The following is a 144,179-nucleotide window of genomic DNA, read 5'->3' on the forward strand; positions in this document are numbered from 1 at the left end:
GTGCTGTCTATTAAGCTTTTTAGGTTCTAGAGATAAATGAAATGTAAAAATAAAGACTATTTCTTCAGTTAAAAAATGTTTATGATCTTTAAGCAGTTGGAGGAATGAGGTAGTTTATGAACACAGTGCATCTTGGTCAATGCCATCTCCTGAAAATTCTCATACCTCCAACCCTGTGGGCCTCTTTCTTACACAAATTGTTACTCAGTTATCAAATACCTTTAAAGAGATGCACAGATCAACCAAATTTAAGGTGAATTAATACCCTACCAAAATCAAATCCAAGCTGCTCATAGGGGGTTGTATAGCCCAGTGAAAGAACTCTTGCTTAGCTGGGTTGAATCTTGAGGGAGAGAAGGAGGGGAAAGAGAAAGAAGGAAAAGAAAGAAGGAAGGAAATAAAAGAAGGAAGGAAAGAAAAGAAGAAAGGAAGGAAGGAAGGAAGGAAGGAAGGAAGGAAGGAAGGAAGGAAGGAAAGACGGGAGGGAAGGCGGGAGGGAGGGAAGGAAAGAAAAAGAGATAAAGAGAGAGGGAGGAAAGAAAGAAAGAAAAAAGAAAGAAAGGAAGAAAGAAAGAAAGAAAGAAAGAAAGAAAGAAAGGAGGGAGGGAGGGAGGGAGGGAGGGAGGCAGGCAGGCAGGCAGGCAGGCAGGAAGGAAGGAAGGAAGGAAGGAAGGAAGGAAGGAAGGAAGGAAGGAAGGAAGGGAGGGAGGGAGGGAGGGAAAGGAAAGGAGAGAGAAAGGGGAAAGAGGGAGACCAAAGAAAGGAAAGAAGTTAGGAAGGGAGAGAGAAAAGGAGGGAGGGAGGAAAGAAGGAAAGAAAGAAGGAAATGAAGAAGAAAAGAAAAGGTAAGAAGGAAGGAAGGAGTTAAGGCAAGGAAGAAAAAGATTTTTTTGAAACAAAGAAATTATGTTCTCTGAGTATAATATCCAGATCAAGATTGATTTAATATACTCTAAGTTGATTAAAATATAAAACAATTACATAAAATATTTGTAAATCACCCAAATATTGTAGACTAAATAGTATATTTCTAAATAGCCCATAGGCCAAAACTATATCAAGAGAGAAATTAGAATGTATTTCACACTGTGGGAAGATAACACATCAAAATCATTGCTTTGAAGCTAAGACAGTAAGTACTTAGGGAAAAATATTGATAAAAACATTGCAGGCACTCTGTCAGACAGAGGGAAAAATTCTTTAGAATCGTGAGTTTGACAAAATAACATATGTGCAATACTAAACTCATGATATATAAAAGTGAAAACTGATAAACCTGGCCATTAAATTGGAATACGATGAAGAGTATTTTGTGGAAATACAATGAAGAAAATGGAAAGACAGCCCTAGAAATATTTGCGCGTATGTGCCAGTACTGGCCTTGAACTCGGGGCCTAAATGCTGTCCCTTAGCTTTTTCCTCTCAAGGCATTCTATCGCTTGAGCCACTGCTTCACTTGGGGCTTCTTGGTGGTTAGAGATCAGTATCTCCTGGACTGTCTCTGTGGGGCTGGCTTGGGACTGTGATCCTCAGATCTGTCTTCTGAGTAGCTGGGATTTCAGGCGTGAGCCGTCCCTGTATTCCACATTGAAAAGTCATATATCCCATCAGCTATTGTATCCAGACAAACCTGCCCTGTTCATAGGATAATACAAGCAGCCCAATCTTGAAAATCACAAAAATATTTGAACAGCAACGACACCAAAACAGATGTTGTGATGAAAACCATCACCAAGAAAGATGCTGAGTGTGTCCAGTTGGGAAATACAAACAAAATCACATTTAAATGCCACTATCCATCTATAAAGTAAAAATGTGAAATATGTAGACTGTTATCAAAAGGCTGTCATGGCAGTGAGTTTGGCCTAGTGGTAGAGTGATTGCCTAGCATGCTCGAAGACCCAGGTTCGATTCTTAGGTACCACATACATAGAAAAAGCCAGAAGTGGTGCCGTAGCTCACGTGGTAGAGCTCTAGCCTTGAGAAAGCCCAAGGACAGTGCTCAGGCCCTGAGTTCAAGACCAGGATTGAAAAAAAAACCCTTCCAAAAATATGATCACTGTAACATCCATTACACCTCTAAAAACTTACTTGAGGGAAATGAAAAGCATATTTCCAGACCAGGAGATATCTGTACATGTTCATGCAGCTCTGCATGCCAAAGCCAACTACATACTATCTAGGTACAATAAGAACAGCTTAAGTTTGTTTAGTGTTTTTTATTATGTCTTGAATGTCAAATAGTTCCAAAGACCCCTGGGTTGAAGATGCATTTCTGAAAGTTGATGACCCACTGAGAGGTGATTAGACAATAATGGTAACTTGCTATCCAATGTCTTCTTTGGAGGTGGGGAAATAGAAAGACTTAGAAAAAAAATCATAGTAAGTGAAGTAAGCCAGACTCAAAGGAACATAGGCTCAAGGCTTTCCCTCATTTGTCATAATCATAGAAACCTTGGGCTCTCCTAGCAGAGATTTGCAATAGAGCAAAACCTAGATACATAAGGCCATATAGTATGATGCTAAATGGAAGGACCTCTAGGATATAGAAACAAAAGCCATATAATGAGTGATTGCTGTCCTTAATGTACTATGTTGTCTTTCATCTCTTTTGCTGTTCCTTGGTTATCTCATATTGTTATAGTATTTCACCTTGTTATCTGATATACTGGATATATGTGTATTTGGTTATTTGAAATCAGATAGGGAAGGGGGGAAATCAAGATGAGCTGGGGGTGGGAAGGGAGGAGGGAAATGGGGACCATGACATGAGAAAGGGTATCAATGTTTGTGAAGTAATGCACTTTCTATCTGGTGAATATAATGTAACCCTTCTATTAATTACAATAAAAATATATGGAAAAAATAGTTGTTAAATGAGCTATTTGTACATAATCAGAGAGTCAGCCTTGTGTGTGTGTGTGTGTGTGTGTGTGTGTGTGTGTGTACTAGGGCTTGAACTCAGGGCCTCAGTACTGCCCCTTTTCTTCTTTAGCTTAAGGCTAGAAATCTATCATTTGAGTCACAACTGCACGTCCATCATTTTGCTAGTTAATTGGAGATTAAAGTCTTGATCCTCATATCTCAGGTTCCTGAGTAGCAAGATTACAGGCATGAGCCACTGATGCTCAGCCAAGAATCAACTATTAATACACACAATAATAGTGCCAAACCTTTAAATACTTAGGCAGAGTGAAATGAGGCAGATGACATAGTGCATGATTCTATATACAGTGCCTCCTACAAAATGCATAAGCAAAGGGATAAAAATGAGATCACAAAATACCTGATAACCTATTGCAATTAAAAAGTAGAATAGAAGCCAGGCACCAGTGGCTCACTCCTGTCATCCTAGCTACTCAGGAGGATGAGATCTGAAGATTGTGGTTCAAAGCTAGCCCTGGCAGGAAACTTCATGAGACTCTTATCTCTAATTAACCAATCATCTCCAATTAAGTCTTTCCATTTCCTAACAAATGGGGCAATGCCATTCTTTCTGACAGCAGCATAGAATTCCATTGTGTACAAATACCACATCTTGTTGATCCACTCATCAACTGAGGGACATCTGGGTTGGTTCCATATCTTTGCTATGGTAAATAGTGTAGAGCACCAGTCTTGATTGAAAAAGCCAAGCAAGAGTTCAGGGACCTGAATTCAATCCTGACACAAAATGAATATGATGGTGATGATGATGATGGTGATGATGATGTATTTTTTTACAATGTTCTTTATGCCATGAGCTAGGATGTGAAATCTTTATTAAGGTGTTTTTGGCTTGCTTGGATTATGAATCTTTAACTATCAGACCATGTTAGATTTGAGCAAATAGCAGCTGTGAATTAATCCTTAAAATATATTTCAACAAAGGAGGAAAAATCACAAGTAGTACAATAAAAAGAAAAAAAATTGTTGTTTCTATTTCTTGTAGTTCATCATTTTTATGATCATATGCACATGGCTATTGAGCCCTTATGATCCTCTCCTAAGAATATCTTCCTTTGTTCTAACTGTGTTTATGTTAAGAATCCTGTTTAAGTAATCCTGTCCAAATGTAGTATTCCCTTTTGCCTCTGTGTTTTTATTTCTGTACCCTTTGTCTTGTATTTTAGTTTATCTGATTTGGGGAGTAGGGAGGAAGGGAAGTACATAAGTGATGGGACAAAAGGTGAGCCAATGTAATAGTGGTGCTCATTAGACACTATGATGGAAATGAACTATACAACTTGGGGTGTGGGGAGGAAGAATGGTGGAAGGGGAAAAACTAGGAGAAAATGAGGAAGGGGTGTATTTGTTAAAAAAGAAATGTGCTCATTACTGGACTTATGTAACTGTAGTACTTCTGTACATCACCTTTACAATCAGTTTTTTAAGAAACTACATTTCATGTTTGTGCTGTCTTCATCCACAAAGAAACTTGACCAAAAATAGCATTGGTTCATTGCAGCAGCTACTGGCATGCTCCCAGTCCTGGGAAAAGAAAAGGTATCAGCCACTGCTGGAGAGAGAAACACTGTGGCTTTCATTGCATATACTTCATTTTGGAAAGTACGGCTTTGTGAGCTTCCCTGCTTCCCTGAAAATGTAATGCACATAAAACCAACAGTCACATTAACACGGATACTTCTTTTTTTAATTAAAAAAAAGAAAAATTGGATTTGAAAATAGAAGAGAGTCTGCTTTGTCCTGGCTCTCAGGGTCTGCTCTTCAAAGGATGTGTGCACTGGAAATTAAAATTCTCTCTCCAAGGAAATTCCATCTACTCTGCACCTCCTTGAATGACTTTTAAGCCATATTATTCTTCAATCTGATACACGGGGGAGAGAAAAATTGGAAAAAATAAAACAGCAAATTTTTTCTTCATATACTGCTTTGCTTTTCTATTTCATGTTTTTCACTCCCGCCCCCACTTCTTCTCTCTTAATTTGCATTATATTTCTATTGCCAGGAAGAGAAAAGATACTAACTAGAAAGCATTTTTTTATAGCCAGGAAGGAGAATATTCATTCTGGAAGTACCTTCAATGAACAAATAAGGACAGCATGACCTACCATACATAGGAAAGAATAATAAAATTTATCTACAAAAGGATGTGTTCATGTCACTTATTTCTTCCTGTCTGCATATGTCACTTTCGTCCTTCAATATCTGACATAAGTGAAGACAGTCATGAGCCACGATCTATAGACAGCCAATCTCTCAACAAAAGATTAAATATTAACATTTACAATGGTATTTAAGTCTACTAGAGAATGCATGTTTATACCCTTGAAGCCTGAAATATCTTTCTTCAAAATGTAGCATTGAAGGAAGAAAGTTGGTCCATAGTTCAGTATATACTACATGGAAAACAAATTGGAATTTGTGACCTGGGATGGGAGGTGGAAACTGGGAGTGACGCTGTCCAAATGAGAAATGTATGCATTAACTGAACTATGAAATTGTAACCCCTCTGTATACACCTTAATAATAGCAATAAAATTGTATTTAAGTAATTAAGTAAATAGTAAAAATCTGAGGATAACAGTTTGAAGCCTGTCCACGGAGGAAGGACATCAATTAACTACCAAAAGCCAGAAGTGGTGCGGTGGCTTAAGTGTTAGAGCACTAACCTTGAGTAAAAATGTTCAGGGTCAGTGCCCTGAACCTGAGATCAAACCCCAAGGCTAACACGCACACACACACACACACACACACACACACACACACACACACATGCTATTCTGTTTCCTGCATGCTCAGAAATTTTACTTATTTCAAGACTTTGATTTGTAACTCCACCTGATTTCAAGAACTGTTATCCATTCTCTCTGTGTGTGTGTGTGTGTGTGTGTGTGTGTGTGTGTGTGTGCGCGCGCGCGCATGCGCACCCACGCACACATGTGTATGCCCACATGCACACACCACAGCCCTGTGGCTAGAACTCAGGGTCCGAGCTCTGTCCATGAGCTTCTTTTGCTTAAGGCTTGTGTTCTACCCCCGAACCCCAGCTCTACCTCAGTTTTTGTTTTCTGAGTACTTAATTGGAAATAAGAGTCTTCATGGGCTTTTCTGCCTGGGCTGGTGCTGAATTGTGGTCCTCAGATACTAGTCCCTTGAGTAGCTAGGCATGAGCTACTGGCACCCAGCTTCATCTGATTTCTTTTAGTCACTACTGACAAGATATAAACAGAGAAGCATTATGCAAAAATGTAACTACTCATTCTTTTTTATTGTTGGGGTAATGTATAGAGGGGTTACAGTTACATTCATCAGGTAGTAGGTGCATCATTTCTCACACATTGATACCCCTTCTCATGTTTTTGTCCCCATTTCCTTCCCCCCACCCCTCCCAATCATCTTGTTTTCCCCTTTCCTTTCCTATTTCAAATAAATAAATAAATAAATGTATATACAATATACCAGGTAACAAAGTCAGATACAGTCATCACGTGAGATTAACCACAAGGAGAAAAAATGATATGAGATGTAACACAGCACAAGAGAAATGTAAGAGCAGTTTACAAAAACTCAGAGTTGCTGGTGTACAAAATGAGATTATTTTTTAAATTCCTAATCTCTTTTTGTAAAAAATTCTCACAAACTATCAGAGTCGTAGGGCGAAGATGACATAGGAGGTGACATCAGGACAGCACAGAGTCTGATGGCTGAAGTCACAAGAGTGTAACTGTGAATGGCTGCGTGGAGTTGCAGAATGGCAGCGTGTGCCTGGCAGCTGCAATATGTCATCAGGCAATATGGTGTCTGCGGACGTCTATGGGCTTTGAGCAGAAAAGCAAGGGGGCAGTGAAAAGTCCTGAATTCGAACCCCAGCACACAAACACGTACACACACACAAACACATGCAGGCACACACACACACACACATACACACACAGAATTGCAGCTCTCAGGAAGGGATTGTAACTATCTCTCTTCACCCCAAGGTGTTCACATGATCTAGCTCTGCTCATGTCTCAAAAATAATCAGACAGTGTTGAAGCCAAAGCACACTCTTTCGACAGCTGTCCTCACACTACTGAGGTGCTGTGTCACTCACCCAAAAGTTGGTCATCCTTGACAATTGTCACACACTACTCATGCCGTGAGTCATAGAACCATCTTGCTCCAATGATTTAAGTTCATACATATCATTGCTTGCTATTTTAAATCACAGCATCCATTCTAGAACTTTCTTTAAAAATTATTTTTTACTTTGACATTAAAAACATTGGGGAAAAAAAACAGACAGAGATTAATCAAAGAACGAGAAATGAAGACCCATTTCTTCGATGAATAGTGAAGCAAAACTTCTCAACAAAATACTGGCCAACCATCTTCAGTAACTCATCAAAAATATTATACACTATGATCAAACTGGATTCATCACAGGGATGCAAAGCTGGTTCAACATACACAAATCAATTAATATAATTCAACACATCAACAGGAGCAAGGACAAAAATCACATGATTGTCTCAATAGACGCGGAAAAGGCATTTGACAAGATCCAACACCCCTTTATGTTAAAAGCTCTGGAGAAACTAGGAATCCATGGAACATTCCTCAATATAATAAAGGCTGTGTATGACAAATGCACAGCTAGTATTATACTTAATGGAGAAAATCTAAAGCCATTCCCTCTAGAATCAGGAATGAGACAAGGATGCCCACTCTCTCCACTCCTCTTTAACATAGTATTAGCATTCCTAGCCAGAGCAATAAGGCAAGAAGCAAGCATAAAGGGGATCCAAGTAGGGAAAGAGGAAGTAAAACTTTCCTTCTTTGCAGATGACATGATTCTGTATTTAAAAAACCCTATAGACTCAACTCCCAAGCTGCTTGAGCTGATTCAAAACTTTGGCAAAGTAGCAGGGTATAAAATTAACCCTCAAAAATCAACTGCCTTCCTCTACACTAACAGTGAGAGGAATGAGGCAATAATCAGGAAAGCAACTTCATTTGCAATAGCCTCAAAGAAAATAAAGTACCTAGGAATTAACTTAACTAAGAATGTAAAGGACCTTTTTGATGAAAATTTTAAAACCCTGAAAAAGGAAATTAAAGCAGAACTGAGGAAATGGAAAAACCTCCCATGCTCCTGGATTGGAAGAATAACATCGTGAAAATGGCAATCTTGCCAAGGGCTATCTACAAATTCAATACAATACCCATCAACATCCCAATGTCATTCTTTAAAGAAATAGAAGAAGCAATCCAAAATTTCATATGGAATAATAAAAGACCCCGTATAGCAAAAACAATTCTTAGCAGAAAGAACAGTGCAGGAGGAATTTCAATACCAAACTTTAGACTCTATTACAGAGGTATAGTTATCAAAACAGCTTGGTACTGGCACAAGAATAGGCCTGAAGACCAATGGAATAGAACTGAGGACCCAGATATTAAACCACAGACCTATGGCCACCTAATCTTTGACAAGGGAGCCAAAAAAAAATAGAATGGAAGAAAGACAGCCTCTTCAACAAGTTGTGCTGGCAGAACTGGTTAAGCACCTACAGAAAATTAAAGTTGGACCCTTCTTTGTCACCCTGCACCAGGATTAACTCCAAATGGATAAAAGACCTCAGGTAAAACCAGATACACTGTAAACTTTACAAGAAGGAATAGGAGATACACGAAGTCTCCTTGGCACAGGTCGAAACTTTCTTAATAAGGACCACGAAGCACAACAAATCAGAGAAAGGCTGGATAAGTGGGACTGCATTAAACTGCAGAGCTTCTGTATGGCAAAGGAAATAGCTATCAAATTAACTAGAAAGCCTACAGAATGGGAGAAAATATTCACTAACCATACAACAGAAAAGGCCTCATATCTAAAATATATAAACTATATAAACAGCTCAAAAAATTGAATCAGTCCAAAACTAATCTCCAAAGTAACAACCATCCCATTAAAAGAAGAAATAAGAATGGCCTACTGGCCTACAGACACATGAAGAAATGCTCAACATCTCTGGTCATAAAAGAAATGCAAATCAAAACAACTCTAAGATTCCACCTCACTCCAGTTAGAATGGCCAGGATCAAGAAAACTAATAACAACAGATGCAGGAGGGGATGTTGCCAGGAGGGATCATTACTACACTGTTGGTGTGAGTGCAAACTCATTCAACCACTATGCAAAGCAGTATGGCAGTTCCTCAAAAGACTAAACATAGAGCTCCCCTATGACCCAGCAATTCCACTACTTGGCATTTACCCAATCGTCCAGAAACAAGGACATACTAAATCCACTAGCACAACAATGTTCATTGCAGCACTATTCACCATAGCAAAGATATGGAACCAACCCAGATGTCCCTCAGTTGATGAGTGGATCAACAAGATGTGGTATTTGTACACAATGGAATTCTATGCTGCTGTCAGAAAGAAAGACATTGCCCCATTTGTTAGGAAATGGAAAGACTTAGAAAAAATCATATTAAGCGAAGTAAGCCAGACTCAAAGGAACTTAGGCTCAATGGTTTCCCTCATTTGTCATAATCAGTAGAAACCTTGGGCTCTCCTAGCAGAGATTTACAATAGAGCAAAACCTAGATACATAAGGACGTACAGTATGATGCTAAATGAAAGGACCTCTAGGATATAGAAACAAAAGCCATATAACGAGTGATTGTTGTCCTTAATGTACTATGTTATCTCTCATCACTTTTGCTGTCCCTTGGTTATCTCATATTGTTACAGTATCTCACTTTGTTATCCGATATATTGGATATATTTGTATTTGGTTATTTGAAATTGGATAGGGAAGGGGGGAAAACAAGATTTGGAGTGGGGGTGGGGGGAGGGAAATGGGGACCAAGACATGAGAAAGGGTATCAATGTATGTGAAGTATTGCACCTTCTATCTGGTGAATATAATGTAACCCTTCTATTAATTACAATAAAAATATATGAAAAAAATTATTACCACTAAAAAAAAGATTGGGAAAAGATTGCAGTACACCTCCGAGCACTTCCTATTTCTTGTTTATAAATCTGAAATCAGCAAGGGTTTGCACATCCTTCCCCCTTCACTTTAATTAAGGGCTGCATAATTTTAATTAATGTCTTACAAACCATATGAATAAAACTGGTAGGAGGCAGAAAAGATGGTGTTTTCTGATATAAAAGAATAAATTGCTACTTGTTCTTTGGACAATGAAATTATGCTTTGCAATACAGTTTACATAAAGCTTCAACTTCTACATATGAGTTTACCCCTTTCAGGATGCAATGCTTTCTTCTACTCTTTAAGATTTACCACTGGAGTTTTGTGACTTTAAGTCATGACCTCAATTTTATTCTTTATTTAGCTACAGTTTTTTCTTTATTACATTCTCATTTAGTTCTATTCCCCCCACCCCGTCTTAGGATTATATTAAAATGAATTCTACTCATAGAGGAGACATCAAGCCTCATGTACTTTAATTTTAGTCCATCCTTCCTTCCCTAAAATATATTTCTCATCAAATATGTCTAAGTTTTGATCTTGTGTCTAGACACTCTTCTTTTACAAATATGCCACCTTCTCATTCTTGGGAATGAGAATATTTCAGGAATATTGCAAATGTGTTTACAATGTGGTAAGACATACAGGAAAAAAATGGAAAATTCCTAAACCTGAAAGGAATTTATAGATATGTACTTAAATATGGCTTATAATGAAAGCAGATTCATCAGTTTTTGATATATAAGTAATGACGTGCCTTCATCACAAAAAGCAGAATTCCTATTATTAAACTCTGTGTGTCTGAAATGCACACAACCGTGGGAGGGAGCTCTTTATTACTTCATCATTTCACAAATGGAAAAGATTTCACAAGGCGGTTTCACAAGGGTGGTTTTTGGGGTGGAACTCCTGTCACCATTGGTGCAGAATCACAGAACCATTGTTGGTGTCTCTGTGCTAGCAGATCTCACACTCTTCCATCTAATACACTATTTTCACGCAGGTATGTATAGTTTGAGTTCATGCATCTCTACTTATTACCTTTTTTACCTTGTATAACTGTAGCCTCCCCATTTCTCATCTGGCATTTCTATAAAATGGGGCTAAGAGGACAGTGACTGTGGTCAACTCAATCTGTGGCTTCTGTACCATGCTCACCTTGGATGGATTCACTGGGTGTGGCCGAGAGTTCACAGCCAAGTGCATTTTACTTAGCATCCAGACTGGGAAGGGTGCTGACTGAAGCAGATGGGTATTTGAATGCCAGCACGTTTAGCATTTCAGTTCACAGTCTCTTTACAAATAAACCTAGTCATAGATTCATTAATTTTTGACTAACTTCCATGTATCAGCACGTTAATCTATGCAAAAATCATAATTCCTATCCTCAGGAAACTTCAACTCAAAACTATAGGGTTTGGTAGTAATTACCTATTAATTTATACTGTTTATAGAAAATGATGTCTTTTCCTTTTAACTTAAAAGATGAAGAGATTAAGGCCCAGAAAAGCTAGATATGTTGTCTAAAATGTCATAGGTTGTAAGACATGGAGCCTGAACTGGTACTCTCATCTGTCACCATTTCAAATGGAATATGATGTTGCATAACATCTCAGAGGTCCTAGACAGAGAGAGAGCAACAAAAATACAAAAAAAGGGGGGGGGGATTAGGGACTTAGCTCAGCTTTGAAAGAATAAAAAAGAAAGCCAGCAAGAGATGCAATAGATGGAAGACTGAGATCTGGAGACAATCATAATTAGGGGGATTGAGAAAATAACAAGCTGCAGTTAAGGAAGAATAATGGAAGGTTAAAGTCAGAAGAGGGGAAAGGAGCTGCTAGAAGCCCCGATACTGCAGAGTCAAAGAAAACGAAGACAGGAAACCATCATGAACTTCCTGAGATGATTCATAAGTGTTAGAACAGTCACTGCCAGTGATGGCTGCAGACTCCAGCAAAGAGGTAAACATGACATTCTTCAGCCTTCTCTCCTTGGAATTCTACATGGCAGCAGCAAAATCTGCCAAGAAGCCTGAGATACAGTGGGCACCAGTGGCTCACACTTGTAAACCCTAGTACTCAGGAGAAAGACATGTGAGGATCAAGGTTTGAAGCCACGTCGGGCAGCAAAGTGCATGAGATGCTTACCTCCAATTAACCACTAGGAAGCCAGAAGTGGAGCTGTGGCTCAAGTGGTAGAGTGCTAGCATAGAGCAAAAGAGCTTAGGAACAACACCCAGGCCCTGAGTTCAAGCCCCAGGCAGGCCTGGCACAACAAAATCAGTCAAACAGTATGGCAATAAATAAGCTAATTAATGAATAATTGAGTAGATGAATTGGACAGTTCTCAAAAGATAAAATACAAGTGGCTAGTGGATATAAGAAGAACTAATCAACAACCTTAGCTAGGAAGGAAATGAAAATGGAAACTACAACCAAGACTATGTCACATAAGCACAATGAGCATCATCAAGAAAGCCAACAATGCTTGCTGGCAAGGACTGCAGGAGGAAAACATCCATGCACTGTTGGTGGGTACCTGACAGTTGATAACTGGGTAAATAAAATACATTATCTACACACAGTGACATATACACAGCCACAGAGAAAAAAAATGGACATGCTAGGGGGAAGAAAATTAATTCATGGGACTGGAGAGCGTTATGTGGAGTGAGATAAAGTAAACTGCAAAAGCTGAACATCACAAAATTCCTTTTGCTCATTTATGAAATCTAGAGCAAAAAAGATACACATATATGTAGTTGTATATCTATAATTATATACAGTACATATGTACATATATACACACTATACATATACTATATATGCATGTGTATATGTATATACATATATTTCTATGCACTATATATGCAAACATATATATTCATAGATACATGACTGAACATGTATACATGTGTGTATATACATGCATATATACTCATATATGCATCTATATAATATAGAGAGGAGGTGATTTTTTAACTGTAGGATTATCTGGGGATTGGAGAGAAGAAGCCAACAGAATGATGGATGATGAACAATTTTGAACTCTATTATGGCAATGTATGAATTGAACATGAGGAACTTTTCACTAAAGACTGTCAAACAATAGTGGATAATGGGGAGGAAAAATGTGAGCAATGAAGGAATTTTATCTAATTAAATTAGAATATATGTACATGAGAAGTACCATGATTGAGCTCTTTTGCACAATTACAAATGAGCTATTAGCTAAGAGGAAAATAAAACAGGCCCTAATAGATGACAGATATAAGCAGGAGGCAAGAGGGACAACAGAGAAGGTGGATGAGAGTGGACGAAAGGTTGAAATTCTCTGGGTGAATGAAATCTATGGGAATTACTCTAAGAAGGGGGTGGGATGATGAAGAAGAGAGCCTGCAGGGGAATTTGATCAGAATATCTTGCATGCACGTGTAGAAATGTCACAATGAAGTCTACTCTTACAACTACCATGCGAATGAAAAAAATCCTTCACACAACATTAAGAGCAAAAGGTAATCTAGAGGCCTGGAGTTTGGCCTAATGGTAGAGTGCTTGCCTAGCATGCACGAAGACCTGGGTTCGATTCTGGCGGTATCACATACATAGAAAAAGCCCAGAAGTGGTGGTGTGGCTTGAGTGGTAGAGCTCTAGCCTGGAGAAAGCCCACGGACAGTGCTCAGGCCCTGAATTCAAGTCCCAGGACTGACTGCCCACCCCACCCCCCAAAGAAAAGATAATCTAGGGACAAGAAGAGATTCTCCTGGGCCGGGAGTTTGGCCTAGTGGTTAAAGTGCTTGCCTAGCAGGCATGAAGACCCGGGTTCGATTCCTTGGTACCACATACATAGAAAAAAGCCGGAAGTGGTGCTGAGGCTCAAGTGGTAGAGCTCTAGCCTTGAGAAAGTCCAAGGACAGTGCTCAGGCCCTGAGCTCAAGCCCAGGACTGGCAAAAAAAAATAAATAAATAAATAAAAAGAAGAGATTCTCCTATTCGTCTAATAACCACCATTTCACAAACAATTGGACACCATTAGCACATCCCCCCATGCTTACTTAGACCCCACTTTAGGATACATGGCAGATCACCAAACAAATCATTATTTTGAAGGAGGCTTTTGAAAATGGAAGTCAAGGTGATTTTTCTTTACTATTGAATATGTGTCCTTCAGTGTGCTGGCAGTGGTCCAATTCACTTGAAAGTAAAGCTTCGTGGATCAAGATGAGATGTACTATTGATTTATTACTTACCTATCCATCTAAATTTATATTTTGGGGAGCATATTTTTCCCAAAGAAAGAACTACATGTATTAAATCACTGCAGTGAACGCAGGATCTTACAATTTAAGAGCATTACACATTGATATTGTTTGTTCCTTGCATCTATTGAAATTAAATTTCATAACAAAATTCACAGGCACGTGCCTGTAATCCTAGCTACTCAGGAGGCTGAAGTCTAAGAAGCACAATTAGAAACCAGTCTGAGCAGAAAAGCCTGTTGGACTTTTATCTTCAACTAACCAGGAGAAAGCCAGAAGTTGAGCTGAGGCTCAAGTGGTAGTGTCATATTGGAGCAAAACAACTAAAGCAGACTGTGAGGCAGTGAGTTCAAACCCTAGTACTGGCCCGCACACACACACACACACACACACACACACACACACACACACACAATACTAACAACAGTAATAATACTAGTAATGCAATATATAATTAGACAACGTAAAAATCATTGCAAGCTAGTTTCAGATCTATTGTGTAGCTCTCTCTTCACCTGAACTTCTGTAAATTGCCACTAACATAAACCCACGCTGAAAATGTAGTTAACAAACACCATTCGTGAGCTATAAAAATAAATATGGGGTTACTTGAGTGAAACGTAAATGAAAATTACAGCTGTCTTAATAGGAATCAGAAGCTAGTCTATGTGAGAGTGAATCATCAAACCCAAAAGGAAATTTTAAAATGCTGTTTACTCCCTTTCCTATCTCATTTTGTTCCATCTTTTTCTGGATTCCTGTCTCTTTTCCAGAGGACATAGAGTTTCTGCACTCCAGGCCAATGTTCACCTTTCTGTGCAATGATCTAAAAAAGAAAGGACACTTGAGATGGGAAGACATTAAAACTTCGTTTTAAAGATTTTGACAGAATTATAGGTTCAAGAAATATTTTTAAATTACCAGACTTCTTTTCCATAAAGCTAAGTTTCCTCACAGGAATAATCATTGATCAATCTCGGGTTGAATTTAAAGACAAATTTCATTGTGTCAGTATTGGGGTTTGGGTGCTGTCCCTTAGCTTCTTAGCTCAATACTGGCATCTTACCACTTGAGCTACAGTTCCACTTCTGGTGTGGGTATTTTTGGTGGTTAATTGGAGATAAGAGTCTTTCCAGATTTTTCTACCTGGGCTGGTTTGGAATCTCGATCTTCAGATCTCTACTTCTCTAGGATTACAGGCCAAAACCACCAGGATTTGGCCCCAATTAAACAACCGAAAGCAACAACAAACATGGATCTGTATTGAGTATTATTGGATTTCATATTTATAGACTTTCTAACTAAGGTTAGCAAACAAAAGGACCCAATTCTAATTCTTATACTGGCTAACACTGAAGCTTTTCATGACTCAGTTTGCTTATTTATAAACAAAATGACAAACAAAATGGCATTTATGCCTATAATTGTAGCTCCTCGGGAGGCTGAGAACCAAGGATTGCAATTGGAAGCCAACCCAAGGCGTAGAAGTCTGTGAAACTTGTATCTCCAATTAACTAAAAAAAAAGCCAGAAGTAGAGCTGTGGCTCAAGCAATAGAGCACCATTCTTGAGTTAAAAAAAAAAAATCCAAGCAATGGTATAAGGCCCAGAGTTCAAGGCCCAGTACCAGCACACAAACAACAACAACAACAACAACAACAACAAAAGATGTCATTTTAATACTCCAGAATATTTCAAAAGCATTTCAAATATCCTGTTTAAAATAAAATATGAGAAAATAAACAAGCATGAATATTATTGTTAGCAACCATTTGAAAAGATGATTGAGCTAAATATCACTGACCTGAAGTTAAAAGTGTCAGAACTGCAGGAATGTCACCTAGCCTGACCCAAACTTTTTTAAATGAAATTGTGAATCTTTGAGACTGCCTTTGATCTTTGATTTCCACAGCACATCAACGTGCCAGAAAAACAAGTTTGTTTTATGATATTATGACATTTCTCTATGTCATAAGTGGGATTTGCTTCCAGTTTGAGTTGATCTAGAAATGATAACTTTTTAAATAATTTATCTGTTTGTCTTTGGTTCTTTTATTTGCTATCCAGAGAATAATTTGCTTCATGAGGAAGGTAAAAAAATATGTGCAGCATGATTTACTTTTACATAGTGGTCTACTTTTATCAGCTACCTTCTCCAGGCAAAGCTAAAAGAACACTTAAAATAGCCTTGCATGATATTTTTTCTTCTGTATGTCCAGTAGTGATTAGATCAGATCTTTAAGAAGCAATATGCTTGAGTTTTAAATCTGTAAAGAAATTTAATTTAATCAATTGGGTGGCTCAGAATTCTGCTTTTAGCACACAGAATCAAAATATGTTCTTTCTACACTGTAGGACAATGAATTACAAAATGTGCAATGAGTTGTAATATAAAAATGATGCAGTCAGTTTGTCAGTGAAATTCTAAGAATGGATAAGAATTATCCTAACAAATTCTTTGTTTACGATATTAGTTAAGTACAGAAAGCCGTCTCCTTGTGGTATACCAATACATACAGGTAAGGTCATTTAATCAAATTTACCTAATCTATATAGGGGTGTGTGTGTGTGTGTGTGTGTGTGTGTGTGTGTGTGTGTGTGTGTGTGTGTCCTGTGGCAGTACTGGGATGTGAACTTTCCCTTGTATTTGGATTTCTCCCTCAAGGCTGGGGCCCTACGACCTGAGCCACACTGCACTTATGTTTTTGTTTGTTTGTTTGTTTGTTTGTTTTGGCTTATTTGGAGATGAGTCTCTCCTGGACTTTTCCGTTAGGGTTGATTTTGAATGAGGATTCTCAGATCTCAGCCTCCTGAGTAGGTAGGATTACAGCTGTGAGCCACCATGCCTGGTAACATTATTCATTCTCAAATCACTTTCTCCTCTCACCTCTATGGTTTGTGTGGGGCTCATTACTCTATTTCTCAGCCTAGTCACTCTTTACAATCCTTTTCTTTCCTCTGCTCCCCTTCATTGATTTTCTCCTGTTACAGACATATCTCTGTGCGACTTTATATTCCAATGGAAATAAATGTCCCAAAGTTAACATAGGTAATTTCACCAGTTTTTCACTATGAAAAGCCACAGGTGGGTGCTTAAAAACATAAATGGGCCAGGTGCAGTGGCTCACTCTTGTAATCCTCACTACTCAAGAGGCTGAGATGTGAAGATCTTGGCTCAAAGCCAGCCGAGGGACTAAAGTCTGTGAGACTCATATCTCCAATTAACCACCAGAAAATCAGAAGTGTTGCTATGGCTAAGGGGTAGGGTGGTAGCCTTGAGCTGACAACCTCAGGGACAGAGCCCAGGTCTAGAGTTTTAAGCCCCACTACTGCAAAAAAAGGAAAGATAGATAGATAGATAGATAGATAGATAGATAGATAGATAGATAGATAGATGGATAGATAGATATGGCCAGTATGGCCAGGAGCTGGTGGCTCATGCCTTCATGCCTGAAGCTACTAAGGAGGCTGAAATCTGAGGATCAAGGTTTGAAGCCATCCCATGCTGACAAGTCCATAAGCCTCTTATCTCCAATTAGCCACTAAAAGAAGTTGGAAGTAGATGTGTGGCTAAAGTGGTAGAGCATCAGCCTTCGGTGAAAAAGCTAAGGGACAAGGCCCAGGCCCTGAGTTCAAGCCACAGTAGCACTAGAACTTTGTTGTTAAAGCCATTCAAAATCTTACAATCTCCACTAAGTATAGTTCAATTTAAAAGTTTTATCTAGTTTATGACAAAATTCTTAGTGTATTATATGATTTTTTTAAGAAAACTGTATGAGTATCAGTTTCTAAGTCCTGGAAAATCCATTAATTATGTGTAAAAGAGAAATATTTATTTTATTAAAGATTTGTTTAATGCTGTGTGGTATCTAAATGGCTAATCATGTACACAATGAGTAGGCTATTCTGTCACCAAAATAGTTGTGTGAATCAGAGGGTGAAAGATTTAAGTAGATGGCCTAAGATTTGCAATAGAAAAAAAATAGTTCCCGCAAATGTGTTACAGTAAGATATATCAGCTTAAAAACACTTTAAGCAAGTTTATCACTTGTCAATTGATAATTGCTTCATTTAAAATGCAGGTGCTGATAGCTCACACCTATAATTCTAGCTACTCAGGAAGCTGAGATCTGAGGAGTGTGGTTCAAAGTCAGCCCAAGTAGAAAAGTCTGTGAGACTCTTCTCTCTGATTAACTTCCAAAAAGGTGGAGGAAGAGATGGCTAAAGTGGTAGAGCCTTGAGTAGGAAAGTGAAAGGATAATGTCCAGGCCCTGAGCTCAAACCCCATGAATAACATTAATCAATCAATCAATAATATAATAGAAAAAATAAAGGTTTTTAATGCTATTTTCCCATGTTAGGTACTTTTTCTATTACATCGTTTTGTCATATGGTATGTTCTAATGCCTTCTGCTGAAACCTCTATGCAGTTGCTACTTATTTAATAGACACAGATAACACATTTGAAATAGAATCATACTTAACTTTTTAAAGGGAATTAATGACTGTAAATAACGTTTGTATGGTTGAATCACATAAATAATGCCAGTGCTTTAAGGAATGTTATTAAGGGGCCAGAAGCATACCCTAGTGGTGGAGTGCTTGCCTAGCATGCATGAAGCCTTGGGTTTGATTTCTTGGTACCACATACATAGAAAAAGCCAGAAGTGGCCCTGTGGTTCAAGTGGCAGAGTGCTAGCCTTGAGCAAAAAGTTTCCAAGACAGTGCTTAGGCCCTGAGTTCAAGTCCCAGGACTGGCAAAAAGAAGAAAGAAATTAATTAAGAAACAGGTAGGGTTTATCATATAGGAGATCCTTGCCAGACCAGGAGTTTGGCCTATTAGTAGAATGCTTGCCTAGCATGCACGAAGACCTGAGTTCAATTTCTCCATACCACATACATAGAAAAGCCAGAGTAGTGCTGTGGCTTAAGTGGTAGAGCTCTAGCCTTGAAAAAGCCCAAGGACAGTGGTCAGGTTCTGAGTTCAAGCCCCAGGAGTGACAAAAAAAGAGGTCCTTGTCATCACTTAATGTATATGTGTCATATATTTTACATATCTATTATATATTTATTATTCTTTATTATAATACATGTATTATAAGTTTCTGCAAAAGAATGTTTTATTTCTCTAAGCACTATGACTCAATCACACAAAATTTTTGAGTATGCATGTGTTTCACAAAATAAATAGGTAAAAATTACTTTTAAATTACCTTCCATGGGCCAGGAACTTGGCCTAGTGGTTAAAGTGCTTGCCTAGCATGCACGAAGACCCGGGTTTGATTCCTTGGTACCACATATATAGAAAAAGCTGGAAGTGGTGCTGAGGCTCAAGTGGTAGAGCTCTAGCCTTGAGAAAGTCCAAGGACAGTGCTCAGGCCCTGAGCTCAAGCCCAGGACTGGCAAAAAAATAAATAAATAAATAAATAAATAAATAAATAAATAAATAAATTACCTTCCATGCAGAAATTTGCTTTTGAGACACTTATACTACTTTCAGTGGCTATTTTTTAAAGTATGAGTATTAACATCCATTTTAATGTATTACTTTTGACAATTTTATACTCTTTTATTTTAGTGATTGTTTAAGAATACACTGATACCAATTCCACAATGAAGAAAGAGCATATAGCCCTTAGACGCAAGATGGCTGCACTGTTAAGGCTGTTGTCCTGTGCAGTGCACGAGGAGACCGAGCTCTGCTCCTCCGAGCCCCAGTGATTAGACCTGCTTCTGTGTCAGCATTTCTCCAGGATTCACCTACCCCAGGCTGGTATGGAACACAACAACTTCACCTGTCACCAAGCCTATTTGCTGGTTCTACAGCTGCATCTCTCCATTGGAATGGTGAGAGGGTTCTTGCTGTTGGCCTTGTAGGCCTGCTTCCAGCTGCATATTTGAATCCTTGCTCTGCGATAGACTATACTCTGGCAGCAGCCCTCACACTCTGTAGCTACTGGGGCCTTGGACAAGTTGTTACTGATTATGTTCATGGGGACACATTGCCGAAAATTGCCAGGACAGCACTCGTGCTCTTCTCATCTTTAACCTTTGCTGGGCTTTGCTATTTCAACTATCATGATGTGGGCATCTGCAAGGCGGTGGCCATGCTGTGGAAGCTCTGACCTCTCCATCCATTCAGAGTTGATCGTATGCGCCTTTGTCTGCTCTGTCATGCCATTCAACTTTCAGTAAAAAAGAAATAACAGATAAGTACAGTGGTGTATAAACCTCCTGATTACATGGTTAATTTTCAGAATTTGATGTGGAGGAAAGATTTGAGAGGAGTTCGATCTAAGAAACTGAGACTGTATTTTGTGTTGTGGTGAATGAATGCTTTGTCTCCCAGCTCACAACACTCATGGTGTCTGTAGTATATATGGTTGTTTCTGTTGTGGTTTTGTTTTGAGTTTTTTTTTTCTTTTCTCAACTTATCAATCTCATTTAAAAAATTTAGCTTTACTGCTATAAATACATGATTATACCTTTGGTTTTGTCCTGGAAATAATGGACAAAGGAAAAGCCTATTTGTTTGTGAATAAAGACTTTGCTGAAAGTTGGGTGGTATTTAAATTTTGGAAGTGTCTCTTAGTTCTGTTACAACTGGAACTGATGGTCACATGTCCTATGGAAACTTCAAAATTCGAAGGTGCTTTATCTCACAGATTTCTAAATCCTAGAAGGGAAGCTCAGAGCTTCCCCATAGATGTACTAAAAGTTAGGAACAAGATTTCCCTTGTAGGTGTACTAAAATATTTCAGATTCCAAACATTTCATCCTCAAAAGTAAGTAAAATGGTTTCCCACTATGGGGATTGCTAATGAGAAAATGTATTCTTTCCTTCTATCTGGCAAATATCATGTAACCCTTTTACTAATTACAATAAAAAATTAAAAAGAAAAGAAAATATATTCTTTGAAAACTTTTTTTAAATAAAAAATTGTATAATAAAAAAGGAATAGCATATAATACATGAAATTCATACATGTACAAATTCAGTTCTTAAAGAAACAAGATTTATTTATTAAGAAATATATCACTGGCCCTATCAATTCTTAGTTATGTATAAATGCATAGGATGGGTTATAATGTCATATCATATCCTCTCATAATGCCAAAGTGATTTATGCAAGACTTAAGTTTTGGTTGTTGTTGTTGCTTTTTTTGCTTTTGCCAGTCCTGAGGCTTGAACTCTGGGCCTGGATGCTGTCCTTGAGCATTTTTGCTCAAGGCTCATGCTCTATCACTTGAGTTACACTCACAGATTTTTCTGTGATTAATCAGAGATAAAAGTCTCATGAACTTTTCTGCCCTGGTTGGCTTTCAGACTTCGACCCTCAGCTCTCAGCCTCGTGGGTGGCAGGAATTGCAGATGTGAACCACAGGCACCCAGCAAGTTGGTATTCCTTTAGGCTGATATAAGATACTTTTGTGGGGCACTAGTACCCCATACTTGTATCCTAACTCCTTAGGCTGAGAACAGAAGGACTGTGGGCCAAGGACAGTCAGAGTAGATAAGTTTTCAGATCTTTTCTCAACCAATAGCTAGTGGAGAGCCACATAAACACGTGACATTCATCTCAAGCTGTGTGCAGGCAGAGATTGGGAGGATTTGCAGTTCCAGGCCAGCCCAGGGAGAAAATTTTGTGAGACTCCATCTTAATATCAAGCCTGGAATGGTAATACATGCCTGTCAACCTAGTTGTGGTGTTAAGTGGAAAATAGGAGTATCACAGTCCAGGTATATGCCCAGGCATGAAGTGGGACCTTGTCTCAAAACCAAAGCAGCTGGGAAGCAACCCTTACTTCCAAACCACCTAAAAGCCGGAAGTGGAGCTGTGGCTCAAGTGGAAGAGCACCAGCCTTGACAAGAAAACATACATCAAAGGAGAGGAAAGAGATAGGGGCATGGTTCATAGTGGCTGAGCAAGACCTTGAGTTCAAATCCCAGAACCACCAAAATAATGAGAGGTGGCGGGGAAGAGAGTGGCGCCGTGTCTCCAAGTGATAGAATTCTAGCCTTCAGCAAAAAAAGAAGCTCAGGGACAGCATCCAGGCCCTGAGCTCAAGCCCCATAACTGACAAAAACACATTTGTATAGAATTTACTCAGCTCTACAAAGAAATCGGGTCGAGGAGGCACATTAGAAGCAATATTGACCACTGGAAGATTCTTTTGCGTGTCTGTCCGATCACAGTAGCTCCAGAAATCTCTGTGAAAGTGTAACCTTTGCTTGGTTTCACTTTTTTTTTTTCACTTTTAATTAAGGTTTCTATCTTTTCCAGACTCCCCAGTAAAGAAAGAAAAGAGCAATCATACAACTGGTAAGAGCTAGTGTCTCCAGCACAACAGGCTCAAAATTAGTCCTGGCAAAGATAATTAACAGATAATGTCAATGCAATGAAGTGTTGTCACAGAATAACGGTCTCCTGCTGCTATAGAAATGTTGAAGCAGAGCCCATTTTTCAAAAACAAATGTCAAAGTTGAGAGAGGAATTGTTATCTCTCCCATCATGCTCTGTTGCAATCATGGCTTTCTGAGACAAGTCCCTGTAAGGACAATGCTAGAAAAAGAAATCCTTTTTATAATTAAGGGTGCTATAATTTTATCAAGGAGTGGGTTGTGCTATTTTATTCATCTTTAAAAAAATTGCCTTTAGGTAGTTATTCAAAGGGGTTTCAATTCATCGTGTCTCTTTATGAGTACGAGCCACCTCTTCCAAGATTCTCCTCCATCCTCCACAAATAATGGTATCGTTTTTCATTACGGTTGTCAGTAGTGTGGTTATTGAACTTGATCAGAACCTGAGTGTTTTCATTGTAGCCGTTTATAACTATTAATTCACAGTTAATAATAAATTAATGAACTTTGATGCCAATTCTGGGGCTTGAATTCAGGGCCTGGGCACTGTGCCCTCTCATTTTTCCTAAGGGTCAGAACTCTACCACTTGACTTCTAAGCAGTGGGGCTTCGTTGGAGATACGAGGCTCATGGACTTTCCTGCCCAGGCTGACTTTGAGCCTCAATCCTCAAATCTCAGCCTCTGGAATTGCTAGAATGACAGGCGTGAGTCATCAGTACCTAGCTAAAGCTATTTTTTGTAATGTAGTTTCTAGTACAGCTAGCTATTTCTTTACTGCATGGGCAAAATACTGTGAATAAGCTTTATTTGAATTATTGATTAGCATCCAGGAGTTTAGGAAAGGTTGCGCCCTTTGTTATCAGTAAATATGTCGTCGTATTATTATTAAAGAATTTACCATTACCTTGACATGTTAATCCAGTAGCTTCAACTGAACATTACTGTTTCATATGCTTTTTGTTTTTTGGCAGTCCTGGGATATGAACTCAGGGCCTGTGCAGTGCCTGAGCTTTTGTGCTCAGTGCCAGCACTCTACCACTTGAACCACAGCTCCACTTTCTGCTTTTTCTGTGATTAATTGGACATAAGAGCCTCACATGCTTTCCTGTCTGGGCTGGCTTTGAACCATGATCCTCAGATCTCAGCCTCCTGAGCAGTCGGATCATAGGCATAAGTCACCAGCATCTGGCTTAACATGCCTATTAAAAAAAAAAACTTATTTTTTTTCTTCTAAGGGCTATATCTTTCCAACTTCCAAATAAAATTGGAAGGAATATTATAAGTCAAGATGACAATTAAAATAATCTCAGATGAATTATTAGAGACTATCATCACACTATCATCATCCATTTTACCTAAATTCATTAGAATAATTTTGTACCGGGTATCAATTAATTCTCTCTCAGATGAAAATCCTCCTTTATTTTCTGCTCTGCAGTCATAGAGATAAACTTCTTAACTCCTGAATTTTTGCTTGTGTGCTCATCCTGGGGCTTGAAATCAAGGCCTGCTATCCATGCACTTTTGTGCTCAAGGCTGTCACTCTACCCCCTGAATGACAGCTGAGAGAAGAGTCCCATGGTCTTTCCTACCCAGGCTGGCTTTGAACTGTGACCCTCAGATCTCAGCCTCCTGGCTACAGGAGTGAGCCACAATGCCTGGCTTCCTATTTCTTACTGAAACTGGGACACTGAAATACTCCAAGATCACTTTCAAACAATTTCTCCAACCCTGTCAATATTTGTTTCATATGGATTAGGGCACGGCTATTTGATCAGCATAACACTTACCTTTTGTTAAAGCTATTTCTGACTTACATGGTAAATTATTAATACTGTTATAGCAGGCTGTCTTTGGTTACAATTCGGAGGTTTTTCATGTTTTCCCGTTAAACTAATGTGTAGTATTCCATTCATTCCATTCATGATTAATAACTAAATATGTTAGATAGATAAATACAAAGTGTAAGGATGATCAAAATACAGAAAGATCCAGTGCCTGGTGAGGGTCCAGGGACTGCTTCCAAAATGGTGTCTACAACCCCAGAGGAGACAAACCCTCTGTACTCTTGTTGAAGGAATGTACTCTCTTGCTTGAGCTCTCTCTCCTGTGCTAATTCCACCCAGAAGCGATTTTCCCTCATTAACTAACCACATTTTACAAGCTATACTTTGCTGTTGTTTTGAGTTGGTCCTGGGGTTTAAACTCAAGGCCTGGGTATTGTCCATTTTTTGATCAGGGCTGGTGCTCTACCACTTGATCCACAGCTCAACTTGAAGATAAGGATCTCATGGACAAAAAAAAAAAAAAGAATCTCATGGACTTTCTTGCACAGGCTGGCTTTGAACCACGATCCTCAGATCTCAGCTTCCTGAGTAGCTAATATTACAGGTGTGAACCCACAGTGTCTGGTTCTGCATTTATTTTTTTAACTCTAAATCCCTAAAAATCATACATACATTTTATCATTGTGTGAGAATGAGAGATAATACATCTGTATTATTACCTGTATTACATACACACACATACACACACACACACACACACACACACACACACACACACACACACACCCCTTTTTTTCTGCACAGACCAAATAGAAAGGAACAATACTGCCTCTACATTTCAGGCCTACATGGTAGTTATGCAACCCCACTGAGTGTAAAAGAAATACAGTATTGCCTTTGGATTACTAATTCGTTAAGTAGGAAAAGGCCTAGACATTTTTATTTATCCTTTCTTACCACATTCCCCATTCTCCCCACAAGCGTGGAGAAGAATATATGGCTTCTCTCAATTGTTGAGTGCATTCACCACGAGTGAATTCAGAATTCACGAGTGAATTCAGAATTCACGAGTGAATTCAGAATTGACCACGAGTGCATTCAGAAACTGGGAGCATAACCCCAAAATAAGTTCAAGGACCTCTACTGGGCTCTCTTTGACCTAAGATTCCACTGGCAGTCTAACCCTCCAGATGCCCCTACACTGACTGACAGAATGCAGTAACATCTCGAGCCCCAGAATTAGAATCAACTCAGAGCCACAGTATAGTCATCTTCCAAAAGTCTGAATATTTCCTTTCCCTCAAAGTATGGTCATCCTGATTATTACAAAAGAGAAAAAAAAGCAGGCCAGGAGCGTGGTAGAATGCTTATCTAGCATACACAAAGCCCTGGGTTCGATTCCTTGTACCATGTACACAGAAAAAGCTGGAAGTGGCACTGTTGCCCAAGTGGTAGAGTGCTAGCCTGGAGAAAAAGTGTCCATGGACAGTACCCAGGCCCTGAATTCAAGTCCCAGCACTGTCAAAAAAATCAAGATAAAATAGGAAGGCTGATGGATAGACTAACAGCAGTGTGGTGTGGATGTATTCTCAAAAGCAGTGCTTTGCCAGGCACTGGTGACTCACTCGTATAATCTAAGCTACTCAGGAGACCGAGATCAAAGGATCATGGTTCACAGACAGCCTGGAAATTCCCTCAACACTCCTATCTCCAATTATTTAGCCCCAGAGACAAAGAGGTATGGCTCAAGCAGTAGAGTGCCATTCAGCCTCCAAAGCTAACAGACAGTGCCCAGACCCTGTGTCCAAACCCCTGTAATGGTAGAAAAACATCAAAAAGTAGACCTTCATCTTTGAGGTGCTGAGTCTCTACACATACCAAAGATAGAGGAACTAGATATACTCTGTTAAAAGTTAATTTTCTAGTTTCTGGATGGTTGGGTAAATGCCAAGTAGTGGAATTGCTGGGGCATAGGGGAGCTCTATGTTTAGCCTTTTGAGGAACTGCCATACTGCTTTCCATAGTGGTTGAACGAGTTTGCACTCCCACCAACAGTGTAGTAGTGATCCCTCCTGGCCACATCCCCTCCAGCATTTGTTGTTATTAGATTTCTTGATCCTGGCCATTCTAACTGGAGTGAGGTGGAATCTTAGAGTTGTTTTGATTTGCATTTCTTTTATGGCCAGAGATGTTGAGCATTTCTTCATGTGTCTATAGGCCATTCCATCCAGAAATTAGGGCATACTAAATCCACTAGCACAACAATGTTCATTGCAGCATTATTCACCATAGCAAAGATATGGAACCAACCTAGATGTCCCTCAGTTGATGAGTGGATCAACAAGATGTGGTATTTGTACACAATGGAATTCTATGCTGCTGTCAGAAAAAACGACATCGCCCCATTTGTTAGGAAATGGAAAGACTTAGAAAAAAAATCATATTAAGTGAGGTAATCCAGACTCAAAGGAACTTAGGCTCAATGGTTTCCCTCATTTGTCAAAATCAGTAGAAACCTTGGGCTCTACTAGCAGAGATTTGCAATGGAACAAAACCTTGATACATAAGGCCATATAGTATGAAGATTATTGAAAGGACCTCCAGGATATTGAAACAAAAGCCATATAATGAATGATTGTTGTCCTTAACGTACTATGTTATCTCTCATCTCTTTTGCTGTCCCTTGGTTATCTTATATTGTTACAGTATCTCACTTTGTTATCTGATATATTGGATATATTTGTATTTGGTTATTTGAAATTGGATAGGGAAGGGGGGAAAACCAAGATGGGGGGGTGGGGGGAGGGTAATGAGTACCAAGACATGTGAAAGGGTATCAATGTATGTGAATTAATGCACCTTCTATCTGACAAATATGTAACCCTTTTATTAATTACAATAAAAAATATTTTTAAAAAAGTTAATTTCCTCTACTCAACCTAGAATGCTTCTACTTATACAGGTGAACGGATCGTGTAATCCACTGGTCATCTGTTTGTTTTCTAGAAACTATGGTAGATACAGTAGAATGTACAGTCCCTGTAAGGCAGCTGATTGTAGTTACTGACTTGACTCTTCACTCTCTCCGTCAGAGAAATCCCATTAGCCTGGCTTAGATGATTTAGCCTCTGCAATCTCAGGGTTCAGTGACAGCTCCTGTATTTGTCTTCTTCTTCACTAGCACCAGATCCTACTATCATTTCTGACCTACAAAGACAGGTAGTCATTAAAGGTGCCAAGGGCATTCTCTCCAACTTAATTCTCACAAGTAAGATGAGAGGTTCATTGTCATATCTCCTGAGGGACAGGTGACTAGTTCTTATGTGATCAGTTACCCTACTCTCCTGATCTCCATAAGCATCTGAAGTATAGGAACTCCTGTCATGTACATCTCATGTAGTATTGGTTGGAGTTGTGTCCACGTTTGAGTCAACCAAACATGGTAGTAAGAATCCTTTATACCATAGGCCCCATAGTCTCCCTCATTTATCATAATCAGTAGAAATCTTGGGATCTCCTAGCAGAGATTTACAGTGGAACAAAATCTAGAAACATTAGGCCAAACAGTACCACACTAAATGTAAGGACCTCCAGGATAAGGAAGCAAAAGCCATATAATGAGTGACTGTTGTTCTTAATGTACTATGTTATCTCTCATCTCTTTTGCCATCCCTTGGTTATCTCATATTGTTATAATATTTCACCTTGTTATCTGCTATATTTTATATGTGCTTAATTGGTTATTTGAAATTGGATAGGGAAGGGGGGAAATCAAGATAAGCGGGGGGGGGGAGGGAGGGAGGGGAATGGGGACCATGTCATGAGAAAGGGTATCAATGTTTGTGAAGTTATGCACGTTCAATCTGGTGAATATAATGTAGCCCTTCTATTAATCACAATAAAATTTTTAAAAAAAGAATCCTTTATACCTGCTCAACGTAACACATTAAATCTAAGTTGGTCACTAGCAGCTCAAGCCTGTCATCCTAGCTACTCGGGAGGCTAAGATCTTAGGATCTCAGTTCAAAGCCCAGCCCAGGTGTTTTTCTTTTGTTGTTGCTGTTCGTTTGTTTTTGCTAGTCCTGGCACTTGAACTCGGGGCCTGGTGGCTATCCATGGGCTGATTTTTGCTCAAGGCTATCACTCTACAACTTGAGCCTCAGCACCACTTCCAGTTTTTCTGAGTAGTTTGAGATAAGAGTCTCATGAACTTTCCTGCCCACGCTGACTTCAAATTGCTATCCTCAAATCTCAGCCTCCTGAGTAGCTAGGGTTACAGTCATGAGCCACCTACCAGCACCTAGATTTTTTTTGTTTCTTAAATCTTCAATGAACCACTAAAAAATTGAGCAGTGGAGGTATGGCTCAAGTGGTACAGGGCCAGCCCTGAATGAAAAAGCAAAGTGAGAGTAGAAGCCCTGAGGTCAATCCAAACATGTGCGCATGCATACACATGCACACACACACACACACACACACACACACACACACACACTACATTAAATCTAGAATTTATGAGTGATAGACTTACCTCAACAAATTTGACTGATTCAATTTTTATATTTCTTCCATGGCTCTTTCATGCTTAATATCCATTTCCCACAAATTTCTGCCCGTATAAATTGGAAAGAGTATGCAGTTTTTTCACTGTATCTCATATTACCATGCTGTGTCTGCTTTTGTGCCTTGGTGTTTAAGACTTACTAAGAATTGCTTCTATTCATAGAAACCAAAAAGCTTGGCTGGGAGTGTGTTCTGAGAGGAGGAAGTGATTTCTCACGAGATGACTGTGTTGGCAGTGTAGTTATTACAGATCCCTCAAGAAAAGCAGTATAAACATGCTCAGACCGGATCTTCTATGGGGAAAGAAAGCTTAGCTGAATTTATGGGTTCAACAAAACTCATTGTGCCTCACTGGAGATCTTGCCACTTTTCATCCTAAAATTCAGAATTCCATTCTTAATCATGACTTTGATTTAATAGAGGGACAACTTGTCAGATTGAATTTTTACCTTAATTCAGCCACTTCGTGGAATGAAACTCTGCTGGTTGCATTTTCCTTGTGGGTTCAGAAATCTCAGCCCTACCACTCAGGATAAACATACTTTAGGATGAACATACATGCTTTTGCATCACCTACCCATAGAATTAAGCTAAGAATTTGCAGCCTTAGAGGAATCTTTTTCCTCTACTATTTCCCCATTGCTACAAGAAACAGTCAATCTCATTATACCCTAAGTTTGATGGAAATGTTCTCTAAGTTATCAAATGGAAGATCACTGAGAATTTTGTCTTTTGCAAACACTTGCTTCAACGATAATGTGTTGCCTTTCTTGGTACTCACATCGCACCACAGGTTACCAATATTCTTTGTGCCATGCAAATGGAAAAGTCAATAGTGCTTTTAGATCTAATGAAATTTAAGAACCAATTTCAGAAGATTCAGGACCAATTTTCAAAAGTCATCCTAAAATTTGTTGGGTTTTTTTTTCCCTAGAACCACTCTCAGTATCAAAATCTATAACAGTTCTCACGAAGAAATGTTACAGGTAAGATGAATGGATAATAGATAGATAGATAGATAGATAGATAGATAGATAGATAGATAGATACATACATACATACATACATACATACATAGATAGATAGATAGATACATAGATACATAGATACATAGATACATAGATACATAGATAGATAGATACATAGATAGATAGATAGATAGATAGATAGATAGATAGATAGATACATAGATAGATAGATAGATAGATAGATAGATAGATAGATAGATAGATAGATAGACAGACAGATAGATCAGAGATTGGTTTTAGAAAATTAATTTATGTGTTTCGGGGTGTTAGCATGGGCATGTAAGGCCAAAGATAAAATACCAGAGGTGAAATATCTTTTTCCTCACCTAATATTCAGTTTTCCCCTGAAGACATTTTTTTCTGTTTGGATAAAAGTCCAGGTTATTGAAGTTGATTTTATTTATGTCAGATCATCTGAGTAGAGGTGTTGATAAAGCACTGCAGCACAACTAAACTGACAGATAAAGCTAACTAGGGCAGAATCCTATATTTGAAAATGATAGTGTTTTATAATCAGCTTATTAAGCTATTTCATTTATTATATAATGTAGGATATTTATGGCATCTACTTATTATCCTCTTTAAATCACTTTTTGTGTTCTACCTAACTTATGATTCATCACTATATTTCTGTTTCCCAAAGCAGGAAATTTTGTGAAAATCAGTATCCGTTGGTCTCTTACTCAACAACAAAACCCTTGGGCCACTGCTACCAGCAAACACATTGATATGTCAGTGTGAAGACAAGGGTACAGTGACATGAACTGATTGTCAGCCTTGAACTTTCTTTCAATCATGACCATTTTCAGAAAAAGCAAAAGAAAAATCTTGCTTCCAGAGCTCCTGAGTTGTCTTCGGCTTGAATCTAAATGTAAGGAGTATTCTCAATTTCTTTTAGTGAGACTTTGTGCTTTGGCCCAACACATTCTGCTTATTTTAATCTCCTTATATAATGGGATATGAGTAAGAAGCCTCCTACTTCATTTTAAATTCTTCCAACTATATCACCCAGTGATCATTTTGTTTAGAGCAAACCTTTTCCAGCACAGAGCATAGTCTTTTGTTTTTGTTTTGATTTTTTTTTACTATTTATCAATCACCAAATATGAACCTACTTCTCTACGTTCTAATTAGTTCATTTTACTAGGTATATTATTATTATACTACTGTCACTATTATAATATTATTACTTCACAGTTAAAAACATATAAGATTCAAGTGGATGAATGTAGAGTGAGACAAGTCAAGACCAAAGGAACAAAAGTCGCATGGGATCCTTAATATGTGGTTATTAGATCCAAACAGTACAAGAGCGAGGACTCAATATTCGCATACCCAATGCTTTAGACATGGTATTAGAAATATAAACACAGTTACATAGACATAAAAATTTATGACTCTATAGACATGTTTTATTACATAGATTAATATGTATCTATGACACGCAAACCCTCAGCCTAATTTTAATTATGTTCTAAAATCTAAGTGCCAGTGATTGTTTATAGAGATTCCCTTCTTGAATACTTGTTTGTTAAACATGTCATTTGAAATATGATGTAAAAATCAATTTTAATAAATTCTTTAATAAAAAATATGAATCCATGTTGCTGTATTACTACACATAAATATTATTTTGCAGACACACAGTAACCTAAATATTTGCCATTTTACCCTCTTCTTCCTCTTTCTTTATCTTGTCCTGGTAGTGGGAACTTGAACTCAGAGCTTGGGCACTTGCCCATAGCACTTTTGCTCAGAGCAGGTGCTCTAGCATTTGAGCTCATCTTTGCTTCTTGTTTTGGTTTTGTTTTGGTTTTTGTGGTGGTTAACTAGAGACCAGACTTGCAGGGATTTTTTTTTTGTCAAGGCTGGCTTCAAACTATGATCCTCAGATCTCAGCCACCTGAGTAACGTAGGATATCTCACTTGTTTCTAAGTGTGATGTTTGGCAATACTGAAGATATCCACACTGTTGTGCAAACCCCTTTGCCCAGTTCAATAACTGTTTCTTGCAAAGTTCAGCTTCATACTTTTACATATGAACTCCCTCCTTCTACCTAATCCTAGCAACCACAATTCTACCTTATGCTTTTCACAAGTATTGCATATAGCCTGTGTTTCCTTATGACAGGCTAACTGTATGTTGGAATTTTCTTGCTTTTTAAAAGGCGAAAATATTCAATGCAGGAAAAGCTGATCCTGTCTTTTCCAAAGAGGTTTAACATTTTAGCTCTCACATTTAAATATATGATCCATTTTGAGTTACACTTCACATACGGTGTGAGAAAAGGTCCAGCTTCATTCTTTGCATGGGAATACTAGCTGTACCAGCACCATTTAAAACATTATTCTTTATCCTACTGATTTTTTATAGTACTTCGGTGGAAAATAAAAACAATTGCCCATAAATGTAAGGGGCTATTTTGAATTATTGTCAATCTGTTTATTCTTATACTAGTATCTCAACGTTTTGACTGCTGTCGAGTTCTGTAATAAATTTGAAAATGGAACTCAGTCTTCTTTTTCAAAACTGTTTTGTGTATTCATTATGCTTTACTATTCCATTGAATTTTAGGACCATTCTAGCAATTTCTGTAAAAAAGAAATTGTGATTCTATTAAACATGGCTTTGAATCTACATACTGGTTTTGACGGATGTAGATTCTTTCTTTCTTTCTCTCTTTCTTTCTGTTGGAAAGAAAGAACTCAGGATCTCAAGCTTTTTCTTAGTTGTTTTGCTCTAGTGTTGGTGCTCTACCACTTGAGCCACTGCTCCACTTCAGGCATTTTGCTGGTTTTGGAGTCTTGAAGTTCAAATCCCTGCCTGTGCTGGTTGAAACTCAGTCCTCAGATCTCAGCCTCCTGAGTATCTAGGCTCACAGGTATGAGTCACTCATACCTAGCAAAGGCTTACCTTCTTAACAACAACTTCCCATTTAATAAGCATGAGATCACTTTTCAGTTATTTAAATAACTTCATCTCACAAGATTTTGCATTTCTCTTATTAACTTTTTGTTGATGTTCTGTTTGTGCTGGTCCTGGAGCTTGAACTTGGAGCCTGGGCCTGGTACCTAAGCTTTTCTTTGCCCAGGGCTAGTGCTCTACCATTTGAGCCACATCTCCATTTCCAACATTTTGCTGGTTAAGTGGAGAGTCAGTCCTGAGTAGCTCAAGATGTTTATTTAATTATTTTTTTCTAGTGTCATGCTCAACACCTGCAGGACAATACTGAAGGAAAGTAGCAAGACTAAACATCCATCTTTGTCTTCCATCTCTGAGATGGAAAATTTCAAGTATGATAATAGCAAGGATTTTTAGGTTGAGTGACATTTTTCTACTCCTAGTTTGTGGAGTATTTTTTTTTTACCATGCATCTAGTTGTTTTGAAAGTGAAGATTTAACAGCCAAGATTCAAGATTGGGAAATCTATATTTAATTGGATTACATAAATATAACTTGGACTTGTGGAATCCTCGCCCTCTGTTTCCATTTCTGAATTATGGAAGAGGTCAGTTCCTAAGGACGTATACCTGATAGTATGTGAGTAAAGTGGACACACTGAACTTGGTGATGAGCTTATGAAAGCAATGATTTAAGAAAGCAATATATGCTCTTTATCTTGTTGGTATGTTCCATGAACCTGCACTTCCTCTTGTGTTCGGAGTCGAAGATATACCAGATGTTTCTGTGCTAAGCTGAACACAATAAGTAAAACCTGAAAGTATGTGAGACTCATAATCAGTAGAAAGTTGTTTCTCACGGCAAACCAAAAGTTTCTTTTCTCCACCATTCACCGTATGCCTGCTCTAAAGAGTAATATATGACAATTTTATCATCTCTTCTTTTTTAAAACCCTAGACTGGAGACCTGGACTCAAACTCAGTCCATGTTGCTTTCACTCATTTGCACTGTGGGGAGAGAACACCAATCATGTCTTCCTATGACTTAAAGTGTATCAGACGATTGGTTCTAATTTACCCAGGTAGAAATTACTTTATTTTAGGCTTTCTTCCAAGAAATGTATTGAGAATCAAATGATGTCAGAGCTCCTGTTTATGGTAGATTGCATAAATTGATGAACATTTTCACGATAAGCACACCTGTGTAGAATGATTTACGCAATCATTTTGATCAATGTGTTTTCTCCATTGAACTTTCCCAGGGATAATGTATGTGATTTTTGTGCTGTTTTGAAATGGGCACAGTGCATTGTAAATTCCTAACTCTAACCTGTCTGTCCCAGATTAGAGATACAAGGATTTTTTTTTTTTTAATTTTGGGGACTGGTGCTATGTCTTAAACTCAGAGCTTCGCCTTGCTTTTTCACTCAAGACTGGTACTCTACCACTCAGCCACACCTCCACCTCTGGCTTTCTGCTGGTTAATTGGAGATAAGTGTCTCTTGAACTTGTCTGCCCCGGCTGGACTTCAATTTCAGTCCTCAGATCTCAGTTTCCTGAGTAGCTATGCTGACAGGTGTGTTCCACTACTGCCTGACAATAACTTTCATAGTTTTATTTAGTCACTAAGATGTGAGATTCTTGTTTTAATCAAATTCATAATTGTGTTCAATTCCCAGGGAGACAGTGGAGAAAAGTCAGAGAGACCTTTGCAGTCTTCTACAGAGAGGATGGTTATAAACAAATGACCAGACCAGCAACGTAATTTCAGAGAGAAAGAAGAATTATGTCTACATAGCAGAATATGCACTTACAATTCAAAATGGCTAGCACTTCAAAATAGTTCAAATTATGCAAATTGGCCAGGCATGGATGACTCACGTCTGTCATCCTCGCTATTCAGGAAGCTGAGATCTGAGGACTGCAGTCCAAGGTCCAACCCTGGAAGGAAAGTCTGTGAGACTCTTATCTCAAATTAACCAACAAAAAGCCAGAAACAGTGCTGTAGTACAAAGTGGTAGGTTACTAGCTCAAAGACAGCACCCTGCCCTGAGTTCAAGTCCCAAAACGGGTGCATGGGAGCACACATATACACATACCAATGAGCAAAATTTAGGAGAATGTGTATAAGGAGGAATTTTAGAGAGTTTTAGTGGTATGCTGTTAGATAATTTATCACTTATTGGTTTTAAGAAAGTTGTTCAATCACTGTCTCTGTGTTTGGGCACACACATGTGCGTGTGTGTGTGTGTGTGTGTGTGTGTGTGTGTGTGTGTGCATTCACACTGTTCCTGGAGCTTAAACTCAGGACGTATCCCTTTGCTTTTCCACTGAAAGCTACTGTTCTGCCACTTGAGCCGCAGCTCCACTTCCAGCTTTTTTTCTGGCTAACTAGAGTCTCCTGAACTTTCCTGCTTGTGCTGGCTTTGAACTTCTATCCCCAGATCTCATTCTCCTTAGTAACTAGGATTACAGGAGTGAGCCACCAGTTACCTGCCTGGCATATGTTTTCGTACATGGCCTGTCTCTATTGCTTTTTAAAGTTGTTTTTAGTGATGAATGGGAATTGATTTAGAGTAGTAAGGCCCTGTTTTTAACTGTGTTATACAACAATCAATTAATTGTATTCTCAAGAACACAGATGGGGCTTCTTTGTGTTTGTTGTGTTTGGCAGGTTGCTTGAGCACTTTCTCAGTCATTGCCTCTATTGAGCCTTCAAGCAATGAAAGCAAACTGTGATAGTCTAACTTTTGACAAATGTAGATGTGAAGAGTCTGAGGAAAGTGATGGAACTTAAAGCTATTGTTTTTAAAACCTAATTTTTGTTGGCAGCCCTAGGATTGAGCTCAGGGCCTCACACTTGATAGGAGACTTGTTCTGCCTCCCCCCAGCCCTTTTGGCTTTTTGTTATTTTTTCATATAGGGTTTTGATTTTATGTCTAGGACAACCTAGACCACAGCTCCAGTTATGCTTCCTGCACAGCTGAGTTTGCAAGTTTGCATTGCCTGATTACCTTTTTCTTGAATGAGATGGTGTCTCACTCGTCCTTTGCCTGGGCTAGCCTCAAACCATGATCTTTGTGGGTAGCTAGGTTTACCATACCTGGATACTCCTACCTCATCTCAATTAATGTACTCAATCTTTAACTTTCTGTTAATAATTTTAATTGAACAGATGCTATGTTCAAAAAAACTGGCTTCTGGTAGAAATATTTTGGGATTAAAAGCTGTCTATAAAGAACAATGATTCTCAGAGTGTATTTGTAGACCAATTGTCAGGATCAGCTTTATAGGGAAATTTATTAGTCATGAAAATTCTTAGTTTCCATCTCAGACATACTCAGTCAGAAACTCTGGGAGTGAGTCTAATAATTTTCATACACACAAACACACATATTGATATAGATATAGATATAGATACAGATTTGTCAGTCCTGGGACTTGAACTCAGGACCTGGGCACTATCCCTGAATTCTTTTGCTCAAGGCTAGCACTCTTAACACTTTAAGCACCAGTGCCTAGCAATTTGAGACTGCACCTGATTGTGAAACATGCTGAGGTTTCAGATTTTAATTAGAATTGGGTTTTTTGTCATCGTTGTTGATTTTTTTTTTTTTGCTGTGTTGGTGTTTGAGTTCAAGGTCTCACACTTGCTAGGCTGGCCTTGTACTACTGAACTAGCTCCCTAGCTCTGTTTCTAAATGGCTGTATTTTAGGATAGAGTCTTGCTTTCCATGTGGACATGGGCCTAAGCCACAGTCTGCCTACAGTAGCTCCCTAGTGCTGCTATACACACCATAGCACCCAGCATTCTATGGGAACAGTCTTACTGGCCTTTCTGCCCTGGCTGGCCTAGAACCATGAGCCTCCCAATCTTAGCCTCTTACTAGGCTTAGGATAATAGCCAAGCCGCTATTTGTTATAGAACAAGAAGAGGGGTATGGGTCTCATGAACATTTCTGCCCAGGCTGACATCGTATTCTAATCCTCCTGTTTTCACCCTCCTATCTAGATAAGATTACAGGTACAAGCCAACACTGCCTGGCTACCACTGGAAATTTTTTTCAACAATGATGAGACCAGAATTTCCTATTTAAATAATTAAACACAATTAATTACAGGGATGGTTAGTGATATCCAGAAGTTTTTCATATACTGAACTATCTTTTTTCCCCTTTCTTTGGTCATGGAGTTGAACTCAGGGCCTGGGCACTGTCTCTGAGCTCTTCAGCTCAAGACTAACATTCTACTACCTTGAGCCATAGAACCACTTCCAGTTTTCTGGTAGTTAATCAGAGAAAGAGTCTCACAAACTTTTCTGCTTGGGCTGGCTTTAAACCATGATTATCAGATCTCACCCTCTTGAATAGCCAGGATTATAAGCCGTGAGCCACCAGCACCTGGCAAAACTATCTATTCAAGCCTGGTGCAAGTGGCTCATGCCTGTAATCCTCAGGAAACCACTCAGCCACTGAGGAAGCTAAGATCTGAGGATCATGGTTTGAAATCAGCCCAGGGAGGAAAATCCCTGAGACTTCTTTCTCCAATTAACCACCAAAAAGCTAGAAGTGGAGCTGTGGTTCATGGTTCATGGTTCATGGTTCATGTAGTCGAGCACAAGCCTTGAGTGAAAAAGCTAAGAAACATTATCCAGGCCTTCAAGCCTTAGTACTAGAATGAAAAAGAAGAAGAAAAAGGAGGAGGAGGAGGAGGAGGAAGAGGAGGAGGAGGAAGAAGAGGGAGGGAAGAAGGGGGAGGGAGAGGAGGAGGGGGAGAAGGAGGCAGCAGGGCTGTGGTGGGAGGGAGAGGAGGGAAGGGATGGGGAGGGGCAGGGAGGAAAGAAAAAGTAGTACCTATTTATGTAAGATTGGCGGTCTTCATGGAGTTATTTGTTCGTTCCCATCAAGTTAATGGATATACAGACTGCAAGCACTTTTTCCCCTTCTGTAGATTTGTCTTTCCCCTGGACAGCTGTTTGTTTTGCTCTCCTCTAGCATGCTTTATAGGGGGCCTTCTGTTTCTACTAAGCTCTGGTTTCACAAACCTAAAGTTGGGCTGCAAGATAAGGCTGTCCCTTCTCTCTAGCAGCTAAGTCTCTGCCCTCTGCTCTGCCGCCTGAAACGAGAGGAAAGATGGAAGAGGCAGCTTGGCCTGCTCCTGCTCCCTGAGTCGCCTGTGCCTCATGAGAAGCAGCCTGTCAGTAGGAATTGTAGAGTTTTGCTTAGCCCACTGTGTTGCTTTTGGCAGGCCCAGGACTGGGTTGGAAGCCTAAGGTTGGAACTTTTTTCTCTTGCTTTCCATGATGCCTAGCTTCTCTTGGGGTTTTCAGCTCATATTTTAGTGCTCTCAAGTAAAGAACCAAAAACAAGCAGGTATCTGACTTTTTTTTTTTAAATCCACTAATATGAAGAACAATAAAAACCACAAAGAAGGAGAATTATTCAGAGGGGAAAAAAACACATGACTGAACTGAGGGTGAGGGAAGGTAAAAGGCCATAATTGAAGGCCTGGCTTTGAAGGGCTAGAAGATAGAGCAATTGCCTAGCAGGGGTGAGGCTCCAGAACTATAAGGAAAATAAATTAAGTAAACTAATATGGTCTTAAGTATTTTTAAAAAGTCATTAAATCTAAAACTATTCAGAGACCTTAGGACTCTAATTACTAAATTTGTACTAAGTTAATATAAGGCTCTGAAGATTAAGCCCCCCAAATCACCTCCAACTAAGATACAAGTGGGAGTGATACGGAAAAGAGAAAGAAAACCAAAATTAGAATTCAATCCTGGTTGTCAAAATCTAACATAAATGGGGTGCTGAGCTATTCAGGAGACTGAGCTCTGCAGATTGAAGTTCAAAGCCGGCTCAGGCAGGAAAGTTCATGAGACTTTGATCTCTAGATCACCAGAAAACTGGAAGTAGTTATGTGGCTCAAAGTAGTAGAGTGATAGCTTTGAGCAAAACTGTTCAGGGACAGGGCCCAGAACCAGAGTTCAAGCTCCAGGACTGATGGGGGTGGGGATGGGAAGGAATCGAATATAAAGTCATTCTAGGATGCCAGGATCACACCTGTAATTCTAGCCAAGGATTCTGAGAGCCAAGGATCATGTTTAAAGCCAGCCCAGGCAAGAAAGTCCATGAAACTCTTACCTCTAATTAACTACTAGAAAAGCTGAAGTAGAACTGTGGTTCAAGCAGTAGAACACTAGTCTTGAGCAAAAATCCTCAGAGATGGAACCTTAAGTTCAAGCCCCAGTATCATTCTCCCCCAAAATGCTAAACATTAAAATTCTTGTCATCTTATCCTTCAACACTGAAGAAAAGAAAGAAGAGAAAGGCCTTGAATGTCATATCTACTTTTCCCGAAATCTTGATTTACAAAAGAAAAAAAAATGTTTTGGTTCATTTCTTAATGGGCTGAGAGATGAACTAAAGAACTAAGACAATAGACACAGTGGCTCCAGACTGTAATCCTAGCTGGAAACTGAGGATCACAGTTTGAAGCCTGTATAAGACTTTTAGCTCTAATTAATTAAGAGAAAGCCAGGAATGGAGGTGTGGCTCAAGGGTATAACGCCAGCCTTGAGTGAAAAAACTAAGGGACAGTGTCCAGAGCCCTGAATTGAAAAGTCTCTCCCTCTCTCCCTCCCTCCCTCTCTCTCTCTCTCTCTCTCTCTCTCTCTCTCTCTCTCTCTCTCTCTCTCTCTCTCTCTCTCTCTCTCTCTCTCTCTCCCCCCCCCTTTCTCTTTCTCTCTCTAAAGAGAAAAAAAACCTTATATGTTTGTACATATAAGAAACAGACTTTCAGACAAATTAGTTTAGAAAAGCAAATATCTGAGGGGCATTAAGCCCCAGTTTTGGTGGGTACACAACAGTAGAAGTAGCTAGCCATAGACTGAGAAGAGCATAAGCAAATACCAACAAAATGACTTTCAGGATTCCTGTACTCAATGCATAACACTGGAAGCAAACCTAAGAGGGTCATTAGAGGGACTTGCATTACTTCACTTAAGCAATTAGAGAGTCTGTAAGTAGTATAAAGATACAGCTCTCTTTCGGTCTTCCCACACTCTGTGCAAATAGGAAAATGGAATGGTGCCTTCAATGTTGGCTGCTGTTGCACAAGAGTCTAACCAGACTAGAGAAATGGAGGGCAAGGACAAATGCAAAAGGCCTCCTGAGAGAGTGTTACTTAACCTGAACGTGCAGAAGATACTCAATAGTTTTAAACTTGACAGTGAAATTGTTTCTCTGTTTGGACAATCTCATAGAAACCACATGCAGGTCAGTCTAGGATGGGGTCTCATGGCTGCAATACTAGCTGCTCAGGAGGCTGAGATCTGAGGATTGCACTTCAAAGCTAGCCTGGGCGTATCTATAATCCACCACCACAAAATCCAGAGGTGAAGGTGTGGTTCAATCAGTAGAGCTAGGAGAGTACCAGGAGGCTCTGAGTTCAAGCATTCAAGGCCCAGTATTCCCTCCCTCCCTCCTCTTTCCCTCCCTCCCTCCCTCCCTCCCTTCTTTCCTTTCTTCCTTCCCTACTTCCTTCCTTTCCTCATCTCTCTCTCACACAATCTAGATCAATGTGTGTAAAAAAAAATATGATGCCTGCAGATTTCAGTTTAATTCATGATAAAAATAGTCTCAGACCAATGTGTCCTATGAATCAGGCCAAAATGATTCAACTAATGAATGCTTACCTACTGGGGCTCTGTTCCATATTCATCATAGGCTTTACCATAGTGTCCAGCTATAAAAAGGTAATCACAAAGCCAGGCATTTGTGGCCCATGCCTGTAATCTGAGGCTTGCAGTTGGAAGCAAATCTAGGCAGGAAAGTGTATGAGACTTGTATCTCTAATTAACCAGCGAAAAGCTGGAAGTGGTACTATGGCAAAGTGGTAGAGCAAAAAAGTTCAAGGACAGTGCCCAGCTCCTGGATTTCAACCTCCAGAAAGGAAGAAAGAAAGGAGAAGGGAGGAAGGAAGGATGGAAGGAAGGAAGAGAAAAAGAGAGAGGAAGGAAGGGAAGGAGGGAGAGCAGGGGGAGAAAGAGAAAGAGAGAAAGAGAAAAAGGAAGGAAGAAAAGAAGGAAGGAAGGAAGGAAGAAAGGACCATGCACTAACAATTTAAAATGAAACTATTCCATTAATACAGATACACTAACAAATCCAGAATAGACCATTTCAAAAATAACCTCTCAAGTGAGGATCTTTGCATCAATCCTCCCATCCTGATGTAGATTCAAATTCTGCAGGAAACTACTTTTAATCCTATGTGTATGGATTTATTGCAACCTGTAGCAATTGTTTACTGATTTTCATTTGTGCTTTTAGTGTATGAGTTACTTGCCTACCTTTGAATGAAGAGAAATATAGGCAAAGGAGATCTCAAGTTCAGGCCTCTTTTTCAGCTGCAGAGAATAAGCCAAGAGCCTAGCTTCCTGGGAATACCCAAATCTGGTCTGTTCAATACTGAAGTAACTAGCAAAAGGAGATCACATCAGGTGGTACCTTCTCCACTGCCAGGAATGACCTCATCCATCAAACTCCAGATAATGCCCACCAATGACATTTCATTTTTTTGTGATTTTTTTTTAAAAAAGGTTAAAACTATTAAAGAGGGGGTGCCTGTGGCTCACGCCTGTGATCCTAGCTGCTCAGGAAGCTGAGATCTGAGGATCAAGGTTCAAAGCCAGCCCTGCAGTAAAATCCTTGAGACTCTTAACTCCAATTAACCACTCAAGAGCCGAAAGTGGCTCTGTGGCTCAAAGAGCGCTAGTCTTGAGCTGAAGAGCTCAGGGAGGGAGAGCCCAGGCCCTAGGTCAAGCCCCAAACCCGACCATAAAAATAAACAAATAAGGGCCGGGAGTTTGGCCTAGTGGCAGAGTGCTTGCCTAGCATGCATGGAGACCCGGGTTCGATTCCTAGGTACCACAAACATAGAAAAAAGCCGGAAATGGTGCTGAGGCTCAAGTGGTAGAGCTCTAGCCTTGAGAAAGTCCAAGGACAGCGCTCAGGCCCTGAGCTCAAGCCCAGGACTGGCTAAATAAATAAATAAATATTGGGACAATTAGCACCAGTTTGAGGTGCCTAATGAAGCATTTCGTGGATGACAACAAACGGCCTCTGTCTCGAAACCATCATTGTTAACTTATCTTCTTTTAAATACTACACTATACACATCTTTCCTCCTTCTAGAAACACAGTTTATTCTTCCTGCGCTTTGTTCGTTTGTTTCTGTGCCAGCGATAGGGCTTGAACTCCGGGCCTATCCCTTGGGTTGCCGCTGTGCTGTTGTTGGTGCTCTACCACTTGAGTCTTGCCTCTGCGTCTGATTTCGGTGGTGTGTGGCGGTTCATTGGAGATAAGCGTTATCTCGCACAGACTTCTTGCCCAGGCTGACTCTGAACCGTGTGGCTCTGGGATCTCCGCTTCCTGAGTAGCTAGGCATCCACCACTTGCTTGCAGCAGCCCTGGGCTCTCTCTCTGTGTGCACCCACTTTCCAGGGTGTGGAGCCCCGAAAGTGGCCAAGTTGGGCGTCAAGGAGAAGGACTGAAGAAAGACATCCTTGAAAACCAGGTTGGTGGGGGGAGAAGATGGAACACAGATTAGCACTCCGGCTTCCCCCGGCCCCCCCCGCCCCCCGTCCCCATGCCACCTCCCCAGACCTGGGAGCCGCCTGAGCGGGGCGGGCGGTGGGGGAGGCCGAGCGCTTGGCTGTCACCGGGCCCGCGCGGGGCTCTGATTGGTCGGCGCCCCGCCAGGCCCCCCTGCCAGACACGGGGTGAGACGCGGACGCGGCGGCCAGGGCGCTCGGCTTCCCTCCAGGCTCCTCTCCCGGCTCCCCTCCCGCCCCTGCGCACCCCATGCTAGGGGCGCCGGTCCGAGAGTTGGCACGCGCCTCGCCCTCTGCGCCCTCGCCAGCCCCCGCCGGGGCCATCGCCACCCTCTGCGCCCTCGCTCCCCACCATGGGGTCCCCCCCGGGCTCCTAAAGAGTTGTCACATCCGGCCGATCGCCGCCCCGAGACCTCTCCGGGAGTCCCCAAAGGAGCCCCTGGGGCTGGCGATGGCTTAGCCCGGAGGTGAGAGACGCTAACCCGGGCCAAGGCAGCTGGAGAGGCAGCGATGAGTTTCCGCCAGGAGGACGGGGTGAGCAGCCTGTGCCAAAAGGCGCTGCACATCGTCACCGAGCTGTGCTTCGCGGGTCAGGTGGAGTGGGAGAAGTGCTCGGGCATCTTCCCCCGGGACCGCGGCGGCCAGGGCGCGCCCAGCACAGGTAACCGCGCCCCGGCCACGCGCCCTGGAGAGGGGAGCGGGGCGGGGGGAGGGGAGACTCAACCTTCCCACCTCCCCCATCCTTCCTCCTTCCTCAGCTGCTTGGGGTGCGGGGTGTTTGGTGGGGGGTGGGGGAGAGGGGGGTTTCTCTTCTCTACCTGCCTGGCTTCTCTCACTCCGCCTTCCTGCCTCCCAATCCTGTCTGTCTGTCTGTCTGTCTGTCCGTCTGTCTCACACACTCTCTCTGCCTCTGTCTGTATCTGTCTCTTTTCTCTCAGCTTCCCTCTGTCTCTGTGGGTCAGTCTCCCTGCCTGTCCCTCCGTCTATCTCTCCGTCTGTGTCTCTGTCATCTGTGTCTCTGGCTGTCCTTCTCCCCTCCTCCCTCCCCCACATCCCCGGTTTCTATGCCTCTGGGTCCCCAGGCCAAGAGCCCAGGGATGGCTCTCCCAAGGCCACTGGGCTTTGCGGGGGGGTGGGGGGGCTGCTGCTCCAGGGGTATCTAAGGGTCAAGGGGTCACTGTCGCTGCGCCCGGCTTGACCCAGGAAAGAGGGGCTGGCTAGCTAGCAGGGAATCTGGGTGTCTGCCTAGAGCCTAGGGGACAGAGGAGGGGCTGCGGTGGCTTTGGGATTGCAGAACTGCAGAATGGATCTTCATCGGGGAACTTTCAGCTACAACCTGTCGAGCTCTTGGGAGTTTACAACGCGTGTTAACACGGCATGATGATGTCTGGTGGTTAGTAATTGGTTTCTGAATATTTTTACTTTCTTTAAGTAGTTGTACAGAGCTGACACCATTCAACAATACAGTGCTTCTTCACCAATGTCACCCCTTTTACATTCTCACCCACCCCTTCCCTCACTTTTCTGAATTTTTAGGTTATGCATTGAATGTTTTTTCTCACCATTTAATAAAATAGTTTATGAGAGCAGGGGGTATGAATCTCATGTCGAAGATGGAGGCCACCTAGAAAGGAAGTGGCTGAGAGTGTCCAAAACCTCATCAATTCTTCACCTGTTCCCCAAACTCTACCCCCTCCCTCCTCCTCCAAAAAAATAAAAAGACAATTATTCCTTGTTTTCCTTATTCCTCCAGAAACCTGGAAGAACATAAGGAGGGGTGGATGGAAGAAGAAGCCCCCTGTCAGAGACCTTGAGATGGGAGCTAAGAGACAGAGAGATAGAAAGAGACAGAGAGACAGAGATAGAGGGAGGGAGGGAGAAGAGAGAGAGGGAGGGAGAGAGGGAGGAGAGAAAAGGAAAGGGGAGGGAGAGAAGAAAGAAAAGTAAAGGAAGAAAGGAGAAAAAGAAAGGGGGAGGAAGGGAAGAAAGAAAATAAGGAATGATTGAAAGAAAAAAGGAATCTGGAGATGGGAACCGGTTCCAGGAGACAGATTTCTCTCTGGTGTGGGGTACAGGGAGAATCAGAGCCATACTTTGGTCCTGCTTTAGGGGAAATGGTTTTAATGACCTGGCCAATGGTGGATTTGCCCAGCCTGCTCCTCAGAGCAAGGGAGACCTGGACAGGCAACCTCCAGGTCACTTGTTGCTTTGGGGGACAGATACTACTTTGGAGACATTTTTCAGCACGGCATGGTTCTGTTGCTTTCTTTCACTTTGTTTAGCTGGCCATTCTGTGGTGTGGTGTGGAGGTTGAGGGTCACCAAGGCAACAGGTAAGAGCTGGATTGCCAAGCTCAGAGTGCAAAGAGCACAGGATCAGAAAAACCCCAGGGTGCTCAGTAGGTAGAAAAGAGGGCACACACCTACCTTCTCACTCACCCCCAGAATCCAAGACAAAGAAGGCAGGGAGAATGACTCCATTTCGCTTTACACACAAATACATAGACTAGCTGTAGTTTTTTGGATGAAATTCTCTGGTGATGAAACAGTATCCAAGCATGGGGTTCTGTTCTTCAGATTCTGGAGAAAAATAAAATGTCCTTGTTACTTCAATGTGTTGGAAAGTTGGACTCTCTCTCTCTCTCTCTCTCTCTCTCTCTCTCTCTCTCTCTCTCTCTCTCTCTCTCTCTCTCTCTCTGTGTGTGAATGTATAGACACAAATGTGAATCATTTCTGTTTTTTCACTGTTAGAAGTCTGAGGAGTGAGTGAAACCCCAATAATATGAGGAGAATGTCCTAAGTGAGTATGTCATATGTGAAATTGTTAATCAAGAGGTAAAGTCCAAAATACTGATAACTTCTAGGCAGTCCTGGATGAACTCTTAAGTGACATAGAATGCTTAAGCTGAGACTCAAAGCTGGGTGGTACAGGGAAGGAAAGAAATGAGATTATTTAAGTGTAACAACTTGGGTTTGGGTTATTTAACAATTGATGCAGTGAATCAAATGACTGATTCTTCCCCTCTCCTGATCACACAGCAAACAGTGACTTCTTAAGTGTCAATAGCTGGTAATAGCGCTCATTTCTAAATCATTCTGCTATGGATGGGTATGTAAATTGAAGGTAAAACAAGCTCAGAAAGAAATTGGAGCCTTCCCAAAGCATCATAAGAAGCAGTTCTAGGGTGGCTCATGATTGTAATCCTAGCTACTCAGGAGGCTGAGATCTGAAAGATCAAGGTTCAAAGCCATCTTGAGCTGGAAAGTCTGTGAGATTCATAACTATCTCTAATTAACTACCCAAAGCAGGAAGTCGAGGTGTAAGCCTAGGGAGAGGACAAGGCTCTGGGTTCAAGGCCCAGTACTGGTTCTCTCCTCTCTCTCTCTCTCTCTCTCTCTCTCTCTCTCTCTCTCTCTCTCTCTCTCTCTCTCTCTCTCTCCCTCCCTCCCTCCCTCCCTCCCTCCCTCCCTCCCTCTCTCTCTCCCTCCCTCCCCTCTCTCTCTCTCTCTCTCTCTCTCTCTCTCTCTCTCTCTCTCTCTCTCTCTCACACACACACACACACACACACACACATAAACACTTCTAGTCCTGATTCATTTTGGATTTCCACTAGAGGGGAAAATATAGTGGAGGAAAATAAGCCTAAAGCAATGATATGAGTATTGTTCTGCCCTTACAGGAAATATAAGCTATAGAAGTGGAGCCTTCGATTTAATATATAAACATGTCAATTATATATATGAAATGGCTCTTACCAAGATATACTACTAGATTGTTTATGAGCTACCAAGATGAATGAATGAATGACTTTCCCTACATTGTCCATTTGCAAATTATGCAACAGATAGACATCAACTACTTCAATGTGCAAAAAGACTACACATATTAATAGGTATCTATGAAGTCGATTCAGAGATTGTTTGCTAAGGGTTTAATCATAGTGATGAATCACTCAGCATACGTTCTGCAAAGTCCATTTTCTTCTACCTGTGTACTTGAGAGCCTTTTTATTCTCCTAAAGGAAACTGCTTGCAATAGCTGATCCTTGAACCCACTGCTTAATGAGAGCTACTTCATTAGGACCTCAGTGATTTTTAATGGCACTGTGGCTATTCACTTTGAAAGTAATCAGTACTGTCCAGATGGGGCTTCCTCTTCTACCTTTATTGCTGTGACAATTACAAACATTGAAATGGCATACATTTTTAAATGATTTCTTCACCTAGAAATAGGAAGAAAGAGAGAGACAGGGAATACGCCCAGCTATGGGAGTATAAGAGCTTTGCCTACTGGATTTTTCCATGTCAATCAGGAGCAAGCCCCAGTATCTCTTGTACCATGACAGTAGTAGTGGAAAGCAGTCCAGTTGTTGCTATGGATGGTCAGATGATCTCTCATCAACTTTGGCCAGTCTCATATTTTAGTAAAATTTGTGACTACTTCGGTCACAGCTGCCAGTATCAACTCATCCACACTTTGGGAATCATTCATTACAGCCAATATTACCATTGCCAGTATATCTGAAAGATCATCTTGAGTGTGGGTGTGTGTGCATGCGTGTGCATGTGTATGTGTGTGTGCCCCCACCCCTGTCCTGGGTCATGCACTTGGGGCTTGGGCGCCATTCCTGAGCATTTTTTTTAAGCTACAACTCCACTTCCAGTTTCCTGGTGGTTCATTGGAGTTAAGAGTCTCACAGACATTGCTGCCTAGAATGGCTTTGAACTGTGATCTTCAGATCTCAGCCTCCTGAGTTGCTAAGATTACTCATGCTAAGAGCTACATATACCTGGCTCAACCCATGTAATTTTTAAAACTTCAGTTTGTAGGGATTTCATTTTGATTATTGATCTCCACCCTTACTGTAAATGTGATAAAATATCAGAATGCTGAGGGAAAACACAAAATAAATGTATTGTTCTCAGATATGCTATTACTGAATGTACATAAATCATTTTAATTGGATTGGGGCTCATTTCTGGTCAGTCTTTAATAGCTGCTTAATTGTTCAACAAGTTCAAGGAATCTATGTTGTTTGTAAGAGAGACCTCACAAAAATCACAGCTAATCAAAATAACAAATTCACAGTCACTTACATATTCCTGTACATATTTTAATGAGTATTTGATTCATCTGTGTTTTAATTTTGCATTTTTGTACAATTCCAATTTGGGGCTAAAGATTATAAAATAAAAATTAAACCTGTAATCCTTGTTATGCAGAAGGCTGAGATCTGTGGATTGCAGTTCAAAGCCAGCCTGGGCAGGTAAGTCAGTGAGATGCTTATCTCCAACTAAATAGCAAAAAGTCACAAGTGGAAAGTGGCTTAAATAGTAGAGCATTAGCTTTGAGTGAAAAAGCTAAAAGACAACAACTAGGCCCTGTGCAGGTTCAAGCCCTAGTACTGGCAACAAAATGAATTAATTAGGTAAATTGTTCCAAGTTCCTATGTCTGGTTGACAGTTTCTTAGAGATGGGGACAATGAGTTCAGTCTACAGCAATGAAAATACTATAAAAACACATAACTAAGTGAAAAATTTGGGTAGCATTATGGTTTTGCTCTGAGATCAAGGCATTTTGAGTTTATTGCTAAGTGCTCACATGGAATTGGAGTGCCTGATATGTCTTCCTTTTTGGATAATAAACAGATTAATAATTAATAATTCAATTAATTAGATTATCTTTTGGGGGGGTATCAGTCTTGAGGCTTGAACTCAAGCCTGGGCACTGTCCTTGGACACTTTTGGCCCAAGGCTAGCACTCTGCCATTTGAGCCACAGCACCACTTCCACCTTTTTCTGTGTATGTTGTGTGGAGGAATCGAGCCCAGGGCTGGAGTGCTAGACAAGCACTCACTCTACCACTAGGCTAAGCTCCTGGCACCTGGACTTTTTCTTTTTTTTTGTCAAGGCTCTATCGTTTGAGCTCCACTTCTGGTTAGTTAAAGATAAAAGTCCCACAGACTTTTCTACCCAGGTTGGCTTTAAACTGAGATCCTCAGATCTTAGCCTCCTGAGTAGTTAGGATTACAGGTGTGAACCTGACTTATCATCTTTGTATTACCATAATTCTGGTTCGTAGACATCTCAATGATATTCTGAAGAATTTATATGTCAGACATGTGCATGTACACATTTTTCCCTTGGGACTAGCAGGCCTAAAAAGAGTAATTAAACCACAATACATTCAATAAATAGACACACCCCCAAAAGAATATATGAGATGGTCATTTTACCATGCAAATATCCTCACCCCAGTGAGAAATGGTGAACATCTACATTTCACATCCTTGTCTTATGATCTTTAAGTCAGTGTATACTTTCCTAAGTCTCAAATACACCAAAAATCAATTAATTGGGGGTGATTGCCCTCAAAGGCCAATGACTCATCGAGCATCTACTCTCCTTTATTCACAAGTATCAGTCTTTTGGAAATATTGGAGACACTTGGGGGGAGTGTTTATTCCTTCCTTCCTCCCTCTCTCCCTTCCTCCCTCCCTTCCTCCCCTTCTCCCTCTCCTTCTCCCTTTCTCTCTCTCTTCCCCTCTCCTTCCCTGTCTCTCTTCATTCTTTGCTTCTTTCTTTCTTTCTTTCTTTCTTTCTTTCTTTCTTTCTTTCTTTCTTTCTTTCTTAATTTTATGCTAGTTCTGAGGCTTGAACTCAGGACCTGGGTATGGTCTGGGGCTTGAACTCAGGACCTGGGCACAGTCCCTGAGCTTTTTTGCTCAGGATAACACTCCACCACTTGCGGTACAGCTATACTTTCATTTTTTAATTTTTTTTTGGTGATGATAAGAGTTTCATGCCCAGACTGGCTTAGAATCATGTTCCTCAGATCTTAGCCTCCTGATTAGCTGTTTTTTTCTTTCTTTTCTTTTGCAGTTCTGAGGTATGGAAGTAGCACTAGGTCTTGAAGTCAAGAGTCTACCATACTTTTATCTGGCTGTTTGTTCCTGGCTGGAATTCTAGGGTTTCAAACTGAGAGCTTTGCCTCATGCTAGGAGAGTGCTGCAGCTTTGCCTGTGCTATGAGAGTGCTGCCTAACTCAAAGCTACATCTGCAGTGATTTGTGTTCTGGTTAGTTTTGAGTTAAGGTCTTGCTTATTGTCCTGGCTAGCCTGGACGGTGATTCTCCTGTCTATGTTTTCATCAATAGCTGGGAAGCTATTTCACTTTTCCTATTAACATGGAATCTCGGCCAGGAGTGTGGCCTAGTGGTAGAGTGCTCGCCTAACATGCATGAAGCCCTGGGTTCAATTCCTCAGTACCACATACACAGAAAAAGCCAGAAATGGTACTGTGGCTCAGGCACTGTGGCAGAGCAATAGCCTTGGGCAAAAAGTGTCCAAGGACAGTGCCCAGGCCCTGATTTCAAGCCCCAGGACTGACAAAATAAATAAGTAAATAACTAACTAAATAAAGGAATCTCCCGAGCTTTCTGCCCAACTTGATCTCAAATTGCAGTCCTCCAGATCTGTACCTCCTGAGTAGCTAGAATTAGAAGTGTGAGCAACTCTGCTAGCTCAGACCTGTCATCCTAACAACTCAGGAAACTGAGATATGAGGGTCATGGTTTGAAGAAAAGTCTATGACTTTTCAATTAACTATCTAAACCCACAAATGGATTTATAGCTCAAGTAGTAAAATACAAGCCTTGAATGGAAAAGTCAAAATGGGAACATGAGGCCCAGAGTTCTAACCCCACTACTGCATGTACACACGCACACACACACACACACACACACACACACACAGTGTGTGAGAAAATGGTCCCTCACCCTGTTTCACTTTCCTTGAGACAAATCAAACATCAATATTGCCTCTAGCAGGGTGAGATTTCTTGACTCACCCTTTTGACTCAGTTGTCAATTTTATTCAAATCACATTTCCTTTCAAGTGTAATCATTATTGTAATTTTGCTTTTACTAAAAGAATGCGCCTGCATTCATTTACAAGTTTTGAAACAAAATTTTGATAGAAAACAAACATCATCATAAACATTTAATGGAATTTACCATGGAAATTACAATTATTTATATTTTCAAAAGTGAAAAGAAGGCAGGGTGCTATTAGGTCATGCCTGTAATCCTAGCTACTCAGAAGGCTGAGATCTGAGATCACTGTTTGAAGCCAGCCCAGGTAAGAAAGCTGGGGAACTCTTATCTCCAATTATCCACTAGAAGTGGAGCTATGGCTCAAAGTGCTAGAGCATTAGCCTTAAGAAAAAGAGCTCAGGGACAGCACTCAGGCTCTGAATTCAAACCCCCTGACAACTGCCACCACCAACAACAAAAAGGTGAAAGAGATTTTTTTGTGTGTTTATTGTCCTAATGATATCACCAGAATGTAAGCTCTCCAAGCCGACTATTGCTTAGTTTTATATTCACTTGTTTAGAAAAATCTGACACATATTAGATAATAATAACTAGTTGGACGAATGACTAAAATGATTTCCATTCTGATAAAATAGTTCTAATTAATAACCTCCGAATGCCTTGTGCAATTAATGACATATACCTGAATCTTTTGAGTCTCTAGTGTCCAATACAATATCCTATCTAAAATGTACACAAAATATTTACTTTATAGTCAGGCACTTGTAGTTCACTTCTATAATCCTAGATACTCAGGAGGCTGAGTTCTGAGAAGCCAGGTGAGCTTCTTCATTCAAGCCTGGTGCTCTACCATTAGACTCACAGCTCTACTTTCAGCTTTTGACTTGCTAATTGGAGATAAGTCTTAATGACTTTCCTGCTCAAACTGGCTTTGACCCTCCATGCTCAGATCTCAGACTTCTGAATAGAAAGGATACCAAGTGTGTGGTACAGGTTTTCAGTTTACTGTCAGCTTGTAAGCTTCTAAATGCTGATTTGTCTAGTATATAGAATCATCTTGCATAAGCAATATCTGTTGCTTTCTTTTCTTCTTCATGATTCTTTAGCTCTGTTTTAGTTTTCATAACTTTATAGGAACAGTATCAAAAGATTCTGAAGCTTTTTCTTCCTAATCTGTTGCCAGGAATTGTTAATGTGTCTGGAAGTTAGTTTTCACCTTGTGCTTTTTATTAGATTTTTTACTCTGTAAAAGTCACTGTTGAAATGAACTAATGCCGTTCAACCCATATGATGATTTAGTGATTGACCAAGTGAATGTACTTGAGGTGTTGTCATGATTATAAATTATTTACTCAATTACTAGCATATACAAAGATTTAAAAAATGAATTTAAAAATGTAAATACCATATTGAATGATATTTAGTTGAATTACAATGCCACCGATTATATGATGCACCATTATGATATAAAGTATCAAGAAAATAAAGAGAATTCTATCAATTAAAGTAGAAACCATTGTCAGACATGGATGACTTCATGCCTGTAATCCTAGGCTGAGACCTGAGAATTGAGGTTTGAAGCCAGCCCAGGCAGGAAAGTCCAATTAGATTCTTATCACTAATTAACTACCACAAGTGTCAGAAATGGAGCTGTGGCACAAGTAGTATATAGCACTAGCCTTGAGTAAAATAGCTCAGGGACAGCGCCCAGACCCTGAGTTCAAGCTCAAGGATTGGCATAAAAAATAAAAGATTTGGAGGCCAGGAGTTTGGCCTAGAGAGAGAGTGCTTGCCTAGCATACACAAAGATCTGGATTCAATTCCTCAGCATCACATACATAGAAAAGGCCAGAAGTGGTGCTGTGGCTCAAGTGGTAGAGCTCTAGCCTTGAGAAAGCCCAAGGATAGTGCTCAGGCCCTAAGTTTAAGCCCCAGGACTGGCACAAAAAAAATAATAAATAAAATATTAGGAACTACTGGTTGAGGCATTCATTTCATTTTTACAGATTTATTTTACCCCTAAAGATTTTTTAAAATAATGTACTACTTTTATAAAATAATAACGATAAAGAAAAACATGAAAGAAATAGTTTCAGTAACTTTAAAACTCAAAGACTGAGTTCGATTTTTCCCTCCATTACAGCTAATAACTTTGGTGCCAGTACTTGAACTCAGAGCCTTAGACCCTCTTTACTGAAACTGGCACTCTACCACTTGAGCAATACCTCTTCTTCCAGCTTTTTGCTGGTAAATGGCAGATAAGAGCCCCATGGATTGTTTCTTCCCAGGTTGGCCCTGCACCACAATCCTTAGATCTCACCAGTGCTTCACTGAGTCTGATTTCTATAAGTTGATAGTGTTTGAAATTCAGAATTGAATTGATGATGCCTTTGTGTTCCACTCATTACCAGAGTCTTCTATCACAAGTGTTAAGGATGCGTTTTTCTTTACGGGAATACATAAAACATACAGGCCATTGGGTATTATACTCTAATGCCATGAATGTTGGCAGGGTTGCTTAACACATTTGGCTCATCCTTCTCCCTCCAATCCCCAACAGAAACCTAACTTACAAGGTGAAGAGGGTACAAGTTTCTCAATAGAGCATTAGATGAATTTTATAGGGATGATTTGCTTTAGCACACACATCAACAATAACAATTATAGTCTATTATAGCCTGGCTATTTGCAACAGTGATTAACCATCAATCCTAAGATACATTCTGATTCCAGAAACAAGATGTTTTAAAATACACATTTTATAATTAATTAAATATTTCATTACCCTAATAGCTTTTTATCATTTACTGGAATTCTGGGGAAATATAATTTAAATGGAATATGTAAGAGGTATTACCAGCTAAATATCCTCTGGCTCATGCCTGTATTCTAACTACTCTGGGGGCTGATATCTGAGGATGGAGGTTCAAAGCCACCCCAGGCAGGAAGATTAGAGAGACTCTTTGTTCCTATCAGAAAAAAAATAAAAAAAATTTAAATCCTGTAAGTTGAAGTATGTTTCTAGTATAGCACCAGCTTAAGTGGAGAAATTCAAGCAAGCATGAGAGGCCCTGGGTTCAAGCCTCCGAATTTGCCCAGAAAAAAAAAGGAGGAAGAAGAGGAGGAGGAAGAGGAGGCGGAGGAGGAAGAGGAGGAGGAGGAAGACGAGAGGCATTACTGCAGCAAATATGTTGATTATATATTTACATATAGCCGATTTAGAAGAAGAGGAAGGGATTGGCTAGCTCATTCCCAGTATTCCATTCAACCTCTAATTCATAATAACAGGATCCCTTATTTTCAGGTGGATTCGTGGCTTGGTCCCATTACTAAGTTCTTGCTGATGAAAGTAAGATTGTTATCAGGAGTGGTGTGTCAGATGATGGGACTGTACCCTGAAAAATGAAGGGATGTTGCCTTGCACCCCCTTTTCCACCATATTCTTCATCCAGCTGTCTGGAGTTTAGATGTGGGGCAGATTTCCATGTTGACCTTTCCAAGAGAAGCAAAAATTAGAAGCTGCATACAGGTGTTTCACAACAGTACTCCTAGCTATTCAGAAAGGTGAGATCTGAGGATCACAGTTTCATCCTCAGGCAGGAAAGTCTGTGAGACTCTTATCTCCAATTCACCACGAAAATGCCAGAAGTGGAGCTGTAGGTCAAGTGCTATATTAATAGTCTTGAGAAAAAATACCCAGGGACAGTGCCCAGGCCCTGAGTTCAAGCTCAAGGACCAAAACAAGAAAAAGAAGAGGAAAGGGGGTGAGAGGAGGAGAGGAAAGGGGAGGGGAGGGAAGAGGAGGAGTCAAAGGAAGGAAGGAATCTTTAAAGCTAAAATGAGCTAGACAAAGGCACAGAAATGCTTAGATTGAGGACAGCAATTTCATGCAAATGTGTGTAATCAAGCCAGTTTGAGCAATTTTAAATCTGATTATCTTAGAGCCTAAGTCAATTTCTGTAAATTTCATTAAGTCATAACCTTACCAAGATATCATAGGATGAATAACATAAATAGATTCTATTTAATTATCTGGAGATGTTGAAAAATCCGAGTATGGGAGAATAGATGCTAAATCTGCCCATTATTGAGGGCAGTATCAGTGTCACGTGACAGACGGGCACCATGGCTCATGCCTGAAATCTTAGGTACTCAGGAGGCTGAGATCTGAGAACCAAAGTTTTAAGCCAGTGCTTCATCGTATTTTTATTTGTGTTTGCTTTTTTACTACTACTGTAGCTTGAAGTAGGAACCTAGTGCTGTCTTAGCTTTTTCCACTCAAGCCTGGTACCCTACCAGCTGAGCCACAGCTCCACTTCCAGCTTATTGCTTGTTAATGGGACACATGAGTATAACAAACTTTTCTTCACAGGCTAGTTTCAAATCTTGCTCCTCAGTTTTCGGCCTCCTGAGTAGTTAGGATTATAAGGCATGACCACCGACTACAGGTTTTAATGGAAGATTTAAAAACCTGGCAAAGGACCCAGGAGCATGGCCTACCAAAAAAGCCAGAAGTGGTGCTGTGGCTCAAGAGGTAAGCACTAGTGATGAGCAAAAGAAGCTCAGGGACAGTGCTTAGACTCTGAGTTCAAGCCCCAGGATGGGGGGGGGAGGGGCTATTGAACCAAATTTATCTTCACAAGTTTCATAGATCAAGAGTCTTGAACTCAATAGCAAAAATCTATTTGCTCAGCTATTCCTATATATGAAAAATGGTCCCTTAAAAATCTGAAGCTGAATATAGTGAGCTATTGTTGCCGATATGAAATCTTGCCCTAATGTCTTCCTTCCTAGTTGTGTGAATGTGTGACCCCTGAACTTCCATGTGGATTGTATATGCAATAATACAAAGAATGATATTGCAATCTTGTAAACTTTGGGCTTTTAGAACAAGTTTTTTCCTTACAAAGTAAAAAGTGATCCAACTCTCACTTTTGTCTTGATCTCCATCTACTCTCACCTTTTATAGGTTTTGCTTTTAATTGCTTTACTTCCCATCTCTTCTTGTCTACTACTTCCTTCTCATCAGTATAAAGCAGGCTAAAATATTGTCTCCTAATCAATAAAAACTTTTATCAGTCCTTTGTGCTGTCTAGCTACTACTGTCTTTTCTGATTTTTCCCTAAGTACCATTTCTTGATGGAAATAAAGCTGTGGTCACAGAATTGGCTTCTTCTATTTTCCTTTGCTATTTATGCCACCTTTACCTAGCTAAGTATAGCCTCTGCTTGACTAATCTCATCAGTTCACTGAAGAATTACTCGTTGCCAGGTGCTGCAGGCTCTCACCTGCTCAGAAAGTTCAGACCTAAAGATCGCAGGTCAAATGCAGCCTGGTCAGAGAAACTGAGATTCTTATTCCAATTAACCAGCACAAAGCCAGTGCTAAAGTGCCTGCCTTCAGGGGAAATAAAAGCCAAGCAAGAGCTCAAGACCCTGAACACTGAAGTCTAGTCCTAATATGTGCTTAAAAGAATTACCCTTTAAAGGTAATAGCCATTTGTTTTAAATGGATTTATTTTAACATTTTACATTGCTGGCCTGTTGATTACTTCTTTAAATATTCTTTTCCTGACTTTTTCTACTCTTTCCCAGCCTTCTTTGTGTGTGTGTGTGTGTGTGTGTGTGTGTGTGTGTGCGCGCGCGCGCGCACACTTGTGTATGTGTGTCGCATGCACATGCTACAATTGGGGTTTGAACTCAGCCTCATATCCTGAGTTCTTAGGGTTGTTTTTATCTTGTGTGTGTGCGGGGGATGGGGGAAGTACCAGTCCTGGGGATTGACTAAACTCTAGGCCTGGTAATAATGCTGAGTTTGTTTGGTTTGCTTTCCCTGAGGCTAGCACTCTTGCCACAGTTCCATATCTGCCTCTTTTGATGATTAATTGGAGATAAGAGTCTCACAGACTTTCTGCCTGGGCTGGCTTTGAACCATAATCCTCAGATCTCAGCCTGCTAAGTAGCTAGGATTACAGATATGAGCCACCATATCCCCCTCTTTGCTTAGCTTTTAAGTTCAAAGCTGCCATTCTATGAGCCATGTCTCCAGTTCCTCTTTCCAAGCCTTCTATGAACATTTCCTATTTCTCAGAGTTCTCTGTCTTTAAATACTCTGTTCTCTTCCATCAATTCAGTTCCCCTGGTTAAGAAAGCCTGTCCACTGTATCTGCACTGCAGAGCCAACAGTACATGCAACATTTCGACTTGCACAGTCTCAAGTACATCTGCCAAAACTGAAATCATGGACTTTCTTCACCATCCTGTTCATTTCCCAGTAATTTTTTTTTTGTTTGCCCTTTTTGAGTCTTCACATACTATCAATCATTTCCAGCTCTCCTTATGAGTCTTCTTTTTTCCCATTTCAGCTATTCACCTTCAGATCTACACTCTCCCCCATAGATTTAATAATTTTGTTCCGTGCTGTCTCTTCTCTTCCTCTATGGTCTATTTAAGCACGGTACTATGTCTTTATGACTTAAAAAAATCCTTTGTCACGGGGCTTGAATTCAGTGCCTGGTGCTGAGTTGCAGTCATAAAATGATCATTTAAATTTTTGAGGACTGCACATTTCCCTAAATTCTTCCTTAATCTTACTTAGATTACTTATCTTTCCACTTCTTTTTCCTTCCTTCCTTCCTTCCTTCCTTCCTTCCTTCCTTCCTTCCTTCCTTCCTTCCTTCCTTCCTTCCTCTTTAGTTGGTTATTGAATAAAGTATACTGGAAACATTATATTATAATGACATTGCATTAAACACTTGATACCATATTTAATACTTATGGAAATATAATGGCAAAACTTTACCTATATTCCTTATGTACTCCTTACTATTTTCTTATGAAATAAGTTTAAATGCTCTTGCTTTGTTAAGATTGTGTGTGTGTGTGTGTGTGTGTGTGTGTGTGTGTGTGTGTGAGTGTGTTACTCAGTCTTGAACTCTTGCTTGGTCCTTTTGCTCAAGTTTGGCACTGTACCACTTGAGGCACACCTTACTTCCAGCTTTTTTTGCTGTTAATTGGAGAGCCCCTCCGGTTTCTCTGCCCCAGCTGGCTTTGAATCACAATCCTCACATCTTAGCCTCCTAAGTCACTAGGATCACAAGCATGAGCCATCAGCACCCAGCTTTGTTAAGACTATTAAACAATTTTCCAAGTCACACAGTGTTAACGTTTGAACCCAAGTTCATGTCCTAGTAGAATGCTTTCTGTGTGTTCCTTCTATGTCACCTCGCCTTTCATTATCCAGCCTCTTAAATAATTCATAAGCACTGGAGTCCCTTTTCTGAAAGCTTCCAAATGTTTATATTCCTTAAAAATTCTGACTAAGTGATATATACTAAACATTGAATACAGAAAGCTGAATAAATATGGTTCCTGCTTTGAAGGACCAAGGAGTGAATATTTTGGTAGGATGAGAATATTTACAAAAATAAAATAAGTGTGAATCTTATGATCCTTCAGTAATTCTACTCAATGGGATCTATTTCTGCATTTATGTTTAGATATTACATTGTAATTATTGCATGTTACCTTAGGTAATATATGTCATGTTACCATCTAATATCCCCAGTAAAATAGTAAGATTTTGTGAAGCATGTTATACATCAAAAGTCTGGGTTTAGAAGATTATTTGTAATCAATGGTAAGGGCAGGATTTTCTTATCAATATATGTGGCGCACTGTCTATTTCTTCCTGCAATTTTCTTTTGTTTCTCACTGATACTGAAGAGCTAACCATATATTAGGGTACAAGGTTCCATAATAATCCATCATTATGCATAGTTAAATTCTGCTCAGTGCTCAATATTCCAACACAATTAATACTTTTCGACCTTTCTCATTACTCATATTTGTAAATTATTATTAAATTTTTGTGGGTCGTGGGGCTTGAACTCTGGGTCTGGGTGTTGTCCCTGAGCTCTTCAGCTTAAGGCTACTGCCCTATCCCTTGAGCTACAGTGCCACTTCTTGAAATGTTTTTTGTTTTGTTTTGTTTTTTTGTTTTTGCCAGTCCTGGGCTTGAGCTCCAGGCTTGATCCCTGTCCTTGGACTTTCTCAAGGCTGGGGCACTACCACTTGAGCCTCAGCACCATTTCTGGCTTTTTCTATGTATGTGGTACTGAGAAATCGAACCTGGGTCTTCATGCATGCGAGGCAAGCACTCTACCACTAGGCTAAACTCCTGGCCCTCTTGTGAATTTTTTTTTTAAAGTAAATGTCTTGAAATAGAATCGCTGTGTCAAATGTTGCACATATAGTTTTACTAGTTTTTCCAAAATTAATCCCCAAATTACTACAAGGAAGCATCTTAGGAATTGACCTCATATAATGTCATATGCGGTCAATGAACCTTCCCAAGAGAGGTTATTATACTTGAATGTGATCTGATGGGGAATTAGTACTTTGTTTAAATTGGTACTTTTCTGACTAAAGCATTTCCAAGGTGTTATTACTACCTATTGAAATGAATAAAAATTATTTCTTTTGTTGTGCCCATACTGGGGCTTGAAACTCAGGGTCTAGGTGCTGTTCCTCAGCTCTTCTGCTAAAAGCTGGCATTTGACTGCCACAGCTCTATTTTTGGCTCCATTAAGTTGGAGCTAAAAAACAAGGTAAAAGAATGGTAAGACAGAGTGGGGATGTAAGGAGAAGAACATGAAAGTGGTGTTTAGTTTATGACTGGAACCTCTCTCTCTCTCTCTCTCTCTCTCTCTCTCTCTCTCTCTCTCTCTCTCTCTCTCTCTCTCTCTCCTCTCTTTCTGTCTGTCTGTCTTTTCTCTCTCTCTTTCTCTCACCTCTTTCTGGTCTTGGGGCTTGAATTCAGGTCCTGGGAACTGTCCTTGAGCTTCTTAGTTCAAGGCTAGCACTCTACCACTTGAGACACAGCTCTACTTTCAGCTTTTGGATGGTTAATTGGAGATAAGAATCTCACTGGACTTTCCTAACTGAGCTGGCTGAATGTTAATCTTCAGAACTCAGCCTTCTGAGTAGCTAAGATTACAGGCGTGAGCCACCAGTACCCAGCCAACATCTTTTTTTTTTTTTTTAAACTCAGGGTGTCAGACTTGACAAAAGGTCTCTCCAGGCCACTGTTCCTAAGAGATAATGTTGGCATTCATCTGTTCTCATTTTGGAAAGAGCCCTGTGGAAATCTTTGAACCTAATTCCATCTTCCTCAGTGTTAAGATTTGTCTTCCTAAAACCAGCGTCCTATTCTGTCACTTGAAGGACTATATAATATTACCTCTAGACCAAAGCACTTTTAAAAGAGGGAGGTTATGTTATCAATAAAGCCAGAGTAGCAGGTTCTGTCCTGACAAACAGATATATAGTCCCTGTGCTGTCCTTAGCTTCACATCCTTCCTGGGCTCCTTAGACTCATCTGGGCCCCTTCCCTACTTCTCATGATAGCCTACTGCATCTCTGTGATTTGGTTCCTAACTACTCCTCCAGTTGCATTCTTTTGCCACTCTCTTATTGGCCATACATTACTTTTTCAAGATGAGCATGAGGTCTGTTTCACATAGTTTCAATACATTTTCTCCTCCTATCTAACCACCTGAAAAATCTACGTGCTTCATTCAGCTATCAGTCCCAACAGTATCATTTCCCTGGAGGCCTTTCTCTGTCTCTTTCTCTTCCTCCCTTTCTCCCTCCCTCCCTTCCCTATTTCCCTCCAATTCTGGAGCTTGAATTCAGGGCCTAGGTGATATCCCTGGGCTTTTGTGCTTAAGTCACTCTACCAATTACAGCCATAATTCCGGGTCTGATTTTTGGTGGTTCACTGGAAATAAGAGTTACCCAGACTTTTCTTCCTGAGCTGGCTTTGATCCATGATTCTCAGATCTCAGCCTCCTGAGTAGCTAGGTATGCGTCAACTGTGCATAGCTTGCTTTTTTCTTTTATTCCTTAGGACATCTATATGCAGTCACAACTAACACTCTAGCTCCTGGCTAAAAGCAGAACTTTTTCTTTTTTTACACTTGGCATATATAATTGATTAGTAAGGAGTTACAGAGTTTGACAGTGTATCTACTACTCAAGACTACAGTGCTCTGTAACTCTTCCTGATATTTTAATAAGCAGGTGGTACAACAATTTTGATTATTCTCAGCTTAGACAATAAGTGGGTCCTCTTTACACCAACAGTGAAGCAGTCAGTGACAATTCTTATTGGGCCCAGCACGTCAGAGTTTAACTTTATGGCTTCATGGAATACTGCAGAACGTCAAAGTTGATTTGCAAAACCTTGAGTCCCATAGCAGGTGAGCCAGTGGCTCACACCTACAATCTCAGATACTCAGGAGGCTGAGATCTGAGGATCATAGTTCAAAGCCAGGCCAGGCAGGAAAGTCTGTGAGATTCTTGTCTCTAATTAATGGCAACAAGCCAGAAATGCAATTGTAGCTGAATTGGTCAAGCATTAGCCTGGAGTAAAAAATGCTCAGGAACAGTGCCCAGGCCCCAGGACCCAGACACACACTCAAAAACTCTCGAGTCCTTTGTGGTGTATTTTGGGTGTATTGGGTGCATTGAGACCGGCTTTTCCTGCACACACTGGAAGATTTTTTAACTCAAATGAGACTTTTCAGGTATCTTTCACATCTCACTCTTTCTTTCCCTTAGTGCACAATACTGATGAATGTTTCTTTCCATTGTCACCTTATTTCTGCAGATATTTCCGTCAGCCTATTAGCGGTTGTGGTCAGCTTCTGTGGGCTGGCTCTGTTAGTGGTCTCACTGTTTGTGTTCTGGAAGTTGTGCTGGCCTTGCTGGAAAAGCAAACCTGTCACTCCCAGTGAGAGTGCAGCTCCGCAGAGCCCTTCCCGTGCTCCCACTCAAGTCTTTGAGACTGAAGAGAAAAAAGAAGACAAAGAACATGAAAAACCAGCTGTAAAAACTATGGAGCCTGCAATCAAAATCAGCCACACTTCACCTGACATCCCAGCCGAAGTCCAAACAGCTTTAAAAGAACATTTGATTAAACATGCACGTGTGCAAAGACAGACGACTGAGCCAACATCTTCCTCTAGGTAAGGAAAGAGCAACGTGTGTGTGTGTGTGTGTGTGTGTGTGTGTGTGTGTGTGTGTGTGTGTGATGATTTCAGAATAGCAAGAAAGAAATGGAAAAGTTATAGGAATCATAATAATGTCCCATGGCTATCATCCTAGCTACTCAAGAGGCTGAGATCTGGAGGATCATGAATTGAAGCCAGCTGGGCACAAAAAAATAATCCTCCTTCAAAACCAGAGTTAGAATAGTGTGGTTCAAGTCATCAAGCAAGCTTAGTGAATGTGGGGTCCTGTATTCAGTCCACAAAATAAAGGGCAAATAAGGGCTTTGTAGAGGAGATCTGAGTTCTTAGCAAAATTGTATCATATTTATTATTATTGTGTGTAAAATTAGTGTCACAATATAGTAGTAGTAGTAGTAATAATAATATGCCACAGAATATTCAAAAAAGGATATCCAAGCTAAGAACCTGTGGCTCAAACCAGCAATCTTAGGTAGCAAGGAGGCTAAAATATGAGGATCATGGTTTAAAGACAGCCCAGGCAACGAAAATCCATGAGACTCTTATCTCTAATGGTGCACCAAAAAAATAAATAAAAAGCCATAGATAGAGCTGTGGCTCAGGTAGTACAGCACTAACATTGAGGGAGGAAAATAAAGAAGTATTTTTGTTCTGCTAAGCATATATCCATTCTTAAATTAAATCACAGCATAACAGTGGCAACTTTCCTCTGGTTCACACAATAGCATCTGGTTTAATTCTAGGGCAGGGTAAACTCCATAGCTAATTTGTAGGCTGCTAGTTTGTGTTTCCCACTAACTAAATTCCCTCCTAACCTAATCTCCTGCCTCTCCAAGCCCAGGGTACACCTATACTGTCTGCCATGACATACTTTTGGGGGTTTAGAAAAGTGTCAACTTGAAAAACTGGGCCATGTTTGTTCGTAGGCCTGGAGGGCTATTCAACATATCTTTTGTGAAGATAAAATAGGATTTATATTTATAAATAAATCCACATCTTTCTGAAGTATATTCCAGAAAGAGAAGCAAGAATAATTGTTACCCTTTGAGATAAGAAACATTAGACTCAGGGAGATGAATGAAGAACTCCTTTTCATGTTACAACCACAGCATGCCTCATATTAGTTATTAGGTTGCTGAGTTTTTCTAAATAGTGGCAATTGGCATTTTAACCAATTTTTGTGACAATATAACCCAGTAAATGTTCATTTTAATTATGGGTACTTTTGTTATATAATAATTTTCTACTTGGTTTCTACATGTTATAAAAATGAAAAAAAAAAGTGTTTAGAAGGAATTGTTCTTTTCTTTTTTTCTTTTTGGTTTTCTTTTTGTGCCAGTCTTGGGGCTTGAACTCAGGGTTGGGGTGCTGTTCCTGAGTTTTTCACTCTCCCACTGAATCACAGCTCCAGTTCTTTTTGGTAGTTAACTGGAAATAAATCTCACCAACTTTCCTGCCTGGGCTGGCTTTGAACCACGATCTTCATATCTCAACCTCCTAAATAGCTAGGATTACCAATGCCATCTGAATTTTGCACTTTTCTAAAACATTATCCCAATGTGTGTAATCTGGGTTAAGGTATAGTTCCTTCATCATCATTACTACAATCCTTGAAAACTGTCCCAAAATATACTTAACTTTTTTGTTGGCTTAAACTCAGGGTCTCTTGCTCTCTTGGATTTGTTGTTTGAGGCTGCCGCTCCACTAGTTGAGCCATGCCCCCAACTCAAAAATTTTGCAGGTATATTGGAGATAAGAGTTGCAAGAACTTGTCTGCCAGTCTGGCTTTGAGCTGTAATTTTCAGATCTCAGTATACTGAATACTTAGGATGGAGGGACTTGGTATTTAATATCGAATTAAACAGTAAAACATTAAAATGCCAGCACTTCTTTTTATCTCAAGAGATGTCCTGAAGAATTTCCTAGATGTCTATATGTATCAAGCTAATACATAAGAAAAATGGATGCCTTTTTCCTATACCTTCATGCCTATGGTGAAATCTAATTTGTAACTCAGGAATAGTGAGAGATTAATGGCAATGACCAATAATGAAACAGAATGAGGACAACAACATATTGCAATTACAATCACATGTCTCTGGTCTCTCTCTTTTACAATATTTCTGTGATGTGAGAAGATGCAATGCCTACATCATGCATCGTGAGGTAGAGTATGTCCACCATGTAAGGTGTGTAGACCTGAGCAGTATATTTGGTAGCCAGCTATGCAGTAAGTGGCTGCAAGGCAGGTCTCATATACACATGGACACATGGAACAGAATGGAAGAGAATGAGCAGAATGGATCAAGTGAGTGAGTACAGAAAAAATGACCAAAGTAAAACTATGGAGTCATCTGGGCACTGGTGGCTCATACCTGTTATCCTAGCTACTCAGGAGACTGTGATTGAAGGACTGCACTTCAAAGCCAGATTGGAGAGAAAATTTTGTGAGAGTCTTATCTCCAACTAGTTAGTAAAACCTAGAAGCAGAGGTGTGACTCAAAGTGGTAAAGCTTCAGCCTTAAGGGACCAAAAGCTAAGGAACAATACCCAGACCCTGAGTACAAGCCCCAGGACTGGCAAAAAAAAGTTATAAATTATTTCTAGCATTTTTAATATATCCAATATATGTCAATGCGTTTACTAATATATATTCTCTCTCTATATATATAGTATTGTTCACTATGCTCTTAGTTTACCACTTGATAGTAGAGACCACAGGCATTTAAAACCAAGGAAAAGAATAAATTAAGTGCCCTATATTAATGACAGTAATATTTATCAACTTAGTCTTCAGAATTATTCATTCTCTTTTAGTTGATAAGTTCATATAGGAAAACTTAGGAAGAAATGTAGGGGATCTTATGTCTATCAGAAAGCTCATGGCTCTGATGACCCTAAGCTACAGGAAAATGAAAGAATAAATTCTTGAACAAAAAAATGTACCAAGGCCAGGAACTGGTGGCTCATTTCTGTGATACTTGCTATTCAAAAGGCTGACATCCAGAGGCTCTTAGTTCAAAACCAGCTTAGGCAGAAAAGTTCTCAAGACTCCATCTCTAGTTAACCAGTAAAAAGCTGGGTTAGAGTTGTGGCTCAAGTGGTAGAGCATCATTTTGCCATGAGCCAGCAAACAAACTTATTGAGAGTACACAGCTCTGAGTTCAAGCCTAGTTATTAGAAGAAAAAAAATGTGTAAAAATGTGGCTTTGGCATAAATTGGCTTGGAACAATCAAGATATGTCATTTTATCCTTAGATTTCTCAGTAATAACTATGTCAGAAAAGCTGCCAGTCATCAAAATTAGATTGTACGTATCTAGTATTTTCTTAGAGAAAAAAATACAACACAAATTCATAGTTTTGCCAGAATTTAGCTATTGTTTCATCTGTCTCTTTGATTTTTTTTGTTTATATTGGTGTTTGAGTAAGGAAGCCCCTTTCTGCTCAAGGCTAGTGCTCTTCCACTTGAGTCACAATGTCACTTGAGTTTTTGAGTGATTAATTGGAGATAAGAGTCTCATGGGGACTTTCTGCCTGGGCTGGCTTTGAAGCCCTATCCCCAGTAGCCTCAATAATCTCCTGAGTAACTAGGATTACAGGCGTGAGCCACTGGTGCACTGCTTAAATATATCATTTTGAACACTTGCAACTTTATCACTATTCAGTGCAGGAGTTCTGCTAATCTTTCATCAATCTGCACAAAGTAAGTATTATTAATTACCTCAGTTGTGGGTTAACAAAAACCCAGAGAGACTATAAATATTGCTTGAAGCCATGCAGTTGGCTAGATTAAGAATTCATATTTGGGGGCTGGGAGTTTGCCTAGTAGTAGACTGCCTAGCATGCACGAAGACCTGGGTTCAATTCCTCGGTACCCACATACATAGCAAAAAGCCGGAACTGGTGCTGAGGCTCAAGTGGTAGAGCTCTAGCCTTGAGAAAGTCCAAGGACACTGCTCAGGCCCAGGACTGGCAAAAAAAAAAAAGAATTCATATTTGTCCAGATTGATTGATTATTGCAATGTAGAGAGCACATAAGGCTTTCACTTTTTTATGGCAACTAAAGACACTGTTTGCAAATTTGGCTGAGGACAAGTAGTTCAGAGTTGGAGATTTCATGGACCTTTCTTCTCTTCTATGCAATTAGAAGTCAGGAATTGTAGCCAGATGCTGGTTAACACCTGTAACCCTTGTTACTCAAGGGGCTGAGATCTGAGGATCACAGTTCAAAGCCAGCCCAGGCAGGAAAGTGCATGAGACCCTTATCTCCAATTAACCAGCAAAAGACTGAAAGTGGAATTGTGGCTTAAGAAGTAGAGTGCCAGCTGGGTGCGGTGGCTCATGCCTCTAATCCTAGCTATTCAGGAGGCTGAGATCTGAGGGTCAAGGTTCAAATCCAGCCTGGGCACAAAAGAATCTGAGGTTCTTATCTCTAATTAACCTCTAGAAACGGGAAGTGGGGCTTGTCTCAAGGGTAGGGCTATAGTCTTGAGCTGAAGAGCTCAGGGACACTGCCTCAGCCCAGGCATAGGGCAGTAGCCTTAAGCTGAAGAGCTCAGGGAGCCTGGAGTTCAAGCTCCATGACTGACAAAAAAAAAAAAAAAAAAAAAAAGTAGAGTGCCAGCCTTGTGTGAAAAAGCTAAACGACAAAGCCCAGGTCCTCAGTTTAAGCCTTAATATCAGTCTCACGCCCCACCTCCCCACAAACATAACAGGGGAAATAAAAGAATGACAGATTTATAATTCTAAATCTACTTGGATTTAAAATTCATTTAGCCAAAAACTTGATTTTTTAAAATTTTCCAAGCCCTTCATTTGATTAATTACTTCACTGTACTAGAAATCACCTTAGTATGGAGAGAAAGAGGAAATTTCTTAGTTGATTATGAAGTCCAGTTGCATGACTGAAATGGAGAGTACATCATTATAAATCAAATTATAGAGCTCCAATGCCAACTTTTCCCCAAGATATGGAGAAATAAAACGTTCATTCATGTGCATTCATACAAACATAGTCTGCTGTATTTATTTCTGTACTGAGGTTTTGTGCTGGTGGTTGTGGTTGTGGTTGCCTCCACAAAGTGCCACAGAAACCCAGGGTATGGGTATTAAATAAAAAATGACTAAATCTAAATAGATGTATTCTGTTGATTTTCCCACCCTATGGTTCTACACAGGTATCACATTTCTGAGACCTTGACTCTAAATACCTGTGTGTGTTCATGCTATTTGCCTTATCTCAGTAGTGAACGTTTTTTATCTACTCTAAGATCCTCATATCTGAGAGTCTACTTTCTCTCCCCAGTTATAACCTTACTATTTAAATGTGTACTTACAACATCACAATTAGTTATAGCATCTTATTACTTCCAAAGAATAAGAGAGTATGGCCTACTTTTATGACTTTCTAATTTCTAGCATCGTGCAGGTGCATAATGAACATTCAATGAAGGCTCTTGATTGGTTGATCATTTCTGCACTTCTTTTTGCTCTAATACAGGCATCCAGGGGTGAGATTACACCGTGCTGGCATGAAAAGAAGGAGGATGATGGTATACTGACAGGCTGAGAATGAGAGATGCTTTTGTGTGCATTCGTTAATACTGTAAAGAGTGAAACTGTCTATCATATGCAGTCAAGACTAAAGTGATCATTATGTATCGTGGCTTTATATAGCCCTGAAATTAGTGTTCTGTTCCTCTGTACCTGTACATCTACATTTATATGTCAGTTTTCTACATTTGCCATTTTGTATCCTGCATTCAGTATTGAGTATGAGGTACAGTTAACCAGAGTAATACTACTTAAATCCAGCATATTCATAAGACAGATATGTCTTAAGGACCAGCTTCTAGCCAGCATGCAAGAAATTAGCAGTGAGCTCTTAGAGCATTCTGTCTGATGACAATGTATAGCTTTTGGCCACTTGATTCCAATTTGTTCAGGAAGTTTATGCTAATAGGATGATTTGTGATAGATACCTATTTGTTTTCTTTTAATCTAGGAAGCTATAAAGTATATGTATATATATATATATCTAGGAAGCTATAACATATATATATATATATATATATACACTTGAGAAAGGCTATTTATACAAATTCTATGTCTGTCCTTGTGAGGCCTTAAAAAACCTCTGGATGCCAAGGCTCATTTGGCCCCTGAGCAGGTGGCAACTCTGCTGCGATGTACAATTGCTGCTTCCACAAGACCCTGCTGAGAGCAAATGCCTCTAAGATGGCACCCACCTTGTCCTTGAATTCACCCCATGTTTCTTCCCTGCGTCTGATGGAAATAAATACAATAAACCACAGCCATCTGTATATAAGCCAAAAAAAGGTGAAATTGTTAGTGGCAAAATAATCTGTTGAAAATGATGAATTACAGACAGACCTGTCACTGTATATGAGAATTCTAAGTACCTGCTGGAAATAATTAGGAAGCATAATGAGGGATCCATTTGGACAAAAACAGGAACAAAAGCAGGAGGATACACAGAAGGAATAATCACTGACTCATGTTCTGGAGGTTGTAGAAGATTTATAATTAGTTATGGTCGATTAGAAGAGCCATTCATAAAATGATCACATAGTGTCAGAAAGAATGATCAGTGTTCTTTGTTTTATGGAAAAGGGGGAAGTATGTGATAATATATATATATACATTGAAAAATATAAACAGCATTAGATCATCTATTTTATTTAGCATGCAAGAATTTTTAACATTAGACATTTCTCTCAAAGGGGTGAAAAAATGAAAAATTTTGTTCCAAGTCATTGTAAAAAGAAAACCAAGATGTTATACAAGCTAGTTACAAATGAAGGGGAATAAGTATCAATTATACACACCACATGTTTTGAAAGGGGTTAGCTCTGCACCAGACAGAAGAGACCCAAACTTGGAGAGAGTTTATTTTCTGGCACTAGTAAGTTTTTGTTTCTTCAAAAGAGCATTGCTCCAAAGGTGTGTGTGTGTGTGTGTGTGTGTGTGTGTGTGTGTGTGTATACTAGGGCATGACTTTAGCTATTTTGCTTTGTATGATAGAATTTAGCACTGTACCATTTGAACCACATTTTCACTTCCAGATTTTTGCTGGTGAATTAGAGATAAGAGTCTCACAGAATTTCCTATAAGGCTTCACATTGTGATCCTTAGATCTCAGCCTTTTAATTAGGATTCTTATTATGAGCTACCAGCTTCTTGCTTGAATGTTTACTCTTTATAATACAAATAATTCCTGGGAAATTTCATGTCACTAGTCACAAGAAACTTGGTAAATTTTCATAAAATCTAACAGGTGTTAGATGATTGTGATGAAATGCACATAGAAAGGACTAATACTTAAAAAGACCACAGTGTATTAAAAAGGTTTGAGAAGTCCAGTGCCAGTGTCTCCCACCTGTAATCATAGCTAGTCAAGAGGCTGAGATCTGAGGATCATGGTTCAAAGCCAGCTGAAGTAGAAAGTCTGTGAGACTCTTAGCTCCCCTTAGCCACTCAAGGGCAGAAGTGGAGCTGTGGCTCAAGTGGAGAGCACTAGCCTTGAGCAGAGAGGCTCATAATGATGAGTGCAGGCCCTGAGTTCAAGCCTCATGACCAGCATGCATGTGCATGCACACACACACACACACACACACACACACACACACACACACACACACACAAATTTGGAGACTAGAAAACAGGTATGAAAAATGGTCCTTGGATCCATCAGTAGGTATATCCTTAAGATCAAATACGTATTCAGAAAGTTCCAGAGGAAGGCAGAGGAATTCAACTCTACAAAACAAAGCACAGCTCAACAGGAGGCAGGCTCATGGCAGGCTCTGTAAACAGAGATTCTAAAATGGCAGAACAAGTACAGAAATTTACATAATTAAAGCCAAAAGAGCTTGTAGGAAATCTAGTTATACTGTATAAAATAAGCTCCCAGATTTGTTATTTTGGCCATGTGTTATTGAGGATTTTTTTTTTGAATGGTATGACTTCATTCTAAGTTCTTAACTTACATGTCCTCAGAACATGATTTGTAGATTAAAAACTACAAAGGCATAGATCCCAATCTAATTACTTCATAGGCCTTTCGTTGGGAATATGCTAGTCAAATTCAATTGCTTATCCTTCTTCATTATACGATCATTTTTTTTAGCAAAGAATAATGTCAAGGCAAATGTTTTTAGAATAACCTCTTCTTTAATCTGTGTTATTAGTGTACAAATGCCAGTAACTTCTCTGAAGAGAATAAAAGTAAGTAATTTAAATGCGTTCTAGTTGTATTACATACTTGGGAATGATGATGGGCTGGCACTCTACCACACAAGCCACAGCTTCACTTCTGGCTTTGCTTTGTGTGCGTGCTCATTCTAAGGCTTGAACTCAGGACCTAGGTGTTGTCCCTGAGCTTCTTTTTGTTCAAGATTGATGTTCTGCCAATTGAACCACAGATCCACTTCCAGGTTTTTGGTGGTTAATTGGAAATAAGAATCTCACAGGCTTTCCTGCCTAGACTGCCCTATCATGATCCTCAGATCTTAGCCTCTTGGGTGAGAAAGATGACAGGCATGAGCTACCACCTCCTGACTCATTATTATTCTTTCCTCTACTCAGTTTCAATTGGTCAGCAATCATTAGCACTACTCCCTCACATTAGCCCCAATTCTCTTAATTACAAAGCAAGAGTACAGACCTACTATCCAAGCACCAGTTAAAGTGAATATTTCCAGGAAAAAAAAAACCACACACACAGAGCCGGGAATTTAGCCTAGTGGTAGCGTGCTTGTCTAGCATGCATGAGGACCCAGGTTTGATTCCTCAATACCACATACATAGAAAAAAGCCAGAAATGGTGCTGTCGCTCAAGTAGTAGAGCTCTAGCCTTGAGAAAACGCAAAGACAATGCCCCAGTCCTGAGTTCAAGGCCTAGGACTGGCAAAGAAAAAAACATACACAATCGTGAAACAACTCTCCCTGACCTACTGACCCACTTTAAATTCATGACCACATTCCTCAAGATTGGAGTCAATGCTCTTACAATTGCCCATTTCCCTCTTCATCTTTCAGACTCCCAACACTACTTTATACCTTCTCAGCCTTCTCCCAACTCCTCTCATCTTGGACTTAGTTTCCATCTGTGACTTTACTTTTCATTTCACTAAAAATGAAATAAAGAAATAGATAACTGGAGAAAAGAAAAGAAGGCTTCCACAGGGCCTCCCCTCCTCCATATCACCCATTCTCTTTCTAGCACTTTCATCCTTCTAATTGTCTTTCTGATTGGTATTAGGAGTCACTAACCTGTCCTTCAATCGAAAGCCAGAGTCAGGGAGTCACCATCTGCATTCTCTATCTCACTTCCAGTCCTGTTGCCGTGGGGAACACTTTAAAGGTGGTGCCTGCATTATTCATACTGTCTGATCACCATGCTAGGCACTGGTGGATCACCCTTGTAATCCCAGACACTCAGGAGGCTGAGATCTGAGGATCAGGGTTTGAAGCCAGCCTGGGAATGACAAGTTCAATTAACCAGCAAAAAAGCATGAAGTAGTGGAGTATCAGCCTTGAGTGAAAAAGCCAAGTGAAAGCTAGAGGTTCAAGTCCCAGTAACTGTGTATATACACACACACACACACATTCTATTTGATCACTACTTATAAAAGTTTTTTGAGTTTTGCTGTTGTTGTTTTGGTGCTGAGCTTGGAGCTTGAACTCAAGTTCTACGTGCTGTTCCCAAACTCTGTGTGTGTGTGTGTGTGTGTGTGTGTGTGTGTGTGTGTGTGTGTGTGTGTGTGTGTGATTGGTATTACAGAATCTCAAAGACTTTCCTCCCTGGTCTGGTTAGATTTAAGGAAAGCTCAGAGGGAATTTAAGAAAATAAGAAAAATTTTAAAAAATGAATATAGTTGGGTGCCAGTGATTCACACCTGGAATCCTAGCTACACAGGAGGCTGAGATCTGAGGATCATGGTTTGAAGCCAGCCGGGGCAGGAAAGCTGAGTTCCCCAGATCTCAGCTTCCTAAGTAGGTATGCATGAACTAATAACACCCGGCAATTTTTTTTATAAGTGAGGAAAATAAAGGTCATACAAATTATGCTCTTTCCTATATAAGGTAGTTGAGTGTGATTCAATACCTCCTCCTGCCTCCAGAGGACCTGAATGGCAGCTGACATCTTTAGTTTGAAGGATAAGAACATATTAGCAGCTTGCACTTGGATTGGTTGGATACTTGTATGAGCCAATATAACCACTACACAGAGACAATGCCAAAAGGAGGATGGAAGCAGAAAGACTGGGAAAAAGGAAGAGCGTGACACAGAAACAGAGAGACTCAGAGAGACAGAAAAATAGGGAGACACAAACCACAGTGACATAGAGAACCACACAGAGAGACTCAGAGACAGACACACATAACACAGAGACACATAAAGAGAGACAGACAGAAACAAAAAACAACACAAAGACAGAGACACCGAGAGACACATGGAGAGGCAAGATGAAAAAGCAGATCGTGTGTTGTCATGGTAATAGTTTAACACTGTAATAATTAAAGCTTTTATAACTGACTAGCTCAATTGTGACTTTGAATACGCATTATTTACCCTATAATTAGGACACTGGCTTGCAAGAACAAAAAGTTACTATGTTGTTTCATCCATTAGAAGAGCCTTTCTAGCTTTGGTTTCTAGTACAAGAGGTTTACAGCTGTACAAATCATATTCAGAGGTTTAAAGAAGAAATGTCTTTTCAGGGAAGTAAAGAAGATTAAAGTTTTATTATATTGGAGAGCATAACTGTGAAATTATAGAATGTGCCTATACAATGAGGAATTAATCTCTTTAGGGGCTTTGTTCACAAAACTCAAGTTGCATAAATGAAAATGATTTTCACAGTAAGATTAGACTTATTTATTCAACCAATTATCCCAAATAATACCATAGAAACACTGATGATACAAACTGGCTTATACTAGATCACTTTAATGCTTCATAATAATATATATGACTTGTATTAGTTATTTTCTTTTCTTTTCTTGTTGGCCTTGGGGCTTGAGCTCAGAACCTGGACTCTGTCCTTGAGCTACTTTTGCTCAAGGCTAGCATACTACTTCTTAGAGCCACAGTGCCACTTCCAGTTTTCTGGTAGCTCATGAAAATTGAGTCTCACAGACTTTCCTGCCCAGGCTGGCTTTGAACCACAATCCTCAGATTTAGCTCCCTGAGTAGTTAAGATTACAGGTATGAGCCATATTTTTCATTTTTCATTTTTCTTATTTTCTTAAATTCCCTCTGAATTTATTTTAGGCTTGAATTGAACTTAGGTTACAGATTTTTATATCTGATTAAGTTCAAAATCAAAATTCATTTCATGATGCCTTTAGTGAGTTAAAGTGGAATAGATTTAAGAAGCAGATTACTTTATGATCTATTTGATAAAGACTAGAGATAGAGAGATTGAGAGATAGTGATAGATATACAAACTAAATGTTGGTGGTACACATCTGTCTTCCTAGCCACTCAGGAGGCTGAGATCTGAAAATCAAGGCTCAAAGCCAGCCTAGGCAGAAAAGTCCATGTTATATGTAATGTTAACAAGGGAAGAGTTATATAAAGCATATTTTTCATTATTTCATATGGCTACTTGACAATCACAAGTTTTTGAAATAACTTAAATAGGAGAGCATTTAATATGACCTCATAGTATGGCATGCAAGTATGCTTCTTCTCAACTTGAAATTTAGCTTTTGCCTCTATATGTTACCTCTCTGTGCCTCAGTGTCTTTGTGGGGGAAAAAAACCCAGAAAACATAGTAAGTCCTTCTTAATATCACATAAAGATCTAGACAATAGGCCAGGAATTGGGCCTAGTGGTAGAGTGCTTACCTAGCATGCTCAAAGACCCAGGTTCGATTCCTCGGTACCACAAACAGAAGAAGCTGGAAATGGTGCTGTGGCTCAAGTGGTGGAACCCTGGCCTTAAGAAAATACAAGGGCAGTGCCCAGGCTCTGAGTTCAAGCACTAGGACAGGTCAAAAAAATTAAAAAAAGAAGATCCAGATAATAAAGAAAGTATACATCTTATGCTTGGAGTACTCATTATGTTAGCTTTTATTAGAAAAGTATGCCAAGTGCTAGTGGCTCACCCCTGTAGTCCTAGCTACTTAGAAATCTGAGGTGTGAGGACCAAGGTTCAAAACCAACCAGGACAGAAAAGTGGCCAACCATCAGACCCTTACCTCCAGTGAACCAGCAAAGAGCCACAAGTGGAGATGTGGTTCAAATGGTAGAGTGCCTGCCTTGAGCAGGAAAAACTACGGATTCACTTTTAAGTCTTGAATTCAAGCCTTATACCAACACACACACACACACACACACACACACACACACACACACACACACACAATGTTGGTACTCCTTTCAGAGACTATAGGAGGGAGAACTGGTTTGAGCAGGAAATAACAAGTTTGCCTGAGTTTGGGGTAGAATCAGGACATGTGTGGAGGAATCTGTATTGGCATTGCAGGGATCAGGCACTAGAAGCTTGTGTAGCTGGGATGTTTCTGGGAGCCATCAGATTCAAGACAATAATTACAAACCCACCACAGATGATTCATCTGATGGGCAGACTTACCAGCGCTAAGAACAAAAGATTTGCGACTCCGCCTGCGGGAGACGTGTTGTCTGGCAGTGTGGATGCTAGAAATAAGGCAAGGAGGAAGTGTAAAGGAAGAATTAACATGTTAAGTTTAAATATTTAAGATTACGAAAATGTTGATGAGATACGAATGGCAATAATGACCAAGGAGGAATTTAGTTGGAATTTTAAAAGCTGGGTTATTTTGGTACCGTGTTCTAAACGTCTATATTTTGTTTTGTCCTCAGAGAGGTTGACGCCTACTCCATGATATAAAAGGAAAATATACTCATGTGGGCTGTCAAAGCTATATAACTCATTTAGTTATCTTAACTGAATAATTAACTGTAGGAATGATTAACACATAAAATATGTGGACTTAGTTTTTTATGCAAAAGTGTATCCCAGCTTGGTATTGGTGGCTCACACCTGTAATCTCAGCTACTCAGAAGATCTGAGGATGAAAGAAGCCAGCTCAGGCCAGAAAGTCTGTGAGAGTATTACCTCTAGTTAATCACCGAAAATCTGAAAGTGGAGCTGTGGCTTAAGTGGTCAAGTACCAGCCTTTAGCAAAAAAGGCAAGACCAGAGTGTGAGGCCCGGAGCTCAAGTGTCAGTACAAACAACTGTATCTCCACCACATGAAATTCAAATATCCAGATATAAACACCACCTGAATGACTTTCTGTAAAGTCTACATCTGGGTATGCACAGATACATAGTAACATCGATCATTTTTATGCAATATTAAGTGCTGTTGGTAGTCATGGTTCTTAAGAACTATCTTTAATTATGTATCTATGATTAAGATTCTGAAATTCCAAAACCTTATAAAAATGTGCAGGTGACTGCACTAAGCCTTGAGGAAAAACAAAACAAAACAAAACTTGATAGCACCCAGACCCTAAGTTCAAGCCCCACGACATTTCTGCTAGGCACTGGTGGTTCACACCTGTCATCCTTGCTTCTCAGGAGGCTGAGATCCGAGAGTCCTCGTTTGAGGGCAGCCCAGGCAGGAAAGACTGGTTATCGCCAAGTAACTACCCCCAAGAGCTGGAAGGGGGGAGGGGGCAGCCCAAGTAGTAGAGTGCCAGCCTTGAGCTAAAGAAACTTAAGGACAGCACCTAGGCCTGAGTTCAAGTCCCAGGGCTGGCACCAAACATTTTGTTTTAATTTTTTTTTAAAGTACATCTCTGCATTTCAGTTACTTCTAGAATTTTCTAGGGTGTGTGTGTGTGTCTGCCTGGGGAGCTGCTGACATCCAGGGGCTGGGAGGGTTGCTCAGGCCACCAGGGCAGTGACAGCCTGCGTTCTCTCGCGTTCTCCTCCCACATGTGTCCGTGCGTGTGCGTGTGCGTGCAGGCACAATTCGTTCCGGAGACAGCTTCCCCGGCAGATGCAGGTGTCGAGCGTGGACTTCAGCCCCGGGGCCGAGCCCCCGCTGCAGCGAGGGGAGACGACCACCAGCATCGGCCGGATCAAACCCGAGCTCTACAAGCAGAAGTCGGTGGACTCGGAGGGCAACCGCCAAGAGGACGTCAAGACCTGCGGGAAGCTGCACTTCTCACTGCAGTACGACTACGAGAACGAGCTGCTGGTGGTGAAGATGATCGAGGCGCTGGATCTCCCAGCCAAGGACTTCACGGGGACGTCGGACCCATACGTGAAGGTGTACCTGCTCCCTGACCGGAAGCGGAAGTTCCAGACCCGCGTGCACCGGAAGACGCTCAACCCGCACTTCGACGAGGCCTTCCAGTTCCCCGTGGCCTACGAGCAGCTCAGCACCCGCAAGCTGCACCTCAGCGTCTACGACTTCGACAGGTTCTCCAGACACGACATGATCGGGGAAGTGATCCTCGACAACCTCTTCGAAGTTTCCGACCTGTCCAGGGAAGCCGCGGTGTGGAAAGATATTCACTGCGCCACCACGGTAAGCGAGCAGCCTCACGGGGCCCGGCGCCTGGCGCCTGGCTCCTGGCCTGGGGTGACACCTGCGGCCCGTGTCCCCCCAGACTAGCAGAACACAGTTCCCAGTGCTCCAGAATTTAGATCCTAAGAACCTCCAAAGGTAAGCCATTTGCGTTTTTAATGTGTGCATGCTGGTCTTGAACTCAGGGCCTGGGCACCTGTCCCTGAGTTTTTATTGTTGTTGATTTTTTTTTTTTTTTTGGATCCACCTGAGCCACAGATGCAACTTCTAGCTTGTTTTGTTTTGTTTTTTGCTGGTGCCTTGGAGATAAAAGTCTCCTGAACTTGCCTGCCCGGGCAAACCAGCTCTTACAAATGACAAGGTTTGCTTTTATAAACTATCTAGATGTAAATTCTTCTCAGCAACCCGATTTCCCTTTGGTTAATACTGGCTTTCATGATTTAAGGTAATTCAGTTCCACAGATCAAACCTAAAATGTGCTTTGATACCATTTGGTTTGATCTAAAGCAGCCACTTACTTCTGAAGGTGTTTGTGAGGTGTGTGTAATTACAGCAAATCAAAGGCTGAGCCATTCATCAATCAGTGCCGGTTCACATTAGAACCAGCACATTTCATTAGGAAATGTGCTTTCCAGTTGTAACACCGTATCATTGAGAGGAGTGAAAAATTAGGAAAATAGTGAAAAGCATACAGGGTCAAATTTAAATATCTGACAGTACTACTGATTGTATAAACATTTGGGCATGTTTTTGATATAGGCATATTTTTGTTATGCATGCATTAAAATAATTAAGATCATTGTAAGTTTAAATTTCTTATACTTCCTTTCTTGCTGTTTTTGTTTTGATGCATGATAGTTAAATTTATGGCCAATTTACTTAATCATTTTCTCATTGCTAGACATGTAAGCTATTATAGTCATCAAAAGTGTGTTTTATTTTTTCAAAATTTTCTTTTGTTTAAGACTGTCTAGCACAGAATTATAGAAGTGGAATTAGAAAATTGATTTCAGGTTAGATTTCTAAAGTGTTTTGATTTATTTTAAAACAGGATCATTTAACTTCATACTATTTGATGTCAAAATATTTTTTTCATCTTAAAAAAAAAAAGTCTTGTCAAAATTTATAGGCTCAGCCAGGCTCTGGTGGCTTACACCTGTAATTCTAACTACTCAGGAAGTTGAGATCTGAAGGTAGCAATATGAAGACAGCATAGGCATATAAATCTGAAAGGCTGTTTTCACCAATAAACCAGCAAAAGCTGGAAGTAGAGTGTGGCTCAAGTTGTAGAGTTCCAACGTTGAGTGAAAACAAGTGATAGGGAGAAATCCTGAGTTAAAGATCCAGTCCTAGCAGACATACACACACACACACACACACACACACACACACACACACACACACACACACACACACACACACACACACACACACCTTGTTACAATCTCAAAATATTGAAGTTGAAAAGACAAAGAATTATTTTTAAAGATAAAGCAAATTTTAAGATTCAAAATAGCTCATTAAAAATTATTCTTAACAATATTTACCAGTTTAGTCAGCATTTGAGCTGATTCTTATGAATTATGTAAATAAAACAAAAATTTATACTGCCAATATAGTACTACATTGCATCTACACACAATTTCTATTGTTTGGGAGTGTGCATGCATACTTATCAGTGCTGGGGACAGGGGTTGAACTTGACTCAAGGCTAGCTCTCTATACCATGACCCATACCTCTAGTTCCAGCATTTTGGTAGTTAGAGTTATTTGTCGAGGCTAGCTTTGGACTTCCATCCTCAGATCTCAGCTCTTTGAATAGCTAAAATTACAGGCCACGTGTGAGGGGCAGTGTGAGCTAAGGTTGATTTTGTATTTCATGTCTCTACCTTGATGTTTAGGGAACAAAACAGGAAATTTGAATCAGGATCATGTTTCAAAGGAACATTGGAGTTCTTTTGCTTTATACTGATTTTTGTTGCTTTTATTGCTATATTTCTATAAGGAAACTATGAGAAATAGTGATTTTAATTATTTTTAAAAATACATGAGCTCTGTCTAGGAATGTAGCTCAGTGGTAGATTGCTCCCCTAGCATGCATGAAGCCCTGGGTTCGATTCCTCAGTACCACATAAGAGAAAAGGCCAGAAGTTATATTGTGGCTCACTTGGTAGAATGCTAGCTTTGAGTGAAAGAAACTCAGTGGCAGTGATCAGGTGCTGAGTTCAAGCCCCAGGACTGGCCAAAAACAAAATACATGTACTCAGAGGATCTTGGTTTTAACCCAAGCCAAACAAGAAAGTCTGTGAAATGCCTATCTCTACTTAACCAGCAAAATGCTGAAGTGGAACTATTGCTTAAGTGGTAGAGTGCCAGCCTTGAATACAAAGGCTCAAGGACAGCACCCAGGACTGAGTTAAAGCCTACGACCAGCACTTATACACACAAATACAACACTGTCTAAATTTATACTGAAATTAGTTGTGAGGTTACTTCCTTGGACTGTTTATTCATATATTATTTCTTCCTTTATTTGTTAACAAGCATTCACCAAGTGTCCATCATGTGCTGGCATGGTGTAAGTATTCATGCCAAAAATTCATTTCTATATAAACATTGTTTTGAAACATTTTATTGGTACCTTCAAGTTCAAAGGTAAGTAATCTACAAATGAGTCTAAAAATGATTATAATTCTAATAGTGGGGATTTTGGTGACTTTGTTTGGTTTGTTGGATTGTTTTAGATTTTTTTGTACCTCCAGGAACTTGAACTCAGAAACTTACTCCTTTGCTTAGCTTTTTGCTCAAAGGCTGGTACTCTACCATTTGAGCCACACCTCCACTCTTGGCTTTTTGCTGGTTAATTGGAGATGAGAATTTCAATTTTGTCTGCCTGGAGTATATGAAACCTTGATGCTTAGGTCGAGAGAGAGAGAGAGAGAGAGATAAAGCCTGATGTTCTGCTATTTGAGCCATACCTCTAGTTCTGGTTTTGTCATCACAAATTTTTGTATTCTAAACTGGTCCCTAGGAAAACCAGTTTTGAAAACTTCCAGTTTTGACTGTTAATAATGCATACTTTTGCATTTAAATATTAAGTCTTCATTCTTATTGTCAATACTCCTATATGTCTAGCATGTTAAGTTCCTATTGTGCTGTAAAAATCTCCACAAACTGAAGGTCTTAAAACAGCACAAACCACGTTTTGTAGTGGAGGTCATGAAAGAAACCTCAATCAATCCTCTCTCCTTCCTCCTTCCTCCTTCCTCCTCCCTCCTCCCTCCTCCCTCCTCCCTCCTCCCTCTTCCCTCTTCATCGCTCACTCTCCCTCCACTCTCTCTTTCAAACTTGAATTTAGAGCCTGGGCACCGCCTGTGAGCTTTTTGTTTAAGGCTAGTGTTCTGCCATTTTGAGCCACAGTTCAGTTTACAACTTTTTGGTGGTTAACTGGAGATAAGAGTCTCATGTCATTTCTTGCCTGGGGTGGCTTCAAATTGTGATCCTCAGATCTCAGTCTCCCTAGTACCTAGGATTATAGGAGTGAGCCATTGGCACCAGCCGTTCAGTCTCTTGCTGGTTAACTAGAGTCTCTCTCTGGATTTATCTGCCTAGGCTGGCTTGGAACTGTGACCCACGATCCTAGCCTCCTGAGTACAGGATTACAGGAATTAGTCACTTGTACCTGGCTCTGAATTGTTATTAGTATATATTGTAATTGTACATAGGGGAATCATTAAGATCTTTCCATATGTCATACTTGGATTAAATTTACCTCCTCTAATACTCTTTCTTGCCCCACCAACCCCTTTTAAAAATAGTTTCTAAAGGGTTTCCTTATTCTGTTTTTCAGCATGAATATGAAGTGCAATATCATATTCTTTCCCCTATATCCTCTCCTCCTACCTTCCCCCACCTCTGTTTTCACACTCATTCTATCCTTGTTTTACATTCAAGTTATGTTGTGGTATACACGTGTATGTGTGCACATGCATGTGCATGCCAGTCCTGAAGCTTGAACTCAGAGTCTGGGCTTTGTAGCTAGTGCTTTATCACTTGAGCCACAGTTCCATTCAGGCTTTTGGTAGTTTATTTAAGGTGAGAGTCTCAAGGATGTTTCTGTCCAAGCTGGCTTCAAACCACACTCCTCAAATCCCAGTTAGGATTACAGACATGAGCCACTGGCTCCAGGCTCTTTTTTTAATAGTCTAGATTGTGCATAGGAAGAAAAATGTTGTTTTGAAGGAGGGACTCAATTTAGTTGAACAAATTTTTACCTGTATGAAGAGCAATATCTGGTATACCTTTACTTTCAATGTTATTTTTAATTTTATTAAATTATATTTTGCCGGGGGCGGTGGTTCACGCCTGTAATCCTAGCTATTCAGGAGGCCGAAATCTGAGGATTAAGGTTCAAAGCCAGCCTGGCACAAAAGAACCTGAGACTCTTATCTTCAATTAACCTCTAGAAAATGGAAAGTGGGGCATGGCTCAAGGGTAGGGTGGTAGCCTTGAACTGAAGAACTCAAGGACAGCACTCAGGCCTAGTTCAAGCCTCACATCACACAAAAAAATTATATTTTATTGTCATATTGATGTTAATATCATGGCTCTCTTTTTCTCTATGCCAATTATAATTGTTAAAAATAGAAATTTATGATAATCATAATTACTGCTTTATATAGTTATAATTGCTTTAAGTATTTGGTTCCAACAAATTTCCATCATAGAGTCTCTGCCACAATTTTTCCCTATACATCCAAAACTTAGCTAATTCTTATCTTCAAAAAAAGTGACAGTTCCCATGAAATTTGATATTTTCACAGTATTAGACAAATAATTTTGATTTTATTATACATATATCCACTGAGCTCTCCATGGAAATATGTACAGATATTTAGTTGCAACTATAAAGGAATACATGTAAAATATAAATTCTAGTCAGACATCATTCTAATAAGAAACAAGTAAATAAGTGATCTACACACACATGCATAAACACACACAGGCATATACATGTCTGTTAGCCAGGTGCTGGTTGTTCACACATGCAGTGATCAAAGACAGCCTACGCAGGAAATTTTATTAGATTCTTATCTCTAATAAACTACCCCCACAGAAAAAAGCTAGAAGTAGAATTATGGCTCTAGTGGCAAAGTGCTGACCTGGAGAAAGTCTGTGTTTAAACACATGACAAGTAGATGCCTGCGGGCAAAGTAATAGACACTGGATGAATAAACCTAGAGAAAAGATAATTAGCAAATTGGTGCTTTATTTCAACTTTGGAACCACATTTCTGTTGTATTCCATTGTGTATAACTCTTTTGATAACTTTTTCTTTGAATAGTTAAATGTAGTTTTCTGTGCATATTTAAGAAGCCATTGAAAATGCACAACCCTGAGGGGAAATATGCATGTGTGTATATATATATATATATATCCATCATCTCAATTAAAATTCTGAGTTTGACTACCATATAGGGACTTCTTTTCTGCCCATGCTGGTTTGAAACCATGATCCGTAGATCTCAGCCTCCTGAGTAGCTAGGATTACAAGTGTGAGCCACTAGCACCTGACAGATATTGTAGATATAAACTTCTATTTCATTTAAATTGAACTTAAAGTACTACCATTTTCAGACTGTTGTTATTGTCAGACTATGATAGATTGTGTAAAGATTATGAGAACTTTCTTTTGTGTGCCTGTGTCTATGTAGTGGTAGTGGGGCTTCAACTCAAGACCCAGGCACTGTCCCTGAGCTTTTTTGCTAAAAGCTAGCACTCTACCACCTGAATCACAACTCCACTTCTTGCTTTTTGCTGGTTAATTGGAGAAAAGAGTCTAGCACACTTTCCTGTTTGGGCTAGCCTCAAACTGTGATCCTCATATGTCAGTTTCTTGACTAGCTAGTATTCCTGGCATGAACCCCTGGGGCCTGGCTGTATAGCAGTACTTAAGAGGGATTTTTTTAACTAGAAATTTCATAGAGACACTTCAGTATTGGTAAAGAATTTTTTAAATAGTTTTATAAAAATCATTGTAAGGACAGCCATATACAATGTATTGCATGTATTTCTATGCCCTTGTGAATAAATAACAAAATAATACTTGTGGAAAGGAGCTCCAAGAAATGGTAACAAGGTTTTTTTCTATGTTGCTATTTTTCTTTTCTTTCCTTTTGGTCTTGTTTATCTGTCTTTGGGGAGGTAAGGATTAGGGGCATACACATGGAGGGAAAACCATGAACAACTGCAGCAGTGGTGCTCATCAGACATGGAAAATGAACTATACAACTACAGGAATAGGAGGAAAAACTGGGAGAGAGTAAGAGAAGTGGGAACATTGTTCGAAAAGAAATGTATTCTTCACCTGACTTACACAATTGTACATCACATTAACAATAGCATTAAAAATTAAAAAGGTAAGGCTTCAGTGTCTCTCTCTCTCTGCAAGGAGAGGCCTAGGATATCTCTAATCCACACTGATCAATCCAGAGTTCTTATCAAATTCATGTTCCATTCTTATATCCCAAGTTGCTTCTGTCCCAGTATCTACATTGAGCTATTTCCTCTTTGCATCAGCATTTGTATTACAATGATAGTTATAAGACCTGAATGGTTAATAAGGCTATCATCTGAGCACTTCTGGTAAATGTTTAGTCCAGGCTCTACTGGATAAGAGCTAAACAATCGGGTAGACAAGTTTGTTCTCACTTGAATTGGGAAGATAAAATGAATGGACCATCTGGCAGAATGTAGCATTTTGTGTGTGTGATGCCAGCAACTCTGGGCTCTTACCACTGTTCTTTGACCAACTTTTGCTCTGATTTCAGCCAAATACTTCACCTGGATTATGTGCTTATTCCTTTATAATTACTATTTCATTATTCATTTTTCATAATTCATGCTATAAATTTCAAATATACAAAATAATTGTTTAAAATTTACAAACTGGGAGCCAGTGGCTTACAGTTATAATCCCAGCTACTCAAGAGGCTGAGATTTGAGGAACAAACAGCCCAGGCAATAAAGTCCATGCAACTCTTAACCCTAATTAGCCACTAAAATGCCAGTATGGAGATGTGGCTCTAGTAGAAGAGAGCTAGCCATGAGTGAAAAAGCTCAGAGACAGCATCCAGGCCCTGAGTTCAAGCCCCAGAACCATCAACACACACATTGTAAAATTATATGTAGGAAGATTTTATGTGCTTAATATAAAATTTATTCCTTAGCCAGTAGATACATGAAGAAATGTTCAACGTATTCGGCCACAAAAGAAATGCAAATCAAAACAACATTGAGATTCTACCTCACTCCAGTTAGAATGGTCATCATCAAGAAAAGTCATAACAGATGATGGTGTGCAGATGTGGCCAAAAGGGAATGCTACTACGCTCTTGGTGGGAATATAAACTTGTTCAACTACTCTGGAAAGCAGTGTGGCGGTTCCTTAAGGGAAGCAGAATGGAGGTTCCTTAAAAGGCTAAATATAGAGCTCCCCTATGACCCAGCAATTCCATTTGGCATTTACCCAAATGGCCACAAACCAGCCAGTACTAAAACCAACACAACCAAGTTCATTGCAGCATTATTTACCATAACTAAGCTATAGAATCAACCCAGTGCCCCTCAGTAGATAATGGATTAAGAAAATTTGGTATATATGCACAATGGAATTCTTTGCATCTTTTAGAAAGGATAGCATTGCCCTATTCAAAAGGAAATAGAAAGATTTGGAAAAAACCATATTAAGCTAAATAAACCAGATCCAAAGAAATATAGGCTTTCCATGGTTTCCCTCATTTGTAATAACTAGAATATGTCTAGGATATTCTTAGGAGCGGTCCACAATAACTCAGTAGCTATGTGCATATGACCATATAAAATGATACTTATTGAAATGGAATCAAGGGGGTTTTATAAATTATACTATTAGTGATTATTTCTTTTTTTTCTCCTTTGGTTTATTCCTTGATGTCACTGCTTTGATTTCTGTATAGTGTTTTATCTGATTTGGTGAGACAAAGTGTGAACAAATACAACAATGATATTCACTTGATACTATGTTGGGAATCAACTTTGCAACTTGGAGGAAAGGTTATCAGGAGGATAAAAATGGGAGAAAATGGGGCTTGGTGATTTTATAATTTACTCAAACATTAAGCTCTTTCTTGAGCTTTAAGCTTATATCAGTAACTGATCTTCAAAAACTTACAAGTAAGAGAAGAATTAATTATTCTAGCATGAGTTATGTGTAGGCTACAACCCAGGCTTATAATATTGTGTTATATTGTATCGTGTCCCTCTTAAATGGAAACCATTCTGACTGTAGAGAACAATAGAGGTGATCTGGTTAAGTCTTCCTGGAGATGGGTTTGATTAAATATAGCTGCTGTGTTGCCACTGTGACTGTGTTCCATCTTTGACAGAGCCAGTATTTCTTGTGTGACCTGCAGCCTTCATAGATGCCGTTCTTAACTGATGTCATTCCTTTTCTTTTCCTCAACACTCAGATTATTTATCTCTACATCAGAAACCTAGATTCTTTTTTGTAAGCCTAGATTTTTTTTTTGCCAGTTATTCCTGGCTTGAACTCAGGGTATGAGCAGTGTCCTTAGGCTTTCTCAAGACTAGAGCTCCAGCTTGAGCCATGGCTTTTTCCATGTATGTGGTATAGAGGAATCAAACCCAGGGCTTCATGCATGCTAGGCAAGCTCTACCACTAGGCCACACTCCCTGCCCCAGAAACCTAGATCTTTGTGGAAAGAACTAGATACTACTTTTCATCACTATCCTTGCTTCCAAAAATTCTGCTGAGAAACAATTATTACAAGGAATCTAGGGATCGATATATTTCTCCATCTACTTCTGTTTTATAGCTGAACGGTTAGTTGGAAATTACAGATTTTCCTGTCTGAGGGCTTCTAACCTTCTGGCTTCTAACCTTGACCCTCATATCTCAGACTCCTAAGTAGCTAGAATTACAGGCATGAGCTCCTAATGCCCTGCTAGTGACTGAAATATGAACTCCTTGTCCTATGGAGGTGTGAGGACTTTATGAGACTTAGGCACTCAATAGGTATCAGAGAATCTTTTAAGCTCTTTATCAGAGGCAAGTGCAGTGTAAAGCTATTGTACACAGTGGTTTCTAGCACCTTCTCATTATTCCCCAACTATATCGTTCCCAGTATTCTGCCTGGCCGATTAAATCCTTCCTCATCCAGCATATTTGCTGCAAGATGCAGTGAAATCTGTTTCTCATGACCATTTTTTCTTCTCCTTGAAATCAATCTGTTAGCACCAACTGTTCCTTTGCAGTCTCTTCTGTGAGCTTCTACTGGCACTATGACAAATGAGAAGGGGATTTTTATTTGGTTCTAGGGATTAAACTCAGGGCCTGTGTTCCCTCAGCTTCAATGCTCATGATCAGTACTCTACCACTTGAGCTACATCTCTACTTCTGGCTTTTTAGTGGTTCATTGGAGATAACAGTCTTGCAGACTTTGCTGTCCAAGCTGGCTGTGAACCATGATCATAGCCTCCTGAGTGGCCAGGATTACAGGTGTGAGCCTCTGGCCTCCCAATTTGAATGCCCTCATCTTATACCACATATGCTGAGGTCAAGTGTTAGCAAGTGGCTCGATTACTTGTGATTATATTCTTTTATTTTCTCAAATGACTAGGGGTTAGAGGTCAGAGAGAAATACACATTGCAAAGATGTCCCGTAGCTTAATTTTAGGAGAAAGTAGACAAAAGATGAGTAAGTTGGTGAAGAAGCTTATTTTGATCTAGTAACACATCCTCTGTTCACAGTGTAAAAAAGAATCTGTTTTCTTACCCTCGAGGAAATAGAGAAGGCAGGCTACATTTCGGGTGCTAAGTGGTGACTCTGTCACCATAGCAACCAGTTGTTTGTTTGAAGTGTTTTTTTTCTCAATGTCTTCTTGATTTTTATTTCTTAATATATCCCTGAATTCAGTCTTTTCCACTTCTGACACCTCCCACACCATTTCACTCCATTGACCTCTCTCTTCTCCCTTACTTTCCATCCTAATGCCTGCTCTCACAATAAAGAAATGTTTTCCAAATATTATTCTCATTAGCCTCCTTGTCACTTTCTAGATATCAAACACTGTATTTGCTTGATGCCTACTCAGCAAAGTAAATGCTTGTTATTCCCAGTCTGCTTACAGTTAAACCCCAAATTTGGAAAAAATCAAAACTTTTTTTGGCCTTGTGCTTGAGAATTAGTGCTACTTTCATCTAGCAGATACCATAATGGTGGATAAAAGATCATTCTAGACATATAGTCATTGTCAAGAGAGGTAAAGAGAGGATTTGTTTTTGTTTTAATTATTTTCTTTTCTTCTTTTGTGCCAGTCCTGGGGCTTCAACTCAGGGATTGAGTGCTGTGCATAAGCTTTTTTGTGCAAAGTTAGTGCTCTGCCATTTGAGCCATGGCTTCAGTTCTGGCTTTTTATTGTTAGAGATAAGAGTCTCCTGGTTTTTCTCCCAGGTTGACCTTGAATCTTAATCCTCAGATCTCAGCCCACTGTGGAGATAGGATTACAGGTGTGAGACACCGGCCATCCTCAGGGCAAAAGAGTAGGTGTTAGCTTGGGGCAGTTATAGTTTGCAGATGAAAGAGTGGGAGGCAGATGAGCAGATTGCAGCATTTGGTGCAGATGAAGGAAGCTAAAGAATGACACTCTTCCATCCTGGTGGACAGGGTGGCTGTGAAGATCAGGCATTGAGAATCCTGTGGCTTTTTCCATGTTCACCTTACACACAGGATAAAGCAGACATGCACCAAGAGTCTGTGGCTGGCATCCTAGTTCTGATGGCAGTAAGCATCTTGGCACACACCATCCAGTCCATACTTCCTGAACCCCACCTTAGCTTCGGCAGGGCTCTAGTGCCCCACAAATTAGTGTATGGAATATCTGGAATTTTGAGTCTTTCTTCCTCTTTTCTTCTTTCCCTCCTTCCCTTTCTTCCACCCTCCCTCCTTCTCTCCCTCCCTCCCTCCCTTCCTTCTTTTTCTCCTTATATCAGTCCTGGGACTTTTAACTCAGGAACTAAGTGCTGTCCTTAGCGGTTTTGCTCAACATTAGCACTCTACCACATCTTCACTTCCAATTTTTTGGCTGTTAATTGGAGAGAAGAGTCTCATGAACTTTCCACCCTAGGCTAATGTCAATACTCAGTCCTCAGATCTCAGCCTCCTGAATAGCTCAGGTTATATATGTAAGCTTCTGGGACCCAGGAAGTTAAGCATTTCTGACCCAGAAGGCTGGGGCCTTTTTCAGTCTGTCAAGCCTCTACTCTTCTGTAACCAAAGACTTCAGAATCCCATCACCTATAGAAGCAGTCATACCCTGCATCTAGCTAACCCACATCTCACAAGGGCAACCATATTCCACATTTCTCAGTATGTACTGCCTATTCTCTTTTTTTGTCCCTGTTTTTTTTAATGCTTAAGTAGTTATACAAAGAGGTCACAATTCCATATGTCAGGTTATAAGTTCAAGGCATCTTGATCAGTTTTGCCACCCCTTCATTCTTCCCCATTTCCCTCCCTCTCACCCCATTCTTATTTCTGAGTATTTCTCAAAGTACTCGTATGCAAATTACTCCCCTGATTCTCTGTGCAATCCTATCATTTTGATTCCTTAAATGCTAAGGCAGTAATTATCCCTCTCCTGGAAAGCGTCTCTTGATTATTACCCTCTGGTTATCAGCCTTTAAACAGCCTCACTTTCCACCAAGATAAGATGCTGCTTGATTTTACTATTGGTTCACTTAGTTCTAAAGTGAAATGTGCTGTGCAAACATTTGTACATCGAGTGTCTTTGATTTTTTATGTGTGAGCAAGAGTCATTGAGCTGAAGGCTGGTGGCTCATACCTATAATCCTATCAACTCTGGGGGGCTGAGAGCTGAGGATCATGGTTCAAAGCCAACCCACACAGTAAAGTCTGTGAGACTCTTAATCTCCAACAAACTACCAGAAAACCAGAAGTGTTGCTGTAGTTCAAGTGTAGAGCACTAGCCGAGAAGAAAAAGAAGGAGAAGAAATAGTTCAGGGAGAAAGAGCAGGAGGGAGTAAGGGAGGGAGAGGGAGGGAGAAGAAGGGAGATGAAGGAAAGGGAGGGGAGAGGTTTATGGGAGAAATATGTCCTATTTGTAACTCTGTAAGATTGACTACACTCAGTCAGCAGAAAATGATCTTTATTTACTCAAATCCATGTTGGTAGAGCCAGAATGAAGAAATCAGTGGCCATGTTGAGTCCAGCTTCAATGTCAGCTTTCCTCACAAGCATGAATTCAAAATTTCCTTTAATGAATGAATTCAAAATTCCGGTGTTGGAGCCTTACAGCTGTAGTCCCAGCTTCCCAGGAGACTGAGATCTGAGGACTGCTGTTCAAAACCCGCCCAGGCCCCAATACTAGGAAGAAAAAAATCAGGTATAGATTTAGATCATTGTCATTGAAAATACTCAGCCAAATGAGTACATTTGAAAATGGAGTAAATGTCTTATTACCTCAGAGAAATTCTATGCAACATTGTATGCTGAACTTCAGTTCTCAAGTACTGATTTGCACAAAGACTCAAGAGTTTATTTAAAGACTGTATTTTCAGGGATCATTTCTATAGTATGTTACTAGAGAAACTCCACTGATTGTGTAGAGTACTGCAGCACTATTTACCATAGGGAAGATACGGAACCAACCCAGCTGCCCCTCAGTTGATGAGTGGATCAACAAGATGTGGTATTTATACAGTGGATTTCTATGCTGCCCTCAGAAAGAACGACATCCCCCCATTTGTAAGGAAATGAAAAGACTTGGAAAAAAATCATATTAAGTGAAATAAGCCAGACTCAAAGGAACATAGGCTCAATGGCTTCCCTCATTTGTCATAATTACTATAAACCTTGGACTCTCCTAGCAGAGGTTTACAATAGGGCAAAACGTAAATACATAAGGCCATATAGAATGAGGCTAAATGAAAGGACCTCCAGGATATAGAAACAAGAGCCATATAATGTGTGATTGTTGTTCTTAATGTACTATGTTATTTCTCATCTCTTGTGTTGTTCCTTGGTTATCTCATATTGTTACAGTATCTTACCTTGTTATCAGATATATTGTATATATGTTTATTTGTTTCTTTGAAATAGGATAGGGAAGGGGAGAAAACAAAATGAGGGGAGGCAGTGGGGAAGGAAATGGGGACAAAAACATGAGAAGGGATATCCATGTTTGTGAAGTAATGCACCTTCTATCTGGCGAATATAATGTAACCCTTCTATTAATTACAATAAAAAATAAACTCTTTAAGATCAAAAAAATTTAAAGGCCAACATGAGAAGTTTATGATTATAAAATATAGCAAAAAAGTAAGATCACATGTAAATAATTTGCAGAAAAGTAAAGCCTTCCTCATATTAAATCAAAATTACACCTTTACATACTATAAGTATTTTGGGATATAATAAACTATGTAGTAGTCAGAGGCAGGCACTTATGACTACTCAGGAATCTAGAGCAAAGCAATTATAAGTCACTTTAAGCAGAAAAGTCTGAGAGACTCCATCTTCAAAATAATCAGCCAATCCTGTGCTGGAGGCATGACTCAGCTGAACCAGGACGTTGAAAAAGGGCAAAGCTCTACATTCAAAATCATGATAGCTGTGTGCTGGTTGCTCAAATCTATTTCTGCCCCCTCAGAGAATTTTGGTTCAAAACTAGGGCAAGAAAGTCTAGGAGACTTGTATTTCCATTTAACTACCAAAAAGCTAGAAGTAGAACTATGGCTTAAGTGATAGAGTGCTATACTTGAGCTAAAAATCTCAGGCACTGTTATACTCAAAATTCTGGTTCCACCAAGGAGCCAAATTTGATGTAAGGGCACAAGAGTCTTTATTGCAAGCTTGAGCCTGGACTCATAAGTGACACTGGCACAGTGGGTCTGAGTTGAGAGCCCTGACCCTCCTGTTAGCAGGGTTTTTATACAAAGTCAGGTCTTGGGGGTTTCCAGCTGAGTTACTACATGATTGGTTAACATTTAAGCCAATCAAATTACCATCTTACTGACTATAGGTTCAGGTTTAAACAATAAAGGAGTGAAAAATAGAAAACATTTACAATGCTCTCTCACGTCCAGGGTTCTGGTGTTTGTCACCTGGTGACTAGTTGTTGGTGAGGCAGCTTTGGTAAAAACATCAAGACACTCCGTGGTTTTTCCAGAACATATATTTAAAGTGGAGTCTGAATTCAAAATGGCTTCACTGTGGTTAGGGCTCTACAGTACAGCTTCTAGGACCTGAGTTTAAGCCCTAGGACATCCATCTGTCTGTCTGTCTGTCTGTCTGTCTGTCTGTCTGTCTGTCTATCTATCTGTTTGTCTGTCTGTCTGTCTATCTATCGGACAGCCCATGGACAGCCCATTTGTCTTCATTCAGTTCATTTTCTCACAATTATCTCTTGGATCACTTCTAGATTTAAAGAACTTAACAACATTTGTATTTACCTTAGGGAGCACTCCGTTCCTTCTAGTGTGTACGAGATTGTTCATTCGGATTCATGCTTCCTTCCTTTAAAGAAAAACCAATTAGTCACTGAAGAATTAAGCTGTGTGATTATTATGCATGCTAACTGTATATTAGTGTTTATTTTTGCAGGTAATGGGCCTTCCTTACATTCTTACTCCATGCTGGTGCTCTACCAGTAGAGCCCTACCCTCACTTCTGGCTTTTTGCCGGTTAATTGGAGATAAGGTACTTATCTTATTTAAAATTACAGACGTGAGCCAACAGTGCCTGCCTTCATATAGTAGTATTTTAACATCCAGTTCATTTTCATTCCCTCACCATATGGAGTTCAAATGCAAAGTAAAACTCTTATTACTCCATTAGGCATGAGGCCAGCTTGACTACAGTCACACAGCTGTGAGAGGCAGCCCTTTGAACCTCTATTTTTTTGTTGTTTTCTGCTCATTTGGGTTGATGTTTTGGCTGGCTGCTCAGTTTAAGTCCTGTTTCGTTTCAGTATCTGTCAATAACACATGATCTCCATTATGTTGTCTTTGAACACGGAGCTAGGATCTTTACAAGATGAGACCAAACATCATCAGCTTTCTTTGTTTCAGACAATAAGCATGTAAGTTGTTCAGAGAAGTGTAAAAAAATTGCTTTTGTATACTTTTTTATTTCCCATCATATTTATTTGTTTTCTGAATGTCAAAAGGTTGTACAGAGAGGTTACAATTTAACATGTGCATTTCATGTATGTATCCAATGCTTGTGTGTGTGTATATATATGTATATGTGCTAGTACCAGCTGTGGGGCTTTAACTCAAGATCTTAGCACTGCCCCTGACCTTTTTTGCTCAAGACTAATGCTCTACCACTTAAGCTATGGCTCCTTTATCCTAGGTACTCAAGAGGCTGAGATCTGAGTATCACAGTTCAAAACCAGCCTGGGCATGAGACTTTTAACTGCAGTTAACCACTCAAAAACTGAAAGTGGCTCAAAGTGGTAGAGCCATAGACTTGAATGAAAACACTCAAGGACAGTACCCTAGCCCTGAGTTCAAGCCCCGTAACCAGCATAAATAAATGGATAGATAAATACATTTGTATTAGCCAGGCATGAGGGAAAAAAGTGTGTGTGTGTGTGTGTGTGTGTGTGTGTGTGTGTGTGTGTGTGTAATTTGTTAATGCCTCTTTTTTTTGCCAGTCCTGAGGCTTGGATTCAGGGCCTGAGCACTGTCCTTGGGCTTTCCTCACAGCTAGAGCTCTACCACTTGAGCCACAGCACTACTTCTGGTTTTTTCTATGTATGTGGTACTGAGGAATCAAACCCCGGTCTTTGTGCATGCTAGGCAAGCACTCTGCCACTAGGCCAAACTCCCAGTCCTTATTAATATCTTTCTAATTGTGTATTCTTTCTGTTTTCATGGAGTACAATTTCTAAGTCTCTCATGTCTGAGGTTATTACTTCCTTTTCTTTTTGGGGTGTCCCTGCTTTAAGAGTACCCTGTGCTTTGGTGAAACATGGTATCATGCTCTGCATTCAGAGAAAGAGCCCTAATTTGAACAGCCAGCCTCAAAACATGCCTATGCTATAAAATTGATAGTAACTGAATGAAGAGCTCTCCAGTGAGAGAACAGGAAAGCCATCACACAACAATTACCTTTCACCTGTAGATTGAGCCTCAGATACACTTGAGAAAAGGAAAACAGAAACAAAGGAAAAATCATTAGATAAAATGGTGCCGGTGGCCCATATCTTTAGCTGTAGCTACTGAGAAGAGTGAGATCTGAGGATCATGATTCAAAGCTATCCAACCAGGAAAGTCAATGAGACTCTTATCCCAAAATATACACCAGAACAACCAAAAGTGGCACTGTGGCTCAAGTGGTAGAGCCCTAGCTTTGAGCAAAAAAAAGCTTAGAGATAGCACCTAGGCCCTAGGATGGACATAAATAAATAAATAAGCAAATAAATAGCAATTACTTAGATTTACTTTTTCCCCATTTGTCTAGTAGCCTTGTAGGCATATGACACCATTCCAAACAAGACAATGAACAAAATAACATCCCTTATCCTTTGTCAGACCCTGGTTAATGCTCTATGCTTTATTCGCATTATCCCACTTAATAATCCTGTGGCAGTCATCAGCTGACAACAGATATGTCACAATTAGGAAATGACATTTCAGAGATTCAAAGCCTAATTTAATTTCTTGGGATCTCACAGTTAGGGCTAGGAATTTGAAGCCTGGGGATTGCACCCCTGTTTAAGTGTCGCTAAGGTTACACTCTTAATTGCTAGCTTTTGCTACCTCTAGATCCTGAATCACAAAGTAAAATTATGTAAATCAGATCTTGAGCCATGGAGAATAAAGTCCCATAAGTATTTTATTTAATTAAATTACGTGGATTATTGGCTTTGTTTGTACATTGATGGAATTCAGCCCAAGTGGAATCAGTCAGATGTAACAATAAAATCTATAAGCTTTTTGATGAGCCACTAAAGCACAGACTGGAAATCAGAGTACCCTCACCTCCAAACAGGTTGTTAGGGAAATTCTGAGTTTATGGCTATATTTGTTCTCAAGATAATCATGTTTATGAGAACTGAATTCTTTTCTCCAAGCTGAAACTTTCCCATAAATATTTTAGATCACCATAAAGAGTTTGTGTGTGTGCATGTGTGTGTGTGTGTGTGTGTGTGTGTGTGTGTGTGTGTGTGTGTGTGTGTGTGTATGCATGAATACTAAGGCCTGGGACTCCATTCCCTGAGCTTTCTCACTCAAGGCTAACACTATCATGGGAGCACCTCCTGCTTTTTGGTGTTTACTTGGAGATAAGAGTCTTTTGCCTAAGTTGGCCTTGAACCTGGATCCTCAGATTTGAGTCTAGTGAGTAGCTAGTGAGTAGACATGAACCACCAGTACCCAGCAATCATAAAGAATTTTTAAGAGCCTAGTTCTGTATCAACAACGTATCCCTCCCCCCAAAATTAAATCTGTCTCATTGTTTCACCAAGAATGATTTGATTGAATTCTTTAAACACCTCCTGAAGAGATATTCTAAATAGTTCTCATTCATTTTTATTTGTTCACCATCTATGCACAAAGGCAACACATAAATCTGAGTGTGAGTGCCATGGACAGTTCTGCTTAGTAAATGAAACCATACCTGTCAATGCTTATCCAGATTCACTGGGTCATTTATTTGTTCCTTTAAAATGTAGTACATGTACATTTTCTCTCATGTGTAGTTGTTTTACCAAAAAGATATACATATAAGCATATATAGAATCAAATCAACATCTATACATATGTAGAACATTTGTAATATGGGACTATTGAAGGGATTGGAAGAGGGAAGGAAGTTAAGAAATATTAAAGATGAACCTGTAGTCCTAGCTACTCAAGAGGCTGAGATCTGAGAATCATGGTTCAAAGCAAACCCAAGCAGCAAAAGAGCCAGAGAGTGGCCCAAGTGGTAGAAAACACAAACCTTGAGCAAAACCAATGCAGGCCCTGAGTTCAAGCTCCAGGACACACACACACACTCTCTCTCTCTCTCTCTCTCTCTCTCTCTCTCTCTCTCTCTCTCTCTCTCTCTCTCTCTCTCTCACACACACACACACACACACACACACACACACACACACACACACTGCTCCTAATTATACCTGGAGATATCTGACACACATCTGGGATACACTGATGTCATTCTCTCCAGAATAGCTTTCTGCTATCGTGTCTGAATCCTTAATAGAATGATGGAAATATGATGTCCTAACATTCTACTCAAGTGGTTTACACTTACCATCTTTCTTTGCTTTCCCTTTTCTGGTCACTAAGCTGTGTTTGCCGTTGCTAACCTTCCCGATGGTTTCTCTAGGAAAGCATAGACCTAGGCGAGATCATGTTTTCCCTGTGCTACTTGCCGACTGCCGGGCGCATGACCCTGACTGTCATCAAGTGCAGGAACCTGAAGGCCATGGATATCACGGGCTCATCAGGTATGTACAAGGCTGGCCCATGAGCACAGGCTCATCCCCAAATCAAATGTTCCGGATAACCACAATATATATAACCTAGCCTGATACCAGTGGCTCACTCCTGTGTGAGTTACTAGTTACTCAGGAAGCTGAGATCTGAGGATCACAGTTCAAAGCCAGTCAGGACAGGAAAGTCCAGAAGACTTCTTAATCTCCAATTAACCAGCAAAAAGCCAGAAGTAGAGTGATAGCTCAAGTAATATAGAGCTAGCCTTAAGCAAAAAAATCTCAGGGACAGTGCCCAGATCCTTAGTTGAAGCCCCAGGACCAGCATATATATATATATATATATATATATTTCATATGTATATACATATGTACACACATATATCTTATGCATTTATCTATACAGTTAATTTGCATATAATGGGGTACAATAAAATTAGAAAAAGCAATTGCAAATTAAAATGTTCCAAATCATACTCTAAAGAAGACTACTAGGATGACATCATCCAAAAAGAAATGTACTCATTTCTTCACATATGAAATAGCAACCACTCTGTACAATACCCTGGGAATAACAATAAAATTATTTTTGAGATGTTGACTTTGAACTTGGTTCTCAGTTTGCTTTGGATATTAAGCTAGTTTTTGTATTTCACACACACACACACACACACACACACACACACACAACACACCTAATTTACCACTGCTGTTCTACTTTGGCCTGATCAGGTGTAAGGGGAGATTCATAGATTTTGTATTGCCATAAGAAGATTTATTCACATTGAATTTACTTCTTTTACTCTTGCCAGAAAAAACACATTCTAACACCACCATTTGCATTTGCATTCTTGCCACCTTTTCATCTTAGTTATTTGGGTATCTGGAAAGGGGAATGCAAGAAACAGAAAATAAAATATGAAAATAATACTTTTTAAGGTTCTTTTGGGGGGGCTGCTTGAACTCAGGGCATTGCATTCTCCCAGTTTTTTCACTCAAGGCTGGTGCTCTACCACTTGAGCCACACTTCCACTTCTGGCATTTTGCTGATTCCTTGGAGATAGGAGTCTCATGGGCTTAGCCAATCATGATCCTCTTATTTCAAACTCCTAATTAGCTAGCATTCTAGTGTGAGCCACCAGTGCCCAGCCACTCTTTAAAGTTCATAAAGAAATGTTTGGAGGCCAAGAGTTTGGCCTAGTGGTAGAGTGCTTGCCTAGCATGCATGAAGACTGAGGAAAATTTTCTTGTGCTGTCTTTGTTAGAGGTGAAGCCACAGAGTATTTTGCTACTTCTTTTCTAAATTCATTGAAATTCCAGTGTATTATGAATAACTTAATATGTGAATGTCGCCCAGATCTGCAGATGAAAAATGATAAGGACAAACAAAGAAATCAGAATTTTTTAATTAAAAATAGTAAGGGAGATACAGTTAAAGAAGACATGGAAGAGGAAGATGTGTGCCTCTGGCATTCTTCAGAACTAAAAAATGCTAAATTTACATTATAAAAACAATAATGGAATTCTTAACTTTTGTGAAAAGCAGTGGAAGAACCACAAGGCACAAAAATGAGGATGTATGTCATGCTTGCTTTGGTGCAAAAATTAGGGCAGACATTTATATATAAATTTATATTGCAGATATAAAGAAATAATGGAAGCCAGGCACCAGTGGCTTACTCCTATGCTCCTAGCTACTCAGGAGACTGAGATCAGAAGATTGCTGTTAGAACCCAGCTTGGGCAGGAAACTCCGTGAGACTCTAACCTCCAATTAAACACCAATAGGAAGTGAAGCTGTGACTCAAGTGGTGGACCACTAGCCTTGACCACAACAGCTCAGAGACAGCACTCAGCTTGCTGCAGCTCCATTTCAAGCTTTTATTTGGTTTATTTGGAGGTTAAGAGTCTTGCAAACATTTCTGCCTAGGCTGGCTTTGAACCACAATCCTCAGATCTTTTATGTAGATACAAATCAAAAGAACAAGAAACTTGCACATTAGTTTTGTGGAAAAATAAAAATCTTGGTTGAAGAAATGTTGAGGAATGTAAGATAAACAGGGTCGCCTACCAATTATTATTTATGCTCCTCTTCTTTCCCCCCCATTTCCAAAGAGATCAAATTTTAGACAAGCCCACAGCACTCAAGTGGTAATGAAGGGTGAGATGACTGTTTTGACTTCCACGTAGCTTGCGTAGGAGGAGCATGTGCTCTGAGAGTCCCTCCTCCTTAATCTCTCCATCAGGCTCCTCAGTCAGCCCATGAGCCAAGAAATCATCCACTCAGAAGCACAAACACACAGACAGAGGGAAAACAGAGGATAGACTCGTTTTTTCCCCCATTAACACACCTGTGGACACAACATAGATTATCCCATAAGTAACTGTTCCTTTCCAGCATACATTTATTTCCTTCCTTCCTTCCTTCCTTCCTTCCTTCCTTCCTTCCTTCCTTCCTTCCTTCCTTCCTTCCCTCCTTCCTTCCCTCCCTCCCTCCCTCCCTCTCTCCCTTCCTGTGTGTGTGTGTGTACATGTGCGCATGTGTGTGCATGTGTGTGCCAGACTTGAGCTTGAACTCAGGGCCTGGGCACTGTCCTTGAGGTTTGTTTTTGTTTGTTTGTTTGTTTGGATACCGTCCCCCCCCCTTTAAATCTTGTACTCTACCACTTGAGGCACAACGCCACTTACAGCTATTTGCTGATTAATTGGAGATAGAAGTCTGACAGTTTGGCTGGCTTTTGAACCATGATCCTCAGATCTCAGCCTCCTGAATAGATAGGATGACAGGAGTGAGCCAATATCTGGCTCCAGTATACTTCCTTAGTGCTTCAGAATAGATGGGAAATATGGGTTTCTTACTTTGTGCTTTGCCCATGTGATTGCCAGACTCCAAATATATTTGCTACATTTTACAGAATGCTTCAAGATATACAGAAACATTTTCCCCCTAGGGTTTGTAAAGCCCAAACAAGCTCAGTAAATTTATATTACTGTCATTTTGGCTAAATCTAAGAAAATAAAATTTGTAAATATACACTATAGAAAGAGTTGATGATGCTACTTCAGTGTAGCCAGAAAAAAAAGTAAAATAATGAAAGAAAGAAAATGAAGACAGAGTGATCCTGGTGTTGGTAGCTCAGTCTAGATCTCAGGAGGCTGAGATCTGAGGATCATAACTTAAAACCAACCAGGGCAGAAATGTCTGTGAGACTGTTATCACCAGTTAACTAGCAGAATGTTTAAAGCAGAGTTACGCTATAAGTGGAAAAAAATACTAGCCTTGAGTAGAAAAAATCAAGCAAGACTACAAGGTTCTAAGTTCAAACACTAATACTGGCAGAAAACAAAGCAGAGCATACAATTGCTTATTTTTAATTAGCTAGCAAGGTTGCCACTCCCAAAGTCTTTATTAGACTTCTTGGAAACTTATAAAATATTGGAATGGTTCTTTTGAGATCATACGTATCCACTCAGCTGCAGAAGAATTTGCTAATTATTTCATCTCTTGGGCTCATAAAAATTTCGTCTACTCGCCACATGCCAGTGGCTCACACCTGTATCCTAACTACACAGGAGGCTGAGATTGAGGGTCAAGGTTTGAAGCCACCCTGGGCAAGAATGTTTGTGAGACTCTTACCTCCAGTGAATCAGCAAAAAGCCAGATGTGGAGCTGTAGTTCATGTGGTAGAGCACCAGAATTCAGTGAAAAAGCTAAGGGACAGTGTCCAGTCTCTGAATCCAAGCCCCAGTACTGGTGCTTGTGTGCGCTTGCACACACACACACTCGCACATGCGCTCACACACACAGGCACACACATATTAGTCAACTAAACTTTTTTCGCATTCCAGTTGTCATCTTGTAGACAATGTGCTATCGAAGTCTTCCTTGTGTCCATCTTAAAAATAAGTTAAAGATCTTTATTTTATCATATACTCTAGTATACCTAATAAAATATTTATAGTGAGGATTTCTTTTATTCAAATTTGTTGCAGCACTAACATTGTGACTAAAAGTACACTTCTTTTTTGGTGCCCTTCCTGGGGCTCAAATTTAGAACCTAAGTACTGTCCCTGAGCTCTTTTGCTCAAGGCTATCACTTGAGTCACAGCACCAATTCCAGATTTTTGGTGATTAATTGGAAATAAGTTTCATGAACTTTCCTACCGAGGATGGCGTTGAATTACAATCCTTAGATCTTAGCCAACTGAGTAGCTATGATTACAGGTGTGAGACACTGGCACTGAACTAAAATCACACTTCTAACTTTACTATGTTATCCAGCAGTTAAAGAAAACTTCAAGCACGATTTAGTGTTTCAGTGTGCTTATCTAGAACTAATATTGCTAAGTCTTTCACAAATTTTAATGTTCTTACTTTAAGTGAGTCTGAAGGAAAATAACCTGAACAATTGTTTTTATTCATTGACATTCCTAAGCAAATTGTAATTAAACTTGTTCTCAAAGATCTGGGGCAAAAAAAACCCAAAGAAAAACAAACCTCTATTTCCATGCTGGAGTAGCTCTTGATACACCAATAGCTTTTCTCTTCTGAGCTAAAAGCACATAAGAACGCGTAATCATAGCTGCTTAAAACACTGAGCGCCAGAGGCTTCGGGGGTGGGGAGGGAGGGAGGGCACTGTCTCTGAGCTTTCTTTTTTGCTCAAGATTGGTTCTTTGCCACTTAAGCCACAGCTCCTCTTCCAACTTTTTGGTGCTTTTTTTTGGGGGGGGCGGGGATGAGAGTTTTACAGACTTTCCTCCCTGGGCTAGCTTTGAACTTCAATCTTCAGATCTCAGCCTCCTTCATAGCTCACAGACGTGAACCACCAGCTCAGATGGAGCCTGACAATGGAGGATTTGGGGGTTTTGAAACCATATAACCTAGGCAAAATCTGAGACTCCAGCTCCACAATAAACAGCAGAATGCTGAACTGGAGTCATGGCTCAAGTGGCAGAGTTGCAACCAGTTATGAACAAGAAAGCCAAACATGAATATGGGGCTCTCTCTATCCACAGTACTAACTCTCTTTCCCCCCTCTCCGAAAAACCAACAGTAAGATCAGATTCATTAGGTTTACATTCATTCCAGATAAATGACTTACCTTTAACTATGCCTTAGAGAATCTATTGGCTCTGCATAAGTCATGTGAATTTAAAACTACCACAGCACATAAACTAATTCTGTTAAGAATTGCTTCAAGGTCATACTGACTACAACTACCTTTCTACTCGTAGATCCTTATGTCAAAGTATCTCTGATGTGTGAAGGCCGGAGACTCAAAAAGAGGAAAACAACGACAAAGAAGAACACTCTGAACCCTGTGTACAACGAGGCCATTGTTTTTGACATCCCCCCGGAGAATGTGGACCAGGTCAGCCTGTCCATCACCGTCATGGACTATGACCGGTAAGCCAGCCCCTGCTCAGTACATACCACTGTGCTGGCATAAGCTGCTCTCTAGGTTAGCTCCTCCCTCGCCACTCCATATAGACAGAAGGAAGCAGGAATGACCATTCAAAACCCACTGGGTAGAGCCAAGCACCTGTGGCTCACATCTGCGGCTTTAGCTACTCAGGAAGCCGAGATCTGAAGATCCTGGTTTGAAAATAACCTGGGCAAGAAAGCCCATGAGACTCTTATCTCAAATGAACCAGCAGACACGCTGGAACTGGAGTTGTGGCTCAAATGGTGTTGTGCTAGCTTTGATCACCAAAGCTCAGGAGCAGCACGCAGGCCCTAAGTTCAAGCTCCAGGATCAGCGCACAAAAAAATTATTCCTAAAATCTGCTTGAAAAGTTTGATATTGAGGTAAATAATACTAAATAACAGGAAGAGATTCATAGATGCTCTAAAACCATCCCCAAATCCCCTCAGAGATGTCCATCAAAATAACCCTGAAGAAACTGGGTACAGTGACTCACCTCTATAATCTTGGCTACTAAACCACCACAGAGAAAAAAAAATCACAGCTAGAGAAGATAACTGAGGCTAAAAATTCCCAAGAATCCATTTGAGGCTTGGTACAGTGGTTCACACATGTAAACCCGGCTACATGGGAGGACCAATAAATCAGACTCGATCTGAAAAATAACCTACCTGCAAAAATGGTGAGAGGTATGAGCATGTGGTAGAGAACCTGCTTAGCACGTACAGACCCCAGAACCTCCCAAACCAGAAAAAATAATGCATAAATTCCTTTAATTACATTCCATCTGAGAAAGCAGTTTCTTACATGTACTTGGTGTGTGTGTGCATGTGTGAGTACAGCGCTTAGGCCCTGTCTGTCAGTTTTTGTGTTCAAGGCTGGAGCCCTACCACTAAAAGCTCAGGCTGGCTTTCAACTGTGATCCTCATATCTCAGCCTCCTAAGTAGCTGGGATTATAGGCACCTGCACTTTTGAATCAATTGCCTTAATTTCTGATTCAGATCCTCTTCTACCTGTTTTGCAGTATGTAAAGTTAGCCAGGTCTCGACTCTGGATATTTCATTTGCTTCTCAATAAAATTAGATGATGATGATGATGACAGCAGTGGTAGTGGTGGTGGTGGTGGTGATGATGGTGATGCTAATGATGATAATGATGTTGGTGGTGATGAGATGATGATGATGATAATAATGATAATGTCCAGGTCCATAGTCACGAAACAGGGACTGGACAGGACAGTACATTTCAGTTTCTTAGAATTAGATTATAAGCTCTGAGTGGTAACTTATTGTTGCTTAACTTTTCATTGTGGACATGCTCAAGGAATAGGAAGGTTCACAGAGCACTCTGTGGTACACTGTAGTCAGTGAGGCCCTGGGGGGGGAGCCCCCACCATGCTTAGTGCCCCCACCTTGCTCAGTGCCCCCACTTTGTTTGGATTGATTGTCTCACGATGCTTGCAGGTGTAAACACCACTTAGAGGCTAGGAAAGATGTTCTCTACTCCATGAGAAATCAAATGCTATGCTTTATTTACTAAATGTTAGCACTTTCACAATACTATAACTGTTGTTTAAAAAAGCAGGGCTTGGGCCGGGAGTTTGGCCTAGTGGTAGAGTGCTTGCCTAGCATGCACGAAGACCTGGGTTCAATTCCTTGGTACTACATGCTTAGAAAAAGCCAGAAGTGGTGCTGAGGCTCAAGTGGTAGAGTTCTAGCCTTGAGAAAAATCCAAGGACAGTCCTCAGGCCCTGAGCTTAAGCCCAAGACTGGCAAAAAAAAAAAAGCAGGGCTTATTTTACATCTCTTGAATGTGATAGAAAGAGTGGAGGACTTATAGTTCATACCTGTGAGCCCTGGCTACTCAGGAGACAGATCTGAAGCTAAAGGTTCAAAGCCAGCCCAAGCCTGAAAACTAGTGGGCTCTTACCTCCAGTCAACAAGCAAAAAGCCAGAAGTAGAGTGCTTGCCTTAAGCAGAAAAACTCAGAGATAATATCCAGGCCCTGAATTTAAGCCAGACTAGAGCCAAAAAAAATGATAGAAAGGCTTGCAAGAAAGAAATGCATACATTAAGGATCTGAAGTATTTCTTGTTCATACAATCTTTTTTAAAAAATTTTATTGTTGGGTAATATATAGAGCGGTTACAGTTACATTCATCAGGGGTACATTACTTTATCTTTTTTTTCTTTTTATTATTGTCTTATTATGTTCAAATTGAAGCACCCTCAGAGGGTTTGAGTACGTCATAGAAATTCCTCTGGGGTTGTTGATGCTGTTGACTTGATTTTTACTTACATGGGTTCATGTCATCACAAGTGGTTGCATGCTCTCCTCCATGTGGGATATGTGTTCAATATGTCCCACAAATAACATATAGTGTGCTTCTTACATACTTAATACTTATGGTGACTTTTAATCTTTAAATTGGGCAGAGGAGAGAACTATGGATAACCATAACTAAATAAAACAACCACAATTACAGGCTGGGAATTTCGCCTAGTGGTAGAGTGCTTGCCTAGCATGCAGGAAGACTTGGGTTCCATTCCTCAGTACCATATACATAGAAAAAAAGCCAGAAGTGGTGCTGTGGCTCAAGTGGTAGAGCTCTAGCCTTGAGAAAGCCCAAGGACAGTGCTCAGGCCCTGGGTTCAAGCTCTAGGACTGGCCAGAAAAATACACAGTTATATATTGTATTAAACATTATTTAAGGGCTAGGTGCAAGTAACTCACACCTGCATTCTTACCTACTCAAGAAGCTGAAATCTGAGGATCATGGTTTGAAGCCAGCTTGGGCAGGAAAATCTGTGAGACTCTCATTTCCACTCTCCCACCTAAAGTCTGTGGCTCAAGTGGTAGAGTGCTAGCCCTGAGCAAAACAGGCCCTGAGTTCAAGCCTCAAGGCTTCGCGCACACACACACGCACACACATGCACACACAGACACACGCACACACATGCGCACGCACACACACATTATTTAAGCCCAGTGAGGATGTCTCACATCACATCTGTAATCCTCACTACACAGGAGGCTGTCACCAGGAGGACTGCAATTAGAGGCCATTTGGACAGAAAGTCCACAAGACTCAACCTCTAAGTAACCAACAACAAAGCTGGGCTGAAAATGTGATTGAAGTGGTAGAGTCCGCCCAAGCCAATAAAACAAGAGAATGTGAGGCCTGGAGTTCAAACCCTAGTACTACCAAAAAAAATATTTAAAATTTTTAATTATTTCTGGAATTTTCCATTTTATATTTTTAGACTGGCCAAACTGATTATAGGTAAAACTAGAAGTGGACAAATTGAAACTGTGAATAAGGGAAGCTATTGTAATTTGTAAAATCACACCACTTAGTGTGTCAATGCGCTGTTTAAAGTGGTACTACTAGATCTAAAATGCCCCGGGACATGACAGATATGCAGGATTGCAGACATTCACACACAGCGAGACCAGAGGAAAGAATCACAGAGGCACAGTGCTCTGTGCCGCTGACCATACAGTTATGGAAATCAAGTCCAGGACATGGAAACAAGGCTTTGTCATTTTTTGTTCTCTTTTCCTTTTGTCTCGTTTGTTTATGTGTCTTTGGTGGGGGGGCACAGCAATAGAGTGATCAAACGCTGAGCCATGGCACTCACCTGACACCACATTCAACATGGGCTGTACACCTTGTGAGTGGGGGTGGGAAGGGAGGCACTGTCCTAAAGAAATGTACTCTTTACCTGACTTACAGAACTATAAGCCCCTCTGTTTTTAGCATTTTCACATCTAAAAAATTGGAAATGTTATTATGATGTATGAGAAGGCTCCATTACCTCAAATGTTGGAGATGAAAATGTAATATTCTCCATGTTGCAGGGTGGGGCACAATGAAGTCATTGGTGTGTGCAGAACAGGCCTGGATGCCGAGGGGCTGGGGCGGGACCATTGGAACGAGATGTTGGCCTACCACCGGAAACCCATTACCCACTGGCATCCCCTGCTGGAGGTAAGCCCCATTGACAGGTCTCCAAGAGGTGCTTAGCACTTTCCTTAAATAGCCTGTTAACCCTTACCTGACACTATTATTCATAGCATCCGACATCCAGTGCAGTGTGCTGCTACCTTGGGGGAAGGGAAAGTCCATTTGAGTTTCTGGACTTCATGCTCAATAGGTACACAACACTACAGACCCACCTTTCTCCCCTCCATCCTTCCTTCTGTCTTCCCTCCCTCCTTCTCTCCTTCTTCCTCCCTCCTCTTCTTCCTTCCTCCCTCCTTTCTTCCTCCTTCTTTCCTGCCTTCCTTCCTTGCCTCCTTCCTTCCCTGCTTCCCCTTCCTTCCCTAATTCCTTCTTCCCTCTGTCCTTTTCTTACTTCCCTTCTTCCTTCCTTCTTTCCTTCCTTCCTCCCTCCCTTTCTCTGTCTCTTTCTCCCTGTCCCCTCCATTCTTCTCCTCCTTTCTCCCTCGTTCCCTCTCCTCGCCCTACATCTCTTCTCCTCTTTCTCTCCCTCCTTTCCCTCTCTCCTTTCCTCTTCCTCCTCTTCCCTCCCTTCATATCTCCTCTCTCCCTCCCCCTCTCTCTTCTCCTCTCCTCCCCCCTCACCCTTCCATTCTCTTCTTTCCCAGTCCCTCCCCCTCTCCTTGCCTGTTTCCCTCCCCTCCCTTCCCCTTCTTTCCCTTCCTCTCCCCTTCCCTACCCTTCCTTTCCCTTTCCTTCTTTTTTTCCTCTCCTCTCTTTTTCCTTTCCTCTCATTTCCTCCTTCCTTTTATTTTTAAGAGTGTCCTTAGGTACAGTCACCTAATACAACTTTTCTACAGGAAGAGACAAATAAGTCTCCTCACCTCCTCCCAAACTCTCTGATAACAGAGCACACAAGCCATCGACTGCATGTAAGTCCTGCTGTATGTCTGTTTATTGTAAATCCTTGGACAAGTTACATGAATCTCTGCACATTTCTCCTATGACCCTGGGCTAGCAGTCAAATCAGAGTGAAACTGAATCGATGGAAATACTACATGATTTACACATGGACCACAATATTATCTCTTATCGTGACTATATTATATCTTGTTACAACTACTATTAACCTCTGTATTAAATAGAGGTGGTTATTAACATTCATTTCTGTCAGATCTTTTATTTACGGAGCTAGTGTCTGCCTCCATGGTCCACTGAATGTGGCTTTGGTTGAATGACTTTCCTTCCAGACAGTCGATGGAGCTTACAAAGTCTAATGTGTATGACCCAATTTATTGTGTAGTAATGTGATGCAAGCTCACAAAAACATATGTAGTAGATGAAGAACTTATCTATTTCAATAAAAAATAGGCATAATAACCAGATAGCAAATAAATAATAGCTCTCTCAGCTATCTTTCTAGGGATAAGACTCTGCTTCTTGCTTTGAGCTGTTGTTTTTACATAAAGGTGAGCCTCTGTCACTGATAGCCCTTTTGTACATGAGTGATTCAAGGCTTCACTTGCCCTCATAATGTAATGTAAATCATACAGGACAGGAAGACACACAGGGAGTCACAGGGAGTATTTTCTGGAATGTTTCAGAGACATGTTCTCTGAATAGCTCAACATGTTGTGAAAATCTATATTTCATTTCAACAGTAGGTGTTATAGAAACTTCATACTCCACTCATTACTGTTCTTTTCCCGGTTCTCATCTCTTTTTTTAAGTTTTAAGTTCTCTTCAAGAAAGGAGAGTAGCCAGGACCAGAGGCTCATGGTAGCTATTCAGGAGGCTGAGATCTAAGATCTGAGGATTGAGGTGAGAGAACAGCCCAGGCAGGAAAGTCCCTGAGATTCTTATCTTCAATTAACTGCCCCCCTTTCCCTCCCCAAAACAAAATGAAATGGAGCTGAGGCTCCATAGATAGAACTCTGTGTGTGATAGAGTACTATTTGCCTTGAACTCCAGATACAGTGCCCAGGCCGAGTTCAAGCCTGGCACAAATAATAATAAATTGTTATTATTGATATCATATTCTTTACAATTATTTTAGTAAGCAATTATATGTATATATGTATGTATATATACATAAGTTAAAGCTGGTACAGTTGGCTCATATCTGTAATCCTAGCTACTTTGGAGGCTGAGATCTGAGTGTCAAGGTTCACAGCCAGTCTAAGGCAGAAAAGTTCATGAGACTCATACCTCAAATTAACTAGTAAAGCTCCAGTGGCAGAGCACCAACCTTGAGTGAAAAAGCCAAGTAAGAGCACCAGGCCTTAAGTTCAAGTCCTGTTCCTGTGCAAAAATAAGTCTGTTCTAAAGTGTGAGATAATTCTGCACTCATTAATTCATTGCTGCACAGTGCACCATGCTCCGAGCACCTCGCTGTGAAATACTCCCATCTTTTCATCCTGCTGGTAAAGGTAAGTTTTGAAGGACAAGGGTTGTGTCAATCTTCCCTCCAGAGATTGATATGTGGGGGACAAATACGCACTTGTTTTTGGTCTATCATGGTGCTTGAACTCGGGACTCTTTGTGCTCAAGCACATTGAGCCACAGCACCACTTCCAGTTTTCTGGTGGTTGATGGGCAATAAGAGTCTCACTGATTTTCCTACCTGGGTTGGCTTTGAACTTCAGTTCTCATGTCTCAGCCCCCTGTGTAACTAGGATTACAGGCATGAGCCACCAGCACCCAGCAATGTGCGCTGTTCAAAAGGAAGCAACACTTACTCAGTGTATTATTTTCTCTGCACTAAGTCATATATTCTGAAATTATGATCTTCCAGTTACCTGGCCGGGCGACCAGTTTTGACAGTCAAGGGTCCTGTTCTTCTCCCAAACCACCATCCACACCCTAAGTCCTCAAAAATTATGGCCTTTATGAAGACCTACGATGGAGTACTCATTGAATTAGGGGAACAAATGTAACTGGAAAGTTTGATTTTTTTTCATTTCAAAAATACTCATGGTGATAAACTTGATGTCCATTTTTTTTAATTTACTATTGTCTTGAACATTGGAAAACATTTTACTTGAATACAAATAGTCCTTCATTTTATCAGGCATTTGACCCTGGAGTCACATGCCTGGTTGGCAGTGTTTAAATATGTTGTGATTCTTTGCATCAGCAAAGAAACTTTTTTTTAATGAACAATCCCTATGTATCTAAAATTAAGCATAGTGTCTGCTGCTATTGTACAAAGTAGCACAATTTATATTTGTATGGTTTTACTCTTGTTATAACTGTGTTTATTAATGATTATGCATATGGTTCTATATTGATGGTCATTTTTTGGGGGGTGATGCTAGGGTTGAACCTAGGGCCCCAAGCGTGCCAGGCAAGTTTTCTCCCACTGAGCTACATCCCAGCCCCCTCAGATGGACATTCTAATCTTAACTTACGTAGCATCAAGCCTTGGCACAAACTAAGGTTTTGTACTTGATAATCACATTTTTTTTCTTTCCTTCTCAGCAAATGCTTTTCTTGGTGAAGTTTGGCTCTGCCAAACTAAAAACAACAAAGAACACAAAACACAAAAACAACTTTTGTAAAGCCTCCTGCAGGGAAAGTGGTATAGGTAAAGAATCTATTTTTGAACTATCATGTAGTAGCTGGAGGAAAAAATATGGAAGTTGAGCCATTTGGGCTACTGTTTTCATAATGCTCTGTGGCCAGTGTTGGTTTAATCAGTTGTTGTGTTGTGTGACTGGTCATTTTTTTCCTGTAGGATCATACTCTCAAGTGTAGCAATAGTAATCCTATTTGAATAGAATCAAATTCATTTTCTCTCAGTGTTTCTAAGGTCTCAAAGCCTGTGACACGTGTTCTTTTGTGATTTGAGGCTCTCCTATAGATTCTGTGTTTCTGATTGATCACACTTAGCAGACACCAAAGGTCTAATTAATGTCTGTGTATACCGTCTTTTATACTATGCTTTGTGGTGACAAAGCTTCAACCCAGTTAGGAGCCTTTCACTGGAACTGGATAGTTTTCTTAAGGAGAGTGACCATTTTGTTCATCCAGCTCCTCATAGATACATCTTCCACACTGTTTAAAAATGTGCTAATCTATTCTAAAGGCACAGACCTCCAGTCCTTCCATGAAAGGACTTTTCCTTCGAAAGGATCATGGAGGGGCTGGGAGTTTGGCCTAGTGGTAGAGTGCTTGCCTAGCATGCACGAAGACCCAGGTTTGATTCCTTGGTACCACATACATAGAAAAAAAAAAGGCTGGAAGTGGTGCTGAGGCTCAAGTGGTAGAGCTCTAGCCTTGAGAAAGCCAAGGACAGTGCTCAGACCCTGAGCTCAATCCCAGGACTGGCAAAAAAAAAAAAATCATGGAAACCAAATGCTGGTGGCTCAGTCTCCTCACCCTAGCCCCTCTAGAGGCTGAGAACTGAGTATCAAAGTTCAGAACCAACCTGGGCAGAAGTCTGTGAGACTCTGATCTCCACTTAAATACCCCCAAAGCCAGAAATACAACTGTGGCTCAAGTGGTGGAGCACTAGCTTTTAGCACAAAAGCTTAGGGACAGGGCAAAGAGCATGGCCTATAGTAGATTGCTTGCCTAGCATGTATGAAGCCTTGGGTTTGATTTCTTGGTACCACATACACAGAAAAAGCTGGAAATGGTGCTGTGGCTCAAGTGGCAGAGGATAAAAAGTGTCCAAGGACAATGCCCAGGCCCTGAGTTCAAGCCCCAGGACTGACAGGAAAAAATAAATGTCAAGAGCAAGTATCAGGCTATTAGATGTAAAAACTATGCAAATGTTTTTACAAGGCAGAACTTCCTTTACATCCAGATCTACTTTTTATTATCTTAAGTCCCAATCTCATTGGAGAGTGTCTGTACTGAATTATTCTGTTACTTTTGAGATGTTCATATTTCAGCTTTAATCTAGAATAGATTTTTAAGCAACAACATTTATACTTGGAATATAAAAACAAATTTATCTAGATGAGGCACTTTGTATCACAAATTATGAAAATTATATTCTCATAAAATCCCTTATTTATAAATATTAAAAACTAAAATTGGGATTTTGTTTGCTGGAATGTCATAAGAAAAGAAATGCTGTTAATTAAATTGTAAATATGTCACACATTAATAATTTTAAAGGCAAAAAATACTGCAAAAAGTTTTCCAAAAAATTTTGTACTATGTCAATGCAAATAGTATTATTTTGAGAATGGGATTGTAATTGAAAATAATAGAAAAAACCAGATTGAAATCCTTGGCTACTTTCTCAAGCCTAAAAGAACCAATTGTTAAAGACTGAAGTACTGAAGATGATAGGGAATTTTGGAATGCTGTTTTATAGGGAAATAAATTTGCCAAATGAAAATTGAAAACTCTTACATCTATTGGCTTTTTGAGAAATAATTAACTATAGCCACTGTAAAATTGCAACCACATTTTCTAAACCAATATAGTACATACCTTTATTCATAATTCTATTTTGTGAATTTATTCATCCTTCAAATATTGTATTTTTCTTGATTTCCTAAGAGGACATAAAAACACTGGTTAGGATTAGTTCTGGGAACTACCATTTAATCAGGAGATTTTAATATGAGGATTGAGATTTAAGTAAATCCTTTTACATTAATTTTTAGAAATAAAAAGTTCCCTAAGGGTTAAAGTTAACTTACAAATCTCAGAGTATGTGGTTAATTCTGTGAAAGAAATTAGGGAGAAGAATTCACAATTGATGTTTTCTGTAACTGGAGTGGAATGTACCACACTGACTGATAAGGCAGGATCATGTACAGATCACTCATTTAAGAAATTGTGATTCCACCATTTTGAAACAATACCCTTTGTTATGACAGCCATACAGCTGGTGACTGAAGAAATATTCTTCATTCCAGAATTTAAAATAAAGTCTCATGTTAGAAATCTCCCCTACTAATTTTAATAGCAGGATTGACATAATATGAAGTTATAGAGTTGGAGTTTAGGTATATAGCAAGTACCTAATCTCAGGAATTTGTTGCCAAAATAGAGGTCCAAAAAAAGGATCAGGCATTCAACAAGTATAAATACACTGAAGTTCTTTTGTATTGTTTTTTCATGGCTTTGTGATATTTGCTTTATTATTTTCAACTGATTCACCAACATCCAATCAGGGAAAAGAATCAGAAATGTTTGCAACAGACATAGTTTGTCACAAAATCCGTTGATATGTTTTATTTTTCTTTTTCTCACCCATTTCTTATTCTTGATCTCAGCCAAAAGGTGGAGATGTGATGGCTTCTACTAATACTTTTCTTGGTCATTTCAATCTTCACAGTTAAGGCCAGCCTGAGCTTCTGCCACTTTACTGAATATCCAAGCACATTCAGATATCATTAGGACTCATGCCAGAGAGATAGTAATAGAATGAAGCACTAGGCATACACTTTCTAGCACAGTATTTTTTGTTTAGTGTGTGCACGTTACTGCAGGGAGATCACAAGTGATCAATACTGACTCAGGTTTTATATTAAAGCAAATATATTTCAACTCAGTTGCTTATGATATTTCAATGACATTTACAAGGACATGAATTCTCCTAGAGTATTTATTAGTTTAAAATTTTGCAGCCTCGATAAAAAGCTGTCAGTCTGTTGAAACTTTCATTGAACAGCTAGTTATTTCACAAGCAGTGGGGGGGGGGAGGAGTCAACCTGTGTCACCTTTATTATCTAAAAAAAATGTGATTTGTTCCAGAAGTAGTTCTCCAATGAGCACATGACACAAGATGTTAGCCTTGACCACAGGACAATCACTATTTTTTTTTAAAGATGACTGGATAATATTTAAGAACACATATTTATGGAAAGGGGGTAGAGTTGTGATTAGAACCAGGCATTTCTATTACTTGATAATTAAAAGAGAAAACTAAGGGGACCAGGTGCTGGTACCTCACGCCTGCCTGTAATCTTAGCTACTCAGGAGGCTGAGATCTGAGGATCACAGTTCAAAGTTTGGGGCAGGAAAGTCCAAGAGACTCTTATCTCCAGTTACAGAAAAAAGCTGTAAGTGGAGGTGCGGCTCAAATGGTACAGTTCCAGATATGAGTGAAAAGGCCAAGCAAGAGGCAAGGCTTATTGGAGCCTAATACTAGCACAGGAGAGAGACAGACAGACAGACACAGAGTGAGAGAAGAGATGAAGACACTTGAGGTTGGTAAGGATTTAAGGTCATTTAGCCTCTGGTAAATCTAAACTAAATTTGGAGATCTTTCTATCTTTCCAAATCTTGTAGCCACTTGAATTGTTTGAAGTACTTAACACTTGACATTTTTTAGGCTACAACTGGATTGTTGTCAAAAAGTGATTCTGGGAGGAAAAAAAAGAATATAAATATAATGTAATTAAATGCTAGCTGAGTAAAGATGTATGGAAATAAAGATATTGAGATGCAAAAATCAATAAAATCCATTCTATTTTTAGTTTCAGTGGACAGTCTGTCCTCTAACATTGTCCGATAAGCAACCCCATGAGACATCATGTAATAGTTACTCAGTGACTCAACTCAGGACATGATTCTTCTGTACTTGTAGGAAGAGCCTATTATTCAGGAACACATAATGAGTCTAACAGTTTATCATGGGATTCAGAGCCAATGAAATAGAATGCTGTTTTCTATATGGTTTTCAATGATAGACTTGAGCTAAGAATTTTCTTTCATTAAAAGACTTTTATATTTTAAACTATTCTGTAATTTGATCAAAGATGTATTGGTAAGTCCTTGTCAGCTGCCCTTAGTAGTTAATTGAAAAGATTGCATTTGAACAATGGCATTTAAATGTTTGATTCAAATGTATTCCCATCACAGTGTAAAAAATTACTTTCTTTAACCTTTCTCATCATGAAAATAAGTTAAGATTTGATTTGGATACATGGCGACATCCTGGTACAGAGATTAAATAGAATAGAGCATGCTAGGTGCCAGTGCCTCATCTCTGTAATCTAGTTACTATGATAGCTGAGGTCTGAGAATCATGGTTCAGAGCCAGTTCAGGTAAGAACATCTATGGGACTCTTATCTCCAGTTAACCCCTAAAAAGCTGAAAGTGGAGCTGTGTCTAAAATGGTAAAGTGCTAGCCTTGAGCAAAAATAAAAAGCTTATGGACAATGCCTAGGCCCTAAGTTCAAGCCCCAGGACTGGCACCAAAACCAAGTGCATGTTTTATTCTATTTACGTCTACATAGGTAATTTTTATGTGTTATTCCAAGCTGCTCCTTTTAAAATCTCCTCTGAGCTTTTCAGGATCACAGAGATAATCTGCTGTAAAAAAAAATCACAAAATTTTATTACTGCATAAATAAGTTGGACTATTCTAATATCTAAAATTTTGTATGTATACTTTATTTCATAAACAAAAGTCTAACATCCTGAGATAGGCACTGGTGGCCCACATCTGTAGTTCTAGCTACTCAGGAGGCTGAGATTGGAAGCTCACAGTTCAAACCAACGTGGGTAGGAAAATCCATGACATTCTTGTGTCTAGTTAACCACCAGAAAAGCAGAAGTGGAGCTGTGACTCAAGCAGTAGAGCTTTAGCTCAATGGATAGCACCTAAGCCTTGAGTTCGAGCCTCAGGATTGACACACACACACACACACTCAATTTGTTGGTGTCCTTACGATTGCTTGTTATTGACTATTTCCAAGGAGAAATAGCAGAGTTGAGTGAGGGGAACTCTTCATTTCTGAATAATGAAGTCTAAGCAGAAAACTGGCTCAGATCATAGTGTGTAGAATTCCCGCTTTCCTTCTCAACTAGTATTCATAGATTATGCTGTACTGGCAAAAGCAACTAAAATTCTTCATTTTATATATGACACCACAGAATTAGGATCCATCCTGTTTGATCTTCTTTTGTGTGTGTATATCTTTCAGTCATATTGTTTGTAAGGTGATTTTTTAATCAAGTTTGTGATTTACTATTTAGCCATTGTTCAAATAACTATCTTTGACTTCCGTATTATAGAATAGAAAATCCAAAACCTTTGCAAATTCGTGATTCTGGCTTTTGTACCTGGTAACCAGCCATTTGTGAAACTTGACAGCCTATAATTGTATTACTTAGAGCACATGTTTTTGCAGCCACCTTTAAACAATGTTACACATTGCCGTATTTTTACACTGTCTTTAGAGTGTGTGAATCTGTCAAATTCGGATGAATTATGTAACAATGAAACCTCAAATCTGTTACGAAGTACAGTTTATGATTTCTTTTGTAAGAAAATGGAAAAGCACTTGAAATATAATTTTACTGTTTAATATGTATTTTGAAAAAGAAATAAAGTGATTACAAATTCTTTTTTGTCTGTCTTTGGGGGAAAAATACCTTTTCCAGATTTAATTTTTGAGACCTCTCTTTAGTAGACATTATTTTGGCTACTCATTTGAAATACAATCTCATTTATCAATAATCTAGAATATCAAGCCAGAAGTGGCAGTGTAGCTCAAGTGTTAGAGCACTAGCCTTGAGCACAAAGAGGCTCAGGGACAGCGCCCAAACCCTGAGTTTAAGCCATGACTAACAACAACAAAATCCAGAATGTCAAGGTCTAAATATAGGTTTCAGCCTTGTCACTTTTTCTATAGAACAGTGTAGTGGCAGAAAGGTGTAATGCCTTTTCTCTTCATCAGTCTTAGCTAACCCTCCTGTTTAAAAACAAAAAAGCAGACTAAGGGAAGTGCCAAAGTGTACAGAATTTATTCACCCTCACTTTGACAGGGTTAAAGATGGACGCCAGTGGTAGAGCACTTGCCTTACCTTTGTGAAACCCTGGGTTTAATTCCTAGCAGCACACGCTGACACAGTGAGACACACACACAGTTTTATATGATACGGGAGCCTTCAAAAACTTAGACATGTGATTTTTATCCAGAGCCACCCATTTTTATGTAAATAACATTCTTCTTCCTGATGGATGAATAAAACTCCATTGTTGATATATGTGTCTGTATATATAAAATAACAACCACACACACATATAGATAGATCTATATGTGCTACATATCTAAGACATGTTCCATGTATTGCATTTCTGTCACATTTTCTTGACCAACTGGTTCATTGTAAGATGTCCATTATTGCTATTTCCATAACCTGGCTATGGTAAGTAGTGCAGCGCTAATTGTGGATGCACATATGGTGACTTCATTGTATCTGGACTTGTAATCATGTAGAGAAACGCCTAAGAACAGTATCAGTGGTTCATACAGTAGTTCTATGTTTCATTTTTTTGAGGACATATCCAACTGCCTTCCATAGTGGCAACACTAATTTGCTTTCCCACCAACAGTGTTAAAGGGTTTCTTTGGTGCTGTTCAAATGCTTGATGTTAGCCAGTCCTACTGGGTGAGATTGATTCTCAGTGTTCTGATTTGCATTTTCTTTATGCCCAGGGAGCTAGAGCAATTCTTTATATGTTATTGGTCATTTTTATTTCTTCTTCTGAGAAATCTGTATTTAGCTCCTTTGCCCATTTATTAATGGGGTGAGTCATTTACACAAAACACACGTTTTTGTCTCATAAGTAGAAGTTAGGTCTAACTTATAAAGATACAAGAAAACACACTAAAAACCTAAGTGTGGTATATGCAGGAATGGATTCCAGTGATATATTTCCTTTGAATAATTAGCTGAGAACTTAACAAAATAAAATACCAGAAATGAAAGCAGGTAACTTGAGGGGAGGGGAGACATGGGAAAGATGGGGGAGAATGATGGAAGGGATGGCATTGAGCAAGATAATACAAAAAAATAGAAAAAAAACTACTTTTGCTTATGCTTAGGTTTAATAGCAAGCAGACAACTGGTAGAAATGAGATTAGACTAAGGTGTGTGTGACCTAGAAGGAGAGGAAATGCTAGGGTAGCAGGCCTTGTGTGTAGTGTCTTGGTGGTATTCTTCCTCCCAGGTCTCTGGCAAGACTCCTTCTGAGATGAGGAGGGACTTTGTTCCACTGTCACACAAGGTGAGTCAGAGCACGCTCTAGCCATCTTTTACAAAGGAAGCCAGAGGAAGTTAACAGTAATATTTCCAGTTTCACTGGTTGTCATGAAAGAAGCTCAGATTCCACTGCTTACCTTGGAATGGACAGGAGAGACAAGGAAAGAGAGAGAGGACAAACTCACAAACAGATTCCCCTTCTAATGTCCTGACCTCAAAGAATTGGCGTGCCAAATATCGTATTCTGGGGTATCATTTTCTGAGCTTCAATGCGATTGCTGTTACTAATGATTCATTTAAGTCCTGAGACCATTTCCATGCAGGAGTAATGAATCAAATGTTAAAAGAGGCAGTCCTCACTTGCACATGATTAACTCGACGTATTTTACCTGCAAGAACTCCCACACCTTCAGAAATAAATTATAGGTGATAAAACACTTGAGGTAACCCCATTCCTAATACCTTTGCCTTCAGTTTTCCAATTTTTTTTCGTAAGTACTGAAGTAACAGCTAGTTTTAGATAATCAGGCATCTAATTGTTGACAGAACAAATGTCCACTCATAGTCACCATAAACATACATATATACACACACATACATGTATATAGACATATATAATGAATATATAGGTATGTATATGTGTTTATATGTTTATATATCCTTGTATGTACACATACACACATATATTTGTAAATATACATCTAGACATACACATGGGTATATATCTCAAATGCATTTATATAATGTACATGTTATGTGTGTATATATTACATTTCTGTATTGTATATTATATGAATATATATATTTATGTTATAGATACATATTATATCTCTCCCTGGGCAGTATATATATTTACATTTACATGTGTTTAAAATTTATACCCCCACTAGTAACATATGAGAGCTTCAAAGAACACTCATGTATATTGGCACTATTACTTTTTTGCCATGTAGAACATGACTAATATATCAATATTTTAACTTCTGTTTCAGTTTTTCCTACTAAGAGTGACCTTTTTTGTATTGATTGGCAATTTGCATTTCATCATTGAAGTCTTTTTCCATTCTCAAGTTAGGCCTTCTTTCCTCATTGAATTTTAAGCATTTATGTTTCATTTTTTAATAGAGATAAATTCTTCATATGCTTATATCCCTAAGTGTTTATCCTACAAAACAGAAGCCTGTCAGGTTATTATCCAAAAAGGCATAATTATGCTAGATGAATGACTAGATGTACTGGAATAATATGTAAGTTGATATAGAGTCCAATGCAAACAAAAGTCTTCGTAAGTTATTTTCTTTCTTTATGTCTTTGTTTCCTTCTTTTTTCCTTGTGCCAGTACTGGGGCTTGAACTCGGGGCCTAGTCTCTGTCCTTCAGCATCTTCACTTATTAAGGCTGGTTCTCTACCACTTGACCTACACTTCTACTTTCTCTTTTTAGTTTTTAAAATAAAAGAAGTCACCCAAAGCTCCAAGTAAGAGCATAAATCATCTGAACAGAAAGCAGTTTCTACTGTGGATGTAAAATTTTGCTTTTGATTGTGCATATTGTTATAGGAAAGTATTCTCATTAGGAGATGTGTGATTAAAGATTTTACCTTAAGTAGAAGTCATAGGTAAGAATGCAGGCTGCTAGCTAAGGATCATATTGAGAAGAAAAGATGCGAACATGTCAGCAGACCTCACTGGGCTCAGTCATCTGCAGACTGTGTACTTGGTGCTACTGGGACCACAGATCATCTCCTTAAATTGGTGAACAGCAAGACACACACAGAGAAAGGCAATAGAGGGCCTCAGCCAGTAGCTGGGATTGAAAACTGGAGTCACACCTAGCTACTTGGGAAGCTGAGATCTGAGGATCCAGGTTCAAAGCCAGCCTAAGCAGGAAAGTCCATGAGTAGCTTATCTCCAACTAACCATAGGAAAAGCCAGAAGTGGCTCTGTGGTTCAAGTGGTGGAGCTCTAGCTTTGGACAAAAGGAGCCCAAGAACAGTGCCCAGGCTCAGATTTCAAGCCTCAGGACAGGCAAAACAAAACACAACCTACTTCATTAATGCTTTGTTCATCCCTGAGATTCAGATCATCCTATGCCTTGTTCTATATACCTGGCCTACCAAGTAATAAATCTATCTGCCATTTTTGTGATGTGCATATACATTTATATACACATACACAAACACACACACTTATATATATATATATATTTTGATGCTAGTTTTTATACCTACATCATTCTCCTCATTATTAGCTGTTTGTTTGTTTGTGTTGGTACAGGTACCTAGGCTTGGCTGATGTTCTTCCACTTGTACTATTTTGTTGGTTAATTTCAGATAGAATCACAGACTTTCCAGCTGAGGCAGTCTCTGAACCACCATCCTCAGATCCCAGCCTCCTGATTCTCAGCATGATCATTGGCATGTGGCAATTAATAAATACTATGAAATAAATACTATTAAATACAAATATGTGTGCAGGTCAGATGGCTAAGGAGAAGGGCATGGTATATGGCAAGAAAATCCTACTAAGACAAAGAAATTAAGCAAAGGATAGTGGGCTTTTTTTTAAGCGTGGGGGTCCCATTTTGGGACTTGACTCAGGACCTGGATGCTATTCCTGAGATTTTGTAGTGAAGGCTAGAGCTCTACCACTTGAGTCACAGCTCTGTTTGCACCTTTTGGTGATTCATTGGGGAGAAGAATCTCACAGACTTTTCTGCCTGGCCTTTGAACTGAGATCCTCAGATCTCAGCCTCTTGCGTAGCTAGGCTTACAGACACTGGCCACCAGCACCCAGCCTGTTAATCATGTTTTATTTTTCAGATTATTTTGTCAATGGCCAGTACCCTAATCTAGGCTCATTTTATGTAGTTTTGATTATTTGTTTTAAATCCACTAGATTGTATAGAAGCAGACCCTATTAAGTAAAGGGTGCAGAAAAAGGGACAGGAAATGAAAGCAGGGATTCTAGGCTTCCATCCTGCTTACAGTTACCTTGGGATCCAACTGAGCTGCCAGTGGTTTTTATAAAAGCATTTTTCTAAGCCTTAGGGCTTTACATCCCTAATTTCCAAAACTGGGTGAGTGAATCAAATGTGGCTAGTCAAATGGGTTCAAAATAGCAGGGGACAAAAGAATCTCATGGCTTAAAATGGTAGTTGCCAAGAATGAGCAGGTACTCATCTCTTTACTGTTTCCATTTGAGCACAGTTAATGCAAACAACATCTGCACTTGTCCTTCTTTCTCTCTCATGTCCATATTCCTGGTGGAGAGATCTGGTTGAGTTTCATTACTGATACCCTGCGATCATGTCTAGCAGCAGTAAATAAGGGATTCTTATAAAGGCAGGCAGAGAATTGGAGCTTACATAACTCACTGGAAGCAAATACAAATAAACCAAAACCTGCTTGGGATCTTGGGAGCTACAAAAGAATGAGGAAGTCGCATGAGAAGGAAGTCTGAGCACAAACCTTACAGGAAACAAGAAGGAGATCTACCAATGAGAAAGCTACCCAGCTTTCACTATTTAACCCAAGGCCATGCTCTAAAGAAACATGGCAGGAGATATCTGGAGTCAGCCAAGAGGAAATAGGATTACCTGCCAGCTCCCTTGTGGTGTGTCTGCATAACATATTCCTTTTTACTACCATATTTCTTTTTTAATCAGCTTTTCTATACCTGTACTTGTGTTCAAGTCTCTTGTCCAACTCAAGGATCAGTTTTGTTGAGTTGCTCTGAAGTTTTTAGTAATACTGAGGGTACTGAGATTGAGTATGTCTTTTTCTGACTTGGATTCATCAAATGCCTGAAGATAGAAATCTCAGTCTCCATAGGGCTAAGGGACAAACATGAAAAAGTGGAGAAAGTCATCATCCAAGCAGAGATGGCCAAGGAGATGACATATAAAGACTAGAGGTGGAGCAGAGCTTGGGATACAGAATTTACATGTTATAAAACAATGCTTATATTGAGGGGATGGGTGAGGTTGTGGAGATGAAGAATGGAAGGGATCAAGACACATTGTATTCATGAATTGCTTTGTTCAGTTGAAGCCCCTTTGCACAATGATTTAAAGGGAAGGAGGGAGGGAAGGAAGGAAGGAAACAGAAGAGGGAAGGAAAGATTTTTTCAAAAAAAATAAAACATTTTGAAACAATGTTTATAAACAGTCTCACAAAATATTGATGTGGTGGAGGAATATTGATTTGTTTTCTTTGCCTATTAAAGAGTGGAAAGATCTGTGTTGAGGATACGGGGGAATGTAGGAATGAGGCACAAAGGTGAACAGATGCAGCAGTGGTACTCACTATGTGGAAAATGAACTGTACAACTTGTGGGTGGGGACAGGAGAGAAAAACTGGGAGAGAGAAGGAGGGGGTGACATGCCCCCCCATGGACTTTTTTTTGGTGGGGGGGGTCATGGGGCTTGAACTCAGCCTGGGTGCTATCCCTGAGAGCTCTTCAGCTCCTGGCTATCACCCTAACCTTGAGACAAGCCCTATTTCCCGTTTTCTAGAGGTTAATTGGAGATAAGAGTCTCAGATCCTTTTGTGCCTGGGCTGGCTTTGAACCTTGATCCTCAGATCTCAGCCTCCTGAATAGCTAGGATTACAGGCGTGAGCCACAGCGCCCAGCCCACTCAGTGGACTCTTTACCTGACTTGTGTACTGTACCTCCTCTGTAGATCACATTTATAATGACAAAAAAATCAGTTAAAAGTTAACATTAAGAAAACCAGAATGAAAAAGATGCTAGAACTGGGCACTGATGGCTCAAGCTTGCAACCCTAGCTACTCAGGACGCTGAGTTGCAAGGATGGAGATTCAGAGTAAGCCTGGGGAAGGCAAATCCAAGAATCTCTTATTTGAATTAGCTAAACATTCCAATTAGCAACCAAAAAATTGGAAATGAAGTTGTGGCTCAAGTTGTAGCGTACCAAGTTGAAGTGAAAAAGATAAGCAATAATGCAAGGCCCTGTGTTCAAGGCCCAATACCAGCACAAAATCAACAAATAAGAAAGGAAATCAAAGAAACAAATGACTTCTCAGAGGAGAGCACAGAAGGGAAGGGAAAGTTGTAGAGGCTAGATGAAGACAGTGTATGCTGATTTTATTACCTAGACCCTGAAGACTATTAAACTTCCAGCTCACCAGAGTTGCTAAAGTCTGGAAAACAAGAAGTGACTTCTCTTTTCTCTTTTTTCTATTTTTCTCTCTTAGTTCTAGTACTGGTACACAAACTCAGGGCCTCAAACTCTCACTTAGCTTTTTGGCTCAAGGCTGACACTACCACTTGAGCCACACCTCCATTTCCAGCTTTTTGCTGGCTAATTGGATATGAATATTTTGAATCTCTCTTTGTAGGCAGGCACTGAATCAGGATCTTCAGACTACAGCCTCCTAAGAAGCCAGGATTACAGGTGTGAGTCTCTGGGGCCTAGCTTTCTTTAATAACTGGTGATGTGGCTGTTCCGAGTCTGAGTGACAGGAGCTTGCCTTTTGCTTTTCTCAAAATACATTAGCAGACTAAATTGTACTTCCATTCTTTGAAAAAGTGACTATTTCTCTGAAATGAAAAGTAAATAAATAGGGGGAAAAATCAATAGCTTTCAGCAAGAGTGGGCGCGTGAGTCACCTATTCCCAAGGGCTGATGCAGAGCTTCATCTTGCCAATGTACACTATGGATTGGCACCCTCTGTTGCTTGGTGGCACTTAAGCATGGAGGGAGCAGTAAGCGTGGCTGCTGTAAGGAGAGCCTGCAGCTGAGACCCACAGGCTTCCATTAATCCCTTCCCTACCTCACAGGTATTTTGTTTTGTGTTTTGTTTTGAGAAAAATCCATTCATGCCCCTATGTTGGTGAAATGAATCATCAGCTCCTCTTTTTTTTTTAAGTTGTGTCTGTACAATGAAAACAATGGGTAAAACCCTTCAAAACCACTTTACATAATGGGGCTTGCTCATTTAGAAAGTTTTGTGAGTTCAGATGATGTAGGTAACAGCTCAGTTGTTCACTATCCTCTGAGATTTTTAACAGGAGCAGCCCTGAAAATGAGCTGGAGTTCCAGTGTACATGGCTTGACTGAATTCTTTCCCTGCATGTGCCTCATTTACAGCTCAATGAATGGGGTGGGACAACTGAGGAACATGAAAAAGAGATGTGCTTTAATCCCCCTTCTTAAAAAGCAAGCCATGAAAAGACTCATACAAAGGAAACAACTTGTGCTCCATCCCTGTTTCTCAGTCCCCAGAATTGTATGTGTGTGTGTGTGTGTGTGTACTTGCAGACCCTGGGACTTGCACAAGGGGTCTGAGCACTGTCCCTGGAGCTCTTTAGTTCAGGGTTAATAGCTCTACCACGTTGAGCCACAGCACCACTTTCCAGTTTTTTGGTGGTTCATTTGAGTCTCAGGGACTTTTCTGCCTAGGCTGGTTTTAAACCACAGTCTTCAGATTTCAGCCTCCTGAGTAGCTAGGATTATAGGCATGAGCCACCAGTGCCTGGCTATAATCATTTTTGTGTAAGTCTATTAATCTGTATTTATGATGATGGGCTTGCTGGAAAATAAAATTCTAATGGCAACAACAATTTTATTCACTATCAGCATAAATCCTCACCAAATGAGTCATAAAAGAACAGCATTGCTCACAACTCAGTCCACTCTTGAAATACCTGGAAATAACTGCAACAGATTTGTGGCCACTAAAATTGAGTTGGTTTGAATTTTCTTGAGTTCATGCATGCCTACTGCCAAACCATTCTTTCTTTGCCTGTGTGTGTGTATGTTTATGAACATCTTTCAGGTAATTTTGAATTGTAAAGTTAATGTAGATGCTACTTATTTCCTCTCTCTTTTGCTCTCTTTTGTCGGCAGCTGCTTCAGAGAAAACTAGTGCCAAAAGTTCTCAAGAAGGGCAGGGAGTGTGGCCTAGCGGATTGCCTAGCATGCATGAAAACCTGGGTTTAGTTCCTCAGTACCACATACACAGAAAAAGCTCAAAGTGGTGTTGTGACACAAGTGGTAGAGTGCTAGCCTTGAGATAGTTCAAGGAGAATGCCCAGGCCCTGAGTTCAAGCCTCAGGACTTGGGAGGGGGGAGGGGGTAGTGTGGAAATGTAACTAAAATTGAGAAATTAACTCTCAAGCTCCTTTTTTTTTTTCCGTGGGTGGGGGATTTTGGTCCTGGAACTTGAACTCGGAGTCTGAGTGCTGTCCCTGAGCTTCTTTTACTCAGTGCTGAAGCCCCACCACTTGATTACAGCTCACTTCCAGCTTTTTCTGTCATTCATTAGAGATTAATCTCACGGACTTTACTGCTGCCCAGGCTGACTTGGAACTGTGAGCCTCCGGAGTAACTAGGATTATAGCTACCGGCATCCAACTCTCCTTTTGTTTTTGTTTTTGTTTTTGTTTTTTAAGTCATTTTGCCAGCCCTGTTGACTCATTTGTAATCCTAGGAGGTTGAGATCTGATGATCGATCATGGTTCAAAGCCAGCCCATGCAGAAAATATCTATGAGATTCTTATCACCAGTGAACCACCAAAAATCCAGAAGTGGAGCCGTAGTTCAAGTGATAGAGTGCTAATCACAAGCAAAAAAAGCTGAGCAGTTGTGCCCAGGCCCCGAGTTCAAGCTCTACAATCCACCCAGAAAAGCTTCTTCACATTTGTCATATTGCTGGTAGAGGCTTAGACGTTTGACTACATGTAAGTCTTCTAAATGGCCACCTTGCAACTATAAACTGGCCACTCATTTTAAGTGAACTTACTTACCCTGCATGTATCTACAGATTTTTTTCTGAATGTTATATAACTATTAGCAGAGTCAAAGAGTGTACATTTAGTATGTATGGAAACCAGTTATTGTGACCTTTAGTGTATAAGAACAACCAAGGAAACTGAACATCTCTGCTGTTAGTAATCAGAACTTCAGAACTTTACAGATTAAAAGAAAAACTATCATTTAGAAAAATCTGCAGCCGGGAGTGGACCTAGTGTTAGAATGCTTAGCAAGCATACAAGAAGCCCTTGTTTCAATTCCTCTATACCACACACATGGCAAAAGCCACAAGAGGTGCTGTGGCTCAAGTGGTAGAGCACTAGCCTTGAGAAAGCCCAAGGACAGTGCTCAGGCCCTGAGTTCAAACCCCAGGACTGGCAAAAAAAAGAAAATTCTGCTATTTAACCCTTTAACCCCTGATACAGGTGTATGTATATAATATATGTATGTGCATCTATACCTATGAGATATCTATATGTAGATATATTTATCTAGATATAGATATATGCATATCTAGATAGATATACATATATATTACAATCTTTCATCATTCCTTATAACTTGTAAGAGTTCAGATTTGGCTCATAATGTATGCCTTTTACCTTCACCTAGTCAAAAAAAATACTAAATTTTTCTTAAATAGCAGCAAAACTGAATTCTTGTGTCTGTATAGTTGTGGCTGATACTATATGTTAATTGTACTTAATGTTTATTAAGTATATAGATCTTCTAGAAAGCAAAGCTTAGAACAAAATTTTACCAACCGAATGTCCTCTAACCTAAATTGATCAATCATTCAATCTTTGTTTTTCTTCTTCTTGTTGTTTTGTTTTATTTGGTGCCAGTCCTGAGATTTGAACTCAGGGCCTAGGTATTATCCCTTAGCTTTTTTGCTCAATCTGTCATACTACCAGTTCATCCACATCTCCACTTCTGGGTTTTTATTGATTAATTGGAGATAATAGTCCTACTAGCTTTCCAGCCTGTTGTGCTATCTTTCAGCTGTGATGTTCATATTTCAGCCTCCTGAGAAGCTAGGACTACAGATGTGAGGCCCTGGTGCCCCACTGTGGTTCTGTCTTTTGTAGGTTTTAACGTGACAAGGATAGCTGATATAATGCTGTAAATTGGAAGTATTATCTTAAACATCTGTATGCAATGAAAACCCTGTGTATTCTGCAAATTCCTATACTACTGGCTTTAGCTGTGGCTGTTCGTTTTGTGGCTTTTTTTTTCTGGTCTTTCTCCAGAGCATTTGCAGTCAACTCACAGAAAATTATTCTAGCCAGTACTTATCTGTCAATCAACTTAGCCTTTAATATTTCTTTTTATTGCTTTTGTTTTGTACTTTTCTTGTAAAACTTTAAAGCTGTTTGGTGACATTCTGAATGAGGGCATCCTCTAAAAATAGCAATGAGAGCAGATTTTATTTGGAAATGCTAAGACAAACTGTGGGACAGGCAGAATTAGACATAAAATGTCAGATAAGCCAAGGTTATGAGCTACTCCTTATAATCACTTTGTTGGCTTAAATTTGGCTTACATGGGGCTTGAAAGTGTCACTGATTCTCACATGGCCTGTCCTTCCCCTCCAATGGAGCAGACCAGATTATCTGAAAAAAAAAATGATCTCTACTTCAAGGGACTTGTGAGAAAGCACACAAGAGAGAGTCATCTAATCCAGAAAACCTTCTAATAACTAGTCAGAAATAGTTTGGGGAATAGCTGTGCAGACAAGAGAGGAAATTGTCAAAATCCAATGGAGTCACTGGGGCCTGCCTTTCTTTTATTTTATTTGTATTGTTTGTCAGTCAGTCATGGGGCTTGAACTCTAGGCCTGAGTGCTATCCCTGAGCAATTCAGCTCAAGGCTACTGCTCTACTTCTTGAACCACAGCACCACTTCCGGTTTTCTGGTAGTTAATGGAGAGCCATGATCCTCAGATCTCAGCCTCCTGAGTAGCTAGGATTACAGGTGTGAGCCACCACTGCCTGCTTTTGTGCCTGCCTTTCTAAACACATAAATAAAGCTTGATTACTTTAAGAGGGTTTCGTATATATACATGGCCATTTGACTTTAAAGCCCATTCAGAGCAGGTGTTGGTCACTTACTCCTGTAATCCTGGCTTCTCAGACAGCTGAGAACTGAGGATCTTTGTTTAAAGCCAGCTAGGCCAAGAAAGTTCCTGAGACTCTTACTTCCAGTAAACTATTAAAATAATAAACCAATAAACAATAAATTTTTTTAAAGCTTCCAGGCACCCCTAACAGAAAGCAGGCTAATATTTTTTGACAAAGGCCTTCTGTTTATAAGTAGAGACAAAAAGAACCATTTCTGCTGGTCCAAATATTTTTTAGTATGGATACTGACAGTTATTTAAAAGAACATCACCTGTATATCCAATGCATGCAACTGGATATCCTCTTATTTTCAACGCATGCAATTGGATATCCTCTTATTTCCACTTGCATTTTTGCTTTGACATAGTTTTCTAGTTTGTTTCTTTTTTTCAGTTTTACTTATTTTTGGTGTCAGTCCTGAGGTTTGAACTCAGGGCCTGGGCACTATCTCTGAGCTTTTGTGTCAAGGATAATGCTCTACTGCTTGACCCACTTCTGGCTTTAACTTTTAATTGCTTAATTCGGTTTTTAAAAATTGATTTAATTTGAGCCATCACACATTTTCCTTCCCAAGCTAATTTCAAACCACAGTCCTCAGATCTCAGCCTCCCGAGTAGCTAGGGTTAGAGGCATGGCATTTTTCTAGTTTTATCTTTAAATAGTAAATGTTTGACATATATTTTAGTTATTTGTTCACAAACACAAGGGATGGATTGTAAGAAGTAACTTAAAAGATTGCACTGGCAGCGTGAATTCACTAAAAGTCTCCCAGCTTTGTATCTATGTTCCTTGATCTGGGCTCTTCTCTTTGCCATCACATTACACTATCCATCGATATCTCCAATTCTCCTTATGGAACCTGACACCAATAGAAGTACTCCACAAAGACAGATGAAGATCTACCAAATGCTGCCTTCCATGTACTAACTACAAATGACTTGGAGATCTTCCTTTGCCTTCTGAGCTTGGTAGGCTTATTTTTTTTTCTCTTATGAAAGAGGTAGGCTGAGAGTGTAGCCTAGTGGTAGAGTGCCATCCATAAAGCCCTGGGTTCTATTCCTCAGTACCACATAAACAGAAAAAGCTGGAAGAGGTGCTGTGATTCAAGTGGTAAAGTGCTAGTCTGAGTATAGAGAGGCTCAGGGGCAGCACCCAGGCCCTGAGTTCAAGCCCAAGGAGGAGGAGGTAGAAGAAGAAGGGGGATGGGGCAGGGTGAGGAGGAGAGAAAGCTAGTAATACTTATAATGTAAGCAGCATTGGATATTTACTAAGAACCATTTATCCATAATTATGTTATTGGCAGAGACTACAACTGACAGAAGAAAAAGAAACAGTGTCATGGAACTTTTCATACTTGTAAACTATGGAGCCAGGTTTTTAAGAGTACCAAACTCCAAAGACAATATTTTTTTAAATTTTTTTTCTTATTGTCAAGGTAATGTCTAGAGAGGTTACAGTTACATTGGCCAGATAGTAGGTGCATTACTTCTCATACATTGATACCCCTTCTCATGTTTTTGCAAAGACAATCTTGAAAATTATAACATGCTGCCTTTAAAGCTGAAGGAAGTAACAGATTGAAATGGTCAGCTACCTTTCCTCTCAGAGGTATTCTCTTGTGTCTCCATCTTTCCATGTTGGGAATGGAAAGAGAAACAGGTGTGTGCAGAAGGTGGGTTGGGCTCACATGGAGATGAATAGGACAAAGTAAGAGTGTGGGGGGGGAGGGAAGGGGGGAGAGAGGGAGAGACACACCTGAACCTAGGACTAAGGGCCTGAGCACTGTGTGCTCAGGGCTGTCACTCTACTACTTGAGACATAAAAGAAGCCCTTCTGGCTTTTTGGTGATTAATTCAAGAGTCTCATAGACTTTTCTATCCTGGGCTGGCTTCAACCCTGATTCTCAGATCTCACCCTCTCGAGTAGCACCAGCTACTGGCTTCCAGATTCATTTTACAAGGCCAGCATTACCCTAATAGCAAAGCTGGATAAAATTACTGGAAGAAAAGAAAAATATCAAATATTAATTCTCTTAAGACTACATCATACTCAACATCTGCTAGCCCAATCCATGAGTACATCAAAAGAATTCTTCCTCATGAGCAAGCAGAACTGATGCCTGGAAGGAAAGTGGTTTCTGACACATATATGAATAAACCTGACAAAACATAAACAGGATAAGGAACAAAACAAATCCCTATGCTTATCTCAATAGATGTACGAAAAGCACTTTATGAAATTTAACATCTTTTCGTACTAAAGATTCTCAACAAATTAAGAACAGAAGAAAAGGCTTATAGTACAATAAAGACCACACTGACAAACTCACCGCTTCTCAAATCACTCACTGAGAAGCTGGAAGTGTTTAAGATTAAAAACAAGAGGAAGACAAAGCACTTGTAGCTCAGGCTTAGAATCCTAGCTACTGAGAGGACTGCAAACTGGATAATCATGGATTGAAAACATGGATTAAGCAAGTATGAAGCCCCTGGGAACCAGAAACACCCCCCCCTCAACATACCTAAAACAAGAGACCAGCAGGAAGGATAAGGAAAACAGGCCCCGACCAGAACAAGCGGAGAGGAAAGGGCCCACTGACTGCCCGCACACAGCCCTCCCTCGCAGGAGGACAATCAGATGCCTCAGGGAGCTCCATCAAGGCAGGAACTCTAACTCTCCACCCCCTTCAGGCAGTCCCTCCAGCTAATATACCCTCACTATGGGTCTCAGAAGAGAGTGATAAAGCAATAACACATTTGTAACCAATGGTAATCAAGTCTCTTGCCTTGCCTTGCCTCTCAGCAGAAAGTTATTCACAATACCGATGCTATAGCTCAAAGTTAGACATGTCATTACTCGGCTCCCAGCAATGGACAAGACATGCAAAGAAAAAGAGAATGTCTAAGTAATATTCCTAAATTCTATGACATACCTTGAGTAAAAATAAATTCTGTGTAGAGCCTAAATATTTTCCCTCTATTCATCTACCATGAAAAATCTTCTCTCTTTCTGTGTCTCTATGTCTCTCCATCTCTCATTTATTTGTGCCAGTCCTGGGACTTGAACTCAGGGCCTACGTGCTCTACCACTTGAGACACAGCTCCCCTTCCAGATTTTCTTGGTGATTAATTGGAGATAAGACGCTCAAGAACTTTCCTGGCTTCGAACCGTGGTCCTTAGATTTCAACCTTCTAAGCTAGGATTATAAGCATGAGCCACCAGGAAAATTCTTCTCTTTTATGAAACTACTAAAAGTCTCACCCAATGGTAATTCCTGTCTCCGATATATTTTAGTAAAATATGTTACTGCTTTACCTCAACATAAAAATATGTTTCAGATTCCAGTACCTGACAACCAGCTTGGTCACATGTCCAGCTGTACTTTATTATCTAGCTCAGAACATTTTGTCTTTGTATTCTGAGTCACAAAGTGCCCTTACCATTAACCTCTTGTTATTGAAACAAAAAAAAAATGATTTCCAGAGTGTCAGCTGTATCTACATATGTGGCTGAATTGAACACCACTGAATGTGTTCTAATTTACTTGTAAATAACCTCCACAATCTTGTCTGTTTTTTATGAATAGCAAGATATCTGAATATGAAGAATATGAATAGCAAGAAATCTAAAGCACTCTCTTTAGCAAAGACATTTAGTAAAAACATTAGGCAAGTTGGCCCAATAAAACAGAGGCATTAAACAAAATTTGCTGTGTGAAGGGAATAGAATTTAGATAGGGAAACTGACCTCCTCTCTATTGGCCTAGAAAAGCAAAATCAAAGGAAAAGCAAAGCAAAAAAGAAACAGAAGAAATTAGAACTTAAAAAACAGAGCATAAGAACATAAGATTAACAAAATGAAGAGTTGTGATTTTTTTTAACATCAACAAAATGGACAAAACTTTAGCAAAACTAGCTAAGTGGAAACAAAGGTCAAAATAAATAAAATTAGATATTAAAAAAGAGTCATTACAATGCATGTCCTGGAATATAATAAATCAAGCCATACACTGCTGGCTCATAGCTGTAATTCTGTCTGCTTGGGATGATGAGAACTGAGGACTGTAATTCAAACCCAGTCTAGGCAGCAAAGTCTGTGAGACTCTTGTTCTCCAATTAACTACCAAAAAAGTCAAAAGTGGAGCTGTGCCTCAGGTAGTAGAGTTCACTAGCCTTGAGTAAAAAAGCTCAGGGACAGCACCTAGGTCATGAGTTGAAGCCCTAAACAGTCACACACACACACACACACACACACACACACACACACACACACACACACACACACACACACAAAATGGATCTTAGGAACTATGACAAACCAATTATGATGAAAGTAACTTATGAACAATAAATATTCTTTATTTTTATTGTTATTATAAAGTTTATGTACAGAGGACTTATAATTATTTAAGTCAGGTAAAGAGTACATTTCTAGCCGGGCGCCAGTGGCTCATGCCTATTATCCTAGCTACTCAAGAGGCTAAGATCTGAGGATTGCAGTTCAAAGTCAGCCTGGGCAAGAAAGTCCATGAGACTCATATCTCCAGTTAACTATCAGAAAACCAGAAGTATTGCTAGCCTTGAGCTGAAGAACTAAGGAACAGCACCCAAGCCCAGAGTTCAAGTCCCACAACCAACCAAAAAAAAAAAAAAAAAAAAGCACATTTCTTTTTGGAAAATGTCATCTCTTTGAATAATATTGTCATCATGTATAACCTGCCAAAACTGAACAATAGTAAAATCTTTCTGTGAAGTCATAGAAAATCAGAATAGTAGAGTAATAGATAATATGATTTAATTGATACTTTCAAAAAAAAAAGTCTTCTCAGGCTCATACCTATAATTCTAGCTACTCAGGAGGCTGAGATCTGAGGTTCAATGTTCAAAGCCACCCCGGGTACAAAAGGACCTGAGACTCTTGTCTCCAATTAACCTCTAGAAAATGGGGAAGTAGGGCTTGGCTCAAGGGTAGGGTGGTAGCCATGAGCTGAAGAGCTCAAGGACAGCGCCCAGGCCCTGAATTTAAGTCCCATGACTGCAAAAAAAAAAAAAAGAAATTCAGCATCTTCATGGAAAAAAAAAAACCAGAACAATGAATGTACCTCAACGTAATAGAGGTGTTATATAATAAACCTATATCTAATATAAGAATAAAATAGGGCCAGGCGTGTGGCCTAGTGGTAGAGTGTTTGCTTTTCCCCTAGATTCACAATACAAGTTAATTTGCGTCACTCCTTTTTTTTTTTGGCCAGTCCAGGGGGTTGAACTCAGTGCCTGGGCACTGCCCTTGAGCTCAACGTTAGCATTCTGCCACTTGAGCCACAGCACCACTGCTGGGTTTCCCTGTGTATGTGGTACCAAAGAAATAAGCCCAGGGCTTCATTCATACTAGGGTTAGAGGTGTAAGCCACTGGTGCCTGGCTATGATATATTTTTGACTAAGGTGAAACAAGGGTCCAAAAGCAAAATAATGACAAGAAGATCAAAATATTATTTACCTTGATTTTATCATTCAGTTATCATACTCCATAAATATGCACATTTAAAATAATGACAGTATATCTTTGGATTCTCAATTGCATTAAAAAAATCTATAGCTTATTTTTTTTCATTGTGCTAGATTAACTCCAGTGGCTTATGTCTATAATCCTAACTATTGAGGAGGCTTGAGAGCTCAAGAGTCATGTTTTAAAGCCATCCTAGGCAGAAGAAAATGTGATAGTTGTGATAGTCTATCTCTAATGAATCAGTAAATGCTAGAGTGGAGGCCTGACTCAATAGTAGAGAAGCAGCCATGAGTAAGAAGGAGAGCATGAGTCTCTGAATTTATGTTCTACAACTGGCACTGTAAATCAATATATAAACATACACACGCACGCGCGTACACACACACACACACACACACACACACACACACACACACACACACGATGAGTAACAGTATTAGTGGAATCACTAAGCAAAAGTTAGGTTAGAAAAATGTGAATGAATAATCAAAGATAGCAAACATAGTATTATATTATTATAAACATACCTTGTCAGAATCTTGCCCTACAGCTCATTACCACTATTTGATTTCTCCTGGGAGAGAGCAAATGAAAAGGTGCTCCCTAGAATTTATAATGGCAAATTTCCTCCATAAGAAATTGTTTTGCTATACTTGTTTTTCTCCAGAGGCATCTCCACATTCACTCTAGCAAAAAATTTAGACATGAGAAACCATGAAATTTTAATCATGGAATTAGCCCTCTCAGCATTAGCGTACTAAGTAGAGATTTCCTAAAGCTACTTGGAATCCTAGCTATTCAGGAAGCTGAGATCTGAGGATCATGGTCTACAGCCTGATGGGGCAAAAAGACGGTGAGATTCTTATGCCCAATTAACCACCATAAAGCCAGAAGGGAAGCTGTGGCTCAAGTGGTAGAGTGTTAGCCTTGAGTGTAAGACCTCAGGAGCAGTGCCTAGGCCCAGAGTTCAAGCTCGAGATCTTGGAGGTCTTGCGTGAGTGTGTGTGTGTGTGTGTGTGTGTGTGTGTGCACGTGCACACACACACACACACATTAACTAACAATGAAGTAAAAGAAAAGAAATAGTTGGGCATAAATCCATTGGTTTAGTCTGATTTTTAGATTCCCTGTGGAATTTGTAGTGAACACTAGCATTAGAGAGAACAAGAATAACATGGTATGTTTTGTGGACCTAAGAATGGTAACTCAATATGAAGTAAGATGGAGTTAGACACTGTGACTCACATCTGAAGTCCCGCGACTCAGGAGGTTGAGCTCTGAAGAACAAGGTTCAAAGCCAGTCGGGGCAGAAAAAAAAAATCAATAAATTCTTATCTCCACGTACCCAGCATAAAGCCAGAAGTGGAGAAGTGGCACAAATGGTAGAACGCCAGTCTTCAGGGAAAAAGCTAAGGGAGAGAGTGAAGCCCTGAGTTCCAACCCCAGTGCATGTGCACACATGCACACACACACACACACACACACACACACACACACACATGCCTTTTGAAAACTAAGATGTTTATGGAGTCATTCAGGGAGAAAACTTCATTCTAAGCAAAAATAACTAAAACTTCCTCTGGTATATACATGAATCTCAAAATAAGTCCCAAATGTAAGTCCCTCTGGTAAGTTTTCACCAGATAATTAATTGTGTGAAATCGTGTGTATGCAATAATTGCATAAACTCAAGCACAATACAGCAACTCATGAAACACCATGAGATCTGTGTGTTGAGAAGAGGCCTTTCTGTCTGCATATCTGTATGGGGAGAGAATAAGTTATACATTACTATAAATTGGAGTAAAAAACATATTGAATAGTAATGGGAAAAGCATTGAAAGTCCATAAAAGGAACAGCCAGCCAACACCAGGACATATGTCCTAGTTTCACTGACCTCAAGGGCAGCAAATATCATCAAGTTTTAAAGATCACACTGGGCACAGGAACAGCCCACTTAGTACCTGCTTGGTTTCTGTGACTTTGTACTGACCCAGTGCCATGACTTAGTACTGACTTGGTGTTGTGGCTTGGTACTATGACTTAGTCCTTAGTACTGTGCACATATACAATAGGAAAGAACTCCTAAGTTTCTCTTATAAGGATATACACTTAAATTTGGAGGACACCAAGCAATGTTCCAGGGAATGCGCATTGCTTTTCTCCCTTACACCTGCTAAGGACATCTGGGTCCAGGACATTGCCCAGCCCACATGAGCCCTGCTGAGCTTTCACAGATTTATAAACAGAGGTTATGAAACCAGGGGCCAGTGACTCACACCTGCAATCCTAGTTACTCCGGAGGCTGAGATATGAGGACCACTGTTCAAAGCCAGCAAGGGACAGGAAAGACTGTGAGATTCCTCTCCAGTGAGCCACCCAAAAGCTGGAAAGGGAGCTTCGGTTCAAGAGGTAGTGGGTTAATTATGAGCCAAAACAAATTAAAAAAATAAAAATAAAACTCAAGGACAGCATCTGGACCCTGAGTTCTAGTTCTAGGACCAGCACCAAAAATAAAGGTAATGGTTTTTGCTCAGGTTAGTCGTTTTCAAAAAGGCACCATTCAGCAAGGAATGAGACTCCACACCCCAGTGAAAAGAGTCTAGACTCTTCGTGCCCTTTCATGCCAATCATCCCCTGGACACATCTCTGTTTTGTAAGGTTATAACTTCGAGATCACCAAATTCTGATGCCTATAGGGGCAGGCAGGGAAAGTAAATTCTAGAAAATGAATAGTTTGTCCTACTCTGAAGAGGTCCATAGCTGCTTGGTGCTGCTTTGAGTTTCTCTACAGAATTACAGAGCCCCATCGAATAAAGAACTCAGATCTCTGTGTTAAATGTTACCTACCTGTTGAAGATTGTGTAAATTGCTGTGTGGGTCAACACAGGGAAAGCAAAAGGCAAGACCTGTCAGTCTTGTGGCTGGCTTGGAGCTGACTTGTTTATAACTGTTAAGTGTGCCTCTGTAAGCTCACACCAATTTAAATCCATCCAGGCTTCCTGCTGTTTGCCTAGACCACCAACAGAGTCTTCTAAGCCTTCCTGAACTCTGCAGAAAACACACTCAACAATACATGAATGGACCTGGAATGTAAAACATGTTTTCTTGGGGACTGCCTTGACAAAGGGGGAAAAAAGAATCAAAGAGACTGCATCAGAGATACTAGAAATGACATGAAAAACGAAGGAGGTAAGCCACAAACAGGATGTGAGGAAGTAGATGTGCAACATCTAAAAACAAACAAACAAAAAAAACAGGCTGGAATGTAGCACATGAGACATGTAGGGGAGTCAAACTCCTCTCGATCCTGGTGGCCTTTTCACTGGTGTATCAGGGGAGTCGTGGGAAGCTTTGCTTCTTTATTAGAGAAAGGTGAGTCTACGTGCTCAGGAACTTGTGATGGATCTCCCTCCATTGTCACTGGAGGAGTTCCAGCTCTACATTGCCCCTTTCACAGCAGCAGGGGCTCTAAACTCCATCCATTGTCTGCTGAGGCTCTTCTCTGCCCCTGTGCATGGGAGGAGCCAGGCCTTGAATGGAAGTCTCCACCTTCCCCACTCCAGCTTCTGGGGCTAATGGTGATCATTCCAGTGGTGCCAGCTCATTTTATTGATGGGCTGATCAACTAAATGTGGTGTGTGTGTGTGTGTGTGTGTGTGTGTGTGTGTGTGTGTGTGTGTGTGACTGTGACCCCCGGGGCTTGAACTCAGGGCCTGGGCTCTGTCCCCGAGCTTGTTTTACTCCAGGCTAGCTGTCTATCCCTTGAGCCACAGTGCCACTTCTGGCATATTGGTGTTTAATTGGAGATAAGTGTCACACACTTTCCTTAGGAGCTAAAGATGACAGGTATGAGCTGTTGGCTCCAGTGATCAAACAAATTTTGAGCTAGATTGGAAGGAAATTTTTTAAAGTAGAGATGGGTTCTGTGCTTTAAAGAAAAGATTTTATGTTTTTAAAAAGTATACTGCATATGTGTGAACCTATTTTCCCTAAAAGGTCATTGTGTTAAATCTTTCTATAGACATGACCATCACCAGCTACTCAAGAGGCTGAGATCCAGAGGACCACAGTCTGAAGCCAGGCTGATTAGAAAAGTCTGTCAATTCTAATTAGAAAGCTATCAGCAAAAGCCAGACTGGAGGCATGTCTCAGGTGGTAGTGGGTAAACTGAGGCAGCAAGCTGATCAAGCCTGAATTCAAACCCTACTACTGTCAAAGAAAGCAAGTCTCTATAGAACTGTACATTGACATTTTAGAAATGGAGGTTAGAAAATTTAAAAAAATAGATCATTTTAAAGTTAATTTCCACCATAGCCTCCTATTCAGACAACCACTAGAAGCACCCAATAAAACAAACATTTCCCTTTGAGAATTCAGAGTTTAATTGTTCCTGATTAGAAAAATCTGGCTTAGATTCTCAGCTGTGCTTTTTGGTTGTCTGATATAAACTGAGCCCATCACTGGTTGTTCATGCCCAGCTGTCTCAGAAGGCTGTGATCTGAGGATCATGGTTTGAAGCCAGTCCAGGAAGAAAGTTCCACAGGATTCTTATTTCCAGATAATTGGCAAAAGGCCAGTAGTGGAGCCATGACTCAAGTGGTAGAACACTGGCCTGGAGCATAAAAGCCACATGTGAGACAAAGCCTGGACTTCAAGACCTATTACCAGCACAAAAATAAATTAACAAATTAAATAGTAGAAGGTGAGCACTACCCAAATCCATATACACATAATGTGGAACATTTCAAATATGTATATGTTCTTTAGAGTCTGTTAACTCCATTGTGTGTGTGTGTGTGTGTGTGTGTGTGTGTGTGCGCACGTATGCGTACGTGCATGTGTTTAGGGTCTGTTTAATCCACTTTTTTTAAGCCCTCAAGGAAGATGGGCTATGGGAATTAGTAATCACAAAAAGTTAATTTTCCAGGCCTAGTGGTAGAGTGCTTGTCTAGCATGCACAAAGACCCAGATTTGATTCCTTGGTACCACATACATAGAAAAAGCCAGAAGTGGTGCTGTGGCTCAATTGGCAGAGTGCTAGCTTTGAGGAAAAATCCCAAGGACAGTGCTCAGACCCTGAGTTCAAGCCCCAGGACTGGAAAAAAAAAGTTAATTTTCCAAATGCCAAAATGAATGAGGTCTAGAGACTAACACAATGTTTACAACCTTATTACAACATTCTACCTACAGTCAAGAAAATACATTAAAAGAAGTAAGTAGATCTCATGCTAAATATTCTTTCTCTTCCTCTCCCCTTTTCCTTTTCTTTGTCAGTTCTTGGGTTTGAACATGTGGCTCGCTAAGCAGGCATTCTACCTCTGAACCATGCCTCCATTGTAACTTTACTTTTTGAGAAAAGTTCTTGCTTCCTTCCCAAGCACACACCTAGACTGTGATCTTATCATAGCTGCTATGACAGGTGTATGCCACAATGCTTGGCCTCCTCCACTGAGATGGAGTCTTGAGGACTTTTTCTGATTGTGGCTTGCTGAGAGAGAGCGCCTGCATATGTACACAAGGCCTGTCCTGGTCCTAGGATACCAGGCTAGTGTTCCGGTTACTATAGCATCAAACACAAGTGTGAAGTGGGTACCTCACACTCTGACAACAAACACAGCCTGAAAATGACAGGGACTAAAGGCCAGCCAGGCATTTTGCTACATGGTAGTGCTCCAGTTAAATCACTGGGGCAGTTTCAAACAGCACATTTAAAAAATGTGTCTTGGCTTCTCATTTAATTCCCAGTCACTTCATCTGCAAAAATCAATCATTTCTGATACAAAAAAAATGCCATTCAAACAAGAATGTTTTGAACATCTTATTATCCTGAAGAGAAAATATCCCAGTTCAACCCACGATCTCTGAGCATCTGTTATGTACCAAAAGCAGTGTTTGTGTGCTCAAAAGGAAACAACAATAGAAATGATACCGTTTTCATTCTCCAGCAATCGAGTGCAGAGAGAAACACATAAATAAGTCAAGCAAGCAGACTTAATAAGGTACAACCAGAGAGTTCTGGGAAAACAAGATGCAACCCCACCCCCAGAAGACCTTACAACTTCCTGACAGAGACAAATAACTGTTCATCAAACGACCAGATATCCAGCTACCCCGGGAGGGTTTATTACAGGACCAAGGTGAAATGGTTTTAGCAGACAAGCATTTGCATTGCCTCCTGTGTTTTCCAATCTCTCTGCAGGATGCTGACTTGTTTGTTAGCCCATGTTAGAGCAGGAAGAGCTTAACTCTGAGAAGAAATGAAGGAAGGGTTGATGGATTGACTCTACAAATAGAGCAAATTCCCTAAGTCACCTAACTCCTGTGTATCTACTCTGAATGTAATTGCCCAGATTTTGTCGGTACCCTGAGGACACAGTGGATTCTTTTTTTTTTTTTTTTGTCAGTCATGGGGCTTGAACTCTGGGCCTGGACGCTGTCCCTGAGCAATTCAGCTCAAGGCTGAATCACAGCACCACTTCCAGTTTTCTAGTGGTTAATTGGAGATAAGAGCCTTACAGTCTTTACTGCCTGGGCTGACTTTGAACCGCAGTCCCCCCATCCAACGTGAAGTGGAGGGAAAAAAAAGAAAGTTGGACATTGACACGAGAAATAAATGTTGAATGAACGGAAAGATATTTTCCAGCCTTAAAATTTTAAAAATGCTTTGTTTGGCACAAAGAGAGTTTTCAATGCAGATGTCTTAAAATTTGGCTTCATTGGCCACATTTTTTTTTCTGTGCCTCTTTGGGTGGTGGAAGACTGTGAGAAATACGTGGTCTAAGTAACTCAAGACAAGAAGTGCAAAGAGAAGATGTATTTTAATGTAATGTAATGGTTCTGGTAATGTTGTTCTGTCAATAAAATGTAGTTCTGAAGAAAATATATTATTTAAATTCTATATTCTTCTAACTGGTGACTTCCAGAAAATAATGACTTCTCTTTATATCCATATCATGTCACCAAAATTTGTGATTCTAAGTAATATTTTTGCTCAAGGTCGGCCGTCTACTACTTGAGCCACCAATCCATTTTCTACTGATTGGCTGAAGTCTCACAGCCTTTCCTATCTTCAAATCTCAACCTCCTGAATTGGAAAGATTGTAGATGCGAGCCATCATGTACCAGGTAGCAAATCATTCTCAGTACTCCTGCAGAGAATTGGTTAATTCTTTGTGATAGTGTGTGTGTGTGTGTGTGTGTGTGTGTGTGTGTGCCAGTACTGGAACTTGAACTCAGGACTTAGGTTCTCCCTGAGTTTTTGCTCAGCACTTGAGCCACAGCTTCCTTTCTGGCTTTTGTGGTGTTTAATTGGAGGTAAGAGTCTCATGGACTTTCCTCCCACAAGCTGGCTTCAAACCTTGATCCTCAGATCTCAACCTCCTAAGAAGCTGGGATTATAAGCATAAGCCACTAATGCTCCACTTTGTAATATTTTTTATTTAATACTAAGAGAATAATCTCATTAATATATTGATCTTTAATGTTTTGTCAAATATCATTTCAGTCTTTAATGTTTTTTGTTTACTTCTAAAAGTTGTTACTCTTGTAGAAAATTTATCCATATCATTGAAAAAGTCTTTATGGCTGCATGTAAATAAATAACAACATCAGAAGATAGTGTGCTTTATTGATAACTTACGTCATGTAAGAGTGACAGTGGCTTTTAAATTTAGTCCTAGCTACTCAGGAGGCTGAGATCCGGTCTAGAGGATCACAACTCAAACCCAACTTGAACAAGTAACCAGCAAAAAGACAGGCTGGAAGCATGGCTCAAGTGGTAGAGCATTGGCTGTGAGTAAACAAGCTAAGGAAAAGTGAGAGACTGAGTTTAAGCACTGATGACAGCAAAAGGAGGAAATGGAGGAAATCAAATATATACATACATATATATGTTTATATGCATGCATGTATATATATGTACACATATATGTAAACGTGAGCAATTGATGGGGAAGAATTTCACAAGATAACATTCAGTTTTCTATAGGAAAACCTGTATGTAGTCCTTTTGACCTTTCAAATTATCCATGAACCCTAACTTGTATTGTTGCATGACCATGAAGCTGGTACTGAGCTTTAACTGCACATTCTAATGTGTTAGAACCTCCTTCTTTCACCAAATGTTAGTGACCTGAACACTAAATGGCTCAGGTGCTTATTGCTTACATTTCTCTGTTATTGTGCAGTCCACAATCTCTGCAACTGATTATTATAAAGGTGAAAGTTGTAAAATTATATATATTATAATTAATTACACGGTAGGATTTGGTTTATAACTGTATTTAGTTCTATTAGATTAATGAGTATTTCTTAAATTCTTACTTTGTCCTATTGGCACTTCAAATTTTTCTATTAATGTAAACCATTATCCTTGTCATCTACTACATAAAGATATCTATATGTGTACCACTACTGGGACTTACTCAAGGGCTTGGCTTTTCCCTTGGCATTTTTGCTCAAGCCTGATACTCTACCACTTGAGCCTCCAATTCCAGCTCTTTGCTCATTGATTGGAGATAAGAATCTCTTGAATTTGTCTGCCCATGCTAGGTTCAAATCAGGATCCTCAGATCTCAGCTTCCTAAGCAGCTAAGATTACAGGCATGAGCTACAAACCCCCAGACCAAAGATACTTTTCCAGAGAAAAACACTCTCCATCTACCAAAGGTTTATTTTCTCAAATTTGTAAACCCTCAAATTGTTGCTATGTAATCAAATGCAATTATAGCTAATGTTAAGATATCAAATGTTCTAAAATATAGTTAGACTTTTCCAGTCTGTATTTGAGTACTTCAAAAACAATTTGTAGCAGATGTAGTATGCAGAATTGCCATCCCAGGTATTTGGTAGCCTAGGACAAGAGACTCATTTGAACCCAATAGTTTAAGGCAAGGCTTGGCAGCATCTTGGAAACTATTTGTGTTCTTTCCTGCATGAATTATTATCTGTGTACGAAATATCAATTTTTGATAAAATAATGGTAGTCCAGAAAATGTTAGTCTTACACAACTTTAAAAAAGTGTGTGCGTGTGTGTGTGTGTGTGTGTGTGTGCACATGCGCCCCGGTCTTAGGGCTTGATTTCAAGGGCCTATGCCCTATCCCTGAGCATTTTTACTCAAGGCTAATGCTCTTCCACTTGAGCCACGCCTCTATTTCTCACTTCCTTTTTTGCTGGTTAAATGGAGATAAGAGTCTCTTGGACATTTTTGGCCTATGCTGGCTTTGAACTAAGATCCTGAGATCTCAACCTCTAAAGAGGAAGGATTACAGATCTGAGCAACTAGGCTCTACCTTTATTTGCATGTATTATAGTTTTAGTTTTGCTGGTGGGCTTCTTACTACATGGCAGTTAGGAGCTGCTTAATTAATGGTACATCAAAGGTAAATAAAGATGTTCTGTGTATCAGTGTCAGCAAGAGTAATATATATCTCTGTGTTCATTTTTTAATCATATACAAAAAGAATGTATAAATGTTTGCCTTCTAACTTTAAATTGCACAATGTTTCAAGGAAGATCAGAGCATTTATTTTTGAAGGTATCTTCATTTATTTCACATGATCCCAAGATTATTGGAAGGAGAACTAAGTTGAAAGCAATTAAATATATTGCTAGGATCATATACTCAGAAACTCATTCAGATTTGTGTACAGAAAAATCATACTGCTGCTTTTTGGCTCAGGGAGGGGTGTTTGCTTTTGCACCATTCCTGGGACTTGAACTCAGAGCCTAGGCACTCCCCCTGAGCTCTTCTGCTCAACACTAACTCTCTGCCACTTGTGTCACAGCTCCACTTCTACTGTTTTGGTGGTTAATTGGAGGTGAGAGTCTCACAAACGTTTCTGTTGTGGCTGGCTTTGAACCATGATCCTCAGATCTCAGCTTCCTGAGTAGCTAGGATGACAGCCATGAGCCACCAGCATCTGTGTGGCTAACATCTAGAACCTGGCCTCTTCACCTCACCTTGGACCACAGTTCCCATTTTCCCATCTGGCCTTTGCACCTCCAGTTTCCCGTCGTGCTTCTGGTATGCCATTGCGCAGCCACTGATGAGAGCTTAAAGTGGCTTGTGGTTCTTTCTTGGTGTCTCCAGGCTCTGTGAGGTAAGTGCCTTCAGTCTCTCCACACCTCTCATCACTCATGCATGCAGAACTGTGAGAACACAAGATTTACAAATACAAGAAGCATGCCTGAAGACTCTTTGTAAGATGTTACATTTGCAGTTGCTAAGACCCAGGTTTCTAAATTCCCTGCTTAGTGTTTTTTTCTCAAAGAGTATATCCTCAGATTGAGCCAATTGTGCATCAGAATTATTTTTTAAAATTAGATCTGTAGGGATGAATGGATACAAAAAAATGTGGTTCATGTATACAACAGAATTCTACATAGCCACCAGACAAGATAAAATAATGGCATTTTCTGGGAAGTGGATGAAATTAGAATGAATCACGTTGAGTGAGATAAGTCAAGACCAAAGGAACAAAAGGCACATGGTCTCCTTGATATGTGGATATTAGTTCCAAACAGTCCAAGAGCGATGACTCAATGGTACTCAAGGTCATTGACATGAACTATGATGGGATATATATTCTAGAGACATGATATATTATAGATCAATATGTTATCTATGACATACAAAGACTCAGCTTAATTTTAATTTTGTTCTTAAATTTATGTGCCAGTGATTGCAAATAGAGATTCCATTATTGAATACTTGTTTTTTAAACTTGACATTTGAAATGTGATATAAAAAATCAGTGTTAAAATCTTCTAATTAAAAAAAAATGAACTATCACCAGCTGGGTGCTGGTGGCCCATATAGAAGGGCCCATATTTCTTTAGAGATACGTGACTCAGAAAAAGAATTCAAGGTCTTTGTTTCTTGACGTCTAAATAAAACTGGCTCAAACTTCAGACCCATAACTTGGAGATGTACAGAATTCACCTTTTTCTTCAGCTCTGTCTCGATCACTCCTAAATTAACTTCGGTCTTTCTCTTCCCATGTCTGCATCTATGAGGTTAGCCAGACAGTGAAAGGCCTTATATTCGATACCTTCATTGGAGGGCTTGGTGGCCAGTGTATTGTCTAGTATAGATGAACAGGGGAAACTGGCTTGAGATGTTCTGTACTGGCCAAGCACAGTGACTCACACCCATAGTCCTATCAACTTGGGAGGCAGAGGTAGGAAGATCACAAGGTCAGCCCTGACAAAACGTTACAGACACCCTAGACCAAAGAATGAGCTAGGCTAAAGGGATACATAAGAAGATGGAGATAGAGGTGGGTCTGGTGTGAGGCCAGACCCAAGCGAAAGTATAGACCTGACTGGAAAACTAACTTCCCTGAGCTCGCTTTGAACAGTCTCAGAACAGGTAGTGAGGATTGGAGATGTGGCCACAAATTCCTAGCCATATTTCTCTGATAATAAACCTTCCTATTACCTTTGCTTATGTTCAGATCTTCCCTCAATTCTTCCTTTGCTAGACATCAAGGGCTGAGATTTGTTTAGCAGCCTTAAACTTTCTGATGGAAGACTGCATGTCTTGGCTGGGCAGTTAGGACTAAGTATGTCTTTTTCTGACTTAGATTCATCACAGACTTCCAGTATTATTAGAGGAAAATCGAATCTGAAATCTTTGCACAGGTTTCCTTTTGGTCAAATTTATTCAATGCAGTCAATTCATGCTTACGACCCCAGTTCAAAGATATCAGTCAGCAGTCACCAAAAACCATCCCGGAAAGAGAAATGAAAAATTAAAGGGGGAGCCACTCCACTTTCTAAACAAGGGGAAAAGAAAAAGTTGCCTTAACAAAAAAATTAATATTCAAAACTTAAGACCTTTAAAATGGAACATGATCTTTTATGAAATTAGAGAGCTGATGTCTCTAATCATTGTGCTATAAAAAGGTATTGCACGTATTTATTCAAATTGAATCAGTCACAGCCTGCCAAGACCTTTTGAGCAAGAGCATGTCACCCTGAAAAATATAAAATCTTCAGAGAAAGGATGAGCTTCCTAAAATGTAGTCTTTTCTTTCTAATGGACTAATTTTATTCTCCATGTTCTACAAGACGAACTAGTTCACTAAACCACCCATAAGCATTCTCTCTTATAATACACAGTTTTTTTCTGTAAAGGTGTTTTGGAATGTCATTAACCCTTAGATTAGAGGTCTTGTGATTTAGATCGCCCTACTTGAACGCCTGCAGGGAGGAGAGATTGGGTTCTCCAGCAAGAAGGAATTTAGACTTGGGCTGAAGGACTCTATGGCTGCTGCTCTCTGACCTTACATCCTGCTCTACTAATTTTGGACTTGCTGGCTTTAATAATCCCATGAACCAATTGTTTTGAATAAATCACTCTTCCATCATAAATCACATCCCCTCACTTCTCTTTCCCCGGAGAATCCTGAACAACACAGGTGCAGTAATTAACATTCAGACCTGCAGCTTGATCATACATATGGGTACTTATGGTCTAGAAAAGGTAACATATAACACTAATGTGACCTGTCTCCTGAGAAAACCAAACCCTAGGGAAGGTATCTGAGGCCAGAAGCTAGTAAAGTCACAGACTAGTAAGTTCCATGGAACAGAACCTAACCCAAGGCTCACGTGTCTGGAATGTTAAGCTGCCATGTTTACAGTAGGAGTGTGCCAGGTGCACTGGAAAAAAATTAGCGATTTGAGGACACAAAAGAAAATGGATGCATCCAGTCTCAGAGAATGAAAGGTCCTCATGAATCCAGATAAGGCAACTAGAGCATCATGGAGGGAAAAACAAGCATTTAAGCAGGAGCCCAAGGCACTATGGGAACAAGAGGTACTGTGATGTCACATAAGTTATCTGTCATGTTAAGTTTGCTACTTTTTATTCCTCTATGCCTAGTGGATTTCCTTTTCCTCTCTTCATCTGAACAGCCAATCTGAATTAGAGCACAAAAACGTTAATCTTGCTACTTGATCCATACCTTTTTTGCCAAGGCACCAAATATGTTACCCAAAAGTCAGGGCAGCCAAACAACCTCTGTCCTTCCATCTGGCAAGAGAAGAATTCAGGTAAGATGTGAATATAGTAAAAATATTAGAAAAGTTCATTAGGAAAGAAATAGGACCAAGAGAACACATGGCATAGATGTGTTTCAGGAAATGCAGCATGACTCATGTCCACTTTGTGGGCTCCCTTCAGCTATCTTCCTCATTAAAGAGCTTGACATTGGGTTAAGTAGAGAGAATTGGATAAAAGACTATACTTTCAGGGATCATTTCTATAGTATGTTACTAGAGAAGCTCCACTGATTGTGTAGAGTACCAGAAACCACGAGGATGATGTATAGTGTTCTCTCCTGAGCATGGAGCTGGCATTTGGTGTTGCTTTGAGAATTGGATAATTGATGGATCCCCTTCCTTTTTCCTTTAAGGTTGCATTGCCATAGATTTTCTATCCCATTTTTATTTCCTCATCCTTTTGTCTTCCTTACTTCCTCATTAAAAAATAAATCAAACCCTCTGCCCTCCATTACATTGCCAGGCAGGCTTTGGTGTATTAACTTATCCTGACATTTGAAATCTGTATAACTATTAATTCCCAACCTAGACTTCTACTAACCTATATCACTATTGGCTCACACCTGTAATCCTAGTTACGCAGGAGGCTGAGATCAGAGGCTCCAAGGTTCAAATTCAGATTGGTCAGAAGATTCCATGAGACCTCATCTCCAATTAACCAGCCAAATGGAAGGCTGGGTGCATGGCTTGTGTGGTCGAGTACTAACTGGACAAGCCATCAAGTCTGAGCAAGTAGGAGACCCTGAGTCCAAATTCTAGAACCCCCTCCCCTGCCAAAAAAGAAAAGAACTAACTGGCTTTCTCCAGTGTGTGCCTATCCATGCACCATGATGAGATCTGAAAGGAAAAATCATTCAAACATTTGGTTCACTCTTTAAAGCAAATGCTCAATGCCTTATTACTTGAAAAGTATGATAATCATTTACTTCTTTTTCCCTAGTAAGGTCTAAGAAGATGCACTGTG

The 144,179-nt window shown here is 39.9% G+C and overlaps 1 protein-coding gene and 3 pseudogenes across 1 annotated transcript; all 4 read left to right on the forward strand.

Moving 5' to 3' along the window:
• The first annotated feature begins 19,837 nt into the window (after positions 1–19,837).
• LOC150066296 (succinate dehydrogenase [ubiquinone] cytochrome b small subunit, mitochondrial pseudogene) lies at positions 19,838–20,492 on the forward strand (annotated as a pseudogene).
• Positions 20,493–42,959: 22,467 nt separating this feature from the next.
• Syt10 (synaptotagmin 10) lies at positions 42,960–106,806 on the forward strand. Its single transcript, XM_090319944.1, has 7 exons — positions 42,960–43,110; positions 60,956–61,313; positions 75,309–75,876; positions 94,299–94,419; positions 99,640–99,811; positions 103,693–103,822; positions 106,569–106,806. Exons 1-7 carry the CDS (start codon positions 42,960–42,962, stop codon positions 106,638–106,640), a joined length of 1,572 nt encoding a protein of 523 aa, XP_090176070.1. The 3' UTR covers positions 106,641–106,806.
• LOC150066298 (small nucleolar RNA U3) lies at positions 88,501–88,634 on the forward strand (annotated as a pseudogene).
• Positions 106,807–143,390: 36,584 nt separating the features above from the next.
• Positions 143,391–143,583, forward strand: LOC150066299 (small nucleolar RNA U3; annotated as a pseudogene).
• Positions 143,584–144,179: the final 596 nt, after the last annotated feature.

Source organism: Megascapheus bottae, chromosome 2 (assembly GCF_031878675.1).
Source record: "Megascapheus bottae isolate mThoBot1 chromosome 2, mThoBot2.hap1, whole genome shotgun sequence".
NCBI lineage: Eukaryota > Metazoa > Chordata > Mammalia > Rodentia > Geomyidae > Megascapheus > Megascapheus bottae.

Coding starts and splice junctions, on each gene's coding strand:
- Syt10 (XM_090319944.1), top strand. CDS start 42,960: ATGAGTTTCCGCCAGGAGGACGGGGTGAGCAGCCTGTGCCAAAAGGCG. Junction 61,314..75,308: donor GAGCCAACATCTTCCTCTAG/GTAAGGAAAGAG, acceptor GTGTGCGTGCAG/GCACAATTCGTTCCGGAGAC. Junction 103,823..106,568: donor ACTGGCATCCCCTGCTGGAG/GTAAGCCCCATT, acceptor ATGATCTTCCAG/TTACCTGGCCGGGCGACCAG.